We start from the raw sequence: 144,179 nt of genomic DNA, 5'->3' as shown, positions 1-144,179 counted from the left end.
CCGAACATTGGTGTTAATCATCTCTGAAGTAACTTTCAGGATTTTTAAAAATAACCTATCACAATTGGTAAAGTTGTTACACCTTTATATTATCTAATGAAGAGCCAGTTTTTAAAAAAGAAGAAATATGGAGACATTTATAAGTAAATACTCTTATATTTTATCTTTCTAAAAATCTGTACTGCTTTTTAGAAGACAATGTAGCATAATTCAACGAGTATTAGACCTGTGTTCTAAAAATGGATTTGCTACTAAATGTGTTGGGGAGTTCTGGTAACTCATTTACATTTGTAGGATTCAGTTTATTATATGTAAAATTAGGGTATTCAATTAGATTAATTCTAAAGACTCTATCTACTAAGGTCTCTCCCAGTCCTAACAATCTATAATTCTTCTGGGTGACATTTTAAAATGCCTTTTTTCTTTTATGATTACAATAGTAATTTTAAAATATTGATTTTTAAATGTTCAAAGATTACAAAAATACATTAAGTAAAAAGTTGAGCCCATTGAAATGATGTTACTTAGAGATTAAGTGTTAAAAGCTTGGTGTATAATCTCTCAAATTTTTCACTGATATATTTACATTGATGTATTATTATATAACCTATTATTTTACAAAATGACAGCATGTCATACATACTTTCGTGATACTTGCTTTTTTTTTTTTACTTAATAATATATAATAAACATCTTTCAACCAGACATGCAGCTCTATCTCATTCTTTTTCATGATTCTTTTCCACTGAATGAATGTATCCAAGTTATTCAGCTATCTCCTATTGATGAACATTTAACTTATTTTAAAATTTTTATAATGGGCATCTCAGATCATCTATAGACATTTTTCATCTATCTTTGTACAACTTTGGAATTATTTACAAAAACATGGAATTTCAGGGCAAAATGGTACAATTTTATACATAGAGCCAAATTGCTCTCCAAACCAAGTGTGAGCAATTTACATCCCCATAGACAATGTAAGAGATAAGAACATTAGGCGGTGCTAAGCATGCTAAGTCCAGCTACCATGTATTAATAGTAAGAACTGGGGAGGCTTATTATCTAGTTTGGCCTTTTGCCTCAAAATACTGTAAATCTAGACTAGTGCTGACATAAAGTATATACCCTTAATTCAAGTCTCATTGGTCTACCATCAGGTATATCACGTGTGGTTCCACAAAGCAGAACTAGGGCCAGTGTATGGAAATAATAGATAGAAAAGTTCTGATGCAAAAAAAAGAGAGAAAGAAAAAGCTTCCTAGCATCAGCATTTTCCCATAAAAAGATGCTCTCTTTCTTAACTAGTGAGTACCCAGTCACTATATATAACTGGTCATCAACTGAAGGCTAGATGACCTTTTATGAAATAAGTAATTAGCTCTGATAACTTCTAGAGTTTCCTTCAGATTCTAAGAGTCAAGGACACAGATTTTGAAGAATAAGAATTGGGGTTCAATCCTCCCACACATATTTGCCTTCTTGGACTCTGTTTCATGTCTGAATAACAATTTTTATATTTTCTCTAATCTCTATATTTGAATACTTCACTAGGTTAACTTCTGTAAGTTTAGATAACTATGTCTTTCAGAGCTCAGGTTAAATATCTCTATTTCCATTCAATTATACAACAGATATGTATATTGAGCCTGGCAGAGCACTAGCTGGGGATTTGACAGTGAACAAAACAGACGATTCCTGCTATAGAATTTAAAGATTGTGCAAATACAGATACATAAACATAAGGCTATATTTGCAGGCAAATATAAATATATTTGCAAATACAGCTATATTTTACTATATTATAAAACTTTTATTTGAACTGCCTATGAAATTAACTGGATAGCTATCCAGTAAATCTAAATATGTTCATTAAGAAAATCAGAAACATGAACCAATATTTTTAAACCATTTCTCACTGATTCTTTTTTTTTTTTTTCCAGTAGACATAAAGCAAAACAGAAAGCAGAGATAATTACCTGAACATTTGAGGTAAAGTAAGAGCCGAAATAATTATCTAATCTAAAAGTAAAGCGAACACAACACATTTACTTTAGTTGTCTAGGAAACCGCATCCACATTCTATTTCACCTACAGATCTTCACAGGCCCAAATGCTAAGATTAGAAATCTCTGAATACTCGAAGCACATGAACATTCTCTCTGGCCCCAAGCCCAGCGTCACATTTCCTCTAACAGAAAGGCTACAGAAACAACAGAAAAGGACTGTATGTGTTTATGAAGAAAAGTGCCAACGAAATCACCTATGTCAAGGGGAAGAAAAAAAAAAAACACCATAAAGAAATTTCCCAAAGACATCTCTGAGCCAAACCTCACTCTTAGGTAAAAATATCATTATCCCAGGGCGCATTCCTCTCCTCTCATGCATGCATGAGCACAATGCTTCCTGTTGAAAGCTCACTCTGAAAATAAAACGCAGTCCCATGGTAAGCCTAGCTTCCCATGAAGGCAGCACAGAGTCAACAAAATAATCCTCACTTTCTTTCAAAGGGCCAAAATTTCTCAAAGGATTTCTATTCCCTGAACAGTCTAGATCTTACCTTAAATAAAGAAATATAACTTATAGCCCCACCGGTTAAACTTGGTCAAAAGTTTTTAAATCTCATTTTTAGAACATTCAGCAAGGAAATTTGTATAGCTCAGGAGCTTTAAAAAAAAAAAATCAGTCAATTATTTCTTTATAAGATTTCCAACCTGACATTCAGGGCAAACCATTACGTTTTACCGTATAACCCCAATGTGTTTTTGATCATGTGTAACTAACTTGGGGCAAAGAGAATTTCTCTTCTACAGCTTGGAGGTTAACCCACTTGATGCTCCTTTTCACTTAATACCCTCGCTTCTTATCACCCTCAAAGAAAGTTCTGTCCCCTGACACCAAATTTACACTGTGACTTCTTAGGTCATAACAATTGAAACTGTCCATTTTGACCCTACTAAAACAACACTTTCACGTTCAACTCAAGTTGGTTCAACTCAAATATTAGTTCATTTTTCCAGACCCCCGTTTCTTCATCAATAGCCTAAGGATGTTTGACAAATTGAGCTCAAAGATCCTAGGTCTAATAATCTATCATTCTAGGAGCTACAGGATCAAGCTCACACACATATACACAGGGGAACATACGTATAGGTGTCATTTGCTACAGTAATTTTGCTACAGAAAGAAGAAAATAATTCATTAACAAGTATTTATTGAACACCTAGTTTGGGCAAAGCCCTAATATAGGCACTGTTATAATATGCTTCCCTGATGGTGCTATCGGTAAAGAACCCACCTGCTAATGTAGAAGACCTGGGTTCAGTCCCTGGGTTGGGAAGATCCCCTGGAGAATGGAATGGCAACCCACTCTAGTATTCTTGCCTAGAAAATCCCATGGGCAGAGGAGCCTGGCAGTCTCCAGGCCACAGGGTCGAAAAGAACTTCATGACTGAAGTGACTTGGCATGTATGATATGCAAATGATAGAGTTTATTGGGCTATTTATGAGAAGAAAACTCTAAAATATTTTGAGGGCTTGAATTCCTTGAGCTTTAAACCAAATTTAACTTTGTGTATGTCGAACACTTGGTCATGCTTATCAAATCTAAGTAGAATACTTAACAATCACAGTCATAATTTCCTTCCAATGCCCTCTGGAGGCTCTGGACTGAGTCTGTGAATGAGAAGGAACAAGCTGAGCCACAAGAGTTTCATAACCTTTTTCAGGCACTCACTTCATTATAACATGATTTATGAAATTATAAATGTACCAGATTCTCCAGGGTAGGTGCCCACTCCTATGAATAAGTGATAAACCACTAAAGTGCATTATTAACTCTCTTAGGCAATCAATCCTTCATCCTGCAAACGCTGCCCGAGTGTTTATTATGTCAGGCCCTGGGCTTGGCTTTGAGATATGGAAATGAATAGTCCCTCTCTTCAAGGAGTTCACATTCTATTGGGTAAAACAGATCAGTAAACAAATATGGGGTTGGTCAGAAAGTTCATTCAGGTTTTTGCATAAGATCATATGGAAAATCCAAACAAACTTTTGTCCAACCCAAATACTTCCACTAACTTTTGAAAAATACTTGTGCAAAGTACTATAATGATATATAACATGGCAGGAGAGGGGCATTGGTGCGCTTAGTTCATGAAGAAGGCAACATCTGAATTGGAATTGGAGATATAAATTCCACACGGGATGGATGCAGGGAGTGGGGTAGGGAATGGATACTAGAGGCTAATAGAACAAGATGCGCAAAATATGAAGACCTGGAAGAATGTTCCTTATTCAGAGAAAAGTGGCAACACTTATAGGGTACAGACTGTGAGCAAAGATGTTAAAAGGAAGTCAGATGGGTAAGGGAGACAGGGACTAGCTTTTGAAGTCATAAGGCCAACTTAAGAATATGAACTGTTCTGTATGTAATAGAAAACCACCGAGGAGCCTTCAAGTGGGAGAGTAGCAAAACCAAATTAGAAAAATTTGAGAGACTCTTGAATGACAGTGTGGATGATTGTTTGAATGGAGTAAGTTGGAGTCATCAAGATCAGCTAAAAGGCCATTCTAACAGTAAGGAAAAGAGAAAAAGGACTAAATTTAAGAGTAAAATACTCTATAAACTACCACTGACAGCACCCAGAAACATAAAATCAATCATTCCTGCATTTCATCTATTCATAAATTGATCAATCTAAAATGTCAAAACATCTGGCTTAACTGCTTTATTTTTTCAACAAATGGGCCAGTTTTGTGGCACAATGTAAAGATATTTACCTGTTCATTAATTGCTACAAACTCAATTTAGCCTGGGGAGACAAACAGCAAGTTTTTAACCTATGGAAGAGTTTTTACGATAAAATGGATACCCAAAGAGAATATGTTATAGGTAAGAAAAAATTCTAATATGGCATTTAAGTCCTCCTGCTTGTGTATCACACTAACTCAACATATTAATTCAATTTTCTACATGGACATGAAATTGCAAGGATGATCAAATAGTTGTTGTTGTGTAGTTGCTAAGTCATGTCTGACTCCTTGCAACCCTATGAATTGTAGCCGGTAATGCTCCTCTGTCCATGGGATTTCCCAGAGAAGAACACTGGAGCAGGTTGCCATTTCCTTCTCCAGAGGATCTACATGACCCAGGGATCAAGCCTGCAGCTCCTACATTGGCAGGCAGATTCTTTACCACTGAACCACCAGAGAAGCCCAATGACTCAAATAGAATTCTTCAAAGAAGACATGCAAATGGCCAACTATTATATGAATAATGCTCAACATCACTAATCATCAAGGAAATGTAAATCATAACCACAATGAGATGTCACCTCACCTGTGTCAGAATGTGGCTATTATTTAAAAAAAAAAAAAAAGACGTATTGATGAGGACATGGAAAAATTGTACTTATGTACTGTTGGTAGGAATGCAAAATGGTATTGCCACTATGAAAAAGAGTATTGAGTTTCCTCAAAAAATTAAAATAGACCTACTGGACTTTCCTGGTGTAAGTAGATAAGAATCTGCTTGCCAATGCAAGGGACACAGGTTTGATCCCTAGTCCAGGAAGATTCCACATGCTGCAGAGCAGCTAAGCCCGTGCACCACAACTACTGAGACTGCACGGGCTGGAGCCCACATGCCACAGCTACTGAGCCCGTGTGCTGCAACCACTAAACCTGTGAACCTGGAGCCTGTGCTCCACCACAAAGTAGGCCCGGATCACCCGCTGTGGCTAGAGAAGGCCCACGCAGCAACGAAGGCCCCATGCAATCAAAAATCAATAAATAACTTTTTAAAAACCAATTAAAAAAAAATAGATCTACCATATGATCCAGCAGTGAGACATCTGGATACTTACTCCATGCAAACTAGAATCCAGATCTCAGAGAGTTATTGGTCCTCCCACGTTTACTGCAGCATTTTTCGTTGTCGTCAAGTAGTGGAGACAACCTAAATATGCATCAACACACGAACAGTAAAGAAAACATGGTTATATAGACAGTGGAATACTAGTCAATCTTCAAAAAGGAGATTTTGCAATGCGTAACATGAATGAACCCTGAGGACATTGTGCTAAGTGAAATAAGCCAGGCAGAGAAACACAAATACTGTAGGATTCCACTTATTTGAACGTATAGAAATTCACAAATTCATAGAGTCAAAGAATGGAATGCCAGTTTCCAGGGGCTGACTTCAGGAAGTAATGGGGAGTTATTCAACAGGCATAAAGATGTCTGTTAAGAAAGACAAAATCTAACGGTTTGCAGTACACCACTGTACCCATGAGGTCCCCAGGTGGCTCTAGTGGTAAAGAACCCGTCTGCCAATACAGGAGACCTAAGAGACGCAAGTACGATCCCTGGGTTGGGAAGATCCCCTGGAGAAGGAAACAGCAACCCATTCTAGTGTTCTTGCCTAGAGAATCCCATGAACAGAGGAGCCCGGTGGGCTACAGTCCATAGGGTCGAAAAGAGTCAGACACGACTGAAGCGACTTAGCACGCACACACTGTACCTATAGTCAATAATCATGTATTGTACACTAAAATTTTCTTAACAGGGTAGATCTCATGTTAAGTGTTTTTATCACAACAAAATTTTCAAAAAATTTTAACAAGCGTATACTCTGACTTCTTTCAGCACATGTGAAAAAAGCTGTGTTTGAGATTTTCTTGGTATTCAGTTCTGGTCTATCCAATTACTAATAATCGACTTGGACTGTATTCTGTCTCAGAGTTCTGTTCTTAAAGTCTTTCAAAGGATTAAAACTGCAGTACTGCTTCCAGTAAACTCTTAATTGTTTTCTCCATTTGCCTAACTATAAATAATCTAGTTTAACCACATGTGAAGTTTGTTGCCACTGACCCACTAGAGGTACTATTTTGCTTTCAGACATCAGAAGCATTCTTACTAATGATTTTTTTTTAAGTTTTCTTTTGCCAGTGTTGTCTCCACTACCTCCTGCTGTTTTTCTATTTTACCAGGCTAAAAGACTACACTACATGCACACTGAGCTGCTTCAGCTGTGTCTGACTCTTTGCAACCCTATGGACTATAGCCCACCAGGCTCCTCTGCCCATGGGATTCCCCAGGCAAGAATACTAAAGTGGATTGACATGCCCTCCCCAGGGGATCTTCCCAACCCAGGGATCAAACTCGCATCTCTTATGTTTCCTGCATTGGCAGGCAAGTTCTTTACCACTAGTGTCACCTGGGAAGTCTGAAACACTATAACACATTCATTCAATTATATAAAGACAAAATTAGTATTTAGGAGAATAAAATAATAGAGTATTTTTTTTGCTTGACTTGACAGCAACTTGAATCCCTCCCTGCATGGCTGGACCATGTAATTGTGCCATTTAAAGCACTAGCAACAATATAAAAAGTCCAAACGTACTACAGATTAGCCAATTAAATGGCCAAAGACACATATAAAGTACTATGTTTAAAAGCATTTTGTGCCACCACCTAATATTTTTAATCACTCCATGATGCTGAATCATTTAAAGATATTTCTCTTTTTATGTGCCTAGTTTTTTGATGCAACTTAATGCTCATTAAGGGCTTCTCTGGTGGCTCAGGTAGTAAAGAATCTACCTGCAATGCAGGAGACCCAGGTTCGATACCTGGGTCAGGAAGATCCCTGGAGAAGGGAATGGCTACCCACTGAGAATACCATGAACAGAGGAGCCTGGCGGGGCCACAGTTCAGGGGGTCACATAGAGTCAGACAAGACTGAGTGACTTTCACACATGCATACAATGCTTACTAAATTTTAATACCTCTACAGTCTTTCAAAAAATAAATGATAATTCCATGGAAGAAGCATAGACAGGAGCTACTTCTCCTGAAAGGCATATATGTCTTATATACAGAGTGCTAACTATCTGAGAGCAAAAACCACATCCTTGTTGATATATGCTATAGGGATAGGTATAATGCCTGGCAGATGGAGTTGCCAAAGATAGAAAGGAATATGGGTTATAAGCCTGGTCATTAAAGACATGTGAAGATGGACCATGCAGAGAGAGCTGGTAGAAGTTCATTTCATATCTCTCAAGGGACAACGCAATTGGCTAGAAGTGAGGAGAAGTTGAATGTTTACCTACTATCTTCAGAGTACATGGTACAGGGACTTCCCTAGTGGTCCAGCGACTAAGTTTCTTCACTCCCAATGTAGGGGACACGAGCTCAACCTCTGGTCAGAGAACTAGACCTCACAGGCCACAACTAAAGAACCCACATACTGCAATGAAGATCGAAGATCCTACATGCCACAATTAAGACCCAGTACAGCCAAATAAGTTTTTAAAAAGAAAGATATACAGTAGCAAAAGAGTGGCTGCAAATGAATATAACCAGATTTCCATGTAACAAAGAGAACAAAATTTGTGATTCCATCTTAGCATATTAACCTGATGATGATAGTTTAATAAAACCCTCTGTTTCTATAATTTTAGAAATTAGAAATGCAGCACATTTTTACTTAGTATGGCATTCCTTATCCAATTAAACTTTGATGGATAGCACAAATTTTAAAAAGAATTTGTACAAAGTTTTCCCAAAGCTCCTTCTCACTCCACATGTGAAAAACAAATATACTTTGAAATGGAGACACTAAATACATGCTACTTTTTCCAGTAGATATTTACAGAACTATAATCTTTTTAAAAATGCTGAAAGGGGGAAGATAGACTTCCACCAGTCACTCAGATTGAAAGTAGGAAAGTGATCACAGCAAGAATGGACATGGAAAGCCCACAAATAGCTATGAAGGTTGAGATCACAATTACCAATTTAGAGTTTTTAGAATGACCTAGGCACCTGATACACAGGTAGGAGGTAAGAGTTAAAGGGGCCATCTGTTTAAAAGCAAGAAAAAGAAAAACACACAGATTTCTCTTTGTGGAGCTAGAGAAGACATTTGCTCCTCTACCAACTCTACTTATTAGAGTCCAGTCATTTTATTTTTAGGATTTCCTCAGAACCTAGAATGGTGTTCTACCTTATAAATCCTCAGTGTAATGAATCAAGTTCATTACTGTGTAATCATATTATGTATATCTGTTGACTGATTCATTTTAAAGTATTCCAGTGGATTTTCTCCAAATGCACAAAGAACAGAATATAAAGTTTATAATTTACTGCCAGTTCTAAATACACTATGTCATTAATCTAAATATACTGTGTGCATTAATCACCAACACCTTTGAATATAATGGGCACTCAACAAACGTCTGAAGGATAAAGTATAAAAGAATAAGATTAGCTGAACTATAACCCCTGATGAAGGAGAGGAATTGGCCCATTCTTTCTTGTGGATCCCCACACCAAACTTTCAGAGCCAGCACCCCCACAGTGAAGGAACACCATCTGAACGAAGCCTCACAATTGCTCTCTTATTACCACTGGGCTTCTGGCACCCAGCACTCTTGGAGTTCTAGTGTTAAGGAATGCATTCTGAGCCTTTGCCCGCACAGGCATGTCACAGTGATGCTTCTAAACCAAACCGGAGCTCAGATTTGTTTCAAGTCTTCACTTGCTTTTGATGGAAGGTGTGCTGGCAGTTGTTGTCATCATTAGCCTTGTGGCAATACTTTTTCCCTTAAGTGTCTCATGTCTCATATGAAAGCTTAAAGCTTGTTAAACAGGGAGGGACTTTGGAATATGTGCCAATGTCAAACAGTAAAGTTTTTATTTTCTTCTGTTGTAACAACTTTAAAGGTCTGAATTTCCAAACCCCAGTCCCTAAAACCACTCAGGATTTTAAGTTAGATGATAGAGCGAGAACAGGAAGGTCCCAGTTCCTTTTCCTCCTTTTATGATCTTTATCTTAGAGCTAGTAAATGAAAGATTTAGAGCCTGCTAGGCACTTGGGCGTGGAATTCGCCTGTAATCTTGGTGTTTATGGGATAAGTGAGCTGTCCACCCACAGTTCTGTTACCTAGAGAGTCAAGATATCTGAATTTATATGAACGACCCAACACTTCAATGGCAATAACATTTCCATAGGGCTTCTCTGGTGGCTCAGATGAAAAAGAATCTGCCTGCCATGCAGGAGACCCAGGTTCAAACCCTGGGGTTTCCCAAGTGGTGCTAGTGGTAAGGAATCTGCCTGCCAGCGCTAGAAGACACATGAGATGCGGGTTTGATCTGAGTTGGGAAGATCCCCAGGAAAAGGAAACAGCAAACTCCAATATTCTTGCCTGGAAAATTCCATGGACAGAAGAGCCTGGCGGGCTACAGTCTATGGGGTCGTAAAAAGGCAGACATGACTGAGTGACTGAGTACAACATTTCCATGGCAGCTGACCCAAATGTCACATTGAAAAATCCACAATAACTAATATTCCTTGAGCACTTACTGGCTTCCCTGGTGGCTCAATCAGTAAAAAAAATCCGCCTTCAGTGCAGGAGACCCAGGTTCAACCCCTGGGTCAGGAAGATCCCCTGGAGAAAGAAATGGCTATCCACTCCAATATTCTTGCCTGGAGAATTCTATGGAGAGAGGAGCCTGGTGGACTCTACTAGACTGTATATTCCTTGAAGGCAAGAACTATTATCTCCTTCATCTTTGAATCTCCAACAATATCTAGAACAATGCCTCACACGTATAAACTTCCTTTAATAAAAGTTTACTGAGCAAATGAAAGTATTCATGGTTCTGGAATGGCTCTGTTTCTCTCTCTGGAAGTCTTCAAATTTTTTATTATTAGATGATAAATTTAACTTCTAAAACCATTACAGTCATTCATCCTCTCAGACACACATACTTGTTTACCAAGTTTACCAGCATCTTTTCTTCTAATCCCAAAAAATACAAGCCTCTGAGGCCAAAAGCAGTAGCTACTTAATAGGTGAACTTCAATACCAAGCAACAAGTTGGGACAGGTAATTACGGATACAGAATCCATTTGCAATTGCAGGGGAAATTTCGGGAAGTAGAATGTATTTATCAGAGTTGGAATTTGGCCAGGATTCTAAGGAAAACACCAATTACTCTTTGATAATATAAAGTGGCATATAAACACTATTTAACTGAATTTCTGTCTAAGGTAAGAATTTCAGAGACCCACAGAAGGGACACATCATCCCCGAATAAATTCTTCCATTGAGAAAAGTTCTTTGTACTTTAATAGTAACCTCTTGAATCTAACAAAGAAAACTTGTCAGGTTAGTAGCAAAACTGAGTCCTAGTTAAAGGAGCTGAAGGATATAAGAGGTCTTTCCAGAGGTTTAATCTATCGTGCACATTAAATTCTTTTAAATTAGCTCCTTTCTGCAACGTCTCCATAGCCTCAGACATTTCAAAATAGAAAGTCCCTAAGAGAGCTGATTTCTTCAGAATGGAAACTTTCTCAGACAACAATTCACTAAGATTGTTAGGTGTGATCTTGCTTGGTGTAAAAGTGAGGGAATATATTGAGTACAAGGCTTGCCTGACTATAGTCAGAATGTCTTTACAAAGGACTTTTATTCCACCCTGAGAAGAATATTTCAGATTTAGGAAGGTTTTTAGGAGGGCACAATAATTCCAGAGGAAATAATCTGGGAAATAGATGTGTGCTCTATCTGAATTAGATAGGAAAGTAGTGTATCCATTAATCAGTTCTATCAGTTTTTGCTTCATGTGTTTCTAAGTCTGTTGTTAGGCATATGAACAATTAGGATTGTTATGTCCCCTTGATAATTTCCCCTCTTACCTTTTTAAATGACCCTCTTTATCCCTGGTAATTTTCTTTCCTCTGAGACCTACTTTTTTGGATACTATTATAGCTACCATATGTCACTTTTAAATAGTGTTAGTATAGTATAGTATAGCTTTTTCATTCTTTCATTTTTAACCTTTTTTATGTCTTTTTAAGGCAGTGGCATCCCACTCTAGTACTCTACTCTTGCCTGGAAAATCCCATGGACGGAGGAGCCTGGTAGGCTGCACTCCATGGGGTCGCTAGGAGTCGGACACGACTGAGCGACTTCACTTTCACTTTTCACTTTTATGCATTGGAGAAGGAAATGGCAACCCACTCCAGTGCTCTTGACTGGAGAATCCCAGGGACGGGGGAGCCTGGTGGGCTGCCGTCTCTGGGGTCGCAAAGAGTCGGACACTACTGAAGCGACTTAGCAGCAGCAGCAGCATACCTAAAGTAGACTTCTTATGGACCATTCACATTTAATATCACTACTAAATTGATTGTGTTTAACTTTATTGTCTTGTTTTATTTTTACTTGGCCTATCTGCTCTTTGTACCCTTACTCGTCTTTTTCTGCCTTTTATAATCTTGGGGATGAGTTTTATGATTACATTTTATCTCCTTGATGTCGCATTGGTTATAATTCTTTGTTCATGTATGTGTGTGCGTGTGTGTAGATGGTTATTTTAGGATTTACTTATCACAGTCTATTGTTGTTATTGTTTAATCATCAAGTCATATCTGACTCTGCAACCCCATGGACTGCAGCATGCCAGGCTTCCCTGCTCTTGACTATCTTCTGGAGTTTGCTCAAATTCATGTCCATTGAGTTGGTGATGCTATCCAACCATCTCATCCTCTACTTACCCGTTCTCCTCTTGCCTTCAATCTTTCCCAGAATCAGAGTCTTTTCCAATGAGTTGGTTCTTCGCATTAGGTAGCCAAAGTATTGGAACTTCGGCTTCAGCATCAGTCCTACCAATGAATATACAGGGTTGATTTCCTTCAGGAAAAGTCTACCATCAAGTAATAGTATATCACTTCATATTAGTATGTGACTAATACAACCAGTCCATTCTAAAGGAGATCAGCTCTGGGTTTTCTTTGGAAGGAATGATGCTAAAGCTGAAACTCCAGTACTTTGGCCACCTCATGCAAAGAGTTGACTCACTGGAAAAGACTCTGATGCTGGGAGGGATTGGGGGCAGGAGGAGAAGGGGACGACAGAGGATGAGATGGCTGAATGGCATCACTGACTCAATGGACGTGAGTCTGAGTGAACTCCGGGAGATGGTGATGGACAGGGAGGCCTGGCGTGCTGCGATTCATGGGGTCGCAAAGAGGCGGACACGACTGAGCAACTGAACTGAACTGAACTGAATACAACAATATACTTCTATTTCTCTCCTCCTGGTTTCTGTGCTATTGTTTTCATATATTTTATTTCTGCATATGTTATATGTTATATATATATATGTTATGCCCACAATATGTTCTTATTATGTCTACTTTAAATAACATTAAATTTAATAACATATTTGGACTGCAAGGTGATTAAACTAGTCAATGCTAAAGGAAATCAGTCCTGAATATTCATTGGTAAGACTGATGCTGAAGCTGAAGCTCCAATACTTTGGCCACCTGATGCAAAGAAATGATTCATTAGAAAAGACCCTGATGCTGGGAAAAATTGAAGGGAGGAGGAGAAGGGGACAACAGAGGATGAGATGGTTGGATGGCATCACCAACTTGATGGACATGAGTTTGAGCAAGCTCTAGGAGTTGGTGATGAACTTGTTAGCCTGGACTTGTTAGTCCACAGGGTCAAAAAGAGTCAGACACAACTGAGAGACTGAACTGAACTGAACTGATGTCTGCTTTAAACAGTTATTTCTTAAAGAGATTTTCTAATAATAAAAAAATGTCTTCTATGTTTACTCAAATATTTACCATTTCCAGTGCTCCTCATTCCTTTGTGTAAATTCAGATTTCCAGTCAATATCATTTTCTCTTTAATATTTCCTAAAATGTAGGTCTGTTAGTGGTTAATTATTTTAACTTTTATTTATCTGAAATATGCTTTCATTTTGGGAGAATATTTTCACTTGGTATAGAATTGTAAGTTGATAGTTCCTTTTTTTTCTGCTGCTCCACTATGTTCTGGCTCGAATTGTTCCGATTAGAAATCTTATGTCATTGTCATAAGGACATAAAATGCCACTGACATTCATTATGTCAATTGTGTTTGCTTAGTTGCTCAGTTGGGTCTGACTCTGCGATCCCATGGACTGCAGCCCATCAGGCTCCTCTGTCTGTGTGACCCAGGGATCCAATCTGAGACTTTATGTCAATAAAGAATATTTTTTTTCTTCTGGACATATGTGTCTTTTTCTTACTGGATGACTTTAGTATTTTTATCACTGGTTTAATATTTTCTTGTGCTTATAATTTGCTGACCTTCTTGAATCTCTAGGTTTATTATTCTTAGTTATTGTTTTTTTATTCTTTCCTCTCATTCCTCTTCTTTGGAGATTCCAAGCACATAATATATTAAACTGCTTAAAATTTCCCTGTTTGCTGAATCACTGCTGATTTTTTTTCAGGCTTTTTTTCTACCTGCATGTATATTTCTCAAGACTGCATTCCCACAAACTGGGGCTTAAAATAACAAAAATCTGTTCTCTTATAGTTCAGGAGGCCAGAAGCCCAAAATCAAGATGTTGGCATAGTTTATTTCCTCTGGGGAGTCTGAGGGAGAAACAGTCCTTTGCTTCTCTCCTCCCTCCTGGTAATTTCAGCAATTTTTGGCATTTCTTGTCTCATACATGCCTCGCTGTGACCTCCACCTTGATCTTCATGTGGTCTTCTTGCCTTCTCAGGGCTTTCTCCATTTGTTTCCTTCTCTCAGTGATCACTGTGCTTCACTACCTGATGTTCATTGTCTGAACACTACATTCTCAGAGATGTTGTTTCTTAGTTGTTTCAGCCAGGAGACTGAATGGAAAGAGAGAGTTCTGTTCTCCATCTTGAGCAGAGGAAGGTGTCTTCTGCTAATCTTAGAAAGAGTTGGCCTCTGTATCCTTGGGTTCATCATCTGAGGATGTGGAGAATCAACTGTACTGGCCATTTTATATAAGGGACTTGAGATCCGTGGATTTGGCTATTTGTAAGGGTCCTAGAACCAATCTCCCTCAGTTATCAAGGGAGGACTATAGTATATAAATGGTGTAAATAAATACTCTCTCCATGAAATCTGGTATTTCTCCTGAAAATTACATGTATGTCTCACAAATTCAGTATCTCTTTTATAATTAGATCACTAAAGAAAAAGTCAGCACTGTTTATAATGATAAATAATTTGGATGATTATAGACTTATTCCTCTTCTGGACAATCTAATTGCAAATCACTGAGTTGTTAGAATGCACACCAACAATTTTATTCTAGGGACTTTACTCTATGGAATCCAATATACATAACTTCTCAGTCCCTTTTTAAAAAGGGGGTGGGCAGAAATTGTGTCCAAACAGTTATGTGTATTTTATCTTTAAACTCTTCCATTTTGCAAAATTTTCATTAGTGGTTTGTTTAGTTTCTCAAAGGCCTGTGTGTCAAGACAACATGAAATTTGATACTAATAAATGTTGTGAGGTAGATATGAATTTCTGCTAAGGCACACTGGTAGCTGCCAACAGCAAGACCTTTTAAAGTCTAGTAAATGACAGAAAATCTTCTCTTAGGGCATGCCCTAAGCCCATCTCAGCACAGTCTCTGTACTCTCCAAAGCCCCACCCTGCTAGTGTCCACTGAAGTGATTTATAAGAAAGGAATGGTATCATTTACTCTGATTTTCTTTTTCCTTCACAATATTTGTTGAGTGGTTTACCCAATGAGAAGACTAGATGCTAAGTTTGAATATTACAGATTTCCTGTTGGGGCATTTAGTCAAGGAATACGAGGAGCAAGATTCTAGGTGTAAAAAAGCTCTGAAAGACGAATAATTCAGCATTTAATTCTAGATGATGTAACCAGGCTCCAGCAGGAGAGTCCTTACAACTCTACCCACGCACGGTAAGCCTCCAGAGTATCTGTCCCTGCAAGCCCAAATATTCCTTCAGCTTCCAGCTGCTTCAGGTAGTGAGACTGCTTGGCTTGCCATGGCAGGGTTCTGTGTATTTGAATGGACCCAGAGAAGGCAATGGCAACCCACTCCAGTACTCTTGCCTGGAAAATCCCATGGACGGAGGAGCCTGGTAGGCTTCAGTCCATGGGGTCGCTGAGTCGGACATGACTGAGCAACTTCACTTTCACTTTCCACATGCATTGGAGAAGACAACTCACTTCTGTGTTCTTGCCTGGAGAATCCCAGGGACAGGGGAGCCTGGTAGGCTGCCGTCTATGGGGTCGCACAGAGTCAGACACGACTGACGTGACTTAGCAGAAGCAGTAGCAGAAGCAGAACCATATATTATGCCCTGTCCACTAGGACTCGTCAGAGTAAAGACAGCAACAGAGCTTACAGTGCAAACCATCACTGAATACCCTGCTTCTTTGCCATGTTGGGAAAAGACTGTTAACTGGCACATGCAGCCTTTGCTAAGATTTGTGCAGTGAACGCCAAAAATGGAAATAGTGACATTCTGAGTCACCCTTATGTCAGGTATTAGACATTTAATCCTTCAGGAAATAAATTTTTCGCTAGAAATTATTTCTAGTTCCAAAGCCAAGTCTCAACCCTGTAGAAAAGTTTTCCCTCAAACCCAAGATATTTCTACTTCCAGCAACACTTTCAGGTTATTCAGGGAAGACATGTTATTATTTACATATTTGGGCTTCCCTGGTAGCTCAGTGGTAAAGAAACCACCTGCAGTGCAGGATGTACAGGAGACCTGGCTTCAATCCCTGGGTCAGGAAGATCCCCTGGAGGTGGGTATGGCAACCAGCTTCCAGTATTCTTGCCTGGGGAATCCCATGGACAGTGAGCCTCGTGGGCTATAGTCCATAGGGTCACAAAGAATCGGACACAACTGAAGCAACTTAGCATGCATGCATGAGATGATATTTACCTGCTGATGTGCTACAAAGGACATCTCCTGTTTATTTTGTTCTCAAAGAAAAACTTTCCAAAGAAAAACATTTTTCACCTTAGGTCTCTAGTTTTGAGTCAGTCTTTAGAGTTTGGTTGCCTGATAAAATTAGAAAAGCAATTCCTATTAGCACCTGAAGTTAGCCTCTCAATGTTTCCAATATAATTTTGAAGGTTTTGCATACTGGATCTCATTTGTTTCCTTATCTATTACATTTGATTAGAAATGGTGATACAGGTGATACTATATTTCAGTCTTTGAGAGGGACATCTTTGTTTAATACTGTAAGACCTGGGGTTTAGCAGCTTTCATCTAGAAAACAATATGAATAAAACAATTATTAATAGCTATAATAACACTAACAATCAGATCCCATTTTTGATAGTGTTCACACTTACTTGGTCATCTTGAACAAATATGAATATGCTGGGCAAGCACCAGCTTTATAATTTATCAAATCTATTGCAAAATGAAAATGTGGATCCATTGTTCAAAAATTCTTAAAATTTCACAACAGAGCATTAAGCCAAGCACAAGACATTTTGAGGGCTTCCCAGGTGGCTCAGTGGTAAAGAATCCACCTGCCAATGCAGGAGACAGCTTTGATCCCTGGGTCAGGAAGATCCTCTGGAGAAGGAAATGGCGACACTCTCCAGTACTCTTGCCTGGGAAATCCCAAGGACAGAGGAACTTGGGGGGCTACAGTCCCCAGGGTCTCAAGAGTCAGACACAACTTAGCAACTGAACAATGACCCCAAAGACCTTTTGAGTGCAGGGCCCTCTGTGACTGCACAGTTCACACACACACTGAGCCAAAATCACTGCAAAGACCCCCTCACATTCTTTTGCCAAGTTTTTCATCAATTCAGGTGATTTCATGCATCATTTTATGATATCTTAATACCAATGCAAAGTTCACAGTCATTCTATTAAGAAAGAGGCAAAATAGATGTTTTTGAATAAGGAAATTAAAACATTTCTGCATATTTTACATATTAGATAATAATCATTATTTGATCATTGAGTTTAATGGTATTTCGGGTCAGACTATTCAAAATGGGTTTTAATGTTTAATCCATGGTCCCCAACTGTTAAACTGTTTTATGAGTCTTAGAATTCCTCCATCTGAAATCAGTTAATCAACACTGAAACCAGCTTTAATAATGGGAAGCAAAGGAGCTGAGGTGGAACAGGTGAGAGAAGGCAATGAACTGAGGAGATTAGCATTTTGATTTCTTATGACTGCATACAGCAAAGACACTGTAACACCTGTTGTCTCAGTTTGGATGGATACAGCAAAATACCATAGGCTGGGTAGCTTATCAAAACCAAAAATTCATTTCTCACAGTTCTGGAAGCTGAAAGTCCAAAATCAAGGTGCTGGCAGATTGGGTGTCCAGTGAGGAGGGACTGGTTCATAGAGGGCCGTGTTCTCACATGGCAGAAAGAGCCAGAGGGTTCCTGGGGTCACTTTTTTGACAGCACTAATTCCATTCTGGGGACTTCACCATCATGACCTAATCACCCCCCAAAGGGCCCACCTCCAGGTAGTACTGAAGCTGCTGTTCCTTAGGCCACACTTAGAAAACCATTGATTTCATCTAAACAGGTCATCCTCTTTGGACAGAAAGCAGCATAGAGAAGGGTGGAGCGTGCAGTTGGATGATATCCAGTACAGGAACAACGGAAGCAGGTTTGAAGACAACAGACTTGTTTGTTGTCAAGAAAACAACTGCCTCTGATGGTAGTTCTCCTGTTTGCTTTCTTGTTTGTTTTCTTTTGCATGAACACTAAAAGATTTATTTTGTTGACTTGGTGCAAACAAACAGAAGCTTGAAATATGTTCAATATACCTCCCAAACAGCCCCTTTAAAGCCTTCCAACTTCAGACAATGACTAGTCAAGACTACCTCTCGTCAATCATAATTGGTGCCTGCAAAGAGGGTGTTGATGGGCAGAGCAGTAAAGATCCTTGGTTTTTCTTCACACCTGTGTTCAAGAGCCTAGGGTGCTCTCTGGAAAGGAAAATCTAGGAAATTGAAAGCTTCAATGCTAAATCTGTGACAGATGCTGACAAATTTCCTGACTATAAGAAATCATTATTAGGTTTTTGGTGAGTCAGTCAAGACTTGCAACAAAATACAGGCTGAAGTCCACGATCAGTTTTATATCAGTTGTAACGCAGGCTTGGCCATTACTGATCCTCACTGTGTTTTCATTAAGAGTCAACAAAGAGATTGTGCTAAAGACAATGGGACAGAAACCTGAAAAAACTAAATAAAGATTATGGACTCCTTCCTATCGAAGAAGCAATAGGATATAAAACTCAAATCTTACCCTGTAATAAGTAAACAAAGAAGAGTATGGCAGAGTAACGAATGACCTACTTGGAAATACTTTCAGGGTTTAATCTGTTTGATAGTAGAAAGCTTGCATCTATTTCCAACAGAGATCTCAAAACACGTATTTTATATGAAAAATGAAAAGCTCTCAAAAACATGACAAGTCATTTATCCCCTCGGAGGCTTAACATTAGTTTTAGTTACCTACTCAATATGCACAGCATTTCTTTGTTTATTTTGTGTGAGATTCTAAAAATCTGGAAGATATGTACAGTTTTCTTTCAACTTGACCTGGAGAGAAGCTGATGAGATGTCAGAGACAGATTAGGTTTAGCTCAGTTATTTAAGTCAAAGCCCTAGTTGCTGGACTACATCCCCTTTAGGGGATCCTGGAGTCATTTAGCAGGGAGCTCCATAGGGCATTCTATACTGTGGCCCTCTGCTATGGTGCACACACTTGAATTTTAGGAGAATAGATAGTTTTTGTAGCTTTTTTTTTTTTTTTAATTTGGGAAGTAGCTGTTAAAGATGGCTACCAGTACCCTGAGAAAGGGAATCTAACGCTGAAACTGTAAAATGATTTACTCCAAGATAAAGAACAGCACTTCTCACCCTTCCTCCCCACAAAAATCCTACATGTGCTACACTACTGGGGAGAAAGGAAGTAGTAATTATTAACCCCCATATTCTCTTTTTGTTTACTTATTTTATAGGCAAATTTCTAAGGTTACAACCACCTTAGCACTTTAATTTCAAATACCAGTTTAAGAATCAAACCAAAGAGTTATTCCAACCAGAAAGTTATCAAGTTCTATCAGTTTTTTTTGCTTATTTTTTTACTGTTCACCGAGTTCATCTATGAAATTAGGCTTCCTTAACACTGTGTTCTTTAAAAGTTGGATAATGATCAAAGTGATGCTCTGTTAAATGGAAAAAGAACATGTGCTGTGCTAAGTTGCTTCAATTGTGTCTGACTCTGTTCTCCAAGCTACTCTGTCCACAGGATTCTCCAGGCAAGAATACTGGAGTGGGTTGCCATTTCCTCCTCCATGGGATCTTCCCAACTCAGAGATCAAACCTGTATCTTTTATGTCTCCTGCATTGGCAGGTAGGATGGATGCACTCTTACCCTCTAAAGAACACACAGAGTTGTATTATTTGGCCAAGTAACAGACATTAAGTTGGTCCAAAGGTGAGCAATTGTAAGCGATTCTGTCCACAATGTTAGTTACCTTTTCCTCTGAAAACAGCTACTTTGTTCTCATTGCACAGAAGCAGCACAGCCCGAACCACTGTCTTGGCCACTGTGAACCGGAGACATATTGGGGCTTCCACAGTGGGGTGGAATCTCAGACAGAATTGAGGCAAAGCGGGTGCTGTGAATCTGGTTGACAGTCTCAATACCAGTGCCTGGGATCAGGGGGCTAACTCTGGGCTGTTGTCTTCTTCTAAGAGGGTTGAATAAGTAGATGTGGCACAAAATGAGAGTTTCCAAACATCTGGAGAAAAATGGTCATTGGTTGGTCGAATAGCAGTATCATTTTAAAATACAAATTAAAAAATAAATAAATAAATAAATAAAATACAAATAAAGTTAATTCTACTTGCCGTAAAAATGTCAAACAGTAATGAAGGGTATAAAGTGAAAAGTAAAAGTACCCTTATCCTTTATCCTAGATAATTTTATGTAGCAACTGGCTTGGGTCACAGGGTGCCCTGATATTTGCTTAAACACTATGGGTGGGATTTCCCCGGTGGTCCAGTGGCTAAGACTCCATGCTTCTAATGCAGGGGGCTTAAGTTCAATCCCTGGTCAGGGAACTAGATCCCATATGCAGCAACTAAGAGTTCCCACGCCGCAGATAAGATCCCGCATGCTGCAACGAAGATTCAAGATCCTGTGTGCCACAATCAAGATCCAGCACAGCCAAATAAATAAAAATAAACATTAAAAAAAAAGCTATAGGTGTATCTCTGAAGGTGTTTCCAGATGAGACTGGCATTCTAACTAGAAGACTGAGTGAAGCAAAATGCCCTCCCTAATATGGGTGGGTATCCTCCAATCAGTTGAGAGCCTGACTAATACAGAAAAGTGGAAAAAGGGGGAAATCCCCCTTTCTGCCTGAGAACTTCAGCTGGGATATCGGTCTTCTCTTGCCCTTAGACTGGTATTTACACCAGTGGTGCCCCTGCTGCACAGGTCTTCAAACTCAGATGAAAAACTTCACTGACTTTCCAGGACCAGTTTGCAGATAGCAGATTTGGGGACTTCTATCCCTAGCTGGGCTTCCCCGATGGCTCATCCAGTAAAGAATTCACCTGCAGTGCAGGAGATATAGGAGATATGAGTTCAATCCCTGGGTCAGGAAGATCCTCTGGAGGAGGAAGATCCCCTGGAGGAGCCCACTCCAATATTCTCGCCTGGAAAATCCCATGGACAGAGGAGACTGGTGGGCTACATTCCAATGGGTCACAAAGAATTGGATGCAACTGAGCAGGAGGGTGGCCAAGAAAAAAAAAAAACAGCCTCCATAATCACCTGGGTAAATTCCTTATACCAAATATACATATTTATTCTCCTATTGGTTCTCTTTCTTTGGATAACCCTGATTAATATACCTGCTTCAGTGCCTAATCACATTTCCCAGAATGTTTTTCTTTTGTAGTCTTTCAGGCATTTTTCTACAAAAATTCAAAAACATAAATATAAATATTTTTTGTATATGAATGAAACCAATCTCTATACATTGATTTGCAAATTGTTTTTAATTTAATGTATCTTAGAGATTTTGTGTAGTGGTACATATAGATCTAGCCTCTGGGTCTACATAAATGGTCTAGTCCTTTCAGTGAAAAGCTAGCCTTCTACCCCACCACCCTGGCTTGGAGACAAGGCATGCCCTCCCAACCTCTTCTCCCAAGATTAAACCCCTCTTTTCCTCACAACCATCACCAATAAATAAGGTCAAGCCTCAGTATAACCCAGAAAAGGAAGTGCCAGGCCTGCAAAAGAGGTGAGGTACTATAAGGAGCCAGAAGACCTAGCCAATATGCACCAGTAGGAGCTAGGAAATCATGAGTAGGATTGAATTCTGAAGGAATGGATCAGTGGAAACAGACTGCCCCATGTCCATTTGTCCCAGAAGCACTCTCCTGGGACTTAGCAGCTTGGCAAAAACTCAGGAGACAATGCTACCATGCTGACAGAATAACTCTTAGAGGCAGAAAAACCAATGGCCTACATTAAGTGAAGCGGAAATGTCACAACTTTCTTGGAGTATGTTGTAAGAGGTGCCTGAAATAGTCAGGCCAGAATGAATATACCATGCAAAACCAGAAACTCAGAGCTAAATATGTTCCATGTGAGAGCCCAGAGGGGAACTTCTTTTCCAAAGTTGATGGGTGAAGCACCGGGGTTGACTATCCTCTATAGGCCAAAGCTGAGAGTAGGAGAGGCAGTGTTACAGAACTAGTCCTAATGATGGCAACAGGGATGCTCAGTTCAGTTCAGTCAGTCACTCAGTCATGTCTGACTTTGTGACCCCATGGACTGCAGGATACCAGGCTGCTCTGTCCATCACCAACTCCCAGAGCTTGCTCAGACTCATGTCCATCGAGCCAGTGATGCCATCCAACTATCTCATCCTCTGTCATCCCCTTCTCCTCCTGCCTTCAATCTTTCCCAGCATTAGGGCCTTTCCAGTGAGTCAGTTCTTCACATCAAGTGGCCAAAGTACTGGAGCTTCAGCTTCAGCATCAGTCCTACCAATGAACATTCAGGACTGATTTCCTTTACAATTGACTGGTTTGATCTCCTTGTGGTCCAAGGGACTCAGGAGTCTTCTACAACATCACAGTTCAAAGGCATCGATTCTTCAGCACTCAGCTTTCTTTATGGTCCAACTCACATACATACATGACTACTGGAAAAACCATAGCTTTGACTAGACAGATCTTTGTCAGCAAAGTAATGTCTCTGCTTTTTAATACACTGTTTAGGTTGGTCATAGCTTTTCTTCCAACAAGCAAGCATCTTTTAATTTCATGGCTGCAGTCACCATCTGCAGTAATTTTGGAGCCCCCAAAAATAAAGTCTGTCACTGTTTCCCCATCTATTTACCATGGACTAGATGCCATGATCTTAGTTTTTTGAATATTGAGTTTTAAGCCAGGCCCCCAAATTACAGAGGCCAATTGATGAAGCTAAGCTAGTAGAAGCAAGGTGGACACAGTTATCATAAGGAACAGCAAGTTCAATGTGGAAGTTGGCAGGTGGGGGGAGGTCTGAACCACAGAAATATACAATTTTTTAATGGGGCACAGTACACGTGGGGCTAGATAAATGGGCAGGCAAGAAAAGTATTGCTTAATCTTAATGAGGAAAATAAATCAAAAATGGATGAAACAAGAGACTGGGAGTAACTACACCATTAAAAAGATACAACCCCTTTGTTGGTTCTAATATCTGAGCTGATTCTCAGAACCAGAATTCACTGATAAAAGGAGAAGCTAGGGTTCTGAGGATCCTAAAACACCACAGCAAGTATACACAAGAATAATTCTCTTGTTCTTTCCCAAAGACTAGAAACAATATAGGGATTCTCTTACAGCTCAGTTGGTAAAGAATCCGCCTGCAATGCTGGAGACCCTGCTTCAACTCCTGGGTTGGGAAGATCCGCTGGAGAAGGGATAGGTAACCCACTCCAGTATTCTTGGGCTTCCCTTGTGGCTCAGCATGTAAAGAATCCTCATGCAATGCGGAAGACCTCAGTTCAACACCTGGGTTGGGAAGATCCCCTGGAGGAGGAAAAGGCTACCCACTCAAGTATTCTGGCCTGGAGAATTCCATTAACTGTATAGTCCATGGGTCCCAAAGAGTTGGACATGACTAAGCAAATTTCACTTTCACTTCAGAAACAAAATAAATATTAATCAATATGAAACTAGCTGTGAAAAAGAATGAGACATCTCTCTTTGTATTTTTATGTAGAGATCTCCAGAAAATATCAGTAAATTAAAAACAAGGTGCAAATCACTGTATGTAGTATGTTAATTTTTGTGTAAAAGCAAAGAATAGTAAAATATACACACACTTGCTTTCATTTTCAACATGAATTAATGAAACGCTAAACTAAGGAGGAAAGTGTTATACTGCTCAGTCATGTCCTGACTTTTCCTGACTCAGGAATCAAACCCGGTTCTCCCAAAATTTCGGGCAGATTCTTTATCATTTGAGGTGGCTCAGGAGGTAAAGAATAGGAGACCCGAGTTCAATCACTGGGTGGGGAAGATCCCCTGGAGGGAATGGCTACCCACTCCAGCATTTTTGCCTGGAGAATCCCATGGACAGAGGAGCCTGGTGGGCTACAGTCCCTGGGGTTGCAAAGAGTAGGACAAGACTGAGTGACTAACACAAACTATGAACAAATATAAAGGATATTCAGGGCATGGACAGGTTATTTTTGTTTTCTTTTGTTTTGTTTTTTTGCAACACAAGTCAAGCTTTATTGAAAGCTGCAGTATTCAAATTCTTATTATAATAAACATGCTTTAAAATTTTTAAAATCTGAGCTCATCAGATTGCATAAAAAATTAAAATACCATGAATTTGTGCATATTGGAATTGGCTCAGGATAGATGTCCATTCTTTTGTAATGAAAGGGCATGGGAACAGAATTTCTTTGTACTTTATTTTACAGCATCAAAAGAAAAAGGAGTCACTCTGAAGAGTTTTCACTGGACAAAGGACATTTTTAGCATGAAAAAATAATACTGTCTCCAACCAGTTAAAGTCCAACAAATATATATAAAACTAATTTTAAAAACATCATTTGTTACCATTAGGGGTTTGCTAAGGCACACAAACTTATTATTTGAAAAAGAAAATCATGAATAAAAGGAAAGAACCAAGCACTTACCCTGCTTCCATACATAAATTCTATTTTAGAGAACCAAAAAATTGATAAGGAAAAGCTTTTCTTTATAGAATTCCAGCTAATCCATAACCATTTTGGAACCCTAGTGAAATAATGGATGCAAGCAACAATCATCAACGGGTGCTAACCTAAACCCTAGGTTAAAAGCAAATGGAAGTTTTCTAGTGGGTGGATCAGGCAAGCAGCACTAACAATGGGATAATTGTTAGTTATCTCCTGATGTGACGTAATAGGAAGCAAAAGACACCATCCAAGAAACAAACTCAGTTCAGTTCAGTTCAGTTCAGTTCAGTTGCTCAGTCGTGTCCGACTCTTTGCAACCTTGTGAACTGCAGTACACCAGGCCTCCCTGTCCATCACCAACTCCCGGAGTTTACCCAAACTTATGTCCATCGAGTCAGTGATGCCATCCAGCCATCTCATCCTCTGTCATCCCCTTCTCCTCCTGCCCCCAATCCCTCCCAGCATCAAAGTCTTTTCCAATGAGTCAACTCTTCACATGAGGTGGCCAAAGTTTTGGAGTTTCAGCTTTAGCATCATTCCTTCCAAAGAAATCCCAGGGCTGATCTCCTTTAGGATGGACTGGTTGGATCTCCTTGCAGTCCAAGGGACTCTCAAGAGTCTTCTCCAACACCACAGTTCAAAAGCCTCGATTCTTCGGCACTCAGCTTTCTTCACAGTCCAACTCTCACATCCATACATGACCACAGGAAAAACCATAGCCTTGACTAGATGGACCTTTGTTGGCAAAGTAATGTCTCTGCTTTTGAATATGCTATCTAGGTTGGTCATAACTTTCCTTCCAAAGAGTAAGTGTCTTTTAATTTCATGGCTGCAGTTACCATCTGCAGTGATTTTGGAGCCAAAAAAAACAAAGCCTGACACTGTTTCCACTGTTTCCCCATCTATTTCCCATGAAGTGATGGGACCGGATGCCATGATCTTCATTTTCTGAATGTTGAGCTTTAAGCCAACTTTTTCACTCTCCTCTTTCACTTTCATCAAGAGGCTTTTTAGTTCTTCTTCACTTTCTGCCATAAGGGTGGCATATGTCATCTGCATATCTGAGGTGATTGATATTTCTCCCGGCAATCTTGATTCCAGCTTGTGCTTCTTCCAGCCCAGCGTTTCTCATGATGTCCTCTGCATATAAGTTAAATAAGCAAGGTGACAATATACAGTCTTCACATACTCCTTTTCCTATTTGGAACCAGTCTGTTGTTCCATGTCCAGTTCTAACTGTTGCTTCCTGAGCTGCATATACATTTCTCAAGAGACAGGTCAGGTGCTCTGCTATTCCCATCACTTTCAGAATTTTCCACAGTTGATTGTGATCCACACAGTCAAAGGCTTTGGCATAGTCAGTAAAGCAGAAATTGATGTTTTTCTGGAACTCTCTTGCTTTTTCGATGATCCAGTGGATGTAGGCAATCAAACCTGATTATAAACAAGTCAATATAACTTAATACCAGTGTTCAGGAAGTGCGGGATATAGAAGAACAAGTTAAATGACACCAGGAGGTAAAAAATGTGCCAAATGCAGAAGATTCTAGGGAGGAATGAACTGGTTTGTCCAACTAATCAGAAAAGACGAAGAAGTAGGACGATTACAGATTAAAAGAAACTTGGGAAATATAACCACCTGACACAATATATAGACTTTGGATCCTGTTTTCCTATTGCTGCTGTAACAAATCAACAGAAATTTAGTGGTTTTAAAACAGCACAAACTGATTACTTTGGGCTTCCCAGGTGACTCAGTGGTAAAGAATCTGTCTGCCAATGCAGGAGATGCAGGTTCAATCCCTGGGTCAGGAAGATCCCCTGGAGAAGGAAATGGCAACCCACTCCAGTATTCTTGCTTGGGAAATCCCATGGACAGAGGAGTCTAGCAGGCTACAGTCCATAGCATCACAAAAGAGTTGGACATGACTTAGCGACTGAACAATAACAACAACCAATTATCTGATAAATTTACTAACTTCTGAAGGTCAGAAGGCCAAACATGGACCTCTCATGGTAAAAAATCAAAGTATTGGGACTGCGTTCCTTCTGGAGACTTCAGTGGAGAACCAGTCCCTTACCTTTTCTAGCTTCTGAGGGCTGCCTTCTTTCTCTGCTCACTGGTCCCCTTCCAGCAATGACATCACCCAACATTTACTTCTGCCATCATCTCCTTCTGTGACTCCGACCTCTTACCTCTCTCAATAAGGACCCTGTGATTACACTGAGCACCCAGATAATCCAGGATAATGTTCTCATCTCAAGATCCTTAAGTTAATCATATCTGCAAAGCCCCTACTGCCATGTAACACAGGTTCCAGGCTTTAGGATGTGGACATTTGATGGGAGGTGGGGGGAAAAAAAGGGCACTATTCTGTCTACCACAGATTCTGATTCAAACAAAGAAACTGTTTAAAAAGACACTTTTCACAGAATTGGCAAATATGATCATAGGTTGGGTAACATATATAGGAACTGTTAATTTTTAGGTATGATCATGGCATTTGGGTTGTGTTTTTAGTGTAAGCAATCTGTTGGAGATGCTTACTGAATTATTTATAAATGAGATAATGTGATGTTTGATATTTGCAATAAAATGCATTCTAAAAGAATAAGAAATGAAAACAGCAAAATGCAAAAAATTGTTAGAGTTGAACTTTGATGACATAGGATTCAGAATATTTTTCTCTCTACTATTGTATATATTTGAAAATGTCCACAATTTTAAAGGTTTTTCTTTTAATTAAAGATAATTTAATGCAGTTTAAAAGAAAAGGAATAGACAGGAAAAGGGAGAATTAAATGCTCCAATGAAGAGTTTTTGTCTATTTATCTTTACATACCAGTGTGAATATATGGTAGGATAAATTCTTAGGCACAGAACTGCATTTAAGATGTTGATAGTAACCTCTTTACACGTATTCTGAAGTTGAACAGTTAAGCCAACAGAATGTGGATGAGCCAGATTTCTCACTGTCAGAGATGAAAGAGGCAGATAAACAAGAAGGGAAGGATGGAATGAACCCTGTGGTGCTGGATCAGAGTCTGAGACATCAGTAGGAACTCATGTTTCAATTAATGTATACTCAGAGAGATAGATACAGACCAATTATAAGTGTACGTGCAACAAGGGTTAGTATGCATACGTATTAATATATTACCCAGCTCAGTCTACTAAGAGGACCGGAAAACAATCACACCTCCGCAGCCAAGAACAAATGTAGAACCTACTTCTTGGTTTCCAAATACCATTTTCCAATAAAAGGAACTAGGGATCCTTGGGGAAATGGTTAATTCTGGAGTAGGGGCAGGAAATCAAATAAAAGAGAAGTCTGGAGTACCTTGTAGTAACAGAAAGTAAGGAAGCTGACAAAAAACCAAAAGACTGGGGCATGTCAAGGCAACACAGGAGCCCACCTGAAAGAGGTCCCATTGGCCAAAGCTGGAACTATTTGAGCACCAAAATAAATAACCCAGTGTTGGATTGTAATCCCAAACTATAAAATAAATATACATGAGTCACTATTAACATACATAAATGGTTAAATAAACACAGTGAATGGGGACACAAGACAAATTGTACTTATTGTGCATAAATTTTTCCTCAATTAAGTTGAAAAGGAAAACGTAATTGCTGAGTCAATTTACCAGTAGTGTTCAGAGCTTAAGTAAAACTCTTCAGACAGTTTGTATAAATTATATATTCAAATATTAACACCAGGATATTGGAAAAATAGAGTTTTTACCTTTTTCTATCTCAAGGAGTTCAGAGTGCTATTCCCCATGTATCTAGTGTGTAGCCCTTTACTTCAGTTCAGTTCAGTTAAGTTTAGTCGCTCAGTTGTGTCCAACTCTTTGCGACCCCATGAATCGCAGCACGCTAGTCCTCTCTGTCCATCACCAACTCCCAGAATTCACTCAGACTCACGTCCATCAAGTCAGTGATGCCATCCAGCCATCTCATCCTCGGTCGTCCCCTTCTCCTCCTGCCTCCAATCCCTCCCAGCATCAAAGTCTTTTCCAATGAGTCAACTCTTCACATGAGGTGGCCAAAGTTTTGGAGTTTCAGCTTCAGCATCATTCCTTCCAAAGAAATCCCAGGGCTGATCTCCTTCAGAATGGACTGGTTGGATCTCCTTTGCAGTCCAAGGGACTCTCAAGAGTCTTCTCCAACACCACAGTTCAAAAGCATCAATTCTTCAGCACTCAGCCTTCTTCACAGTCCAACTCTCACATCCATACATGACCACTGGAAAAACCATAGCCTTGACTAGACGGACCTTTGTTGGTAAAGTAATGTCTCTGCTTTTGAATATACTATCTAGGTTGGTGGTAACTTTTCTTCCAAGGAGTAAGCATCTTTTAATTTCATGGCTGCAGTCACCATCTGCAGTGATTTTGGAGCCCAAAAGAATAAAGTCTGACACTGTTTCCACTGTTTCCCATCTATTTCCCATGAAGTGATGGGACCGGATGCCATGATCTTCATTTTCTGAATGTTGAGCTTTAAGCCAACTTTTTCACTCTCCTCTTTCACTTTCATCAAGAGGCTTTTAGTTCTTCTTCACTTTCTGCCATAAGGGTGGTGTCATCTGCATATCTGAGGTGATTGATATTTCTCCCTGCAATCTTGATTCCAGCTTGTGCTTCTTCCAGTCCAGCGTTTCTCATGATGTACTCTGCATAGAAGTTAAATAAGCAGGGTGACAATATACAGCCTTGACGTACTCCTTTTCCTATTTGGAACCAGTCTGTTCTTCCATGTGCAGTTCTAACTGTTGCTTCCTGACCTGCATACAGATTTCTCAAGAGGCAGGTGAGGTGGTCTGGTATTCCCATCTCTTTCAGAATTTTCCACAGTTTATTGTGATCCACACAGACTGGAATGTGAAGTCAAGTGGGCCTTAGAAAGCATCACTACGAACAAAGCTAGTGGAGGTGATGAAATTCCAGTTGAGCTCTTTCAAATCCTGAAAGATGATGCTGTGAAAGTGCTGCACTCAATATGCCAGCAAATTTGGAAAACTCAGCAGTGGCCACAGGACTGGAAAAGGTCAGTTTTCATTCCAATCCCAAAGAAAGGCAATGCCAAAGAATGCTCAAACTACTGCACAGTTGCACTCATCTCACATGCTAGTAAAGTAATGCTTAAAATTCTCCAAGCCAGGCTTCAGCAATATATGAACCATGAACTCCCTGATGTTCAAACTGGTTTTAGAAAAGGCAGAGGAACCAGAGATCAAATTGCCAGCATCCGCTGGATCATGGAAAAAGCAAGAGAGTTCCAGAAAAACATCTATTTCTGCTTAATGACTATGCCAAAGCTACAGGATTATCAATCCTAAAATATCAAGCAAAACTGATTTTGAAATTGTTAATTCCTCCAAAAACAGCTTTTTCACACAACTGAAGATATGTGCACTTATTTTTTTAAATGAAGTTACAACATCATAGAGAAAGTCTACAGACACAACAGAATAATGTGTTTCACAATTAAGTTCAGATCAGTTACATTTGGTAAATTGAACAAAGAGGCAATAATACACATCCCCCAGTGTGTTACAGTCCTCTTTTTAACCAACAAAGAATTGAGCACTTTGTATTAAGCAAAACACTGGAATTAGAGTAAAGAGGATAGCTGATTATTCGCTATTTTTATATAGAGTTTCTAACATTTACAATGGAGATGAAATTTTTATACCTTTAGACATGAAAGGAATAGGAATAATGAAATCGTAAAATACGCCCTGTATTTACTGAAGTACACCTCAGTAAATGACAGAAAAGGGGGATTATGCAAAAAAAAAATCTAGAGATATGAATGACAGTAAGGAACTACTTGAAACTTCAAATTACACAGCTAGAAAATAGAAACTTTGATTAGTAATATCAATTACTGTCTTTTGCATTGAAGAGATGAAGTCTTTAAGTAGTCCTGTCCTCCTTCCCCGCTTCTCAGCTATAGCTTGCCCAGTGATCTGAAATGCATACCATCCTCATTCTCCAAGGAATAACATGAAAGTGATTGTTTGAAAATAAAATGAGGGTTTGAAACCTTATACTTCAGAAGACAGAATGAGTTACCTGACATTTAATCCCAGTCCTCACTGTGTTAAGAATGTCAGTGTTTCACATGCCCTGCTCAGGAAAAAGAGTTGTTTCAAGTACACGCTTCTGTGGTTTCATTCAGTTTGGTTACACCTCAGGGAGTTTAATTTCATGCAAAGCTTTCAGATAGTGCTTTCCAGTGATAGGAGCAAACACAGTATTCTTAGGCAGCAGTTGGAAGTTTTGAAAAAAGCAAAAGCAACCCAGACTGCTAATGCTTCAAGAGAACTTTGGCCTTGTCCTGGAATTAGCCTTCAAGAACTGAGAAAGACGTGGAGTGTCGGCAATTTCAGAGATAATAAAAAATGTAAACATACTGGAATGAAAGACAATCTGGTTGTATGTGGGGCTTATCTTACAGCCATAATGAGAAATGCCAATGAGAAGTGGATGTCAGAGATTTGACTTAACTGATTTCATGAGAGGCTTAAGAGTCAGCCTGACTGGAAAAAGAGACGTAAAACACCTGCGCTACTAGTCCACACACGAACAATGCATTTATTTTCAAACAAAGAGCAGATAATGCTCAAGCTTTCGAAGGGGAGATCCATTCTTCAGAGAAAGTGTGGACACCTGAAAGAAACACAAGGAGCATTGTGTTTAGGAATGAAACATGTGATCTAGGGAAATGCCAGTTTATCCAAGCTTTGGCTGGGTTGCTGCTTTGTTAAGAGAAGGGACATATTTTTGAAACAACTGTGATTAACTGAGGTTTAATGTGCCTTCTTGTAATTACCTATAATTTTCAAAGATTACATTGCAGCTTGTAAGCCTAGTTAAAGAACAAATCAGGTGACGTTTTCTTAAAAATCCTTCATATGTGTTTATCGTCTAGAATTTATCCCCAAATACAGAGGAACTCTCATGTTTTGCTAGTACTAATTTTATTAATACAGTAATTTTGTTGATTCAATCTGGTTTCTCTCTCTGCCTTTGGTTTCTTAATATGGTCATATTGCCATCAGTTATTCCATATTTCTCCAAGTTTATTAATCATGGTAAGTGACTAAAAACATCAGTCTGCAAGATTGTGATTTCAAGTAAGATAAGCTTTCACAATTTATCTTGAGTGGGTCTTTTTAAAATTTCTTATTATTTTTTCCTGACTGCGCTGGGTCTTCGTTGCTGCTTGCAGACTTTCTTTGCGTCAAGTGGCAGCTTCTCATTGTGGTGGCTTTGCTCGTTGCGAAGCGCGGGCTACAGGGCACGTGGGCCTCAATAGCTGCGGCGCGCAGCTCAATAGTTGTAGTGCATGGAGTTTAATCACCCCGAAGCATATGGAATCTTCCCAGACCAGGGACTGAACCTGTATCCCCTACAATGGCAGGCAGATTCTTAACCACTGGACCACCTGGGAAGTCCTAGTGGGTCTTCTTGCTCCATGTTCTCCTTAATTCAAAGGATAATACCTGAGTGAATTTTTCTTATGCATTCTAGAGCTCATAGACGCAAGAACCCTCTGAGTCACGACTTAACTCAAAGACTGAACATAGACTGCTGGCATTGCTTTTTAGATCTCACGCTATTTCTGAACAAGGGAGTATTCTTCTGGCTCTAGTCTTCTTCAGCTGTGTGACTTCATGCAAGTTTGATACCTCACCTCTCCTCCCTTCCTTTCTCCATCTGTAAAAATGGAGAGCCACCTACCATACAGGAGTATTCTTAGTATTATCTTTTTATGGTTAGCACATAAAAATTTACCAATACATTTCATTCTTTTCTTCTGCGTTCAGTTTTCTTCTGACTGAAGTCCATTGCTCGGGTTCTTCTGTCACCCATGCATATCCCATGGGACTGAAAGATCTCTGCTTTAACCTAGTCCTATTCTTGACCCAAACCACCTGATATTTGTCAAAGATGTGTTTCAATTACAACTCTAAAGGAAACACAGTCAACTGCCCTGAACCAGTTCTAGCCTAACTTGCAAGAGCAGCCCCAGTGCAGAGGAATCCTAGAAATGTCCAAAAGTTGCCTTTGCTTCATTACCCTGCTAAGATCTTCGCCCAAGGCCTTGTATCTTGCTAGGCATGATATCTTCCTTGCACATTAGTGCCATATGCAAGGGAGCTTGAGGGACTGCACGTGGCCCAGCTATTTCTGGAAATCTCTACCCTCTCCGTCAATTTCTTATGATACATCTGCCTTTTACCCCATAAAATTCCCCACTGGGAGAAAAAAATTCCCTTCTGGGAGAAAGGGTCTTTATGAATAAAGCTTCTGCTCTGCTTTGCTAAACCTGGTCTTGTTCAATTGGCTCAACTGGCACCAGGCAAGAGAAGGACCAGTTGGGGCCCACCTGGTCTGAGACAGTTGATAACACTTTCAAAAATGATCTGTAACTATATATGATGATGGATGTTAACTAGACATTATGGAGATCATTTTGCAATATATACAAATATCAAATCACCATACTGTATATCTGAAGGTCATATAATGTTGTATGTCAATTATACTTCAATTGGAAAAAAAAAAGCAGTACATGGTTCACAAAAGATGCTCAATAAAATATTTGCTGAATGAAAAAACTTAAATCTAATCAACAAACCTCTGCCAAGTTCTCATCAAGTATAGAATTGCTAATACTATGAGAAAAATAACATACAAGACTAACTTGCTAGAGTTAACCTCACTCACTGAATAATACTTGAAGAGGACTGTCTAGAAAGAAATGTGATGGATGTCTAGGTCTCAACTTGAGGTCAAAAATTTTTTTAATAAAAATAAGAGAGATCTCTAATCAACAACCTTTTTACAACTTATTGAACTAGAAAAAGAAACAAACTAAATCCAAAGCTAGAAGAATGAACAAAATAATAAAGATTAGAGCAAATATAAATAAAATAGAGACTAGGCAGTGGCACCCCACTCCAGCACGCTTGCCTGGAAAATCCCATGGATGGAGGAGCCTGGTGGGCCGCAGTCCATGGGGTCACTAAGAGTCAGACACGACTGAGTGACTTCACTTTCACTTTTCACTTTCATGCATTGGAGAAGGAAATGGCAACCCACTCCAGTGTTCTTGCCTGGAGAATCCCAGGGATGGGGGAGCCTGGTGGGCTGCCGTCTATGGGGTCGCACAGAGTCGGACACGACTGAAGCGACTTAGCAGCAGCAGCAGCAGAAACACAATACAGAAAATCAATGAAACCTGAAGTTGGTTCTTCAGAACAATCAACATGACTGAAAATCTTTTCGCTAGATAGACTAAAATTCAATTAATAAAATGAGAAATGAAAATGAGGATATTATTACCAATTCCACATAAATAAAAATGATTATAAGAGAGTACTGTGAACAAGTTCATAGCAGCATTATTCATGCTAAGACACAGAAGCAATCCAAATGTCTATTGACAGATGAAGAGATAAGCAAAAGTGGATAAGTGTACAATGGAATGTTATTCAACCTAAAAGAGGAAAGAAATTCTACAATATGCTACAACATGGATGAACTTTGGAGGTATTACACCAAGTGAAACGAGCCAGTCACAAAAGGACAAATGCTCTGATTTCACTTCTATGAGATACTTGGACAGCAAACAAGGAAATGGGGATTTCAGTCATACAACCACAAGAAACCGAATTCTGACACAGCCATATGAGCTTGAAAAGGGATCTCAGCTCTGGATGAACAGATAGTCCAGCCAACACTTGGATCTTTAAACTTGTAAGGCCTTGAGTAAAAGAACAAACAAGAGAATGTGGCCTATAGACAAGAACAAAACTAAACAGTCAATATAAATCAATTTTTTAAATATAAGTCAATTTTGAGATGGTCCAGATGTTGGATTTAATGAAGATTTTCAGAAGCTATTATAAACATATTCATTGATGTAGAAGAAAATATATTCAAAGGGAATATGGACTTAATATGTGAATAGATAGTAAATCTTAGACGAAAACATAAGCTATTAAAAAAATAAAATCTGTTCTTAGATTAGGCAATGGATTCTTAGACATGGCACCAAAATCATGAGCAACAAAAGAAAATTAGACAAACTAGGAATAATCAAAAATAAAAACTGTTTGTGCTTCAAAGGACCCTATTAAGAAAATAAAAAGATCATCTGCAGAACAGTAAGGTATAGGATTTATGAATCACATACCACTTTTAAAGGTTTTCATTTTATATTGGAATATGGTTGATTTACAGCTCTGTATTAGCTTCAGGTGTACAGCAAAGTGATTCAGTTATTCATATACATCCATCTATTCTTTTCTTGTTTAAGTACAGAATATTGAGTATAGTTACCTGTACAAATCATGTATCTGATAAAGGATTTATATCTAGAATATATAAATATCTTACAACTCAATAGTAATGACAAATATCCCAAGTAAAAAGTGGGCAAGGATCAGAACAGAAGATAAACGAAAAACCAAGAAGCATTTGAAAAGATGCTCAACGTCATTAGCCATCAAGCAAATGGAAATCAAAACCACAATGAGATATCACTCCACATCCACTAGGATGACTTGAATTGAAAAGTCAAATAATTACTACAAGTGTTGGTGAGAATGTGGAGAAATCTGAACCCTCCCATGCTACTAGTGGGAATATGAAATAATGTACCTGCCTTGGAAAACATACTTTCTCAAAAGGGTAAACATAGAGTTAGCGTGCTGCTGCTGCTGCTAAGTCGCTTCAGTTGTGTCTGACCCTGTGCGACCCCGTAGACTGCAGCCCACCAGGCTCCGCCATCCCTGGGATTCTCTAGGCAAGAACACTGGAGTGGGTTGCCATTTCTTTCTCCAATGCGTGAAAGTGAAGTTGCTCAGTCGTGTCCAACTAATTCCACTCCTAGGTTTCTACCCAATAGAAATGAAAATATATACTCACCCAAAAACTTGTCCATAAATGTTTTAGCAATATATTCTTAATAGCCAAAAGGTAGAAACAATTCAAATGTCCATCAGCAAACAAATGAGTACACAAAATGGGGTATATTTATATACTGGAATATTATTTGGCAATATAGAGGAATGAAGTTCTGAGAAACACTGCACCATGGTCGGACCTTAAAAAAAGAAACAAAAAACCATTTTGTGTTTCAATTTATGTGACAGGGCCAGAATAGGCAAATCCATAGAGACAGAAAGTAACTTAATGGTCTAGGCTTAGGGGGTGGGGTGCTGGAGGTGATAGTTAAAGGATACAGTACTTCTTTTTGAGGTTTCAAAAATGATTGCAGTGATTGATGCACATAGTTTTGGTGTCATATCTAAAATTGATTGGATGATCCAGAGAGATGATATGGGGTGGGAGGGGGGAGGGAGGTTCAGGATTGGGAACTCATGTACACCCGTGGCTGATTCATGTCAATGTATGGCAAAAACAATACAGTATTGTAAAGCAAAATAAAGCAAAAATAAAAATAAAAAAAAATAAAATCGATTGAGAGACTTCCCTGGTGCACAATGGATAAGAATCTGCCTGGCAATGTAGGGGACACAGGTTTGATTCCTGGTCCTAGAAGATTCCACATGCCTCGGAGCAGCTAAACCCAGGGCCGCAACTACTGAGGCCCACACACCTAGAGCCTATTTTCTGTAACCAGAGAAGCCATCACAGCGAGAAGCCTGTGCACCACAATGAAGAGTAGCCCACTCTAGCTGCAACTAGAAAAAGCCTGTGCAAAGCAACAAGGGCCCAGCGCTGCTGCTGCTGCTAAGTCACTTCAGTCGTGTCCGACACTGTGCGACCCCATAGGCGGCAGCCCACCAGGCTCCCCCGTCCCTGGGATTCTCCAGGCAAGAACCCTGGAGTGGGTTGCCATTTCCTTCTCCAGGCCCAGTGCAGTCAAATGTAAATAAATAAACAAAATTAAAATCCATTGAATTGTACACTTTAAATGAGTGAATTGCATTTTGTGAATTATTTCTCAATAAAGCTATTGTGAGCATAACAGCACACTGGATAGGACAACTGAAAGAGTCAGTGAACATAAAGACAAATCAATAGAAATTACACACTGAGAAGAACAAATATAAAACAATGTAAATACACAAAGTGGTTGAAAGTGAAAGAAGAGAAAATATATGCTATGCAAGTAGGAAATGTAAGAAAGCTGGTATGGCTATATTAATGTTAGACAAATTAAGATTCAAAGAATATAACAAGGGATAAAGTGGGAAATTTCCTGATGATAAAAGGACAGTTCAGAGGGCCTTCCCTGGCTGTCCAGTGGTTAGGACTCTGCTCTCACTGCTAAGGGCCCAGGTTCAATCACGGGTCAAGGAACTAAGATCTCACAAGTCATGTGGTGCAGCCAAAATAAAAGGATGGTTCACTAGGAAGACCTATCAGTCTAAATAAGTACATACCTACTAAGAGCTTCAAAATTCATTAAACAAAAATTAACAGAAATTTTTAAAAAATTTGTTAAAGGAATAGCCAAATCCACAAACAGTATTAAACATTTTTAATAACACTCTCAGTAACTGATTAGCCAAGTAAACAAAAAACTCAAAAGGAAGTATCTGATAAATCATATTGACCTAATGAATGTTGATAAAACACTCTAGTCCATAACTACAGAATGCACATTTTACTCAAGTGTACATGGAAAGTACACAAAGGTAAGATACATAGTAGGCTATAAATAAATCCTCAACATTTTCCAAAGGTTTAAGATCTTACACAATTAAATTAGAAACTAACTATAATAAGATATCTAGGAGACCCACAAACATTTTTAAATTAAATAACACAATTTTATGTAATATTAAAGTCAAAGAAAAAACTCACAGGGTAAATTTAAAACATTTTTGGTGTGCTCTGTGACACCCTTCTGCTGCCTTTTCCAGGGGCAAGGAAACAATGGAGACAGGCTGATGAAGGTCTAATCTAAATTATCTTTGCATTCTTTTAACCTTTATTTTTAAATAATCACAGACTCACAAAAAGTTGCAAAGGTAGTACAGAAAAGTCTCATCTACCCTTCACTCAGTTCCCTCTAATAGTTTCACCTTAGTAACTCTATGTGTTAGTTGCTCAATTGTGACTCTTTCCAATGCCATGAACTATAGCCTGCCAGGCTCCTCTGTCCACACTGGAGTTGGTAGCCACTCCCTTCTCCAGGGGATCTTCCCAATCCAGGGATCGAACCCTGTCTCCTGCATTTCCAGCAAATTCTTTACTGTCTGAGCCTCCAGGGAATCCCCAGTAACTAACTGTATGCTGCTGCTGCTGCTAAGTCGCTTCAGTCGTGTCCAACTCTATGCGACCCCATAGATGGCAGTCCACCAGGCTCCCCCGTCCCTGGGTTTCTCCAGGCAAGAACAACTGGAGTGGGTTGCCATTTTCTTCTCCAATGCATGAAAGTGAAAAGTGAAAGTGAAGTCGCTCAGCCGTGTCTGACTCTTAGCGACCCCATGGACTGCAGCCCACCAGGCTCCTCCATCCATGGGATTTTCCAGGCAAGAGTACTGGAGTGGGGTGTCATTGCCTTCTCCAAACTAGCTGTATATAGTTACCCAAAATCAAGATAGTGACATTGTCACATGTATATATTCCCATGTGTACATTTGATCACATATATATTCATGGGGCCATCACCACGTTAATAACTGAACCATCACCCACAACTAAGTCTCTTGTGCTACCCCTTCAGAGTCACACCCTCTCCCACCATCCCTGAACCCTGCTGCTGCTGCTGCCGCCAAGTTGCTTCAGTCGTGTCCGACTCTGTGCAACCCTATACATGGCAGCCTATGAGGCTCCCCATCCCTGGGATTGTCCAGGTAAGAACATTGGATTGGGTTGCCATTTCCTTCTCCAATGCATGAAAGCGAAAAGTGAAGACACTCAGTCGTGTCCGACTGTTAGCGACCCCATGGACTGTAGCCCACCAGGCTCCTCCGTCCATGAGATTTTCCAGGCAAGAGTGCTGGAGTGGGGTGCCATTGCTTTCTCCTCCCTGAACCCTGGCAATCACTAATTTGTTATCTCTATCTCACAATTTTGTCATTTCCAGAATTTTATATAGCTGAAATTCTATAATGTGGCCTTCTAAGACTGATTTTTTTTCACTCAGCATAATGCACTTGAAATCCATCCACACTATTGCACGTGTCAATAATCCATTCTTTTTTATTACTAGGTAGTATTCCCTGGTATGGATACACCACCATTTGCTTAACTCATCCCCTATTGTAGGACATTTTGATTGTTTGGAGCTCTTACAAATAAAGCCACTGTGAACATTTATGTAAAGTTTTTTGTGTGAAGATAAGTTTTCATTTCTCTGGGATAAATGCCAGGAGTGTGACTGCTGGGTTACATGTTAAATATATGTTTAGCTGGGTAAACACAAGGTGGATATTGAGCTAGGTAGGATTTGGATAGGCAAGTAGCAAGGAAAAGCATTTTGAGCATATACTGTTGTATGTACTCTATCATTAAGAAACTTTAAGGAGAAAAAAGGAAAAAAAGAAATTTTAAGGAATGCAGCTTCTTACTTAGTCAAAAATGTATAACCAGAATAAAAGATAAGGAGATATGAAGGACAGGCCACACAAATTTCATATAGAAAACCCCCCTGAAAAGGTCCTTTATAAATCTATTTCTCCCAAAACTCACTCCCTCTAGTAATTGCCATATCTTTTCAAGCTCTACTCCTTCTTTTCTTCTCTGCAGCCCTTACACATCAATCTGTCTGTCTTCTCCTTTAGGAAAAGGAGAGTGTTACTTCCCTAACTCCTCCCAAACTCTTCTAACATCAGTCCACAAAAAGCAAAAGGATTATATCATAACTTTCACCCTTGAATGTTAGGAGAGGAAACAAGTTCTGTACGATATGTGAGGTAACCTGAGGGAGGAGCAGAACTTTTACAGATAGAAAGAGATTTTTTTTTTTTTTTTACCAGATTTCAGTATACGGTAGTATATTTCTGTCAGCTACTGCAGCTGCTAAGTCGCTTCAGTTGTGTCCGACTCTGTGAGACCCCATAGAGAGCAGCCCACCAGGCTCCTCTGTCCCTGGGATTCTGCAGGCAAGAACACTGGAGTGGGTTGCCATTTCCTTCCCCAGTGCATGAAAGTGAAAAGTGAAAGTGAAGTCGCTCACTCATGTCCGACTCTTCGAGACCCCATGGACTGTAGCCTACCAGGCTCCTCCATTCATGGGATTTTCCAGGCAAGAGTACTGGAGTGGGGTGCCATTGCCTTCTCCATATTTCCGTCTATATGTGCCTAATTAAGTGCATTTATGGATTACTAAACATAACCCTCAAATGATGGCTTTTAAAGGCAAAGGAAAGGCAAAATGAAGATAACACAAACAAACGCAAAACCAAACAAGGAAGCAGATAAGTCTCTTCTTCATCAGCCTACCTTCATTTAAAAACCAAAACAGTACAATCAAATCTGGCAAGAAGCCAGCCAAAATAATTTTTAAATTACTTCTTCAATTATTTAAATAATTCCAATTATCATTAACAATGAATTTTATTATGTACTGCGATTTTACCAGTAACAGAGCTACATGTATATAGTTTATGAAGAAATAAAGACTCTGATGGTAGAAAAAATTGAAGGCAAGAGGAGAAGGGGGCAACAGACGATAAGGTGGCTGGATGGCATCACCGACTCGATGGCCATGAACTTGAGCAGGCTCTGGGAGACGGTAAAGAACAGGGAAGTCTGGCATGCTGCAATCCATGCAGTCACAGAGTCAGGTAAAACTCAGTGGCTGAACAACAACAGCAAAGATCAACAATCAGAAAGGTTTAGACACTACTGTGCTAGCACCATTCTCTCCACCTCTTACCCTACCCTACTCCCACACATTAGATTCATTAGATTCATTAGAAGCCTTCACAGATCCTTTGTTGTTCAGTCGCTCAGTCACGTCCGACTCTTTGTGACACCATGGACTGCAGCACACCCTGTGCTTTGCCATCTCCCAGAGCTTGCTCAAACTCACGTCCATTGAGTCGGTGATGCCATCCAACCATCTCGTCTTGCCTTCAATCTTTCCCAGAATCAGGGTCCTCTCCAATGAGTCAGCTCTTCACCTCAGGTGGCAGAAGTATTGGGGCTTCAGTCTCAGAAAGATCCATTGATTTCCTAAGTTCCTCTCTTCCCTCTTCCCACAAGGTGCCTGGAGGAAGTCTGGCCTTGGGTATCAACTGAACAATCTGACACCTGTTTGTCTTTGCCTCAATTCTAGATAGGTTGCCTGAGTTTCCTTCTCACATTCTAGCTCAACTTCCAAAGCTGGGACCAGAGCCAGTCTTCTAGGTTTGTATGGTTCATTATTTTGATACCCACCTGGCTATCCTCTCCCTGGTACCTAGGAAAGAGCCTGGCAGACTGTGCAGCTGGGACAGACCTCAGAACAGGGCAAAGGACAACACCTATAGTTCTAATGAGTCATTTACAATAATTTGCTCTTGGGATAAAGTTCTTAAAATCTAGAGATAAGAATAAACTTTATTTACAGGTGCTTTTAAAAATAATCATGTAGCCTTAATGGAAAAACTAAGAACCAACTGTCAAGTACCAAACGCCTTCCCTATATAAAGATACATTTACACTGATACTTTCAGAGTCTCAAACTCTGTTGGTCTGTGTTCCTTCAAGAGGGACTGTGCTTCATGCATCTTTGTTTCCCCAGGTCTAGCACTGAAAATAATAATTAGCATTATTTGTAACTCTTGCTACTACTTTTAAAACATTGACCTCATGCCAGACTCTTGCTAAACACATTGCAGATATCCCATTTAATCCTTTTAATAATCTTATTATCCCTCTTCATGGATGATGTGACTAATCTCAGAAGCCCAGTAATTTTCCTAAGAATTTAACAACTAACACAGGGTTGAACAGGGATTTGAACCCAAGTCTTTCTCGTTTCGAAGCCCAGATTCCTACCAACTACACTACGAGGCCAAGGAGGAAAGACCTGGAGTGGTAGGAAGACAGAAGTTTGCCACTGCCTTCTAAGCCAGAAATAAAAGCACGGTGCTACTTGGAAAATGTTACCTCCAGCCATGTTTCCAAGCTAATTATAACTTCTCTGGCACTAAAGACACTTGGTTATTACACTCTCAGACACTGGAAATCTCTTTCTAATATGTGTCACAGCAAAAAATATACAGGCATAAAGTAAAAAAATATATATATGATATATGAACTTTTATAAAGGTGGCTGAGGTTACCTTTCCTTGGTGAGTCTAGTAATTACTGCTGGCACGTAAAGTGAAGCTATTTGCAAATTCATATCTCTTAATTTGGCACAAGGTAGCAATTTAAAGGAAAAAACTATGGGTGGAAAAAAAATCACTGCTTACAGCAGCATTTAGAACCACAGTGATGCAATTTTCATTGCATGTCTCCTCAAGTTGGAGAATTCATTAGCACCTATGTAGTACTTAGGGAATTTTGCACAAAGCAAGTTGCAATATTTAGCCATAAGTTCAGTTTGCTTTGTAGTTCCATGACTTCACATTAGAAGTTTAAGTACACCAATTACATCAACATTAAATACAGATATAAAATACCCAGTTCACCTTCTTTCTCTTTTAAGTCTTGATCAATCATAAAATGTTCTCACTAATAAATTCTCAAGGGTTTGTTCTATTATTTGTTAGTTTTAGTCATAAAAATTGGAACATATACAATATTGCCCTTTTCAGTTCTAAGTACATTTTAATTTACACTATTTATGCTGGTTTTTAATGGTTTTGTTGTTGTTCAGTCTCTAAATCATGTCTGACTCTTTGCAACCCGTGGACAGAAGCACACCAGGTTCCTCGCTCCTCCACTGTCTCCTGGAGTTTGCTCAAATTCATGTCCATTAAGTCCATGATGCTATCTAACCGTTTTATCCTCTGCCACCTCCTTCTCTTTTGACTTCATTCTTTGCCACAAACCACAGTCATTCAGGTAGGCAAGGTTTTCACATCTCTTATATCTTGTGTTTTTTTTTTAAATTTTTAAGACTTTATTGAGTGTGTTACAGTATTGCTTCTGTTCTGTGTTTTGGTTTTTTGTCTGCAAAGCATGTGAAATCTTAGCTTCCCAACCAGAGATAGAACCCCCTGCATTGGAAGGCAGATTTTGGACCACCAGGGAAGTCCCCCTTGCCTTTAATCTTCCCCAGCATCATAGTCTTTTCCAATACGTCAGCTCTGCACATCAGGTGGCTAAAGTACTGGAGCTTCAGCTTCAGTGTCAGTCCTTCCAATGAATATCCAGGGTTGATTTCTTTTAGGATTGACCGGTTTAACGGTAGATAATGCTTAAGGCTGTATATTGTCACCCTGCTTATTTAACTTATATGCAGAGTACATCATGAGAAACACTGGACTGGAAGAAACACAGCTGGAATCAAGATTGCCGGGAGAAATATCAATAACCGCAGATATGAAAATGACACCATTCTTATGGCAGAAAGTGAAGAGGAACTAAAAAGCTTCTTGATGAAAGTGAAAGTGGAGAGTGAAAAAGTTGGCTTAAAGCTCAACATTCAGAAAACGAAGATCATGGCATCTGGTCTCATCACTTCATGGGAAATAGATGGGGAAACAGTAGAAACAGTGTCAGACTTTATTTTTGGGGGCTCCAAAATCACTGCAGATGGTGATTTCAGCCATGAAATTAAAAGACGCTTCCTCCTTGGAAGGAAAGTTATGACCAACCTAGACAGCATATTCAAAAGCAGAGACGTTACTTTGCCGACTAAGGTCCGTCTAGTCAAGCCTATGGTTTTTCCTGTGGTCATGTATGGATGTGAGAGTTGGACTGTGGAGAAGGCTGAGTGCTGAAGAATTGATGTGGTGTTGGAGAAGACTCTTGAGAGTCCCTTGGACTGCAACCAATCCAACCAATCCATTCTAAAGGAGATCAGCCCTGGGATTTGGAAGGAATGATGCTAAAGCTGAAACTCCAGTACTTTGGCTACCTCATGTGAAGAGTTGACTCATTGGAAAAGACTCTGATGCTGGGAGGAATGGGGGGCAGGAGGAGAAGGGGACGACAGAGGATGAGATGGCTGGATGGCATCACTGACTCGATGGATGTGGGTCTGAGTGAACTCCAGGAGTTGGTGATGGACAGGGAGGCCTGGCATGCTGCAATTCATGGGGTCACAAGGAGTCGGACACTACTGAGCGACTGAACTGAACTGAACTGAATGCTTAAGGAGACTGACTAGCTCCTAACTATTCTCACTTCACTGGAAATGGTCTCTGGTCAACCATGATGGACCCCATCAGCCTGATTTGTACTAAATAATCTCATGCTGGTCAATGCTGACTGATCACAGATGGACATGTTCATAATCTCAGTTCTGTCAATCTGATCCTCAAGATTTGGAATTGGAACCCAATTCCAATCAAATAAAGCTGTTGCTTAAACTGACTTCCTATAGGCAGGACTTTTTCCCCCCAATAAGCACTAAGAAAAAAAAGTAACAAAGATAGAAATTATACTATTTTAGAGACAAATACCAGTGCTATGAGCTGATTTATGAGTCCCCCACCCCTGCTCAAATTCGTGTGTTGAAATAATAATTTTCTGTACCTCAGAATGTAACTGTATTTGGAGATAGATCTTTTTAAAAAAAGCAGTTAAGTTAAAATGAAGTCATTAGGGTGGGCCCTAATCCAATACGATGGGTGTCCTCATAAAACTACGAAATATGGAAAGAGATATGTACAAAAGGAAGGTGTGGGGAGAAGATATCCACCTACTAGCAAAGGAGAGAGTCCTGGAACAGATTCTTCCCTCATGGCCCTCAGAAGAAACCAAGCCTGCCTACAGACTGAGAACAGAAATGTCTTTTTTTTAACTCACCTAGTCTGTGCTATCTATTATGGCAGCCCTTGATGTTCAGTCACTAAGCTGTATCCAACTCTTTGTGACCCCATGGACTGTGGCCCACCAAGCTCCCCTATCCTTCACTGTCTCCTGGAGTTTGCTCAGATTCATGCCCATTGAGTCGGTGATGCTCTCTCACCATCTCATCCTAGCAAACTAATAAAACCATAAAGGGATGTGTCTTTGTTTGAGTTGCTTAGGTCAGAGCATAAAACCCTGGAACTTCCCTGGTGGTCCATTGGTTAAGAATCCACCTTGCAGTGTAGGGGATCCCTGGTTGGGGCACTAACATGCTATGTGCCCCCAGAGCAACTAAGCCCACACACCACAACTACTGAACCCACACGCCACAACTAGACAGTCCACAGCCAAAAATCCTGCAAGACAGAATGTGTTGGCTGCAACTGGGACCTGACACAGCCAAACAAATCGATATTTTTTAAGAACCCTGAGGGCGTAAGTATCAGAAGAGACAGAAACAAAGGAAATAGTAAAGCTACTTGGCCTGACATCAGAAAAAATTACTCCCTCCTGAAAAGAGACAGAGAAAGAATTCAGCAGGGGAAGTCTGAAGTGGAAGGACTATGGTGAGTGAAGGGCCAAAGGAAATTTCTGCAGGAGTGGTTCAAGGTAGGTATTCTCAGCAAACAGTACTGATGATATTGCTGTGATGTAAGCCGCCCCCAAGTCTTCAACAGAGTCTATGACATGTAGAAACAGGGGCCCAGAGCCAGGGGTGACCAGGTGAGCCTCAGTCTGACATTCCCCAGCCCCTTATCTCACTGCCCCTCACCCAGGAATCTGTAGAAGTCACATGGAGGCCTCCAGAGTCTCCACTGGTGCGGAATGTGATTCCTGCCAACAGTATCTAAATCTCAGATGCTGGGATACTCTAGCTGACATGTGGATCTGCGAAGAAAGAAAAATGAAGCAGATAAGTGAAGAAATGAAAGATCATGTGCTCCAAAGAGGGAGAAAATGAGAGTCATGAGGCTTTCTATTTCCTGGTTCAAATTCCTCATTTGACTAGACTGACTCCCTGCTTTTGAAATACCTACGTTTCTTTATTCTTCTTAGGATAACTTTATAACCTCAAAATAAATCTCTGCTTTTCTTTTTGGCTTAAAGTATCTCTAGTTAGTTTCACTTATAACAAAAGAATTTTAACTAAGATTTGTAAAATCTTAGGGCCATGAAAAATAAACAGCAAAACCAGGTAGGTAATCATGGGAGATTTAAATCATGCCTGCTGCTATTCCAGGGAGAATATTTGATATTACAGCAATACAATGAGTAATGGTGCTGTCTAGTTTTTCCAAACTAGTGTCCCACAGACTACTTCACACAGTGGTGGGTAGGAGGTTAAGGTATGATAGTATGCTATAAAAAAAAGTATTCTGAGGTCAAATATGTTTGGGAAATACTAACACAGAATAAATAGCATGTAAGCAGTAGAAGAGACTTTTTTTTTTTTTTTGGAAGAGGGTGAATATAAAACCTTTCTTTCCTACTCATTGAGTGGCAGAAAAAAAGAAGGTATGTTATTGAAAGGAACTTTAAAAGTAATTATCTCCTTAACAATAACAAATATAAATAAAAGTAGCTAAATAATAGAAAAATCAATTTGAGGACCAAAATCTAGTTCACCTCTAGGGCAGGAAAATGTAATGATTAAACACACTCGTTCTAGCGATAAGCTGCCAAAATTTCTCTACTTCCTCATTCTAAGTAACATGCTTGCATGCTAAGTCGGTTCAGTTGTGTCCAACTCTTTGTGACCCTGTGGACTGTAGCTTGCCAGCCTCCTCTGTCCATGGGATTTCCCGGGGAAGAATACTGGAGTTGGTTGCCATTCCCTTCTCCAGGGGATCTTCCCGATCCAGAGCTCAATCCCAGGTCTCCTGCATTGCAGGCGTTCTTTACTATCTGAGCCACCAGTGAGGCACTCCAAATAATGACTAACTTAAAATGCTTTACGATTAATTACTGAGTTACTATATAAAAATTGCTTAGAAATGACAGACCTCCTAAAATATTAGTTATGATTATGAAAAATTTATAGTCCCAATACAACATCGAAGGAGAATGAAGTTGGAGGACTGACACTTTGTTGTTGCTGTTGCCCAGTCGCTAAGTCATGGTCGACTCTTTGTGACCCAGTGGACTGCAGCAGGCCACGCTCCTCTGTCCATGGGATTCTAAAGGCAAGAATACTGGAGTGGGTTGCCATTTCCCTCTCCAGGGAATGTGGGAACTTCCTGGACCAGGGATCAAACCGGTGTACCCTGAACTGCAAGGTGGATTCTTAACCACTGGACCAAGGGAAGTCCCATTGTAGTTTCTTAATGATCCTTAGGATTTGTTAGTTTTAATGTTTCCTTTTTCACTTCTGATTTTGAGTGGTCTCTTCTTTTCTTAGTCTAGCTAAGGGTCGGTCAATTTTTTTTAATCTTTAGAAAAAATAGCTCTTAGTTTCATTGGTCTTTTATATTGCCCTTTTAGTTTCTATTTGCTTTATTCCTGCTTTGATATGTGTTATTTTCTTCCTTTTGTTAACTTTGGGCTTTTTATAGTTCCTTAATATATAAAGTTAGGTTGTTTTATTTGAGCTTTTTCTTTTTCCTTAATATAAGTGTCTGTCTCTATAAACTTCCCCCGTAGAACTCCTTTTGTCACATCCTGTAAATTTTGGTGTTCTGTGTTTCCATTTTCATTTGCTTTATGATTTTATAAGTTCCCTTTTGAGTTATTCTTTGAGCTGGAGTGATTGTGGGACTCGTTTGTTTACTCTTTCTCTAGAGACAGCTGTTCTCTGTTGACTGATGTACAATGTCTTGAAAACTATTGTTTTATACATTTTACTTCTTCTTTTTTTTTAGGTGGTAAGGGTAAATCTGATTCCTATAACTCCATCTTGGTTGGAAGCAGAAATCTTAATCCTTCACTTTTTTTTTTTTTTTTTTAGAAACAGTTTATTTCCATCAACCAGATTTCCATTTTGGTGCAAGTTCTACAAGTGTTTGGAAGAAGAGCTTACGACCACTCGGTGGTGGTTCCTACCCATTCCGTGGCCTGGGCAGTGGGGGCTGCAGACCAGTCTTCAGTGGAAGGCTGAGCACTCCAGTCTTCAGTGGGGAACTGCTGAATGGGCACGGAAGGCACCTGCACACCTTCGGACCAGTCTGCCACCTCAGGCTGGGCAGCCGTGAACTCTGGAGCTGGAGCGGTCCATTCGCCCTGAAACTCCTCCTTGGTCACAGCCTTCTCGGCTGCTGCCTGCTCTTCCTTTTCAATCTCCTCGGGGTCCCTGTAGAAGTAGAGGTCCGGCATGACCTCCCACGGGTGTTCTCGGGAGATGGTGCCGCGCATGCGCAGGACTTCCCGGGCGAGCATCCACCACATCAGGCCCACTGAGTGCGCCCCCTTGTTGTTGCACGGGATGGCGATGTCCACGTAGCGCAGAGGAGAGTCCGTGTTGCACAGGGCAATGGTTGGCAGGTTAACGTAGGAGGCTTCTGTGAGGGGCTGGTGGTCAGCCCTGGGATCGGTGACCACCAGAAGCCTCGGCTCCCTGAAGGCGGCCTGGATCTGGTTAGTGAAGGTTCCCAGAGTGAAGCGGCCAGCGATAGGAGTGGCTCCAGTGGCAGCAGCAAACTTCAGCACAGCTCTCTGGCCAGTGTTCCTGGAGGAGATGACACTGACGTCCGCCGGGTTCTCAATGGCGACAATGGCCCGAGCGGCCAACAGCAGCTTCTCCCAGGTCCTCTTCAGGTTTATGATGTAGATGCCATCACTTTTCCTTTTGTAGATGTACTGTTCCATTTGGAAGTCAAGGTTGGTGCCACCTAAGTGGGTTCCTGCTGCAAGGAATTTGAGGACATCCTCCTCCTTCATTTGCAGGACATCAAGGGCTCCGGACATTGTGAAAGCTTCCCTTTAAGTTACGATGGGAATTCAAGACAACGCCGTATGGACCCCTCTCTGGGTAGCGCCGAAAAAGCAATCCTTCACTTTTAATGTTATAGCACCTATAACCTTCTTCAAAGGAATATTCTCAGGTTACTAGAACCACTTCTAGTCGAGAAATGAAAGTGCCTGGAAGTCTACAAATTTCTGGAGCACCCAGGACCCAGTGACTGGTTCGGGGGTATGAAAGCCTGGTTCCTTTGCCTCTCGGTAGGATAAACTCTTTACAATGTATGCTACAGAATTCCCTGGGACCAGGCTGATGCTGAAATCATACCCTTGCTTTTCTTATTCTCCTTTCTGGCCCTGCCTTCCTGTCTCCCTAACTAGTTTCATATCAGAGCACATTTCTAATAAATCACTTGTACGTGAATACATATTTAAGTGTTAACCTTTGGAGAAAACATCCTAAAATTAAATTGCATTTTTAAATTGCTCTTCTGTAAAATGTCTCCTTAATTGGTCTATCTTGCTTTTGCTCTCACATTTTTTTGAATTGTTCACTTGCCCCAAAGAACTTTAGAATAAAAGTGTTGAGTTGAATAGATATCTAGAATATATCCAATCAAACTCACTCTTTTAATAAACAAAGCAATTGAGGCTCAGGATGTGAAATAAACAACTAACCCATGTTTCCATACTCTAAAGAGAGTTGAGGCAAGTTTCAAAAACGGGTTTACTGATTTGGCCTTATACAAGTAAAACACGCTCTTAATTTCACTGTGATCAGGTTTTACTAGCTGTTGGGTAGTATGTTGCAAACCTTTATTTATGAACATTGGCAGATATGAATGTTTGTGCAAACTTTTTCTGCAGGTGCAGGTTTGTGCTTGTACCAGTTTGTCTGCTTGCCTCATTTTATGATCTGTGAATCTTAACCCTTCGTAAAGTGTAAAGTAAGTGACTACTTGCATTTAAGGAAACCTTTTACATTTAAATCTATAACCGAACACTAATCCTCAGATCTCTTTCTCTCCTCTTCTCTCTTTTCTCCTTCCCCCCTCTCTCTCTCTGTCTCTCTCCCTCTGGCCCCCTTCCCTTTTCTTCCCTCAATCTTAGACAATGTGAATTTGAAGTAAAAGTCATGGAATCTTCACACTTCAAACTTACTAGTGTGCTGTGGTCTTAGAACTGGTAGTTGGCCATGTTGAACTCTAAGCAAAGAGAAGAAATTGAGCTACTTCCAGATTCCATATTTTCATCTTTTCCAATTTATTCTTATTTTGTGACACATCTTTCAGTACTTTCTTAATTTTACTTTCTGGTAGATTTCCTTAACTGTATCTTCCAACTCGTGTTGACTTAATTTCTGCCATCATATTTTTACTTTCCAACATCTCTCTTTTTTTTAGTAGTCTATTATTTTTTTAATTGGATCATAATTGCTTTACAATGTTGTGTTAGTTTCTGTTGTACAATAATGTGAACCAGCTATATGTTTATATATCCCCTCCTTCGTGAGCCTCCCTCCCACCCCCATCAACTGACTCCTCTAGGTCATCCAATATCTCTTTTTTATCCTCCAGAAGTTCTACTTCTAGATAAGATTCTGTTCTTATTTCATGTAATCAATATCTCCTCTTATTTCTTTGAAGAAATTAATATAGTAGATATTTAAAATTATTACTATTCTATTCCCTACACTGACTATTTTCTGTAAGTTCTTTTTATCTACAGGTTTCTTTTTGTCTCCTTCATGTTAGATACTCTCTATATCTTAGAATAAGGCACAAAAATGCTGATTTGCAAATTTGTGTGCCAAGGCGGGACTTACTTGTTTATATTAGGGTGATGTTGACAGGTAGGCTTAACATTAGAGTAGAGTTTCTCACCTTTGGCACCACTGACATTTTGGATCAGATAATCACGTGAAGAGGTAGTGAGGGAGGTGGAGGATATGCTGTCCTGAGCATTGTAGGATGTTTAGTAGCATCCCTGGCCCCCATCTGATAGATGCCAGTACCATACACCTCCCCTACTTTCCCTGCTGTCGACAATAACAAATTTCTCCAGATATTGCCAAATGGCACTTGGGGGCGAGATCATCCTGGGTTAATAACCCTGGCCTTAGGGTGATGAGAGTTTTGATTTTTGGAGGGAAATTCTCCAGTTTTCTGCTTTCGGAGTGAGGAACATGAACCTGGTCATCAGCATTCAGAAGCCAAGCAGAGGAATGGATCTGGGCATCTCACCATTCAATAGAGAAACTTTGACCTAATCTCTAAGGGAGGCAGAAAAATGGTCTCTCAAAGATGTCCACATCCTCATCCTGGAACCTGTGAATATGTTCTATCATACAGTAGAGGAGAATTAAGATTGCAGATAAAATTAAGATTGATAATCAGTTTACCTTAAAATGGGGTGAATACACCAGAATATACAATTGGATTTAAATATGAAAGAGGAAGGCGGCAGAACCAATGTCAGAATGATGCAATGTAAGAAAGACTGGACTGGCCATTGCTAACTTTGAAGATGGAAAAAGGCCATGAACCAAAAGCACAGGCAGCCTTTAGTTGGAGAAGACAAGAAAACAGATTCTTCCCTGGAGCCTCCAGAAGAGAACTCAACCTCACTGACTCACTATACCTTAGAATGTCAGCCCTGCTGACTTCAACCCAGTGAGACCCATTGTGGACTTCCAACCCCCAGCATTGTAAGATAATAAATTTGGGTCCATTTAAACCACTAAATTTCTGGCAATTTGTTACAGCAGCCATAGGAAACAGATATAATCTCATTACCATTCACCCTCAGCTCTGTCTGCCATTCTCAAGTCCAAAACCAACCTGAGACGATCTCTTCCAGCATGATTCAACAGATGCCACCTATTGTTCATCAAGGTTGAAGAGGGGCAGTCTCCAGGCTTCTGGACTGGGAAGGGATCTAGGGAGCAAACTGTTCTTTAAGTATATTTTCAACTAATCCTCCATTTTGAGTGTGCCCTCCCCCCCCACCTATACCCCAAAACTGTTTAGAAGAACCTGTACCTCCAATTCCTGAAGGTTTCCAAGATTTTGCAGAGGAGACAGACTTGCTTTTATTATTGTAAGTAGACTTCCTCTTTTTCTATCCTGCTATTATCAATGACCACTCATCTTCATTCCTTCTTTCAAAATGTATGGACACTTCTTGCCTGTTACTTCTCTCATTCTTCTTGATCCTTAAGAGTTTATGCTTTTCTATGTGCAGTGTTTTTTTGTTTTTTTTTTACTGCACTGGGTCTTTCTTTGTTGGGATACTTGCACACGCCTTCTCTAGTTGAGGCGAGCAGGGGCTACTCTTCACTGCAGCTTGCGGGCTTCCCATTGTGGTGGCTTCTCGTTGTGGAGCACAGGTTCTAGGTGCAAGGGCTTCAGTAGTTGCAGCATGCGGGCTCAGTAGTTGCGGTGCATAGGCTTAGTTTCTCTGTGGCACGTGGAATCTTCCCAGACCAGGGCTCAAACCTGTGTCCCCTACATTGGCTGGAAGATACTTATCCACTGCACCACTAGGGAAGTCTGAGTTCATGCTGTTTTGATTCTTTACTGTCATTTTATCAAATTTTATGAGATAATGGAAGTAAACATCCATGTTCAGCTACCATGTTTAACTGGTCTTATTTTTAGCTGACTTTTATTGGACCCTCACTGTATACTAAGCAAAGAGTCCGACACGACTGAGCATGCACGTGTGCACTCACACTCTGTGTACTAAATTTTTGGATAAAGCCTCACGTGAATTATATTATTTGAACTTCACAGTAACCCTAAGGGCTAGTTCCTGTCACTTTCATTCACATATTATAAATAAAAGGGTTTCCTGGTTTAGGTGACAAAGCTAATATGGAAAAGAATCGGGATGGAATCCAAGTCTTTTCGACTTACAAGCCTATTTTCCTAATCAATTATATAATCTTGTTAATTTTCACAAGTTACACTCTAGAGCAGGGGTCAGATCCAGCCTGCTATTTGTTTATAAAATTTTATTGGAACACAGCCATCCTCATTCATTGACTACCCTTTATATCTGCTTTTGACCTACAATGTTAGATTTGAATAGCTAAACCAGACACAATGTTCCCACAAACCCCAAAATATTTCATCTCTAATCCTTTATGGAAAAATTTGCTGACCCCTGCAACAGAAAATAACCTTATTACTAAGTTTTGAGGTCATGGTGTACTCAGGTAGCTACAACTTTTGTTGCTATATCAAAGGCATTCTTTTTATTGTTCCTTCAACCTTTGGTTATCCTGCAGATAGCAATCTTTGGTCATGATTAAAAAGGAAAGTCTCTAAACCAATCTCCTTTGTGAAGTCTTTCCCATACTCAGTCACACTGACTCCCTTTTCTTTGTTCCTATCTCAATTATTCTAATTATTCTACTTAATGCAGCTTGATTCACATAACACTAATTGTGATTCCCCCTAGGATCTAGCAATGTTGCCCCTGACTACATATTTACTCAACAAGCATTTATTAAACACTTTCTAAGCATCTGTGCTAGACACCAGAAATATAAAGATGACTATGGCAACCTGTGATTAATATCTAGTCTATTTAATTAGGTACAACAATACAAAGAAGCTGAGCAATGGAGGCTGAGCCTATGTCCCTACAACAACTGCAGCAGGATTACTGTAACTGCTTTGGTAAATCTCTACTCATCAGGATCCCTGGAGGTGTAAGTGTTAGTTGCTGCAACCCCATGGGCTGTAGCCTGCCAGGATGGGATTCTGTCCATGGGATTCTCCAGGCAAGAACACTAGAGTAGGTTGCCATTCCCTTCTCCAGGGGATCTTCCCAACCCAGGAATCAAACCGAAGTCTCCTGCATCACAAGCAGATTCTTTACTGTCTGTGCCACCAGAGAAGACATAAGTAAGTTAAGTGGTGGTAAGGTCCAGTGTAAACTTCAGATTATACTTTAGCAAGAATGTTGTAGAATCACTCCATCAGTAGATAGGAAAGACTATTTCTAAATGTGCAAGTATAATGAAAGAGTAAGAATAAATCTCATATGATCTCCCTTAATACAAACCAATTTCTGTCAAAATGTGATCTTGTGTACAAATGAACTTAATTACAAAATAGAAACAGACTCAGAACAAACTAACAGTTACCAGGGTGGAAGACTGAGGGGATAGGATAGCTAGGGACTTTGGGATGGACATGTACACTTTGCAGTATTTAAAATGGATAACTAACAAAGACCTACTGTACAGCGCAGGGAAATCTGCTTAACATTCTATGGCAGCTTGGATGGGAGGGGAGTTTGGGGGAGAATGGATACATGTATATGTATAGCTGAGTCACACTGCTGTCCACCTGAAACTATCACATTGTTGATTGGTTATGTTGTTATTGTTTAGTCACTAAGTTGTGTCTGATTCTTTGTGACCCCATGGACTGTAGCCTGCCAGGCTCCTCTGTCCGTGAAATTTTCCTGGCAAGAATATTAGAATTGATTGCCGTTTCCTTTTCTAGGGATCTTCCTGACCCAGGGATTGAATCCGCATCTCCTGCATTGCAAGCAGATTTACCACTGAGCCACTGGGGAAGCCCATGAAAAGTTAAAACAACTTGTGATCTTGGAAGTGATGTTGCTTACTTCCTCCCCCCAAAGGACCAACAGACAAGCTTCACTGGGAACCTGGACATTTTCCCCATCTCTTACCAAATTTGTCCTTTTTCGCCATTGTAACCCTGGACCTGGCACAGTCTGGCACATAGTAGTTATCAAGAATTTGCATTCCACTGTTGACTATCCAAAGAAAATCCTCTCTAAGTTGTCCCAGTACATAGAACAGGAGTTTTTCCAACTTTAGACTGGAATGGTATGAGGCTCTTTGAGTACAAGGAAGGTAACACCCCAAGCAAATGTTGGGTCCACCCACAGCTTGTTTTCCTCCCTCTAGAAATGCTTCCTTCAAACTCTCAGGGCCACTGCCCTCGTGGGGAATACAAACACCCCCTCAAGGCTGAGCTAGACCAAGTGGACCGGTGGAAAGGCCAGGCATTATGGATTCTTCTTCACTGTAATCTCTTTCTAGAGGCTTTAGTCCGAAGAGCCTTGAAGTAAATTTTAAAAAAGGATTACCTACCTCTGAGGATGAGATATACTCAAGTTATCTACAATGAGAGGTTTGTAACAATGGACTCTTGCTGTACCTGACACAGATCTTCCCCTCCCACTGGGACTCTGAATTATTTTGCTGCAGGCTACAACATTCTGAGCAGTATGTTGGGAGTTGACGGGAGGTGGGGATAACTCACCTGTATGAGCTTAGCAGAGCTGAGCCGCTGCAGCTTGTTGGGCTAGCCTTTGATGCAGACTGGTTGGACAGGTTCTGGATCTACAGAAGAACCGGTCTGACTGGCCTGTTGTGCCAACATATTCTGGTTTGATTCCATGTTCCACAGACGGCAGAAACCTGCCCAGCCAGTTAAATGAAAGGCAGATTAGGTTATCCATTGCACACCTTATATAGCTTAGATGCAGCAGAACTCTTCCACACAGCAGTGGTGTCTAGCAGACTCTAGCATGGTCCAGAGAGGTGTCTCCCACTGATTACTGTGTAAGTTCATAGCTTCAGGGAAAGTCCGCAGTGAAACACCTGCTTTTGACCAAGAGCAGAAGTTTTCTAAATAAATTGAAGGGTAAGTTAATATATTTTTTTATCTTTCTCAATTTTCTATGTACTTTTAGAAGGTTAAGAAATTAAGTTTAAGATGATATCTTTTTAACATGGCAATACCTGCATTGCCTCTTTTATATAAATTTGCTTAAATGTTGTTTTATAGTACTTGCATACATATATTTTCATTGATTTGTTTGAATAAAGATTACTTGGCATATAATATACTTTTCTATACTTTTTTGGTAAGTCATGCATGGCTATGGTCATTAAGAAAACTGGGTTGAATAATTTTGCTAAATATATTTCACCTATTAATGTAATGATTCATCTTAAGCCATCTACTCCTTTGATAATATACTATTATGTTTTACAGGCTGTTGCTATATGGTAACATTTTATATGGCAAATCTAATTGTGGATAAAATAATGACTGCCTTTTTAAGGCATTAAAAAAAAAAACAGTGTTATTCTTCTTGGTGATCCTCAGCACATTAAAAGAACAATTCACAGCAAGTGAGGAGTGCGAAAAACAAAGACTGTGGAATCTGGTAACTGATTAACTATTGGAGCTCAAAAGCACTTGCTGAGCTGAATAGAAAGGAATGAAGACAGGTTTTGTCATGTCTATTAGGTCTGAAAACCTTTTTAGGTTAAAGAATATTTAGATCTTCTTTTAGTTTATATTTTAAAATAATTATTTTACCTCTCTTTTTCATTGATCCAATTAATTTATCTTAGTAATTTGTGTTATTTAAAATGAAAGTTACCAATCCCTTTAGATTTATGTTGGCATACCAACCTACTCCTTAGTTATTAGTATTAGATTGAACTGAATGCACACATCTTCTGGGCAATTTAATATAACAGCTGAAATATGAACTTTATTGTAGAATTAAAAATTACTTTAAAAAATAGATTTAAATACTTTCCTCTCAAAGACTATCTGCAGATCATCATATGACTCACTTTGAACTGAGCAAGACTGATGCATTCTTTTCACTGTCCCTTTAGAGTCTTCACTTTGTCATTATTTTCAAATTCAAAGGCTTTAAGAGTTTCCTCAAGATGATACTAAAGAATTTTTTTTTTAAGTGAGTAAATGTTCAGATGAGATTCAGTTTTTGCAGGGAAACCTTTTAGATGCTTGCCTACTCCAAGGCAATTCTGCATAAAGCTTCTGATATTCAGCTGAATTTATAAAAAGCTATGTAATGTTGAATCTGCAAAAGGAATGTGCTGATTCAGCAAAGCAAAAAATTAATTTTATTCAGCATAAACTATAGTATGACAATTTTTGAAGAAAATATGGATCAAAAATTTCAGTTGATTGAATTTTTCTCTTTAAAATTAGTTTTCAGGCTAAATATAGATATATGTCAATAGCGTATACTTACACTGTTTCTGGTAAATACCTAGTAACTTAAAATTTTTAAATCTTACTATATTTATAATACAGAGCTTATTCTTTAAAGATAAACGTGATTTGGGATTCCACCTTATTTACTAGGTATTTTTTATGTTTATGGTTTTGAGGAAAGCTATTTAGGAAGTAGATATATATTTCATACAAAATTTGTGGGTAAAATTTCAAGTCTAATGCTACATTTTGGAGAGGGAGTCTTCAGTTTTCACTTAATGAAATTTTTAGTTTCAAATCTATGATTTCCTATTAAATATGACTTTTATATATTTTCCATAAATTGATTCCTTTAAAATATTGATACATTGTGATAACTTTGATTAAAATTAAGGATATACAGATTTATCAATCAAATTAGGAATCTGTGTATGCATCTATATTTTATATAGCCCTGCATTATCTGAGGTCCTAGGTCAAAAACTGTTCTAGTCATTTAATAACCTTTTTACTCTCTAAGTCTAGCTGGGGATGCATTTCTTTATCTTTACTGCTGGCCACACAATTTCACACAATGACTCTTCTTGTCAACCATGCTAGCTTTCTTAACACCTATAACCTTCTTCTTTCCTGAATGTATTCATGGGTTTCCTATCAAAAGCGCTTAGAATCATGACATTTCTGAGCTAGAAGGACTCTTTAAGAATAACTGATGAATTCACTTTTTAGTTGAATGAAAAGCCCCAAAATGTAGCTGAATAACATAGTCTAAGGGTAGAGGTGGTACTAGACCATCCCAGCTTCCTGATACCAGCCCAGACTAATATTTTTTCAGCACTCTACAATGATTCTTCTGAATACTACATAAAATCTACTCTGTGTTCTAAAAGATTCATAAAAAGGTAAAATTGTATAAATTATGTTAAGGAGTATCTGCTGAACCAAGAAACTCTTTGCTTTTGTATTTTAATCTATTTAATTACTGCCCCTGAACTTTTTTGGTATAGTAGTCAAATTTATGGGATTGCCATTGGTAAGCAAGATGACTACCTCTTCAAACCCTAATCTCATAAGACCAACACAAAATGTTGTATCAAACTGATGAGTATCTCATATTACTCCATCTTTATCCAGATTATTTGTGGATAGTGCTGTCATTTTTTAACTTATTATTACTTTATACTGTTTCAACTGTTTATTTTCTTAGTATGTGTATAAGTATATATGTATTTTTGTATTGTTTTAGTCACTCTTACATGGATACAGTTTAGGATTTGCCTAAGAAGGTTGTACTTCTAAAATTTGGTTAGAACTGACAAAAACATTCCAAAAAGTATATGAAGCCCAGGATTACAGGACTCAAAACCCATCTTAAAGGTGAGAGAACCTGTTATATAAAGGGCGATATCTTAATACAGCACTTTGTACACAAGCACTCAAAAATGCTTTAAGTGTTTTTAACTTGAGGAATTCCAAGGTAATATAGGACCACAGAAAGCTTGAAAAAATATGCTGAAAATTTTCAATTCTGATTCTTCAAGCTAAAAGTTAATTCGCCTACGCTTTTTATCTTTTCACAGGTAAAATCTTACCGGGGGATGTTTCTAAATTTGGTAAATTTAGTTCAGTCCAAGTGGACTCTGGAAAATAATTTGTTTCTTATCTTCACACTCAAGAGAAAAGGTAGTATATTGAAAAACATATGGGTTTTTGGCCCAAACTGAGATGGATTTGAATATTCACTCTACTACAAACTAGTTTACCCTTGGGAATTATTTAATGCTGAGTTCTCTTTTCTCCATCTGTAAATGAAGGAAATGGAAATCATTCTCTAAGAGTAGTTGGAAGAATCATATGAGATATTGTATGTAAATACTTAGGAGAGTTTCTAGAACATAGTAGGTATAGCAGTCAATACTCTTCCCACCTTTTTAATAGAATATATAATAAATTTCAACAAATAGCTTAAGAGAAGTCAAAGCTTTAACTTAGAATATACATTTTTGTCAGAGATAAAATTTAATTAGCAATCTTGGAAAACATTAAGATTTAATATTTTAATCTTGTTAAATTAAAAAAAATTAGAAACCCATATAATTGAACCCAATTAAAGAATCATTTCAAAGATATCTTTGTTAAATGTATTTTGAGAGCAATATACCAATGTGATTAAAAGGCTTGGATAACTTTTAAAAATTCAGTCATCTCTACCAAAGGAAGGATGTGACAAAGATAGTGCAAATTATGCCTTATTCGTACCTAGTATCTGTTCTTCAAAGGCATTTTACATCTATTTATATATATCATTTAACATGACATCAGATTAGTTGGCCAAGGGTTTTTATGCATTCTAAGGATTGTGCTTTCTACTACTGATTGAATTATTTCTTCAGGGCTATAGAGTATGTTTTTTCCTCCAAAAGATTCTCTGATGAATTAACTTACTGTAGATTAATGTGAAATTATATTGCATTCCCTTGATAGTAGACAATGATAGGAAGAGTGTGTCCAAAATTGGATGTAAGAAGTAAGATACAATAGGATTCAACATGTTCTAAAAATAATATTAAATTAGCCACAGATTGATAAACTGATTAGGAAATGGAGCCAATGAACAAAGTTCACTATTGAGATATCTTATGTCATTAGTCAGAAGGGAGTTCAGAATAGTATGATAAAACATTTTAAAAACTTATCTAATGGAAGTTGGGTCAACTGATACATCTTCCAATGTGTGAAGAAGGAACAGGAAAGAGATTATGACTTGATATTAAAATCAACAAATAGATCCACTTTCTAACACAAACTGATCTTACTGGGCCTTTGCAATCAATTTTAACTTCCTGGAAGCCGTTTAACTGCTATACAAATAAGCTTTATGGGAACAATATAATTTGAATTTATATCCATGGTAAATGCATTAAACTGAAAAGCTTATGTGTATACCTAAAAACAAAAAAACCACTTCACCAATTTAGCCCACTAACTATACATTTTTACTAAAAATATTACATCCATAAGCAATTTAACCTTATATGACTATTCATTAAATTGACATTTAATTTCCATTTAATTTTCATACATTCAAAGTGGATATTACTCTAAACAATTGAAAAGCACACATGTAATTTTTAAATGTTTCTCTATAAGTAGTTAATTTGAATAATATAGGACCAAACAAATACAAATAATACAAATAATACAGCAACCAAACTTGCTATGCATCAAAAACTAACTGGGAATTAGAGAATGGTATAGCTCATTATGTTAAAGACATATAATTTTAAAAATAATCAGAAAACTATTAACTTAGAAATTATGTATTATTGACAAAATGGAAATACAACTTATGAGATGGCTGGATGGCATCACTGACTCGATGGATGTGAGTCTGAGTGAACTCCGGGAGTCAGTGATGGACAGGGAGGCCTGGCGTGCTGCGATTCATGGGGTCGCAAAGAGTCGGACATGACTGAGCAACTGCACTGAACTGAACTGATCTCCTAAGTCTATTCCCTTGAAGGTTCTGCATCCGTTTCTACAATGATTTAAATTAGGAGTGAGAAACACTTCCAACATGAAAATAGTTTAAATGAATGAATTTCTTGAAATGAATAAATGAATCTTAAAACATTAAGAAATAAGGTTTTGATAACTTTCAATAACATTAAGAAATAATGATTGATAACTTTCTGTAGCTTGCAGTATAATATTCATGGACATAGAGCAATATTACAGAGTTCTGTGATGAGGAAAAAATTTACATTTAACATATATAGATTTTCCTCAACTTATAATGATTTGTCAACTTAAGTCTCCATGAATTCACTGTAAACTGAAAATATCACAACTCAAAAATGCGTTTAGGGACTTCCCTGGCAGTCCAGTGGTTGAAACTCTGCTTCCACTACACAAGTTCAATTCCTGGTTGGGGAACAAAGATCCCTCATGCTACATGGTGTGGCCAGAAAATAATCTAAAAAAAAATTGTTTTAATGCATTTAATACATCTAACCTACTACATACACATCATTGCTTAGCCTAGTCTACCTTGAATATGCTCAAAATACTTAAAATAGCCTACAGGTGTGCAAAATCATCTAACACAAAGCCTACTTTATAATAGTGTTGAATATCTTAAATAATTTATTGAATATTGTACTGAAAGAGAAAAACAGAATGTTGGTCTGGGTATGGAATGGTTTAAGGCCACCGACTATTAACCCTCATGATTACATGGCTGAATAGGAGCTGCAGCTCAAGGCAGCTGCCCAGCATCATGAGACAACATCATGCTGCATATTGCTAGCCCGGGAAAAGATCAAAATTCAGAATTAAAATTATGGTTTATGCTGAATGCATATGGTTTTCACAACACTGTAAAGTCAAAAAATCATTAAGGTCAAATCATCTTAAGTCAAGGACCATCCATACAGGTCTACATTTGGAGGTCTTCTAACTGAAAGTAGCTGAAATGCACTCTGAGATAAAAGGATTATTTGCATTTTTGAAAATATTAATATTGTGATCAGTTTTCAATCATATATTGTAATAAGTGTGCATGTATGCTCAGTCCTCAACTGTGTCCAATTCTTTGTGACCCCATGGACTGTAGCCCATCAGTCTCCTCTGTTCACGGGATTTCCCAGGCAAGAGTAACAGAGTGGGTTACCATTTCTTTCTCCAGAGGATCTTCCCCACCTAAGGACTGAACTTTCATCTCTTACATCTCCTGCAACGGCAGGTGGATTCTTTACCACTGCACCACCGGGAAGCCCTCCAAATAAGTACTGAATGGCAAATACCCATCTACATAGAAGTTCAGTGAGCCCTTATCTTCTGCTCTAGTCACTGTCCAAGAACTCGTTTGACAAAAGTTAAGAGATAAATGTTGCTCAGGAACAAGTATACTGTCTTCTAACTGTAATACAGAACCAACCACTAGAACCTGACTATTGGCCAGGAACCTGAACCCTGGACCTGGAAACAGGCAAGAGGCCATTCGGCAAGAAAAACTGAATTTCATTTCAGCACAACAATACCAACCTCTTTTCCCACAGTTTTACTTGTTAAGTTGAATGACATGTCATTCTCATTCCACCAGTAGGTGTAAATTAAACACATTAGTGTAAATTAAATTCTCAGCACTTCCTTTGGTACCACAAAAAACCACATGTTAATACTAAACGTTAAAACCAGAAGTCAGATGAGGGCTGTCAGGTCCTGGTAGGCACTGCAATGACTGGAGCAGCCTGGGCCCAAGAGGAGTCCAGATACATTACAGAATGAATATGGCAAAACTATTTTTTCGTTAGTTTAACAATATATGTTTAACTAATACACTGTACAACTAAAATGGATTGTTTGAGGAATGAGTATAGCAATTTCAAATGGAAAGTGAGGAACTTTAGCCTATTTTTGTCTGATGTATTTGATCCATTCCCACAAAACCTGAGACGCACGGAAACTTGATCTTCTGTGAGAAAGGTATTTTCTAATAAACTACATTTCATTTCCTGAATTTGGCTGCCAGTTTTTAAAGAGCCAAACAGTCACAGAATGAAAAATCAGTATGTACTCTATAAATACTTTTATGTCCAGCATTGATCTGAAGACTTTATTGTTTAAGTCTACATTGGTAAAACTGTAAGCAAAAACAGATTGACTACCTTGCATCCTCAAATAACACTTATCACTATAGTAAAACACAGAATTTTGAATACTACAAGTTTGTCTTGGACTATTTTCAATAGGGTCTGGTTACAAGAACTAATTCATTATAACATTTAATGTGATCCTGGAGCATGGCTCTGAAAAATATGTTAGATGAAGGCTCTAATCAAACTGATTAAAAATAGAAAACTGAATAGCTAGTTATATGCTCTAATTGAGTAAATACCATATTTGTCTGCATAATGATAAGAAATTTAGCTTAGAGAAAATGAGGAAGAAATAGGTACAATTGAAAAAGAAATCTGATTAAAATCATATTCTCTTTTCATTTAATTTGAACTATGTCAGAATATAATAATTATCTGAATTTTTTTAAAATAACTCTTAGAAAGTGGTTAAATTAGCTAATGAACTGAAAAAGGGAAACTAGACTGAAGAGGCATTGAAATAAGAAAAAGTGGGAACATAAACTGCTGAACAAAGTCCAATAATAGCAGATACTATTTTCAAAAGGAGTTATCAAACGTACTCAGATCTTCACTAAATTAGCTCAGATCACAGTCAACTTGATCCCAATGTTCCCTCTCCCAAGAAGCTGAATAGATCATAAATCTCTGTTAAATAAATGACTCCTTACAACAATCAATTTCTGAAATAAATGAATAAATTAGTTTCCCCTTTCCTTACAATTCTGCAGTTGGGCAGTTGTTAAAAACCCCCTAGAGAAGAGAATGGCTACTCACTTCAGTATTCTTGCCTGGAGAATTCCATGGACAGAGGAGTCTGGTGGGCCACAGTCCATGTCGTCTCAAAGAGTTGGTCACGATCGAGTGACTAACACTTTAACACTTAGAATATAACAGAAATAATAATATAATAACTACCTGACTATTTAACTACCTGACTTATTTAAACTTAATCATTTGAATCAAGTAAGATATGTAATACCACTTAATAAATTATTATTTAATCCCTTCTATAGTTATAAATCTCTCAAAATTTGCATACCAATTCAACAATTTTACTACAATTACATAACATTAGCAATTGGAAACATCTTTTTGATTAGCTACAGCTCTTAAATTTATCTACATTATTAACAGCTTCTTATACTATCTAAATACATACATATAACCATTCAGGCTTACCTGATGGCTCAGTTAGTAAAGAGTCTGCCTGCAACGTGGGAGACCTGGGTTCGATCCCTGGATTGGGAATATCCCTTGGAAGGGCATGGCAACCCACTCCAGTATTCTTGCCTGGAGAATCCCCATGGACAGAGGAGCCTGGCAGGCTATAATCCATGGGGTCTTCAAGAGTTGGACATGACTGAAGCACAGCACGACACATATAACCATTCAGTCCTTAACAATCCTGTGAAATATCCACGGTATATATTATTATCTTCATATCACTGATAAACAACTGAGGCACAGACAGGTTAAATTACTTGCTTTAAAGAGGATTATAGTTAAAAATTATAATTCATTCAAAAAATTAGGTGGAGCTGCTGCTAATTTCCCACTATCAACCTATACAAATACATTGCACGCATGCGTGCTAAGTTGCTTCAACTGTGTCCAACTCTTTGTGACCCTGTGGACTTAGCCCACCAGGCTCCTCTGTCAGGGGGATTCTCCAGGCAAGAATACTGGAGTGGGTTGCCATGCCTTCCCCAGGGTATCTTCCCAACACAGGGATCAAACCTGTGTCCCTCATATATCTGGCATTAGCAGGCAAGGTCTTTACCACTAGCGTCACCTGGGAAGCCTACATAAATACATTACGGTACACTCACAGTTTCTAGAACTCAGCGATTTCCCATAGCAGGACATTTGCACATGCCTTCTGCCTAGAAAGCCTTCTACCACTCTGTTCCCAATAGGCAAGCTGCTTCAAACTTCTGTGATGTGTTCTCCAAGACGTTTCACGAATAATGTCTCATTTTTACAACAACCCTTTTGGACACAGTGAGGATGAGTAGTCTCATTTTCCAGTTGAGGAAGTAAGACTTGACTAGGAAACATACAAATAACCCGAGGCAGGGCCAGAGCATAAATCCTGGTCACCTCTCAGCTCAGGACTCACACAGTACCACAGGCTGGGAATATGGCCATATGCCATCAATGACTGTAGAACAAGGCTACAGCTTTTTGGAGCACTTCCTACTCTGGTCCCTTCTGAGGTTACAACATAATTCAAGGCCCTTCAATCTATTTAGTTTTCAAATAGATTGAAAAATCTTACTGCATGAAAAATCTAGCTAGGAAAGCTAGAACAAACACTTTCACTAATTCCATTAGAAATCAATTTGTATTCCTCTTTCAAATGTCCACGTCTATTGTAAGCCAAGTGAAAGAATACATGTGCCATAGTTACCAAGAAATAAAATTGTTTTTGCAAAACAGTCTTTAAAAACTGAGATAAAAGTGCTTCACTCCTACCCTGACCAAGAGAACCCCGTTTATTTTCCTTTTTCTCAATGAGACTTAAATTGCCATCAAATTTAAAAGTCCTTTTAGTAAACTTGTATAATGCAAATCTTTCTGAAGTAAATAGAAAAATGCACTGTAACTGTAAATTAGCATTTAGGTAATAATAATTTCTGAATAATTTTTCAGAAACTCTATTTGGTTATTTTCTCAAAACTGTTTTCTAAATTAAAAACAGAAAAACGCAGAATAAGTTTCATATAGAGTCTATTATTCAAAAATAGCAGAGTGTACTGAAAAGATCATAGATACAGGACTCATGTTCGGAAAACTCGGTTTGGAATCTTAGATCAACTTATCTACCAGTTTGTACATATAGTGCTAGTCATGCCACCTAATTTATCAACTTCTCTGAAAAGATGAAAACTGCACCTGTTCTACCTTTATGACATAATTATTTTTAGGTTCAAAAGAGAAGATAAGTAGGAACAGTACTTTGTATTTTTATCATCATAAACTCTTCTTAAATCCATTTTCTAACAGAATTAAATAAACCACTTCTCAACTAATGGGAATTTCAAAGTACTATCAATAAATCAAAAAGTGTAATTCTTTTATGGCTTACATTATCTATATCACAATATTCTTTAAAACAAGTTTAGATAGATCTGTATATAGCTGAGAGGGAAATATTCCTGCCAACAAAAGGGTCACTTGAATCTTCCCTTTTTTATTATGCTATATTTCAAATTCCCTAAACCTTCTGACCATTTGACTTATCACTCAACTCAAACCAGGATATTTTTTAGAGTAAATGGGAGCCCTGTTAATAGCTAAGCCAGAAGAATAGACATTAACCAGAACTGTTGATGGTAAGCCAGGCATATGAGCATTGTATATAAGAAGTGTACTAGATTTGGGAAGAGGAATTCTATCTATCCTAAATAGCCTGCAAAACCAAATTGTCTTAAAGGGTGAGAAGTGAATTAAAACACAATTTAATTTCACTTTTCATTTATAATAGTTCATATTCCTAACAAGTAAAATTGAAAAGTATTGGCTAAAACTGAAGGTCTCTGAGAGCTGAATTTTGAACATAAAACATTTTTGAAATGGTAACAATCAAAGCTTCCTTAACCTAAGACTAACATATGGATTAAGAAAAGGAAAAAGTCATTATTTTTTAAAAAGTCTATTTTTCTCAAACATAGTTAGAATAGGGAAAATACGGGGGGGAAAAGTCAGCCAGTGTGTTTGAAGACATAGCTATAATTTGTGAGGCATGAACACACATTAAAGGTCACGACTATTTGCCATCAGTGCATAAATTCACCAGTTTACTGATGGAAAAACCATTATTTAAGATGTGAATCATTATATTTTTAAGTGGAAAAAGCAATGACTATTAAAAGTGCTTGCTTTTTTGAACCTATCAAGGAATGCTTTAATTAATAGACTACAAGTGTTAGTGATTTGTTCCTACAGTTCATATTATTTTCCACTTACATTACTGTAAATAAATATTGTTCCCACAGCTGCCATCATGGTAGCATTATTCATATATATATGTTATATATGTATATATATATTTGTATTTTTATCATCATAAACTTTCCATAAATATATGTATATATATGTGTATACATTATACATATATATATATGTGTATATATATATCTACACACAGAACACTGTTGTATAGAATGACATCTGCTGAATTAAAATATTAGTTTTTCAAGATTCTGAAAATACAATCCATCTTAATTATGACCTCTACAGATCACCCTACAGTCTTAGTGATCACTCTTAAATTCTTTTATCATCTCTGTAGCAGTTGAGCTCTGAGGTTCTTACAAATGTCAGTGTTACAAAAAGGGTCTAAGGCTTATTCAACAAAATTTCTGGACTTTATAAATCCGTATGCAGAGATATAAAATATTGCCCAAGCAGCCACTATATAGAAACAGATGATCTGGAGGAAAAAGACACCCCTTTCCATTAACAATAAATCACTTTGCAATACCAGATCATAAACATTCTTGATCAGCCCACCATCATTTAAACCTATGCCAACAGGCAAACACACGGTATACTGTATAAGACTATCAAGTATAAAGAGATAGTTCCAAAATTGGGAAAACTATGTATTTAATAAAACTTTGCCCATTGCTGATGTGAAATGAAGTAGCTAAGTACTTAAAAGCACAAACAACTTTAATAGCTTATAATGGGAAATGAAGATGCTCTGTGTAGCCACAGTGATAATCAAAATAAATAAAGCTTCTTTATCAAAATAAAGTTGGAAGTTGGCTAGACTAATGAAGCTAATTTTTATAATTAGAAAGCAAAATAATCAAAATAATAATAATAATCAAAACTATCAAAATAAAAACCGTGATACTGACATCCTCCATGAATGTTAAATATATCTTTAAAACAATTATAAAACTGCTCAACCTAACTGGAATCTTGGCACCATCCACTCAAATCATAAAACATTTTGGCACTTGGGGCAAGATCACTAATTGATGTATACCCCTTCCCCAAAACAACACTTAATAATTACTGTAAACAACTTTTAAAAAATTAAATCAAGTGTTCATTTAGGTTGACATAAATTTTGACAGTTAACATAATTTTCTATTATGTTAATACTTCTCTCCCCTCTTATCTCTTTTATTATACTTAACCTCATTATTTTTATCTCTCTCTGTCTTATTATCTCCTTTGTTTTGCTCTTAAAATAGTTCTGACTCTAGGGATACAGCTCACCCCTAGTATTGTGTGTTCATGTTAGAAGTGCTGGACTTTATTGTAAACAATCATAAGGGTTTAATCACTAAATTTTTTGCCTGAGGATACAGGCCTCAGTGCTGGGAGGGGAGGAGAACATGATGTATAGAGAGGGAGAAGAGATGGGAAACGGCCAGTGCAAATAGCAGAAACAGACTATGAATCAGTTCCATCCTGAGTCACCAGGTAAACCATTGAAACTCATTTGTTCATTATATATGATAGTCTTGGGCTGTCCAATATGGTAGCCACTAGTCACATGTGGCTTTGATCACTTGGAATGTGGCTAACCCAAATTAAATGTCCTATAACAGTAAAAGACACATCAGGTTTTGAAGACTCAAATTAATGAAGAAAATTAATGAAAAAGGTCTCATTGATAAATGTGTACATGGATTACATGCTGAAATAATATTTTAGACAAACTAGGTTAAACAAAATATATTAAGTTAATCTCACCTGCTGTGATTTACCTTTCTAAATGTGGCTATTAGAAAATTTAAAATCATATATGTGGCTTTATTAGATAGTGTTGTGCTAAGACTGGAGAAGGGATAGGCTACCCACTCCAGTATTCATGAGCTTCTCTAGTGGCTCAGACAGTAAAGAATCCAATTGCGATGTGGAAGACGTGGGTTTGATCCTTGGGTTGGGAAGATTCCCTGGAAGAGGTCATGGCAACCAACTCCTGTATTCTTGCCTGGAGAATCCCCAAGGACAGAGGAGCCTGTTGGGCTATATAGTCCCTGGGGTCACAAAGAGTTGGACACAACTGAGCAACTAAGCACACACACACACACACAAGACTCTCTGGTAAGAACTAGGAATATTGAGAAGAATAAAGAAAGCACAGTCTCTGCTATCAAGGAACCCCTTGGAGTCTAGTTGGGTAAAAGCTGTGAAAATAATTACAATATAATGTCATTAAACGCAGTGATAAAACACATACAAAGAGGAGTATGGGAGAATGAGGAGGGCTATTTAAGGAAGAGGGTAGGAAGGAGCAGCAATGAGAGACCTTATAAGGTAGTCTCCTGGAAGCTGCACTGCCTGAGCTAAGTGTTAAAGGCTACGTAGAAATATAAAGTATCTGGGTGGAGGTTATTTCAGGAGAAGAGGGTTATATGAGCCAAGACAAAGAAATAGCAAGGAGTTGGAAGGAGGAATATAAGCAGTCTTCCTAGTTGGATGGCATCACCGACTCAATGGACGTGAATCTGAGCAAACACCGGGAGATAGTGAAGGACAAGGAAGCCTGGCGTGCTGCAGTCCATGGGGTCATACACAGTCAGACACAACTTAGCAACTGAACAACAACAACAACCTGTTTTAGAGGGAAAGGATGATGTGGTGGTTAGAGGTGCAAGGTTAAGGGGAACTTCTTTGACATTTTTTTAAATTGTCAATTTTATTTTTTAAAATATTTATTATTTATTTATTTGGTTATGTTGGGTCTTAGTTGCGGCACTTAAGATCTTCAATTCTTGTTGAAGCATGTGGGAACTATTTCCCTGACCAGGGATTGAACCCAGGCCCCCTGCACTACAAGCATGGAGTCTTAGCCACTGGACCACCAGGGAAGTCCCCAGGGATTGAATTTTAATCTTTAGGTAATGGGAAGTTTCTGAAGGGTTTTAAGCAAGGGAGTGCCAAGATCAGAAACAATAGTTGGGTTCTCTGGCAGCTGTGTGGAAACTACATTTAGGAGCAAGATTGGAAGCATGGTCTAGGTAAGAAATATCAGAGCCCAAGCTAGGGCAATAAGAGTGAGGAGGAAAGGAAAACACTAGTTCAGAACTCTATGTAGAAGATAACATCAGTAGAATACAGTAATTGACCTGTCCTGATTCCACAGAAAGGGAGTTGCTTTTATTCTAAAGTGATGGAAAGACCTTGGAATGTCTTAAGCAGGGGAGTATCACGTTCTGACTTAGGTTTTAAAGAATCATTCTGACTGCTATTGCTGAATACACTGTAAAGGGAAAACAGTGTAAGTAGAAAGATAGTTGATTTTTTTTTTTTTAAGGAAGGCTATCGCTGCACAGGTGGCTCAGTCATCAAGAATCCACCTGCAATACAGGCAGGTTCAATCCCTGAGTCAGGAAGATCCCCTGGAGAAGGGCATGGCAACCCACTCCAGGATTCTTGCCTGAGATATCCCATGGACAGAGGAACCTGGCAGGTTATAGTCCTTGGGGTCGCAGAGTCAGACATGAGTTAGCAACTGAGCATGTATTGCTTCAGAAAATGCTTGAGATGATGGTGGAGAGACCCAGATTGGGTACAGACAAGGTGATGAGAAGCAATTGGATTAGGGTTGCAATTTCACTGCAAAATGGTATTGCCTGATTCAGAGTTGAGAAAGGAAAAAGAAAGTTCAGGAAGATCACGCTTGTAGAGACTTGTTTAACCAGGAGGTGAAGATGTTAGTTGAGACTGAGTACTCTGTAGAGGCTTGAGGAAAACAGTGAAGGTTTGGAAGACAGCAAAGGAAACAGAAGGAACTGAATAAAGGCTACCTGAGAGATTAATTGGTGCCCTATATGAGGTCTAAAACCATGTAATTTTAGTGATGTCAGTCTAATCTGTTATGTGATTTTTCCTTCACAACCCTCAGCTACCCAGCTATAGGAGTTAAGCAGATTGTAGAATGAATCAACAGAGTTTCAGTTGTAAAACGGCTTGAGTTAGATGACTCCAGGGTTTCCCTGGTGGCTCAGTGATAAAGAATCCACCTGTAATGCAGGAAATACAGGTTGCATCTCTGGAAGATCCCCTGGAGGAGGAAATGGCAACCTGCTCCAGTATTCTTGCCTGAGAAATCCCATGGACAGAAGAGCCTGGCAGGCTACAGTCCTTAGGGTTGCAGAGTCAGACATGACTTAGCAACTAAGCACACATGCAGATGACTTCAAAATCTATAGTTTCAAAAGTGTACACTTCTAAGAATCCTAGAGTTTTTAGTGCATGATTTTTCTTATTTCAATTAAATGTACATATACAATTTAACCACTTTCAGTTCAGTTCAGTCACTCAGTCGTGTCCGACTCTTTGCGACCCCTTTATACACATTAAAAATCAAGCATCCTAAGGGCCTCTAATAGGTTATACATATACTAGGAGAGATGGGAATACCAGACCACCTCACCTGCCTCTTGAGAAATCTGTATGCAGGTCAGGAAGCAACAGTTAGAACTGCACATGGAACAACAGACTGGTTCCAAATAGGAAAAGGAGTACGTCAAGGCTGTATATTGTCACCCTGCTTATTTAACTTCTATGCAGAGTACATCATGAGAAACGCTGGGCTGGAAGAAACACAAGCTGGAATCAAGATTGCCGGGAGAAATATCAATAACCTCAGGTATGCAGATGACACCACCCTTATGGCAGAAAGTGAAAGCCTCTTGATGAAAGTGAAAGAGGAGAGTGAAAAAGTTGGCTTAAAGCTCAACATTCAGAAAACGAAGATCATGGCATCCGGTCCCGTCACTTCATGGGAAATAGATGGGGAAACAGTGGCAGACTTTATTTCTTGGGGCTACAAAATCACTGCAGCTGGTGATTGCAGCCATGAAATTAAAAGATGCTTACTCCTTGGAAGAAAAGTTATGACCAACCTAGATAGTATATTCAAAAGCAGAGACATTACTTTGCCGACTAAGGTCCGTCTAGTCAAGGCTATGGTTTTTCCTGTGGTCATGTATGAATGTGAGAGTTGGACTGTGAAGAAGGCTGAGTGCCAAAGAATTGATGCTTTTGAACTGCAGTGTTGGAGAAGACTCTTGAGAGTCCCTTGGACTGCAGGGAGATCCAACCAGTCCATTCTAAAGGAGATCAACCCTGGGATTTCTTTGGAAGGAATGATGCTAAAGCTGAAACTCCAGTACTTTGGCTACCTCATGTGAAGAGTTGACTCATTGGAAAAGACTCTGATGCTGGGAGAGATTGGGGGCAGGAGGAGAAGGGGACGACAGAGGATGAGATGGCTGGATGGCATCACGGACTCGATGGACGTGAGTCTGAGTGGACTCCGGGAGATGGTGATGGACAGGGAGGCCTGGCGTGCTGCGATTCATGGGGTCGCAAAGAGTCGGACATGACTGAGCGACTGAACTGAACTGAACTGAACTGAGGAAGTTAAACTCCCAGACCTCAAGGGGGCAGTGCTGGGCATGAGGTCGCTAGACTCCTAATTTCTGTTGCTCTGGGTGGAAGCAGTCTGATCGGTCTTAAAATAGGTAATACAAGTATTCATTTCCCAGGTACCCAATAAGCTTGGAAAGCATTGTTCTAAGTTATAAAATTTGTGAAACGCAAATACTACAAAGAGTTCAAATATCTGCTTCTCTGTTAAAGAAGTTTTCTCAGAGATCTTCAGGATTTCGTAATTTATTTCACCACGCGGGTCTTAAAGCTCCTTATTGGGGGCAAAGATCTAGCGTATGCCCACTGTTTCCACCGTTAAAAAGATTATCCTACAATTCCATACCGAGAATCTAAGGATTTTGAATGGATTCAAAGATACTCTCTGCTTAAATAAAAAGAGGAATCCCTCAACGGATGCCCAATTCATTCATATTTACACGGAGATTGCCTCTCTGGCAGGTACTGAGTTAGTTTCTGGTGATTAAAAAAAAAGTGAACAGGATGTGGTTTTGATCTTAGGAAGCTTAAGTCTGGTGGAGAGACAGAATTAAATAATGAAAACTGTAATAAGTGTCAGTAGTACAGGGTGTTGTAAGAGGATCTAATCAAAAAGATTCAAACAAGATAAAATTTGGAAATGAATTCTCGAGAGTTGCTTTAGCAGGGTAATTAATGAATGTTCAGCAGCCCCAACAGCATTTGCTAGTATGGTACAGAAACGTCCTGTTACGCTCACTCCCAAGGAGTAAGCTGCGATATTCACCCCTTAAGACTGGGAAAGAATGGGAAAATTACCTTTACATTTTATACCTATGATTTCCTAAATACAACTTTTTTTTTTTTTACAACTTAACTTTTTAAAGTTTATGATGTTATCCTCTGTGTTCCTCCCAGGTCTTATAAGTATTAAAGTATTTAGTTTAAAAGATATTGTGATTCTTGTCTATTCTGCTTATTTTCTTCACCTTTATTTACAGAATTTCTGATACTAAAAACGCTTCTTTTGGAAACCAAAATAATTAGGAAAACATACTAACAATTTCAGTGTTTACAAACAAGTCCCGACAGAAAACGTCGACTTAAAAAGATTATCTAACAGCGTGTTGTTCCAGTACACAATGCGGAGCTTCTGATTCCGTCTCATTGCAGGTTCGTCAGAAACCGTCTTGAACCTGAGCATAATATAGACAGCGTTTATTTTGCTACACGGCCTCGCCACCCAGTCCTGTCACGTCGCATCACTAGACTATAGGTAAGAGCTACGTGGCGGAGAGCGACGTTAGACTGATACATGTCCCTTAACTCAATTATCTTTAACTTTCCATTTGGTACAGGCCACTCAAACATGCTTTCCCAGAAATGGGCTTAAGTCCGACACATTTGAAAATGCCTCAGGAGAACTCGAAGCTCCGCAGTCAGAACAGCGTGAGCTTTCCCCGGGGTATCTCAAAACCGCTGTGGCGGCCGCCAGCTCTCGGAGCCCCTTCCGACCGCTCAGAGGCGGCGCCCCACCTCGCCAGTCACCGCCCACCGTGGTGGGACTGCTCGCCGACCCGCTCCCTGCCTGGGAGCGACGCCTCACACCGCCACGGGAGGAGGAGAAAGGGGCGTGACGTCGCGGGAACTCCCACGCGACGTTGCGTGACGTCACGCGAGGTCCGGGCGGGGCGAGCGGGGTTGGAAGCCCTCGGGCCCTCCCCCAGCCCGGGAAAGCGCGGGCTGCCCCGAGGGGGCGGCTTGGCCGCCGCCAGTTTGGTAGGTTAGTCAGGGAGCGAGGAGAAAAGCAAACGGCCGTCTCAGACTTTCCAGTCTCACAGCGTGTCTGCTTCCCAGCTGGGGGCTTTGGAGAATCTCGAGGCCGTCTTGTAAGCTGTGAGTAGAAGGAATCTTCTTTCCCCCGACCCAGAGCGCTGGGTCCTAGCGACTACTTCCGGTCCGCAGTTGCGGGCTGACCGAAGGCGTTTGGCCCCCGGGGTGAGGATGGCTGTTTGGTCATCGGTCTGAGTCGAGGAGTGGGCTGGGGCAGGCCTAAACTCAGCGGGAGATGGACCTGAGCGCTGACGGGGTACCGCTCGGTGCAGTTCTTGGGTCTCCTCACCAGCTGAGAGCTTGGCTGCCGGCGCGAGCCCGCCCCGCGCATGCGTCGACCTGCGCCCGGGTCGCCCCGCGCGGTCTGGGCGCCAGTCCGGTGGATTGCTTCAATGAGGGCCGCCCACCAGCTCGAACCGCGGGAGAAGCGGCTGATGGCTAAGGGTGCTGGGATGGGAGACTCTGGATCTCTGCTCTGCCCGCGAGAGGACGACTCAGGGTCCCTGTTCAGTGTGTTCAGAACCCTTGTGTGACCCGAGGTTCCGCTCTTACCTCACCTGTGTAAGCATATGCGTGATGTGACAGGAAAGAAATCTCCTGAGCACATTCAGTGTGATGGTTTATGATTTACACCGCAGCAGGATGCGTGGAAATGTGCTAAATGATTGCCGACCTTTCAGCCCAGAATGCAACTTGAGAGGAAAGATGCACATTTCTGAGAAATTGAAGGGCAACGTCGTGCCAATAAATAACGGTTCAATATTAAAAGAGATGCCAGCAATAAGTGCTAAGCTTGCAAACTAGAGTGGAGAGGGTTTTGTGATCCAGACTTTGCAGGTTTAGTATTGATACATTGTTATGTGAGGGGGGGGGAAAAACCCCTTTTTACTATCTCTGAAGATAGATATATTTATTAAAGGAAGTTTATTTTACACTATTGGCTTTAAACCATTTAATACTAAAATATACAATTTTAAATTGTTCATTAAAGTAACAAATATTGATTTGAACTTTTTTATTAATAGAAGTAATTAGCTTACTTTTTTTTTTTTTTTTTTGGCTTCTTAGAAGTATTTTGGAATTCACTGACATCACAACTTGAGTTCCAGCCATGATGTAGCCTCATAGTGTGACCTTGGGCAAGTCATTTAATCTCTTAAACTTGTTTTCTTCAACTCTAAAATGAAATTAGTAATAGTGGCTATTTCATGCAGTTGCTCTGACGATTAGATTAAAAGAGAATAGAAAATGGCACACTCCATGGTATATGCTGTTGCTGCTAAGTCACTTCAGTCGTGTCCGACTCAGTGCGACCTCATAGACGGCAGCCCACCTGGCTCCCCCGTCCTCGGGATTCTCCAGGCAAGAATACTGGAGTGGGTTGCCATTTACTTCTCCAATGGTATATAGTGAACACTTAATAAATGGTGACTTATATTGACGATAGAAGAGACCCATTGCTTTATCTTTTAGAACAGGCCTCTTTGAAGATAAAGCTGTATTAATTCAACGCACCCACTTTTAAAAACTTTATTATATAAATAATATAGTAATGGATTACTATAGTATAGTAATAATATTTGTAATACTTAATATGATGTATATTGTGTAAATGATAATAATATAATACACACTAGAGAAACACTAGAATTATGAAACCTTCATATACCTATCTGGTTGTCCAGCTTCAATAATTATGATAGTTCAACCCTTCTTGGTTTATCTGTCCACCCAACATTTATTTATTTTCACTGGAGCATTTTAACACAAGTCCCAGTGAACCATCAGTTTACCTATAGAGACCACAGTATTTATCACTTTAATAGATAAAGAAAGGGCTTTCTTTTTAACACGATCATCTTATTATCATAAACAAGAAAATTTAAAAATTAACATTATCTAAAATCTAGTACTTGTTCATTTTCACTATCTTTAAAAAGTGTAGTCACGATTTTGGAAAGGCTTAATAAATGTATTTTTATTTCTTTAGTGCTTTATAGTTTACCAAGTGACTCTGCACATATATTGCTCCCTTTGGAAATGGCCATTGCTTATCTTAGCCTCTTCATCAGAGACAAGAAATAGCAAGAGACACTTAAATCTATTTGGGTACTTGTTAGCAATGATAAGGCATTGGCTAAGGAGCCAGATGTGAGGTTTAATAGACTTGTTAATCATTTAATTTTTTTTAGTAGAAACTAGTTAATGGTTTCAGTGTAAGAACACATATTAAAATATTTATTAATTCACTTGAACTTCCTAATAGCCTTTTGCTTCCTTCAGGGGTTACGCAAATAATGATCCTTCACTTTTACGCTGAGAGGCACAAAATAACTTTTCCCTAGTTGCTTTATTATTAGTTGTTTCTGTCTCCATAGATCTTTGCTGTGTTTCTTGTTCACGGATTTCTCTTATGAAAAAGCTGTTCAAATACTTGCATTATGTCAGTCATCTTTCTTGCTCTTTTACAATGTATGTGTGTGTCTAGATGTGAATGCCTAAGTCAAGAATACTTCAGAATGCTTTCCAGTTTTTGGTTCAAAATGTTGTATTCCCTATCAGCTCAGAAGTTTAAAAAGCAATAAATTCTTTAAGAATGGTCAATTGGTTCTGACCATGAATGATTACAAACCTCTCTATGTAGGAGTCCTTTCAATATAACACAATGTAGGTAATTTCTTCCTTTTTGGCAAAATAAGAAAAAATTCACCTGAAAAAAATGTGTGTGACTTAAGGCCAGATAACTGAAATTGGGACTTTTCTCTCCATAATCATCTTTTTTTCCTAACTTCTGCCTCCTCAAATTCTAAAGTGACTGATCATAGGTTAAGAAAGAAAACTTGAGTATAGCTGGGCTGAGCTTGAAGTCATCCTGTTTTCAAATTACATAAAGATAAATGTAGAATTCATTTATGTTGTAACCTGTTGTTTCAGATATTTCGACTGGCTAAAGGCAACTTCAGACTTATATAATGTAACAGAAGAGGTCAGGAAACTAACCAGTAGAAGCGTGGAGCATATTAAGCAAGATGAACCTCTCAGGAAGCAGTTGTGGAAGCCCTAGTTCTGCAGATGTATCTAATGATTTCAAGGATCTTTGGACAAAACTGAAGGAGTATCATGATAAGGAAGTACAAGGTAATTTTTTTTCTTAAATACCTATAGCATTATCCTGCTGAGACATAGTAGTAATAACTAGTCTGTGTGACCGTTCAAAGATCTCCTTCTTTTTTTTTTTTATTTTAAATTTTAAAATCTTTAATTCTTACATGCGTTCCCAAACATGACCCGCCCCTCCCACCTCCTTCCCCACAACATCTCTCTGGGTCATCCCCATGCACCAGCCCCAAGCATGCTGCACCCTACGTCAGACATGGACTGGTGATTCAATTCTTACATGATAGTCTACATGTTAGAATTCCCATTCTCCTAACTGTTGCTTGTCTGTAAAGCTTTTGATTCCTCCATCAAATCTGAATGAGAAAGATCTCCTTCTTAAGGGACCTTTACTGTTCTAATTTTGGGGGATTCATATTCATGGTTGAGTTGTTGCTTTCTGACTACAGATAGTACCATAGGCTGTAGCTCTTGCACAACTTGTAGTACTTGCGTTAATGTGTATGGCGTGGTGGAAGGCGCATAGAAATGGTTGATTGAACATCTTTATTTGAATTCTGATTTCATTTATCTACGTGCTCTGTGATCTCAGCCAAGTTATATAACTGCTACAGTTAATTTTCTTCTGTGAATTTATTTACAGGATTTTTTTATACACTTCTTAAGTCCAACAAACCTTGAGAATTTGTTTCTCAGTGCTTGGCTTTGCCACCAAGCCCTGTGATCCAAAAATAAATAGCAGTTTGCCTTCAGAGAGCCTGCATTTTGGTAGAGAGAAAGTCATATGAACAGATAATTACAGTGTAATAAGAACTAAAACATTTATATGAAATGTAGTGAGCTTACGGATGATTGAGCTGTTGTGGTTGGATAAGTATATAAATATTATATGTGATTGTTAAAATGTACTATGAAAGCTGATCTCAAGTTTGATATTAAACCTTAGTATACCTATCTAATTCTGTGACTTTAATGTAATACATTTGTCCCATGTGTGGAAATGCTTTGTTTTACATGTTTTTCTTGATTACGTGTTGCCACCGTAGGTTTGCTAATACAGTGCTTTGTAAGTCACATAGCTTTTTCTTTTTTTAACTGAAGTATATTTAATTTACAGTTGTGTTGGTTTTAAGTGCACAGCACAGTGATTCAGTTATACGTAAATATGTATTCTTTTTCAGGTTCTTTCCCATTATAGTTTATTATAAAATGTTACTCACCTGTGCTACACAGTAGGTCCTTGTTGTTTACCTATTTATAGTATATATAGTAATGTGTATGTGTTAATCCTGAACTGTTAATTTATCTCACCCCATCCATCCCCTTTGGTAACCATAAGGTTGTTATTTGTGTCTGTGACTCTCTTTCTGTTTTGTATCTGTATCATTTTTTTTAGATTCAAGTATAAGTGATATGATATTTGTCCTTCTCTGACTTATTTCACTTAATATGATACTCTCTAGGTCCATCCATGTTGCTGCAAATGGCACTGTTTGATTCTTTTTTTATAACTGAGTAATATTTCATTGTATATCTGTACCACATCATCTTTAACCCTTTATCTGTCAGTGAACACTAGATGCTTCCATATCTTGAGTATTGTAAATAGTGCTGCTGTGAACATTGGGATGTATGTATCTTTTCAAATTAGTTTTCTCCTGCTGTATGCCCAGGAGTTGGATTGCAGGATCATATGATAACTCTTTTTTTAGTTTTTTAAGAAAACTCCATACTCTTTTTATTTCCCTAATGATTAGTAATGTTGTCTTTTCATGCTTATTGGCTATATTATCTTTTCCTGTTTATTGGCTATTTGTGTACATTTGAAGAAATGTCTGTTCAAATTTTTTGCCTATTTTTAATCAGATTGGGTTTTTTTGTAGTTGAGTTGTAGAAGTTCTTTGTATATTTTGGATATTAATCTCTTATCTAATATGTGATTTGCAAATATTTTCTGCCATTCTGTGAGTTGCTTCTTCACTCTGTCAATCGTGTCCTGTGATGCATAGAAGTTTTAACTTTTGGTAGAGTCTAAATTATCTACTTTTTTAATTTGTTGCCTATACTTTTGTTCCAAGAAATCATTGCCAAATCCATTGCCATTAAGCTTTTCCCTTGTGTTTTCTTCTAAGAGTTTTACAGTTTCAGCTTTTATGTCTAGGTCCTTGATCCATTTGAGTTAAGGTTTGTATTTAGTGTAATGTAAGAGTCTAACTTCCTTCTTTTGCTTGTGAATATGTCACTTGCCCAGCACCATGTGTTGAAAAGACTGTCCTTTCCTCTCTGAATGGTTTTGGAATCCTTCTCAAAAACCATTTCATCATATCTGCAAGAGTTTATTTCTGGGTTGTATTATAATTGGTCTATATGTCTATCCTTATGCCAGTACCACATTGTTCTAATTATTGTAGCTTTTTATTTTGTTTTGAAGTCAAGAAATATGTGGTGTCCAGCCTTGTTCTTTTTCAAGATTGTTGTGGTTATTTGGAGTCCCTTGAGATTTCATATGAATTTTAGGACAGATTTTTCTAGTTCTGCAAAAAAAATCATTGGGATTTCAATACAGATTACATTGTATCTGTAGATCACATTGAGTAGTGTTGGCATCTTAACAATGTTAAGTCTTCTGTTCCGCAAACATAAGATGTCTTACCTTTTTAAAATTTCTTCCAGCAATGTTTTGTAGTTTTCATCACACAAGTCTCATCTCCTTAGTTAAGCTTATTCCTTAATTTTGTATTGGATGCTTTTGGATGCTACCGTAAATGGAATTTTCTTGATTACCTTTTCAGATTGCTCATTGTTAATATAAAGAAACACCACTGATTTTTTTTATTATTATTATTTTTTTACTTTATTGTATTGGTTTTGCCATACATCAACATGAATCCGCCATGGGTGTACACGTGTTCCCAATCCTGAACACCCCTCCCACCTCCCTCCCTGTACCATCCCTCTGGGTCATCCCAGTGCACCAGCCCCAAGCATCCTGTATCCTGCATCGAACCTGGACTGGCAGTTCGTTTCTCATATGATATTATACATGTTTCAATGCCATTCTCCCAAATCATCCCACCCTCTCCCTCTCCCACAGAGTCCAAAAGTCTGTTCTGTACTTCTGTGTCTCTTTTGCTGTCTTGCATACAGGGTTATCGTTACCATCTTTCTAAATTCCATATATATGCATTAGTATACTGTATTGGTGTTTTTCTTTCTGGCTTACTTCACTCTGTATAATCGGCTCCAGTTTCTCCATTGTGTGTATGTACCACAGCTTTCTTATCCATTCATCTGCTGATGGACATTTAGGTTGCTCCATGTCCTGGCTGTTGTAAACAGTGCTGTGATGAACATTGGGGTACATGTGTCTCTTTCAATTCTGGTTTCCTTGGTGTGTATGCCCAGAAGTGGGATTGCTGGGTCATAAGGCAGTTCTATTTCCAGTTTTTAAGGAATCTCCACACTGTTCTCCATAGTGGCTGTACTAGTTTGCATTCCCACCAACAGTGTAAGAGGGTTCCCTTTTCTTCACACCCTCTCCAGCATTTATTGCTTGTAGACTTTTGGATCGTAGCCATTCTGACTGGCGTGAAATGGTACCTCATTGTGGTTTTGATTTGCATTTCTCTGATAATGAGTGATGTTGAGCATCTTTTCATGATGTATGTCTTCCTTGGAGAAATGTCTGTTTAGTTCTTTGGCCCATTTTTTGGTTGGGTTGTTTCTTTTTCTGAAATTGAGCTGCAGGAGTTGCTTGTATATTTTTGAGATTAGTTGTTTGTCAGTTGCTTCATTTGCTATTATTTTCTCCCATTCTGAAGGCTGTCTTTTCACCATGCTTATAGTTTCCTTTGTTGTGCAGAAGCTTTTAATTTTAATTAGGTCCCATTTGTTTATTTTTGCTTTTATTTCCAATATTCTGGGAGGTGGGTCATAGAGGATTCTGCTGTGATGTATGTCGGAGGGTGTTTTGCCTATGTTCTTCTCTAGGAGTTTTATAGTTTCTGGTCTTAAATTTAGATCGTTAATCCATTTTGAGTTTATTTTTGTGTATGGTATTAGAAACGATCACTTCACAAGTGGTTGACCAGTTTTCCCAGCACCACTTGTTAGAGATTGTCTTTAATCCATTGTATATTCATGCCTCCTTTGTCAAAGATAAGGTGCCCATAGGTGTGTGGATTTATCTCTGGGCTTTCTATTTTGTTCCATTGATCTATATTTCTGTCTTTGTGCCAGTACCATACCGTCTTGATGATTGTGGCTTTGTAGTAGAGCCTGAAGTCAGGCAAGTTGATTCCTCCAGTTCCATTCTTCTTTCTCAAGATTGCTTTGGCTATTCGAAGTTTTTGTATTTCCATACAAATTGTGAAATTATTTGTTCTAGCTCTTTGAAAAATACCGCTGGTAGCTTGATAGGGATTGCATTGAATCTATAGATTGCTTTGGGTAGTATACTCATTTTCACTATATTGATTCTTCCAATCCATGAACATGGTATATTTCTCCATCTGTTGCTGTCCTCTTTGATTTCTTTCACCAGTGTTTTATAGTTTTCTATATATAGGTCTTTAGTTTCTTTAGGTAGATGTTTTCCTAAGTATTTTTTTCTTTTTGTTGCAATGGTGAATGGAATTGTTTCCTTAAATTCTTTTTCTATTTTCTCATTATTAGTGTATAGGAATACAAGGGATTTCTGTGTGTTGATTTTATATCCTGCAACTTTACTGTATTCATTGATTAGCTCTAGTAATTTTCTGGTGGAGTCGTTAGGGTTTTCTATGTAGAGGATCATGTCATCTGCAAACAGTGAGAGTTTTCTTTTTCTGCTCTGATTGCTGTGGCCAAAACTTCCAGAACTATGTTGAATAGTAGTGGTGAAAATGGGCACCCTTGTCTTGTTCCTGACTTTAAGGGAAATGCTTTCAGTTTTTCACCATTGAGGATAATGTTTGCTGTGGTTTGTCATATATAGCTTTTATTATGTTGAGGTATGTTCCTTCTATTCCTGCTTTCTGGAGAGTTTTTATCATAAATGGATGTTGAATTTTCTCAAAGGTTTTCTCTGCATCTATTGAGATAATCATATGGCTTTTGTTTTTCAATTTATTAATGTAACACCACTGATTTTTGTGTGTTGACTTTGTATCCTACAACTTTACTGAAACTATTTCTTAACTGTAGTTTTTAAATTCGTGGCTGAGATAAACATTAAAAACTCTTTAATTTTATTATGAAAGGTTGGAGTTTCAATACATCTCCCAGTTCACTTGCATACTTTACTGCTCTGTTATGCTCATTCTTTGATAAATTATTCTGATCTGTGTTTCCTTTAAAGCTCTCTTTCAGCATATTAGGATTGCTGATGTAGTCTTGGTACATTAGTGTTCATTTAGAAATACGGGTATCAGTGGAGTTACTCTTGTTTGTGTTTTTTTAATTATTATTTAAACTTTTTTTTCTAAAATTGTCTAAGTACAAAATAAACAGTAAAAATTTAGCCCTGTCCTCCCCACACACTAAAGGTAACCACTTTTTATTACCTTTTGTGTTATTTTCTATTTTTTTAATTTGAATTTTAAGGCTAATTTTAGGAAATATTACCCACTTACAGAAGTAAAGACAATTGTATAAAGAACTCCTGCTTACCCATCACTCAGCTTCAGCCAACATGGCCAGTCTTTAGCCATATTCCATTTGCATCTTTATCCCTCTTCTACTCAATTATGTTGAAGTTTCTGACATAATTTCATATGTAAACATTTCAGTATATTCCAGTCATGTTCAACTTTACCCAGTTACCTAAAATGTCTGTTTATAGTTAGTTTGTTCTAATCTGTATCTAAAACATATCTCCATGTTGTATTTTATTAACATATCTACTGAAAAGTATAGTTTTAATTTATATTTCCCTTATGAGTGAAATTAAGCATCTTTGCTTACATTTGAGGGTGGTTTGCATTTCTTTTTAAGAACTGTTTATATACCTGATTATTGGATTGTTGGCCTCTTCCCTATCAATTGATAGGAGCTATTTATATCTGAGGCATGTTATTGACTTCAAATATTTAAAAATTTGGAAATTCAAATTTGTTGTTAATGATAAAGATCTGATTTTAAAGTGACTATGCTTGTGGTCATATGTCCAGGGACAAATATGAGTATTTTACATTAATTCTACTCTTCACTTGACTACACTATTTTCCCCCAGAAAATATAGTGTGAAATATTGAGGAAGGATTCTGAATTTTAGTACTGACTTGCTATTCATTCAGTGAGTAGTTACTGAATTATGTACTGGGAATCATAGCAGTTGCTGACAATATAACCATGAAGAAGATACAGTGGGTTTCGGGAGCATTGAATTAATTTCTCCTTAGGAAAATACTAATACAGTATAATTATATAATGAAGTGATAACAAAAATAAGCCAAATATAAGATAGTCTGTCTTGGTTACACTAATAATAACAATGAAATCAGCTGCATGAGTTTTTAAATCTGCAAAGGAATAACATCTCCCAACTTCTGTTGAAGAGCAGCCTTATCTTCCTCTTGGTTTATAATACTGTGACCCCACCATGCAAGTTTACCTGTAGGAACAACTTGAAGTTTAAACTATTATAGGAGCAATACACTATATAAAAGCTTATTCTTTGTGACCTGGAGGTAAAACAAACATAGTATCTCCAAATGATTTAAATAGGACCAGATATACTTGAGTTTTTTATTAAACATTTGATAGAGAATTAGCATTCTGCCATCTTCAAGCATAAGGTTAAATTCTTTATCCTTCAGATAATTACTTTCTGTTTTATAACTGCTTTTTAAGATCATTAAAATTTTATCATACAGAGTCCATATCTTACTCATCTTTCTACTTGTATTTCCATAGGTAAAAGTGCTTGGCACATAGTAAGAAATTAGTAAATGGTATCTGAATGAATTGCATAGTTTATATCTGCATCAATGGAGCATTTTCTTGAACATAAGTTTTCAAAATCCTATAAGAGAATTCCTTGGTTCTCCAGTGGTTGGGACTCAGAGCTTGCACTGCCGTGGCCTGGGTTTAGTCCCCGGTCAGGGAACTAAGATTCCACAAGCCTGTGGCATGGCCAAACAAAATTTCCATAAGATAATGAAAATATTAAAATTTTTTGTCTCTGAAACCCTGAAATACTTTACTACTCATTTACTTTAAATTTTTTTATTTTTCGGTGATACTGTAAAAGCATCATTTTGTAAGAATGACAGTTGTCTATTCTTTTCTAGTTTTAAGAGAAATGTATGTAGCTTATTGTATTCTTGTGATCTATGTACATACTGTTTTATGTGTGACATATTTTTGCTGTTATTATTAACCAAACTGCTTGTTTTTCATGTGGCACATAATCATCACCATTTTAGAATTTTTATGCATACCCATTTAAAACTGGGACAGTTTTATTTTTTAGGCTCATAACAGGGATAAAATATTTGTTAGATTTCTTAATGTTTCTTGGTGTTTCAGGTTCTTCAGGAAACTGTGTTAATATCTGTGTTTTTATGAATCATTTGATATACATGATATATCAAACATCTAACATTGGATATATGTTTGAGTTGAGAGAGGATAACTTCTGGCACATTTTAATATATTGATTAGGCAACTTTTACCAATTTTGAAATTACTTAAAGATTCTTAAAGATTTTAAATGATCAAGCACTATTTTTAAAAAATTAGTATTTGGGCTTCCCTGGTGGCTCAGATGGCAAAGAATCCACTTGCAATGTGGGAGACCTGGGTTCGATCCCTGGATTGGGAAGATCCCCTGGAAAAGGGCATGGCAACCCATTCTAGTATTCTTGCCTGGAGAATCCCATGGACAGAGGACCCTGGCAGGCTGCTGTGCATGGTGTCACAAAGAGTCAGACATGACTGAGTGACTAAGCACACATATGTTATTTAAAAATATTTTGGTGGGGCCTGGCAAATTTGCTGAAAGGAAGACTCTTGACAGTCCCTTGTCAGTGTGTTCCACATAGTTCCGTGTAAAATCAGGTCCTATGACTCTTATTATAACATCAAAGACATGCCTGAAGGATACTTTATTTTTTTGTTTGAAAGTAGAGGATCCATTTGGAGAAACCAGTGTAAGAGGCCACTTGAAAGACATCAAACATGGACTTGTCCAGACTTCGCAGGTTTTAAAGTATATACAGGAATCAAAATTGACTCATTACTTCTAAACCTTCATGTCCAGGTTAAAAAAAAAAGGAAAAGTTATTAATGTAATACTTGAGTTACATAATTTTTTTAAAATATGCATACAAACTTAAATACATTTGAATGCAGGGGTTTTTTTTTGTTTGTTTGTTTTTGTTTTACATTTTAAAATCCCTGTCAGTATCTGGTTTATTATTTTAAAAGCACAAGTTATAAGATGGAATTTAGAATATTTTTCAGAGTGCTACCATTTTAATAGTTTTTTGTCCATGCTACATTCTGTCATCAACATCTCATAATATTTTCTGTATCTGGTAAATATGGTATCAGTTTCATAGAAAGTGAGGCAGATTTGTGAGGACAGAAGTGGATCCCTTTGAAGAAACGGAAAGTACAGAGGCTCTAATATGACAGGATAAATATGTCTTGATTCACTTTTGGATTGCTCCATTCATTTTCCCATGTTTCATCAAAAATTCCAAAAAGCTAAAATTCGTGTTAAGACTACACAAATTAGCAATGAAAGGAATGACAAGTAATTTTGGTCCATAACATCAGTGTCCTGTTCATTATTATGAAAAGCTAGTCATCAGGAAAATGCAAATCAAAGGGGCAATGAGACATCACCACATACATGTCAGAATGACTTATCATAAAGAACACAACAAATGTTGGTGAGGACGTAGAGAAAAGGGAGCTGTCACACACTGTTAGTGGGACTATAAATCAGTGCAGCTACTGTGGAAAACAGTATGAAGGTGTCTCAAAAATTTGAAAGTAGTGCTACCATGTGACCCAGCCATTTCATTCCAGGGTGTATATTTGAAAATAAAAACACTAATTTGGAAAGGTAAATGCACACCAGTGTTCACAGCAGTGTTATTTACCATCGCCAAGATACAGAAACAATGTAAGTATCCATCAGCAGATGAATGGATAAAGATGTATGTAAATACACACACACACAGTAGAATATTGCTCAGCCATGAAAAGAATGAAACGTTGCCATTTGCAGTAACATGGATTTGCTTAGAGGATATTATGCCAAGTGAGAGAAGTCAGACAGAGGGAGGCAAATACTGTATGGTATCACTTCTGTGTGGAATCTAAAACATTAAACAAATGAGTGAATATGACAAAAAAAGATGTAGACCCACAGATATAAAGAACAAATTAGTGGTTACCAGTGGGGAGAGGTAAGAGGGGGTCAATATAAGATAAGGGATTAAGAGGTATAAACTATTAGGTATAAAATAAGCTACAAGTGTTTATTGTACAACACATGAAATACAGCCAATATATTATAGTGACTATAAATGGAGTATAATCTTTAAAAATTGGGAATCACCAATTATACACCTGTAACAACAACATAATATTGTACATCAGCTATAATTCAGTTTAAAAAAGAATACTGTCATTAACTGTCACATGTATTATTTTCCATTTGTATTAACATAAATTCAATAAAATCTGCAAAAAATTAATTTACCCATTTTGATATAATTAAATCTTAAGAGTAAACTAAGCACACCTTAAAAGTGGCTGCATTTTATAAAGACAAATGTCTTTACTTTGGAGTTGAAATTGATTAGGCAGTTACCGAAATACTAATAGTAATGTTTTTGGTAGAAGTTTAATTATTTAAGCTATATATAAAGCCACTATTTGTCAAGAAAAATATTATTAGACTTACAATTTATCATTCAAAACCGTAAATAATTTGTTTTACAGTGACAGTATATACATAAATGGTTCTGGGTAGCAAACAAAAATGAGTATAAATTAAGATCGCAATGACTTTGTTTATGAAAAGTTGAATTCTTGCCTTATTTCTGAATTCTTACTTAAATTTGTTTCTTCTGTTATGTGAGTACACATGTGGGCCCTTAATTGTTTCATTTTGTCCAAAATTCGTGTACACGTGGGTGTTGGCCGTACAGTGCTTTTGGTCTTTGAGCACTGTTTTCTCATTAGGTGTCTCAGGTTTCCAGTGTTAACAATCCCAAATACTTTTTTGAACAGACTGCCTGTTCATACAGGAGCTGCCTTGTCGTATAGCCTCATTCCTTCCGATGGGTGTGGAGCAGGATTAAAGCACACTTTATAGGGGTTCTAATTGTGGATGCCTAATTGACTTGATGAATAGCAAATGCTAAAATTTAAACACACATACATACACATACAAACATAAACCTGCTTCAGGGCTGGTCTGCATGACAGAACAAATGCCTCGCAGGTGTTGAATGCTTATAAGATAAAAGAGTAGTCTTTCCATGTTTCCCAAGAATTTTCTTTTGAAGTTTTTAAGGATTTTCTATCTCATTGTTCCTTTTCATAAAATGGTTCATAGCAATAATCCATTTCATCTTGGGTGCTACTTTTCACTTCTAAAGGCAGACCCGAGTTTTAGAAGTCAGCCAAAATTAAATTTTCACACACTTTGGGGAGGGTAGAAGAAAGTGGAAAACTGCTAACTCTAGTCTTTGGCCTAGTGGGGTCACAAGTTCTTTTCTTAATTCTTCAAAAATGAGTTAGTGCTTTACTAAGTACTTTAAAAGTCTTCTGAGTAGTCTTCATCATCACCTGAAAAAGAGGAAATCTTCCCCAGCTAGGGAACTAACTAGACAAATGGAGAAGACTTTTTGAAAATCAAAAGATCATACCAGTTTTTATTTTTAACATTAAAACATTTTTCCTTTTATTGTAATGCTTTACATTTTCACAGTATTCCAACTCTCTCAATACTTTTCCAATAAATTTTCTTTATTTTGAACTTATTATAGATTCACACTGTATGTATACTCTTTACCCAGTTTACCCCAGTGGTAATAACATCTTGTATGGGCTTCCTGTGTGGCTCAGTGGTAAAGAATCCACCTGCAATGCAGGAGACGCAAGAAACATGGTTCCATCCCTGGGTCAGGAAGATCCCCTGGAGTAGGAAATGGCAACCCACTCGCATATCTTGCCTGGAAAGTCCCATGGACAGAGGAGCCTGGCAGGCTACAGTCCATGAGATGGCAAAGAGTCAGACATGACTGAGCACAGCACAGTAGCATAGGAAGTAGTTTTATATTTTGTTATCTGACTCAAAATTAAAAATACATATAACACATGTAATACATATCTTGAACTAGATACAGTAGTGCCTTTTGTTAAGTACCTTGTCAGCAGTTGTGTTCCTAGTCCAGGACTTCCTGACACAATCTGTTTTAATCCCAGAAGATTTGAGCCTATATAAGCAGTATTGCTGTTAGCAAAATACATAGGTTATGCCAGAACATAAACCTTCATTCATAATGAACATCTAATTATATGCTTGCTCATGCTATTAGGAAGTAACTTTAGATGGAGAAAATTTCATTCTATTTGGCTGTCATTCAATAGACTCGGAGCAACAATGTTGCAGATATTTTGTGACTTAAGGGTGCAAGTAAGGGAAGTATATTCTTCAGACTAATGGGACTTGGCTCATTGTTCAGAGACCAGACTCAAGTGATTTAATAGTGTGTCATTAGAGTCATAAAGAAACTTAGATTAACTGCTTTAGAAGTGATAAAATGTATAAATAAAATCCTGTGTTTTTTTTTCTCTTTTTCAGGTTTACAAGTGAAAGTAACCAAACTGAAAAAGGAACGAATTTTGTAAGTATCAGTATATATAATACTGTTGTCTTATTTATAAGGTAACTGATATTGATGTCCTATTTGACCTACTTAGTGTGGACCTTGTATAGTTGACAGCAAGTTACTCAAAATTCTAAAGGAAAAAGAATAATAATTTATCAATAATTATAAGTAATAAGAGTATAGCTTTAGGTATTGTTTTAATATATTTATATTTTAATATAATTTTAATATATAATCTTTTTCCTTGTACTTATTAAGATGGAAACTGATCTATATATCATTTTGATCTGTTAATGGCATTTTTTTTCTCACCTATGGTTAATACCTGTAATTTAAGATACTACAAGATGGGGAGCAGAATAATTGTGGGATTTCTAACTCATAAGAAATGGAAACTAAATGGATATTTTGAGACCCCTTTTAACTAGTTTGAAATTCCCAGCAGTTCCCCTGAATTGTTTTGGTTATTAACCCCAGAATCAGACCTGATTTTCTAAGTCAGGAGCAGATTTTACTCCTGTTTTTTTAGAATGTCCACATTCAGAAATCTGAGACAGATGGCCTAGTAGAATATTATTATTCATGACAAAATTAAACATCATTGTGACTAATAATATTATACTTGTTCTACAATATATATACCAGTAGGTCTCATTTCTTTCATATTCCTGAATCTTCCAAGGCTTTAACCAGAAGCTGGAGTTACCAACTGCTCATCAAAACATGCCTCACTATTTTTTCTATTATAATCTGAAATTGGAAATTGTGAAGTTTTCCATTACAACTAGAAAGTGATGTTTGGAAGATGACATAGATACAGAAATATGAAATCATAAATTTTTAAAAGTTTTTTTTTAAGAATAATTTTATGATTCTTAATTAGTGGCACTTTTAAATAGTTTGCATGTTGAAAATCAACATGTTCCTACCTTAAAGATGTCATTTTAAACATTTAAATTTCAGGATGTGTATCTTATTAGTTAGGACATATTTTTTATACAAGAGGTATTTCTCCACATGTCTAACCAAACAACCACATGAAAAACCTTAAATTTGTAAATGACTGTTGAATATTACTTTCTCAAAAGTCACCTATAACATTTCTAAATCTATGCTTTACTTCACTGTATGTTTCACAGTCATTTGATCTTAGCAGCCTTTTAATATATATTGTGATTACTCTGTGTCTTGCCTACCTCAGGTAGCTTGGGGTTACACATTTTGGAAGCATGGGTAAGTAAGTAAATCCCTCTGAGTAATCAGAGAAGTAAAAGGATGCTTCATTTTTCAGAAGGCTAGGTCATTGCTTTGTGGGACCAGGAACTTGGATTTACCTGTTTTACCATACCTCCCTTACCAAGTATATTTTGCAGTAGACAACCATGGTACAGTAACAAGAACTCTGGTCTCCATATTGTTAGAACAGCTTTATTTGTAAAATATCTCAGTCCTTAGGAATTCCCACCTGGAAGAAGCAGTTAGAAAAGAAATCAATAACTATACTATATTTGTCTATCATGTAATTGCTTTAGGCCTGTGTTCTAATGTTAAGTTGTCTCTGTACATAGCTAATGCTTCTCTTTTACACAAATTCATTTACAAAATGATACATGTAGAAATGTTGACTGTTGAATTTTTGCTGAAGGCTTCCAAAATAGGATCAGTAAAAACCTAGTGCTGCTTCTGAATTAAATATATTTTCAAGAAGTATTAGAAGTTTTTTAATTACTAGTTTCAGCTATCTGTTACTTCCAAAATTTAGTATATATACATATGCTATCAGAACAATATTTGTTATATAGCAGGAAACCACTCTTAGATGTACTGGTTTGTCATTTAATATCAAATATTCAACCAATATTTAAGACATACCCTCATTGGTATCTGACATTTTGACTTAGTTGTTTTGCCCATGTGTTTTTTGCTCATACTACATTCATTAGCAATTTTGATACCATCATATGGATATCTCCTTTTTTGTCACCTTTATTTGATTTGATATTTTTGACCCTTGAGAGGTCTTGGAGAAGGTGTTTGAACCACTCTATTATATTGTATTTTCAGCTTCCACATCACACAGAATCCCAATTCAGTTTCTAATGGGTTTTCATAAAATAAATGCATATTTTATATATGTGGTTTTTTATTTTCTGAAGTGTAATGACAGAGGGGTAAAATATGGCACAGCCTTGGAAAATAACTAGATAGTCTACCAGAAGAAAATTTTAGATGTCTTTGTTTTTTCCTGACCATATCAAATAGAACTTATTAAATAGAACTTACTATTTGCCAGCACTGTTCTGCATGCTTTATATTCATTACTACTTACTCAGTCCTTGCAAATGCCTTATGAGGTAGATACTAATGTATCCACATTTTGGGGAGTATAGAGAGTTTAGATTACTTGCACCAGGTCACAGAGTTGGTACCTGGCAGCTGAGATTCAAACCTAGGAGGCATCAGAATAGGGTTGGTTTGCATCTACTTCACAGTAGACCCTGGCTTAAAAGTAATATCAGGTAAAAGTTTAAGCAACACAAAACTTCGTAAAAACACAAAGTATCAATCCCTCATAGTTGGAATAGAAGCAATATAAGTAAAGTTACCTGCTATTTATATTGATAAATATATATAAAATAATAAAAATAACCAGTAAGTGTACAGTTTAATAGCAGTTTTGACTGTGTTGAGTCAGTGGTGGCATCAGAATTCACTCAGTGTTCCAGCATTGTGTAATGAATACCTGATGCTTAGGAAGATACTTCTATAGAACATAAAAATACTGCAGAGCAAATTCTAGTATAATTTGATCTCTGATTGACAAAATATTCAAATCTCACCTTTTATGTTTGTTTTGATACAACAGATTCATAATATGTAAGTGGTAGGATCATGCTTTGGAGTTCTTAATGACAGAACAGTCTTGTTAAGAGTGTTTTTCCCTTAAAAAGGAAAAAAACAACTTACTGCTTGACTTTCAGAGATGCGCAAAGACTAGAAGAATTCTTCACCAAAAATCAACAGCTGAGAGAGCAACAGAAAGTCCTTCATGAAACCATTAAAGTGTTAGAAGATCGGTGAGTCTGGTTCTTGGGTCCTTTTGAGTAAGAGGTGGTTTCCCTCTTAATAGAGAATATACATTGGTGTTCATTTGTAATCAGTTCTGAGGCTTAATTAAAGTGATCTTTTTTCCAACTTTAGGTCAACTTTGGATAAATAGCTTATGAAATTAAGGATATTCTCTTATAGGTTTTTTTTTCATTAATTACAGCAACCACATCAGTTTATCCTTTAAATGATGTTTCTTTATCTGGTGTTTGATGTAGGACAAGCTCAAGGGTAGCAGTGTTCTAATGCATTTGGTGCTTTAATTCCATTTTTACTGCTAAATAGGTGGTAACTGCTTCACAGTTCTGTTCTATCTAACTCCTGTCCTGCCATTCTCTTTTCTTCCTTGCATATTTCTCCACTTTCAGGCATTCTAGGGATTCTTTTTACTGAGAATTCCCAAGATAATGCTATTCACCTCCACCTATCAACTTTCTTTTTTCCCACTTCTATGAAGTTAACACTACATTAGAAAAGACTTTGAGATTTTGCTGTTTTCCCTTGTCTGAACTGTAAGTGCTACTTAGGACCTTGAACTATGTACAACAAACAGTGTCTCTTCTTGCTTTATTTATAGTTAATGGTTTTCCTTTATTACCATTTCTGTGTATGTTACAAGAGGGCTGGTGGTTTGATTTTGCTGCTGTGCCTTTACTGGTGGAATAATCTAATATTCCGTATGCATGAAAACCAAAGTTGAGTACTCTGTCATCTACGACTACTATTTCTTTGGATGTATACTTACTGGAATAAGCAGCCTGTTCTGGAATATATAAAACTCCATATGCTTTAAAATCAGAGATACAAATTTGAATTCCAATTTCACACTGTAGCCTTAATTAAATTTAACAATAGATAGTTGAGCCCTGTACCATGTTCTAGGTGTTGCTCTAGGGGCTAGGAATAATACCATCCCTCTAAGTATACCATGGACCTGTCAAATATCCATACATCTAACCCTTTTGAAAAAAAGGGAAAAAGGAAGCTCTTAGGCTGCATTGTATTTTAGGAAAGGTTTGACAAGGCCAGTTGGGGGTTCTGCTCTGCTCATTCATTGGCTGACTTCTGACTGAGATGCTTGGTGTGGTCACCTGTCTGAACAGGTGAAGGATTTCAGAGCACAACAGTTGGAGCCAGTGATTTTACTTCCTACAATAGGAGATATGTTTTCATGGTTGCCACACTCAAAGACTGATTGTATTTATTTCCAGCACTCTTTCTGTTTAGCTGATCATTCACAAATTGCTTAGGACTCAAGGTTAGTACACTGAAGAAAAAATCACAAGGTAAAATTTTCATTATGTTTTGCATGAATTGGCTTAATACAGTTGGCTCTCCATTTCATCCTCAAGCTATAGTCGTCTTCCATTTTAGCTTTTGAAGATATTCCTTTGTAACATATTCAGAACATTTCTTCACTTTGTGATTTCAAGTTTTCACTGTTCTGTTATTCTTTGCATCTTGTGCTGCTTTTCTTAAGCGAGTTGAAATGACAGTGGATGAGTGCCTCTTTCCCGTAGAAGTATTTTCTAAATTACTCTCCTTTATTTGGTGAATACATTTAATTGTTAAAATTACCATTTTTATTCTGCAGTTTTTAAAAATGATTCTTTTCTGTTTATTGGTTGTGGTAACTGATTTCGTGTGGTGTTACACTTCTCCACTGTTTCTTATTCCTAAATGTTCTTGTTGCCTTTCATTCTGATCACCATTGCATTTTTAGGCAGGTGAGCCTATAATTCACTACATGGTGTTAATTTGGGGGTGGGACAAGGAGGGTGGCTCATTTCTTTTTTCACATGCTTTTTCTCTCCTTCAACTCTAAAATTTCCTTCTGGGATTATTTTAAGGTTTGTCCCTCATTTTATGAAGCTTCTTTTAGTGAAACTGAGAATGATCTAGATCTGACCATTATTTTTTTAATGTAGGATGTGATAGGTTTGAGGGCTCATGTTATACCCAGGTATCCAGCACTTGATCTCCACCTTCACCCTGTGAGGTAGATGATAAATCAGTTTTACAAATGAGGAAACAATGCTGACAAAGAGTTAAACTTTCCCAAGATCACATAGCTAATGAATAATTAGGTTCAATTTGATCCCCAAACTTCTGATTTCTACTGTTTGATATGTGTTGTCTTAATTCTATAAATGTTGTATAAATAAATTACAACTTAACTGATTATCTCAGAGTATTTATGTTTGATATCAAGTTACTAAAACAAGTACTCTGAAATATTAAGTCTTCAACATTGCCTGTTATCATAGTCTTGTTTTATTGGAAGGTTGGTTTGTTTTTGGTTATTTTCCTTTTAAATTGCTACTAATTAAATGCTACCTTTAAATGTCAAAGTAGGTACCATTTAGTAAAGTTCTACTTACTTAAAATTTTACTTTAATTTTATGTCATATGTAAGAATGAATGATAGTCTAGAGCAAGTTTTTCTGAGACCTTTAAAAAATAACATATATTTCATTAAAATTTCTTAATGGTAATTCTGCAACTTGCTGTTTTCTCTTCATAAGATGAAGTGATTCTTACTTCGTAGCCTAATATTGTGAAAACATCAAGAGATGTTTAGATGAAAGGAATTAATGCAATAAAGATAAATTAGACAATAAAATGTTCTAATTTAATGTGGCTTGCTTGTTTGTGTTTTACTACTACTGTTATTATACTTCATTTATAGACTTTCCCTCAAGGAAGCAAAGTATTTCCCTTAATCTAAGGGACAGTCACTGTGCCAAAGAAGTAGAAGACATTTTTTAAAAAATAAATGAACTAAGCAGTTAAACCATGGTTGTCTGATAGATTTTAATATCTTTAAAAGCTCTTTTGGCAGTCATAGGAAACGCATGTTTCAACCTTTGTTAAAAGGGAAAATCAGTACTCATAATCAGAGGATTTGTGGTTCTCTAGTTTTCAAATACTGAACCAAATGTCTTCTTTTGTCTTGCTAAGTCTTCTTACTCATAGATTTGAATTTAAATGTATTCTTCAGGAGACCTTCCCTGACTTCCTAGACTAGGTTTAGTTCTGCTGTGTGCTTTCATAGTATCCTGTATTTCCACTTTAATGTGAATCCTGTGTATGCATGGGTCTGCTCAGTCGTGTCCAATTTGGTGTGACACCATGAACTGTAGCCCACCAGGCTCCTGTGGTTTTCTAGGTAAGAATACTGGAGTATGTTGACATTTCCTGCGCCAGGGGGTCATCCTGACCTAGGAATCGAACCCACATCTCTTGCATTGACAGGTGGATTCTTTACCACTGTGCCACCTGGTCATGCTTTATTTTAAATACTTATTATTGTCTGTCTTTTTCTAGTAGACTGTAAGCCCTTTAAAAGAAGTGACATTATCTTGGTCACTGTTGTATTTTAGCACGGACAGGTGTTTAGTGAAACCCTTTTGAATGAAAATGAATAAATCTGAGGAAGTCTTTTTAGGGTATAGCAAACAATTGAACATACTTGTTTATATGGTAAGTTTTACTGCAAAGTAAACACTTTTATTTCTTCATCTCTATGAACAAGGTGGAGTATAACTCAGAATGCCTAACGGCTTTTCGGCCGTTAAAAGTAGAATTACTCTTCTTTCCCTTTTAACCTGCTTATAGCTACTGAAATTGTATTCTTCTGTGAAATTGAAGCTGTTTTTTCTTTCTCTGAAGTAGCAGTTAAAGGTAGGCAAGAGGAAAGAGGTGGAATCCTACTGATGGAAATAGGAGCTATCCTATTTTCTCACATCCATTTAAATTTAAGCTAGGACCAGTGAACGATCAGGAGTTGACTCTTTACAGATACTTTAATACTAAAAGTGGCAGTAAACTGGAGAAAACTAGAAGTAATAAACAAGCTGGGGAATGTTCCTTCATTTTATAACTGGCTATATCAGTGACATTTTTAAGCTTGGAAACTAAGGGTTTCAAGAGGTTGTGTTCCATGATATCTTAATGATATTTAATATATCAGAGTTGAATTCTTGGAAACAATAAGGAAAATGGTAGGGTAATGTTTTAAAAATACTTCGTTAGAATTGATTAATGCCACTTAGCTCCTTCAGTGTTTTTCAGTGACCTTTCAATGCCAGTGCTCTTTTTGGCCTCTAGATTTAATAGTTCTAGAGTTTAATAGTTTAAAGTGAATAAATTATTTACCTACAATCAGAACTATTTGAATGTTATTGCATGAAGCCCAAGCTATTAATTTGAATAGATGTTGAAAGAGAAATATGAAATGGGAAGTATTTTTTTTAATAGTTAAAATTAAGTTTCTTCTTAAAACAGTTTAACAGTGTCTTGGTTTGGAATAGTTTAGAGAGAACTTTGTCTTTATTTTCCTTTGGAATTTTAAAGGCAAATAGCAAGAACAACAGTAGCAGCAGCTGTTAAGTACAGGATCACAACTAGAGCACCTAATCCTCTGTTTTTATCTTCTCTCTTATTAGTATAATTTATTAAGTTGAAATAGCTTCATGTGGCTTGTGGCTACTATTTTGAACCAGAGTTCTAGACTTTTCCCAGTACTGACTTACGATTCCACATTCTCAGGTTAGTTTCTATTTGTCTACCAGCTCATTGCTTTCAATTTGTTTGTTTGTTTTCTTTCCCATTTCCGTCTTCATGGTCTTGTGTCTTTAAAAATATATATATGTGTGCGTGTGCGTGTGTGTGTGTGTGTGTGTGTGTGTGTGTATACCTTTACTGTAGCTTTGTGGGATTTGGGGAGGGAGCCGTAATAGATGCAGATGTTCACTTTGTCATCTTTTCTTAGATCTTAATTGTCCTAATTCCTGTCTCTAGAATCTACTCCAATTAAACCATGATGCCCAGTTCTTTATCCTTTGTTCTAGACATTTTAGTCCTATTAATGCAACTTATGAGCTCTAATCTTTATTTTTTATATCCTTATCAATACTTGTTGATATGAGTTTTACTTTTACGTAAAAATCTCTAGGTTCTTTTTGTTTCAGTTGTCTAGTTTTTATCTCTTTGTTTTAAAATTCATGGAATGTCCTACCATGCTATTACTTCCATAGACATTTATGTATACTTAGTATCTTTTTAAGTTATTGAGTTAAAATTATTATGTAGAATTTATATTTGCTAAATTCCTTAAGTGGAATGTGTGTCTTATTTTTAACCATATTTTTTCCTGGTTATATAAATAATGAAATTAGAGAAATTTTGAAAAATAAGCAAAATACTAAGAAGAAAATCTTCTATGTTGGTACTTATAACTATTACTAACATTTTGGAAAACACCTTTCTTTTCATCACCCACTCCTTTCATGTATGTATTCCCTCTTCCTTTCAGCCCTTAAAATAATTAGTAAAATCTATTTCATAATCTAACATTGGAGTCTTTTTTTATTTTTTTATTTTTAATATAAATTTATTTATTTTAATTGGAGGCTAATTACTTTACAATATTGTATTGGTTTTGCCATACATCAACATGAATCCACCACGGGTGTACACATGTTCCCTATCCTGAACCACCCTCCCACCTCCCTCCCCACTGCATCCCTCTGGGTCATCCCAGTGCACCAGCCTCGAGCATCCTGTATCATGCATCAAACCTGGACTGGCGATTCACTTCACATATGATATTATACATGTTTCAATGCCATTCTCCCAAATCATCCCACCCTCACCTTCTCCCACAGAGTCCAAAAGACTGTTCTATACATCTGTGTCTCTTTTGCTGTCTTGCATACAGGGTTATCATTACCATCTTTCTAAATTCCATATATATGCTTTAGTATACTGTATTGGTGTTTTTCTTTCTGGCTTACTTCACTCTGTATAATAGGCTCCAGTTTCATCCACCTCATTAGAACTGATTCAAATGGATTCTTTTTAATGGCTGAGTAATACTCCATTGTGTATATGTACCACAGCTTTCTTATCCATTCACCTGCTGATGGACATCTAGGTTGCTTCTTGGAGTCTTTTTTAAAACTGAAAGAACATAGCTTTTTTTTAAACTTTGTATTCTTTGACCTTTATTATTCATTCAACTAAAAAGTTGTTGCATTCATTATGTGTGATATGCTATGCTAGGCAAAGTAGATGCAAGTTTGCATCCAGTCCATTGGTACTGGACTGGGTTCGATTTTTGGGTCTAATAAATTAAAAAACAAGATCATTTTTTTCAGTAAGTAAGTTCCCCTCAAAGAGTTTAAAATTAGCAGATTTTTATAGAATTGCACTCCGAATTACAGCCTGTAGAAAATGATACAGCATGATTTCAGCCTATATGGAAATATGTGAAAGGCATTATAACTAATTAATTTTCTCTGTATTTTCCAAGTCAGTTCTTTAATTATTCCTAAAGTATAAAAATCCTGAAATTAATATATGGAGCAGTATCTTTTAGTAGTTGAAAAATGTTTTTTATTTCAGTTTAATTGAGGCATAATTGATAAATAAATTGTTTTTAAATGTTTATCATGGTGATTTGATAAATGTATACATTGTGAAAGGATCCCTACCATCTGGTAAATTAATACATCCATCACCTCACATATTTTTATGTTTATTTTTTGATAAGAACATTTTAGTTCTACTCTAAAAATACTTTGTTTTTGTTTCATAGATTAAGAGCAGGATTATGTGATCGCTGTGCAGTAACTGAAGAACATATGCGGAAGAAGCAACAAGAGTTTGAAAATATTCGGCAGCAGAATCTTAAACTTATCACAGAGCTTAGTGAGTTTGCTTTCTTCACATACTAAGTATTTAAAACATAGTATGCTACTGTTAAACACCTATTATTAAATTGGTTACAACCGGATGGGTTGTTTACATGTTTTCTTCATTTAGACACAAGGTCACATGTCGTTTTTTTTCCCTTTTTGTAGATTTAATCTCATGCTTATTTTAGTAAGAAATAGGGTATAGATTGTTTGTTGTTTCATGATCCCATGGACTGTAGCTCCACTGGATAGACTCCTCTGTCCATGGAATTTTTGAGGGTGTAGAAAGGTTGTACAAATACTGTCCATGTTGGCCTTAAAGTCTTACCAGCTGTAAGACAAGAAGCACATTTTCTTTGGATATATCCATATTTACTTCTTTGGTTTTATTTCATGTAATTTGATTATTTATATTTAGTAAATATAGACACAAAGCAGACAATGTAGAATTCTACAAAGATGTGTACTTTCCTGATTTTCACTATTTTTTTACACACTGTTACAAGTATATCATTTTCATATTAGTCTACTTACCCATTTCATGTAGGATTATCTTATATTTATCTTCCTTTCCAAACTATATTTCCAAATTATATTGCTATCCTCTGGTTACTCAAACAGAATATATGAATATATGCTCATTATTATAAAATGAGATAGAAAAAACATAGTTTTGTTTTGCTCCCAGAGATAACCACTATCAAGAACATAATAAATATCTTTCCGGGTCCAGGTTTATCTTTTGTTTACCTCTGTCCCTCACTTTACCCCCTCCTCTCTCTTCGTTTTTAAATTTTAATAGGATCATCTCCAAAATATTCTTCTTGTTCTGACATACATTGTTTTGGACTGTAGGAAATCTTTACATGTTTATATAGTTCAGTTCAGTCACTCAGTCATGTCTGACTTTTTGCGACCCCATGAACCACAGCATGCCAGGCCTCCCTGTCCATCACCAACTCCTGGAGTTTACCTAAACTCCTGTCCATTGGGTCAGTGATGCCATCCAACCATTTCATCCTCTGTCATCCCCTTTTTCTCCTGCCCTCGGTCTTTCCCAGCCTCAGGGTCTTTTCAAATGGGTCAGCTCTTTGCATCAGGTGGCCAAAGTATTGGAGTTTCAGCTTCAACATCAGTCCTTCCAATGAACACCCAGGACTGATCTCCTTTAGGATGGACTGGTTGGATCTCCTTGCAGTCCAAGGGACTCTCAAGAGTCTTCTCCACAGTTCAAAAGCATCAATTCTTTGGTGCTCAGCTTTCTTTATAGTCCAACTCTCCCAACCATACATGACTACTGGAAAAACCATAGTCTTGACTAAATGGACCTTTGTTGGCAAAGTCACGTCTCCGCTTTTTAATATGCTGTCTAAGTTGGTCATAACTGTCTTTCCAAGGAGTAAGCATCTTTTAATTTCATGGCTGCAGTCACCATCTGCAGTGATTTTGGAGCTCCCCCAAAATAAAGTCTGACACTACTTCCACTGTTTCCTCATCTATTTCCGATGAAGTAATGGGACCAGATGCCATGATCTTCGTTTTCTGAATGTTGAGCTTTAAGCCAACTTTTTCACTGTCCTCTTTCACTTTCATCAAGAGGCTTTTAGTTCCTCTTCACTTTCTTGCAGAAGGGTGGTGTCATCTGCACATCTGAGGTAATTGATATTTCTCCTGGCAAATCTTGATTCCAGCTTGTGCTTCTTCCAGCCCAGCGTTTCTCATGATGTACTCTGCATATGTTAAATAAGCAGGGTGACAAGATACAGCCTTGACGTACTCCTTTTCCTATTTGGAACCAGTCTGTTGTTCCATGTCCAGTTCTAACTGTTGCTTCCTGACCTGTATACAGGTTTCTCAAGAGCCAGGTTTGGACCCATAGATTTTGTGGTGTGTCTGAATACTTGTATGCATGCATTTATTTAGGAATATAAGATTATCAGTGAGTAGAAAACTATTACATTTTCATTTATGACATTAACTTTTGAAGAAGTAGGACTGTTTTCCTAAAATTAAGCCACCCGCTGAATAATCCTCATCATTTTCTTTACCTTGTTTCTTTATTTCCTATAAAATAGAAATTGGATCTGAAAGCTTGATAAGTCCAGATTAAACCTTTTTGACAACCGTACTTCATAGGTAAAATTGTCTACTTTATATTGCATCCTATCAGGATATAGGTATTGTCAGGTTCTTCCGCTCTTTGGGGGTTGATTGTTAGACTTCTCCATTATACAGTTGAATCTTCCCCTGGTACCAAGTAGTCTGAGTTGGAAGGATGGATGTGTGAAATTTTGAAATCTTGCAAAAATACAGTTCTCCCTCAATCTTTAATAATTTTAGTATCCATTGGTGATTCTGGCCTGAATCAATTATTTAATTACAGATTACAAAATGATAATTTTCCATTTCTGTTATTATTCTTACATTCATCAGCTGGTATTTTTCTGTAAATAAGAATTCTCCCTCATCAGTTAGGGCTGCTGGTTACCGTAGGATGTAGATCCTACTAGAAAGGCATGATACATCTTAATATTTTCCCTTTAATTTCCAGTTGTCAGAATTAGATCTTATATATTAGTTACCTATAATGGTGACAAGTGAGGTGTTGGGTGTTGCGTATGGTATGTTTTGTTTTGCTTTGGAGGTGAGTGGGGCTTTCTCTGTTTTGAGCATAATAGACACTTGGAATTTTATGTATTTAGTGTGTCAGTTATGTTAATTATTATATTGATACTGATTACCTCAGTCTTGTCTGCGTACTCTCTTTTGGTAATCATTTCTATCATGTTAGTTTGAGGCTTTCCATCTTTTAAATCTTTAAACACTTTATTATTATGTAAAGCAATGCTGTTATCTGAAATACTTGGGAATCTATATATGAGTCATTTTGTACTGACTGTAGTGGTCATTGAATTAGGATCACTCTGGCTTCATTCCCAGGCTTCAACTGGAAATTTCAAGTTCAGTTCGTCCATGAGTGCTGCTATGAACAACTGCTTGCTTACTCTGCTCGGATTTCACTCACAATTTGTTTTTGTTGTTGATTGTGGCAGTGGTGTGGGAGTCTCTTGGATATCTCTTTCTGTGTCTGGCTCAGGTGTCCTCTCGGATCCTTTCCTGATTTTCTTAACAGCCCAAAGTAAACCTTTTTTTCCTTGGAATTTCATTTAGCATTTTATCTGTGCTTCTCTTAACGCCTTTGTTACTTTCAGCAGTTAAAAAAAAAGTTTATATGATATCTTGTGTCTTATTAGACTATACTTTCCTTTAGGTCACTATCATATCTTAAGGTTTTTGTGGAGTTTTTTTCCCGAGCCTCCAAAGGAGGCAGTTTAGTAGCCCTCACATATTGTATATAGTCAACAAATTTTTATTTACTCAATGTAAGAAAATATGTTGAGATTTTAAACCACTAAATTATTAACAGATTTTTGGAGTGTGACTAACTTTCTTTATTAGAGGTTAATTGTACTTATTCTGACTTGATGTCTTTGATATATTCCTCCTAGTAAAACACATGCTTAACCAGTGACATAATATCAAGGATTAATAAAAATTTTGTTCTGGCAGCCATAGGAATTATAGCCCCAAACTGAGTTTTTGCTTTATAGATAAGGATGATAAGAAAATTTAGTCAAGGTAGAGTCAAACAAGGAGATGCTACTTCAGTGGTATATAAAGTTACTGGCGCCATAATTATTCATGCAATATAGAGTATGACTAAGAAAGAAAATCTACTTAAGTGTGCTTCTGTTATAAAAAATTACACTGATATTCACTGTTATATTTTATGATTAGATTTATTTTGAGATAAATGACTCACTAAAATGGTATTTGAAATTAGTAGGACTGAGTAACCAGGTGGAATGCTTTCTTGTCCTCAGTATGAATAATTAAACTATACTGCCCAGTACATGAGGTCCTCTTTCTTTTTTGCCCACAAGCATTACATAAAATTATCAGTTAATCATTTCTGTGAAACTGGCACAGTGTGAGGTGTAGTAATCACTGCCTAGTAACAAATTAGTTTTGAATAGTAGCATTAACCCTGACTAACATACAACTTAGAATTTGAAATCCTAATTTCTCTATGACTGTTGAAATTATTGAAAGAGCCTGACATGCATACTAATATAGCTATAATTTATGCTTTCTTTCCATGTTATATTTAAGTGAATGAAAAGAACACTCTACAGGAAGAAAATAAAAAGCTTTCCGAACAGCTGCAGCAGAAAATTGAGTAAGTATTTTTTCTTGATTGTGGCAGAAAATTGAGTATTTTCCCCTATCTTCTCTTTCTTCATTTTGCTTAGCTATGCAAACTGTAAAGGTATATTAAGAATCAAAGATTTCTTTTTTAAAAATTATAAAGTATTCTGCAGTTGAAAATACAAGAAAAATCACTGTATTTTTGTTTCAGAAGTATATATGAAGACTTTGCATGCATCTCTTATCTTATACTTTTAGAATAGTATAAACAGTATAAAGTATATAAAGAGTATATGCTATAAAAAAAAGTATATGCTATAAAGAGTATAAAGTATAAGAGTATACTCACAAGAGTATACATGTGAATGTATAAATTATCAAAACATTTTAATTTAAAGCATTTTCATTTTTATAACTAATTATAAATAAATTATTCAGATAAATTATTTGAAATACTTCTATTTTAAATAAATAGTTGAGTTTTGTTACCACCTTTCCAGCTCTGTCCTAGAAACTTAGTAAAAGTAGTATGAATGATTATTTCCTCTTACATGTTTCTCAGGCCTAGAGAACTTCCTCCTTTTCCTCTCCCCCAGTTTTTGTTAATAAAAATAATAACTTTTATCCTGTATACCAGTTACTCTTCTTGGTGTTCTGTGTTTAATTATTTCTAATCCTCACTGTGATTCTTCAAGGTAGTTTTATTGTCTCTACTTTATGGACAAGGAATCCACATCTTACAGAAGTCAAATAACTTGCCATGGTCTCACAACTAGTAGCTAACAAGACATCACTCAGAACCCCATCTTCTGACTTAGAAGACTCTGTTCTCTCTATTATTTGACAGTGTCTCAAAAAAAGAATCCATTTTTCTGGGTCTAGTCTGATACAGAGCAAGAGATATCAAGTTTATGTAATATCTTTTAAGAGTTATAATTCAGGACAGTCTTAATGGTTTCCAAGGTTTTTAAAGACTGTTGAATTTAAGTGGACATCTGCAAAAACTTTGCTAAACTATGTAGACATAACATGATTTTGCCTTAGTTATTGTCTTATGTATAAACACATCTCACAAGTGGAATTAGCTTCTTTAATCATATCACTGCTTTTCTAAGTAGTTGGTGTCCAAAAAGATTTTTATATTTTTGCCATGTTAGCAGTCCACTGAATATTGGTAGGCAAGGAGAATTTTGAGGGGGGATAACAAATGAGGAAAGAAGGATTTGGGGCCAGACTGAGGTTATTAAACAAGTGTGTATGAAGATGTCAGCACTTACTGATTTTACTTGTGCTGAATATTGAAGTGAGGCTAGAACACAAATTCACAATCGTTTCTATATGATTCCAAAGCCTCAAATGGTTTTTTTGAAACGTTACAACATACCCTCACCTCAACTGACAGGATACTTTTTATTATTGTTGTTCAGTTGCTAAGATGCATCTGACTCTTTGTGACCCATGAAATGTAGCCCACCAGGCTTCTCTATCCTTGGGATTTAACAGGGAAGAATAATGGAGTGGGTTGCCATTTCCTTCTCCAGGGGATCTTCCTGACCCAGGGATCAAACCCACATCTCCTGCATTGGCAGGCAGATTCTTTACCACTGAGCCACCAGGGAAAGCCCAGTTTTTATTATAGTCTTCCTTATTTGTCCCACTTCCTGTGAGCATTCCTGTGCTTTACTGTGATAATATCATTGTGCTTGACTGAAGGGTGATACCTCAGGCTCCACTGAAAGTGTTTTGTAACAAACTGTATATTCTCTGTATTACCCTTCATTTTAAAAAAAAAACTTGAGTTCTGAATTGCATCTGGTTCAAAGATTTCAGATGAGTGGTGGCTGACCTACATTAATTTATGTTCTGTGATGTAAAGGTCACCCCAATCATATCAGTGAGTTTAGGGCATGTATCTTTTATTTAGTACATGCCTCCCTCAGGACATTATAGGGGATAATCTGTTGTGTCTTTCAGTTCTATCCTGAAATTTAAGACAGCTATTCACATAAGCCAGCTTATTCTCCTCAAACATATTCTCTTTTGCTTTCAATTGGAAAAAAAGCAAGTATTATCTTGTCTGAAGTTTCTCTGAACTTTAGAAAAAGTATTATTTATATTTTTTCTTGCTAAATGTGGTAATTCTGATTCACCTAATCTGGATTAGATGTTACAGATAACCTTTTAAGGTAGGACAGTTGTTCAGTGACAGTATAGTAAATTATTCAGAAAAAGGTTTGCTGTTATGAAATTAAAAATATATATTCAACTGTACCAGTCACAGAAAGAAAATAATTAAGTTTTGAGGACATGACTCACTTTGTTTTGGGAAATGAATGTCCTGGGTGAGTGAAAGTCAGTTTTTTTTTTTAAACCCTCACCCTCAGCATTGAAAATGCAGAGTCCTGATCACCGGGCCAGGGAAATTCCCTCAGTGTTCTCTTTTAAACTGAATTCCTTGTAAATCACCATTGTTTAAATACCGTTTATATAGGTTCACCGTCTCCCAAGTGAGATGATACTGTTGGTAAGTTCTAAGTCTGGGTAGAGATCACTTTACGGAGTGAAACTTGTTGATTCTGATTTTAACTTCTGGGACCATCTGGAACAAGTTTACCCCTCCTTCTACTTGATGGCCCTTTGTGTGCATTAAAGATAGATATGGGGCCTTCCTGAGTCTTCCTCATAAGTAGGTAAATATGCAGAGTAAATATTTTCTGTTCATTAACTATTCCTCATGAGACATTACTTGAAGACTCTTCAAATTATTTCTCTTTAATGTTTCAGTTTGTCAATATTTTAATTAAGTCAATCCTCTAGGTATAGTCTGACCAGTAGAGTAGTACTGCCCACTCCATTTTTCTGTATCTTTTTACTTACATTGTATGTGCTTGCATGCTCAGTTGTTCAGTCATGTCCAACTCTTTGTGATCCCATGGACTGTAGCCTATCAGGCTTCTCTGCCCATGGGATTCTCCAGACAAGAATACTGGATTGGGTTGCTGTTTCCTCCTCCAGGGGATCTCCCTGATGTGGAGATCAAACCCGCATCTCCTATATTTCCTGCATTGAAAGGCAGATTCTTCACCAGTGACCCACCTGGGAAGCCCTAATATTAATGTGGTCAAGATAGATATATTTTGAACTTACTGGGTTTACTGCTAACTAGAACCTTCAAATCAAAGTCTTCCCTTATCCTCTACTTGTAGACTTCTTGTGGTGGTATAAAAATACAGGACTTTAGAGTCATGACTTTGTAGTAGTAGTTGGCGGACACCTTATATCAAAGGAGTCTTCATTGTAAATAAGTGCAATATTGATTAAATACTATTTTCTGGGTGTTGCATTATGTTTTTACATATATCATTTCTTTCAACTTTTCCAGAAAAATGAAGTAGGAAAGTACAGTACTGTATCTACTTTAATAGATGAGGTAACTGAGACTCAGAAAAGTTAACTAACTTACCCAACATGACTAGTAAGTGTGGCTCAGATGGTAAAGAATTCTCCTACAATGTAGGAGACCTGTGCTCAATCCCTAATTAACCAAAAGGTGTGGCATAAACTTTTAACTTTTCTCAGAAAACCAGAATGAGACAAAATGCTTTAAAGAAGAAATTTAGTTAAGATATGGAAAGTTGTATTTTTCCGTTTTTCTTTTATGACAAAGGACAAAGGAGGACAAAGCCAGCACTTGTTTACTTAGTTTAGACACCTCTAGTTAGAGCTGGTTTTTTTTGAGGGGGGGTTCCCTTTTGTGATCCCAGCTACTTCTAGATTGACTGCCAGAAAACCAATTTCTTCTCATGACTCATTCATGTTTCAGGTTGAATTTTTATGACTAATAGGCAGGTAGCCTGTGACGTGATTAGTTAAAGCAAGGTCAGATAGATTTCACACTCCATTAATTTGTAAGAGTTTCTCATATGACTTTAGCTTACTTTGTTTTTTCCAGAATAAAATGGTAATTGTAGGTAGGTATTAGCTCTAAAGATTTTCCTTGGAATGGAGCATAGGATTATAGACCACAATAATACTGATATTATTTAGAAAATTAAGATATAAATCTGTTAGGAAAAATTAATCTCAATTTTAAAAACTGTATTGGTCATAGTTTATAAAAATCTCATTCTTTGGAAATACATAGTCATACAAATTGATAGGACTATATTAGAAAAGACTGGTTTTGTCAGCCTGACAGACTGATAAAAATTATTGGCAAATAAGGTCAACAGTGGTTTGACATGGGAAAGTCAGTTGAGTTAAAATGAATTTATTTTACTCAATACCCACAATTCAGTCATAACCCAGTCTTTGTGTACCTTCAGTCTTTAATTGAATTGGGCAAGAACCTATGCCTAGATCAGTACGAATTTATTTTTCTAGTAGAATCAGGAATCTTCCATATTCATTCATTCAACAAATACTTATTGAGCATGTACCAGGTACCCACTATTGCAGATACTCGTGATGTATCAGTGAGCCAAAAAGAGCCTTAGCCTTTTGGAGCTCACAATTCTGGCCAATGAGCAGTAGACAAATCAGTTACGTACTAGGTTAGAAAGCAGTAACTGCTATGGATAAAGTAACAGCGGAATAATAATAAGGAATGGGAGTACTAGGGTGTGGGAAGGGGGTTGCAGTTTTAAATAGCATGTTTAAGGCAGGCAATGATAAGAAGGTAAAACTCCAGCGAACACTTGGAAAAGATGAGGTAATTAGCCTTGTGATATCTGGGAGTGAGCATTCCAAGCATATGGGACAGCTGGAGCAAAGAACATAAAGTAGGAACATGCCTGATGTGTCTGAGGAGCCTCGGGGAAGCAAGGGTGGCTGGAGTAGAATATAATTTGAAAGGGGTCAGATGGGTAATTAGGGGAGGGAAATCAATCATTATAAGGACTTTGGCTTGTGTTTTCAGTTAAGTGGGAAGATGTGGCAGGTTTTAATCAGAAGAGTGACATAGTATGACTTGTTTTAATGGAACTGTTTGAGTCCTACTTGTAGTCAGTCATTAGTCCCATGGTCTATACCAAGGATAACGGTATTGTTTTTGGGAGTCTGGCTGCCAGGGTTTAGATCCTGTTTCTGTTACTTGCTTTTATTTTAGTAAGTCACTTAATCTCTATATCTTAATTTTTCCCTTTGTAAAGTGAGAGTAATACCTTATGCTTAAACTGATATATGTAGCACTTTGAAGAGTACCTGCCATTGCAAGCCTGCAACTAACATTGGTGCTATCAGTGTTGGTATTACTTCAGTTCAGTTCAGTCACTCAGTCATGTCTGACTCTTTGCGACCCTATGGACTGCAGCACACCAGGCCTCCCTGTCCATCACCGACTCCCGGAGCTTACTCAAACTACGTCCATTGAGTCGATGATGTCATCCAACCATCTCATCCTCTGTCATCCCGTTCTTCTGTCTTCAGTCTTTCCAGGCATCAGAGTCTTTTCAAATGAGTCAGTTCTTCTCATCAGGTGGCCAAAATGTGGGAGTTTGAGCTTTCAATGAATATTCAGTACTGTTTTCCTTTAGGATGGACTGGTTGGATCTCCTTGCAGTCCAAGGGACTCTCAAGAGTCTTCTCCAGCACCACAGTTCAAAAGCATCAGTTCTTTAGTGCTCAGCTTTTTTTGTAGTCCAACTCTCACATCCATACATGACTACTGGAAAAACCATAGCTTTGACTAGATGGACCTTTGTTGGCAAAGTAATGTCTCTTCTTTTTAATATGCTGTCTAGGTTGGTCATAATTTTTCTTCCAAGGAGCAAATGTCTTTCAATTTCATGGCTGCAGTCGTCATTTGCAGTGATTTTGGAGCCCCCCAAAAATAAAGTCTGTCACTGTTTCCATTGTTTCCCCATCTATTTCCCAGGAAGTGATGGGACCAGATGCCATGATCTTAGTTTTTTGAATGTTGAGTTGCCAACTTTTTCACTCTCCTCTTTCACTTTCAAGAGGCTCTTTAGTTCTCCTTTGCTTTCTGCCGTAGTGTAGTGTCATCTGCATATCTGAGGTTATTGATACTTCTCCCAGGAATCTTTATTCCAGCTTGTGCTTCTTCTAGTACAGCATTTCTTATGATGTACTCTGCATATTCGTTAAATAAGCAGAGTGACAGTATACAGCCTTGTATTATTTAAGACACTGAATTTGTTGTTTGCCAGTCTTACTGGTGTATGCAGGTCAGGAAGCAACAGTTAGAACTGTACATGGAACAATAACTGGTTCCAAATAGGAGAAGGAGTACGTCAAGGCTGTATATTGTCACCTTGTTTATTTAACTTATATGCAGAGTTCATCATGAGAAGCACTGGGCTGGAAGAAACACAAGCTGGAATCAAGATTGCCAGGAGAAATATCAATAACCTCAGATATGCAGATGACACCACCCTTATGGCAGAAAGTGAAGAAGAGCTAAAGAGCCTCTTGATGAAAGTGAAAGAAGAGAGTGAAAAATTTGGCTTAAAGTTCAACATTCAGAAAACGAAGATCATGGCATCTGGTCCCATCACTTCATGGGAAATAGATGGGGAAACAGTGGAAACAGTGTCTGACTTTATTTTTTTTGAGCTCCAAAATCACTGCAGATGGTGACTGCAGCCATGAAATTAAAAAGCATTTACTCCTTGGAAGGAAAGTTATGACCTAGACAACCTAGACAGCATATTAAAAGGCAGAGACGTTACTTTGCCAACAAAGGTCCATCTAGTCAAAGCTGTGGTTTTTCTAGTAGTCATGTACGGATGTGAGAGTTGGACTATAAAGAAAGCTGAGTGCCGAAGAATTGATGCTTTTGAACTGTGGTGCTGGAGAAGACTCTTGAGAGTCCCTTGGACTGCAAGGAGATCCAACCAGTCCATCCTAAAGGAGATCAGTCCTGGGTGTTCATTGGAAGGACTGATGTTGAAGCTGAAATTCCAGTACTTTGGCCACCTGATGCAAAGAGCTGACTCATTTGAAAAGACCCTGATGCTGGGAAAGATTGAGGGCAGGCAGAGAAGGGGAGGACAGAGGATGAGATGGTTGGATGGCATCACCAACTCAATGGACGTGAGTTAGGGTAGACTCCGGTGATGGACAGGGAGGCCTGGCGTGCTGCAGTCCGTGGGGTTGCAAAGAGTCGAACACGACTGAGCGACTGAATTGAACTGAAATGAAAACTTACTGATTCTATTGTCAGTGTTTAATAGTGGTCCCTTCCTTTCCGTTCCTATCTTCAGAATTCCAGCTCAAACCCACAGATGCTCCTGCCTAGACTATTACAGCCACTGCCACCTTTCTTTCTGTCCCACTAATCTTGCACAGTCCTGCTGCTAGATTGTCACATTACTGCCATCTCTAAAACCTTAGGTCCTTTCCTCTTGCTTTCTAAATGATGTGCATACTTAACTCTAGGTTCTCCTTCATGTAGTTCCAGCGTGTCCCTCTCTAACACAAGTACATGGTGCTACTGCCTGCCTTTCTCCAACTTGCAGGATCCTCTTTGGATTTTCTCTGCCATTTAAAATTCTTTTAATTTTCGCCTCAAGTACCACCAACTATACTTTCTACTTCACCACTTTCTACTTCACCTCTCACAATAATATTTTCCACCTGGTATTCTGGTCATTTGAGTATATCTCTGATCCTTGTATTTAGGAATGTTAGATGCAAGGAATTATTTCTCTTCCAGCTTCATACCTGTGTTTGGCTGCTGCTGTTTATTCACTGTCTTCATGTCCTACTCTTTTGCAGTCCCACGGACTGCAGCCCACCAGGCTCCTCTGTCCGTGGGAGTTTCCAGGCAAGGATACTGGAGTGGGGTGCCAAGTCCTCCTTCAGGGGATCTTCCTGAGAGTGTTCTGCTATAGCTCATACCATATGGTAGATGTTTTAATAAATATTTATTGAACTAATCTATTAATTGTCCTATTTTCCTCTAGGAATGATCAACCACATAAAGCAACTGATCTTGAATCTGAGGAAGATGTTATTCCAGATTCACCAATAACAACCTTTTCATTTTCTGGCACTAATCGGCTACGAAGAAAGGAGAACCTCCGTGTCCGATATATAGAGCAAACACATGCTAAACTGGAGCACTCTGGCTGTGCACATGGTGAGGATTAGAGTTGTAGCTTAGTTACCTAGTTCTGTTAAAAAAAAAAAAAAAGAGTTTTCATCTTGTTAGGAAGATAGTCACTGTTCAGGGTAACATACATTACAACTGTAACCTTAACTTCCATCAGTGAAGTGACTGGGAAGGTATCTTCTGTCTGTGTTATATATAGACATGATTTGCTCATCTGAATATGTAAACACTCAGCATTTTACAAATGTAGGGAATAGTTTTTTCCTTTTGGTTTAAAAAATATCCCTATGTGTATATCTGAGTGGGATACAATGAAAGAGGAAGGTAGGCTAACACTGAGTTCCTCTCCTGTATGCTGGTTATTATGCTGAGTGATTTGAATACATTATTACTGTATTTTAATTCTCATGACAGGTTTGTAGGGTAGCTTCTAGCACCTTCGTTTTATAGATGAGGAAAGATTGTTCCTAAGAGGAGTTAAATAGCCTGTCAAGTGGATGAGTCAAAATTCAAATATAGATATTCCTGCCTCTAAATTTTTGTGCTTTTGAAGTTTTATCCATAGCTACTCCCATCAAAGCTTTAACTACCTATTTTTAATTTTTCTAATGTGTAGCACTTGGTGGTAAATCAGGAAATGGTTTTATAATGTTTCTAGTTTGTGGCTTATCAGTGGCGTATTTCTTAATTCCAGGCACCATTTCTGGTAAATGCTTTGAAACTAAATTTTCATGTAGTCCTGAAATTTATCCTGTGGTGTGTCACAGTGTTCATTCCTTTTAATATTGATCTAAGTAAATCAGTATTTAGAACTTCCATCTTTAGCCTAAACTCTTTGTAACAAGGAAAGCGTTTAAGGAGAAGGAGTATATCTAGTCTTAGAGATATTTTTATAATGCAAATAAATTGTTGACAGTAGCTCTGCCTTTTAAAAAAATAGTAATCTTATATTTTGATATTATAAAATTGACACAGTTTTTCTCCATTTTATATGAGCTTGCATCACCATCTAGTGGAAAACAAAAGCATTGTTAAAAATCTTATACATAATTAGGAGCTAAAGTAAAATGTAACATCTTGGATCTAGAATGAACATATGTGGGCCTTTTAGTCTGGTATCATATAGGACATGAATAACTACAGATAAGCATCAGCATAGTTTAGATCATGTTTAAATCTATCTGAAAGAATATCCAGAAAAACAAATCACAGCAATTTTCTTTTTCAGGAAAGTCATCTTGTACAAATGCTCTTGGTTTATCTCTTTGTTGTATGAGAATAACTTGTAACTGTTTAAAACCATGTCAGTTTTAATCTTGTTCTGATCATTTTTACTTGGACAATGAAATTTTGGTTTTAAAATATCACTTTTGAGCCATGCAAATTATTTTAAAACTAATTTAATGACTAGTTACTCCTTTTCTTTTTCTAACACCCATGCTTGTTTATTTTGAAATGTTTGTTTGTGTGTTAACCACTCAGTCGTGTCCAACTCTTTGTGGCTCCATCGACTATAGCCCACCAGGCTCCTCTGTCCATGGAATTCTCTGCACAAGAATATTGGAGTAGGTTGCCATTTAGTGCTTTATAAGGATAATTTCTAGTTATAATTAGTAAAAATCTATTCCCCTTTACTTTGTCCTTCTTTTGGTTTTCTTTGAATTAAATCCTTAAATAGTGGAATGATTTCTGATAAAGCATGTTTCAGATTTCCTTCCAGAAAGTGAAAACTCTGAAATAAAGACTGAAAAACGATATGATGCAGTATTCATTGCAGATGAACCCACTGATTTCCACAAGGAAAGGTCACCTTAAAATATTACAACACTAGAAGGCTTAGGTCAGAAGAAGTTTAGATAAACTTCCAGTCCTCTTCTCCCCCACTGTCTTAACTTCCAACTTTTTTTCTTAGTGAAACTAAAGGAATAACCTCTTTATTAGACTGTTAAAGTTATGTCAATAAAATAGACTTCCAGTGCATTTAAAGATAGATTTGTATTGGCATATTAATTTTATCATGATTGTTTGTTTATTTGTAATCTCTCCTTTGTTTTTCCCTTAGAATTGAGAACAGTACCAAAGTCTTCAGCTCATCCACAACATAAACCTCAGGAAAGTGAAATTCTAGTGGCTGACACTTGTGATCAGAGTCAAGCTCCAGTGGCTAGTAAGCAAGATACTAAGATTATAAATTGGTGGGCAAGAGTGGCCAACCATGTGAATTTAGACAATATTTTAAAATACTTTCCGTATAATTTTGTTTGTATTACTTGTTTAATAGTCTTTTTCATATTGGAAAGTAATGTATCCTGTTTATTAGTTCCTATTAATATCCATGGGCTTCCCTTGTGGCCTAGATGGTAAAAAATCTGCCAGCAGTGCAGGAGACCCAGGTTCGATCCCTGGGTCAGGAAGATCTCCTGGAGAAGGGAATGGCTACCCACTCCAGTATTCTTGCCTGGAAAATTCAATGGACTGAGAAGCCTTATCCATTTTAATACAAATCGTTAGTAATTTTAATAAGGCTTTACTGTGGTTTACTCATTCATTCAACAAATATTTGAGTGCTGACTGTATACTGGGCACTAAACAAAATGTTTAAACTCATAGAGCTTACAATCTCGTTGGGGGAGAAAGAAAGTAAGTATATGTTAGATGAAACAGGAGCTCTAAAGAAAAATAAAGCAGGGTAAGAAGAGATTTTAGTAAGTCTCACCTTAAAAAAAGTAACATTTGAGCAGAGACTGAGAGAGCAGGTGAGTCATGTGGATTTCAGGGCAAAGGGCATCCCAGGTAGAGACATCAGTGAGCACAGAGGCCTTGAGGTGAGGGTGCTCTTTGGTTTGTTTGAAGAACATTAAGGAGCCCTTTGTGGGCAGGACAGAGTGAGTGAACGGGAGATTGTTTTGGGCAACTCTTAAGAGGAAAGAGACTGGTAGCTGGAGATTTGCAGGATGGAGCTGAGGGTTGCAGGATGGAGCTGAGGGTTGGTTAGAAATCCGGAGTTTGTTTTTGAAAATATATTGTTTCAGATACTGAGTAGACATTTCAGGTAAAGATTTTGATGGGTAGGTGAATGTGAATATAGATGAGTCTAGGACAGAGGTTGTTAGCATGTAGGGGAGATCTGAAGCCATGAGACTGGGTGAGATAATGATGGGAGAAGTAGTTCTGATACTTAGACACAAGGCTGTCCATCATGGAAAGGAGTGATTCTCAACTGTATTGTATTGTCACTCCCAGTCTAAAAGCCGTTTTAGACTTTTTTTCCTCTCCAATTACTTCCTCCATGGAATTTTAATATAGCACAAGAAATCCATTTAATTATATATTTTTAATGATAATTTTTTCAGTGGCAGTAAACCTGCAATGTATTGCAATTTATAGTAGGTATTTTGGGCTTTATAAAACAGAATTTTTAAAATTGTTCAGTGCCATTTGAGCTTTTTCTTTGCTTTTTTGGTACGTTTTCATATGGCTAGTTTCTACAATTGTATAATTGTGTTTTTTTTCCTTAAACTTAGAACCACATGGAAAAAGCAGTTATCCTCCTGATAATTTAGCTACAGTAGTTGCTGAAACACTTGGACTTTGTGTTCAAGAAGAATCTGTAAGTAATTGTTTAGTTTGGTAATAAATATGAAGTAATTAGTGTTCTTTGAGGTCAGTTTTTAGAGAATTAAGAGAAGAAATTTTTTATCCAAAAATTATTAGATAAAGGCCTAGAACAAAATTGATGTCACTAGAAAAGGCCCATTTATAGTATTCACTCCAGGCAGTTGCAGAAAACTCTATCAAGTCTTAGAATTCTTGGGATATAGGTTATGGGTTGAGTCAGAATTTAGATGATTTAATAGGGAACTCTGCTCAGTGTTATGTGGCAACCTGGATGGGAGGGGAGTTTTGGGGAGAATGGATACATGTGTATATATATGGCTAAGTCTCTTTGCTGTCCACCTGAAACTATCACAACATTGTTAATTGGCTATTCTCCAATAAAAAGCTAAATAATGAAAAAAACCTTAGACAGCTTAGAGGGTTTAGCCAAACCTCTTCCCTGTCCCCTCTCCTTCCTACCCTGTTCCAACTTAAAGAGAAGATTTAAACCTTTAGATTGAGTTCAGAATTTATTGGGTCTTTTTGACATCCTTTAAACTGGGCTTTGATTTGGAAAACAGACTAAATTCTTGGTTCTACTAAAGATGCTTTAATTCTTTGTCCTTACAAATGCCAATCCAGTTAGACCACATCCTTAGGGATTGAGTCAGAAATTAACCCCATGATTTTCTTTTCATTATTTAGTGCTTCCTTACATCAGATACATTCACTATTTTTCATAACCAGTCTCTAAAAAATAGAAGCCTTGAATTTGTCAATCTTAAGGAAGCTTCATTTTGATACAGCTTTGAAACATATCCCTTTGCTTTAGTCAGTAAATGCATATAGGCTCTTATAAAGTTTTCTTGCTGTTGAATTTCCAAAATTGAATTGACTTTTGACTACATTTGAAATTTTTTTTTTTGTGGCGGGGGTGGGATGAGGTTCTTTCTAGTTTTAAAACTGACTTCAAGTGATGGTGGTTAGTTTTTACCCTTTGAAATCTAAACATGTTTTAACTTTTTAAAATCCCCTTCTACCAATAAACTTGGCATGTCAGTAGTTTAGACACCAAACCTATTGAGGGAACTGATCTCTAAAGATTGCTGCTCAAAGTGTGATCCACAGGCCAACAGCATCTTCATCCCTGGAAGTTTGTGTGAGAGAGAAAATCTTGAATCCAGCCCAGATCTACTGAAAGAGAACTTATGTTTTCATAGGATCCTCAGTTGATCTGTGTGTATGCAAAAGTTTGGGAAGCACTGCTCTTTAAATATCCTTTTAAATTCATCTCCTATAAGTATAAATAATCATCTCTGTTCCCTTCCTCTCATCTAACCAACCTGGTTTTTTAGAATTAGCAACTATCAGTCTGCTTTCTGTCCTTAAGAATTTACGTATTCTGGATGACTCATTTAAATGGAATTATATGTGTCTTTTGGGTCTGGCGTCTTTCACTTAGCCTGTTTTCGAGTTCATCTGCATCACAACATGTATCAGTATTTCATTCCTTTTTAAGAATAATCCTCCATTGTATTTATGTACTTTATATTTTATTATTGAAGGAATCTCGAGGCCCTCGGAGCCCTCTTGGTGATGAGCTCTACCACTGTCTGGAAGGAGATCACAAAAAACAAGCTTTTGAGGAATGTAGAAGAAATAGTGAAGATAATTTAAGGTAATTTGGGGCACTTTGGTAAAAACTTATAAACTGTTAATGATATTCCATTGCAGCGAGTTCCACAGATTTAAACTATTTCTCTCCCTCAGCTTGTTATTCTGGTTGTATTTTTATTAAAAAAAATAATTCCCCCAGTTTATGACCTGTTAAGGGCTTTTTGCATTACAGTAGAGATTGGGATGTTACTTTCTGTACTTCTGACAAGCAGTGCTTCAGAGGTCCCAGCCTCATCTCTTTTTAGGATCCAGTCATCCCTCCTGGATTTGTATTTTCTAAAACTGAATGTTGTATGAAATCCATCATTAGCTCTGATGAGCATTCAAGATTGGGATACACTGTTGCTTTTACTAATTTTAGAACATCCATTAACTAACAATACTATATTTACGTAGCATTTTGCTTCTTTTTTAAATACATACATCACATTTAATTGTCATTATACTAGGTCATTAAAGTAGGTTTTATTACCCCCATATTTTACAGTCAACAAAAATAAAGCCCCACAGAAGTTAAATGTCTTTAAGACCACACAACTATTAAGTGGGCTTCCCAGGTAGTGCTAGTGGTAAAGAACCTGCCTGCTATTGCAGGAGATGTAAGAGATGCGGTTTAATCCCCGGGTCGGGAAGATTTTCCCTGGAGAAGGGCATGGCAACCCACTCCAGTATTCAGTATTCTTGCCTGGAGAATCCCATGGACAGAGGAGCCTAGTGGGCTACAGTCCATAGGGTCACAAAGAGCCGGACATGACTGAAGCGACTTAGCCTGCACGCACAACTATTAAGTAAGAGAGTCGGAGCTCTTAACCATTCCACTTCTTCAGACTTAACCCTAATGATCTTTCTACTACCCCAGCTGTCTGCTACAGGCAGGCTGGGTCATGAGTTATGTTCTGTAGTATAAGAATTTTGTTTCTTGGAGTTACTCTTGATAAGATTTCATAACAACAAAAGAATTTGGGATTTGTTCAAATATTTTCTTATATAGTGAATTCATTTAAGTTACTTTGGAAAAATTTTTATAGATAGGAATATCATGGTTATTGAGGTAGGTTTGCTGTATTGTTTCCCTCTGCTTTCTGTCAGCCAAATAAAGAGAAGCCAGCAACTGTATCTTAAATTTTGGTCAATGATCTGCTTCTAATATGTGGATAAAACCTTACTGTTAATAATTCTGTATTAGCAAAAGTTTTCTCATTATGCTTATCTTTCCATTTTTACCCTGTTTCTTTAATAGGAAAAAAGTTACCACTCTTTTTACCACTCTTTATTTTTTTAGGTTTTCAGATTCAAAGACTCCTCTTCAAGAAGAATTGACTACTCGGGTATCATCTCCTGTATTTGGAGCTCCCTCTAACGTGAAAAGTAGTTTAGGTTTGAATACAAGTTTGTCCCCTTCTCTTTTAGAGACTGGGAAAAAAACCCATCTGAAAACCGTGCCCCTCAGCAATACTTCTGCTTCTGGACCAGAGAAACCTAGATCAAAATCTGAAGATGGAGCCCTTATCACACATCATCTTCTTGGGACTGAAGTGAACAAGATCCCTAGTCAGTCATCTTCTAATAAGCAGATACTTAAAAATACAAGTGAACCTGTAAGTGAGCAGGATAGTATTGATCACATTAAAGATACTGATAAAGATAAATATGTGGTACCACTGAAGTCACTGGGAGGCAGAACGAAAAGGAAGAAAATTGAGGAAGAAAGTGAAGATGAAGTAATCTGTCCCCAAGCCTCCTTTGATAAAGAAAATGCTTTTCCTTTTCCACTGGATAGTCATTCTTCCATGAATGGAGACTACGTGATGGATAAACCTCTGGATCTGTCTGATCGATTTTCAGCTATCCAACGTCAAGAGAAAAGCCAAGGAAGTGAGAACTCTAAAATCAGATTTAGGCAGGTGACTCTCTATGAGGCTCTGAAGCCCATTCCAAGGGACTCTTCCTCAAGCCGCAAGGCCTTGAGCGGGAGCTGTGGGCTAACCAAAGACTCCCCGGAAGAACCCTGTTTACAGGAGTCCGTTTTCCAGTCCTTGAGTAAATCTCCAGATAATAAAACACTGTTACAAATAAAGGAAGAAAACCCAGTATTTAAAATCCCTCTTCGTCCACGTGAAAGTTTGGAGACAGAGAATCTTTTTGATGACACAAAGGTATGTGTTCAATATTCAAAGCCTTTGATTAAAATGGTAGTTTGTGATTTTTCCTAGATGCTAATAATTTTTTCTGTTTTAGGGTGCTGGTTCTCATGGGCCTGTAAAGATGAAAACCAGATCCGTCCGTGGAGCATGTGAAGTTGCATCAGTTCTTCAGTTAAATCCATGTAGAATTGCTAAAACAAAATCTCTACAAAACAACCAAGGCATGTAAACTATAAATAGCATTTCCACTCTCTTTTTAATGAATTTATATTGAGTATTATAAGTTATTATTTACATTCTTTGGATAGATTTCATTGTTTCTGGAAAAAATAGTTTATCTCTGTGTGTTTCTGTGTTTATAGTACAGTTCTTACTGGTTTCACCTTAAAATTTTCCTGCTCTTCTACTTTTTGAAAAAATAAATTGACATCTTTATACCTACTTTTATAGGTGATTTTATAGATTTAATTCTTTTATGTAGTTGTTTCTTGTTTTCTTTACAAAAAGAAAGCTTTAAAAATTTAAACTATACAGATTTTTAAAGTATAAAAAATAGAAATTTATCATCCAAACCTTGTTCCTCACCATATAGATAGCCAGTCCTTTTTTTTGTATTTACATATATATATATATATTATCAGTGGTACCCCACTCCAGTACTCTTGCCTGGAAAATCCCATGGACGGAGGAGCCTGGTAGGCTGCAGTCCATGGGGTCGCTAAGAGTCGGACACGACTGAGCAACTTCACTTTCACTTTTCACTTTCATGCATTGGAGAAGGAAATGACAACCCGCTCCAGTGTTCTTGCCTGGAGAATCCCAGGGATGAGGGAGCCTGGTGGGCTGCCGTCTATGGGATCACACAGAGTCGGACACAACTGAAGCGACTTAGCAGCAGCAGCATGTATATCTCTTAACTATTTGTATATATAAATTTATATGGGTTTTTAAACTTCTTGTTTGAAAACATTGTTTGCTCTTTCATAATTTTGCTGTGTTTTGAAGTCTTTTTGGTTTTTTTAGCGCCCAAATATTTCTGTACTTTATATGCAGTATTTATTCCTTATTGGAAACTTATTCCTTCATCTGCGTTTATTTTCCTTTTTTCCTGAAGCTCATTCTTTAGTAATTCTTCCAGTGAGGGTTTCAGTCTCTATATGAAAACATTTTTTAAACTCTTATCCCTGATTTTTTTTTAATCTTTTTGTTTTTATTTTTATTTTTTCCATGGTTGCTCTAGGGATTGTGGTGTACTTATTTAACCTTTCACAATCTACTTTGAGTTTATACTGTACCACTTTATGCTCTATAACTGTACCTTATGTAGTTGTCATGTATATTAATGTAATTGAAACCTCCTCCAGTGTTACAGTTTTAACTTAAATTTTTTTTTATTGAAATAAAAATCAGTCATTAAAGTGTACAATTCGGTGGTTTTGATATAGTCACAATTGTGTCACCATCACTGTACTCTTAAGTTTAGAACATTTTCATCACCATACAAAGAACAGTACCTGCTAGCAGTCACCCTCCACTTCTCTCGTCTTCGCCGGTCCTAAGCAGCCACTTAATCTACTTTCTGTAGCTATAGATTTGCATATTCTGAAGTATTCATATAAATGGAATTGTACAATATATGATATTTCATGACTTCTTTCACTATTTCAGTTTTTCACTGTTACAAGTAATGCTGGTTTGAACATTTATATACAATTTTGTGTGGATGTAAGTTTCATTTTTCTTGAGTTATACCTAGAAGTAGAATTGGTGGGCCACATGCTAACTCTGTGGCTTCCCTGGTGGCTCAGATGGTAAAGAATCTGCCTGCAATGCGGGAGACCTGGGTTCAAGCCCTGAGTTAGGAAGATCCCCTGGAGGAGAGCATGGCAACCCACTCCAGTATTTTTGCCTGGAGAATCCCCATGGACAGAGGAGCCTGGTGGACTACAGTTCACAGGGTTGCAAAGAGTCAGACAGGACTGAATGACTAAGCACAGCACGCACATGCTAACTTCTCTTTCCAAAGGAGCTACATCAGTTTGTATTCCCACCAGCAGCATGTGAGAGTTCCTGTTTCTCCATATTCTCACCAACACTTGTTTTCATTGTCCGTCTTTTTGATTCTAGCCATCCTATGGGTGTGAAGTTATTAATATGTCTCAACTATGCTTTTGGTTTGCCTTTTCTTTGATGGCTAATGATGTTGAGCTTCTTTTCATGTGCTTTCTGGCCGTTTTCATTTTCTTTGAAGGATTGTCTATTCAGGTCCTTTGCTTATTCTCAGTTGGAGTAATTGTCTTATTATTGAGTTGTGAGAGTTCTTTATGTATCCTCAGTACAAGTCCTGTTTTAGACACATGATTTGGAAATATTTTTCTCATTCTGTGAGTCCTATAATGTTTTAAAGTGATGAGAATTTTAAAAATCTGTTTTTAATTGTGTATTTTTTTCTCCTTATCTAAGATGTATCCTTTGAAAATATCCAGTGGAGTATAGATCCAGGAGCAGACCTTTCTCAGTATAAAATGGATGTTACTGTAGATGATACAAAGGTGAGTTAGAAAGTAGAACCAGAGCCCATGTGGTTATTTCTAGTGTATTGTTAGTAACCCTGCCCCCCTGATTCATTCTGTGACCTTGAGATAGCCACACACTTCTTATAACCTTCATATATTTATTCAGAAAACTACAAAATAATAACATTTATTTTCTAATTTTATGGTATTTTTGAAAGGGTAATAATACTTTCTGACTTTTTAGAGACGTTTGCTGAAAAATATAGTTTTAAAATAATGTCAAATGCTAATTACATATTAAATAATTTTATTTTTTATCAAAATAATCTATTGTAAGCACTGATTAACTTAACATACCTTTCAAGAAAAAAATTTCATTTTTCCTAGTTGGCTGTTTCTTTAAATGTTGTGTATTTTCTTTTTAGTTAAAATTCATAGCAGAAATTACTTTTTTGGCTTGTATTTAGGTTCTACATAGTTTGAGAAGTTCTCTTGCACATGGTAGCATATTAATAAAATATTTAACAGTTGCTAGAGTAATCCATAGCCATCAAGAAGTCAAATTTGACTTACGAACTTTTCAGTGTATATTGATGTTCATTTCTGTGAAGCAGATTAGGGAAGAAAGGAAGCTTCAGGGATTTTGATAACATACAGTTCTCTCTTCCTTGGCAGCAGTCCTTTTCCTGGACTTGAGAGATGATGCTTGTATATCAAAGCTTGTAAAATATAATATATCTATATTCCTTTGGGTAAAAGTAAATACTACTTAATGCTACTAAAGTGTAAGTGTACACTTAAAAAATGGTTAAAATGGTAACACATATGTTATGTATATTTTTACCCCCCCCCCCCAAAAATAACTATAAGGTCATAAAGGGATAATGGTTAAAATTTTGAATTTTTAAATATTTTTTCAGGATGGCAGTCAGTCAAGATTAGCAGGAGAGACAGTGGACATGGACTGTACGTTGGTTAGTGAAACCATGCTCTTAAAACTGAAGAAGCAAGAGCAGAAGGGAGAAGAGAGTCCAAGTAAGATTTGTTTTGTTTTGTTTTTGTTTTTTAATTTTAATACAAAGTGAAAGGAAGTTTATAGTCATACCATTGCAATGAAGAGCATAAATGACCTTTTCACCATAAACCAGTTTTTTCCCTCTGTTCTACTAATAGTAGACTTCTCTTTAGTAAAGCTTAGTTTCCATATTTCAGAAAAAAAAAAAAACTTTAGTAAAAATAATTTTTATTTCCAAAAGAATTCAAGTTGTGTCCAGGGGTCAGCAAACTTCAACCAGCTGCCAGTTTTGTCAGTAAACTTTTGCTGGAAGCCAGCCTAACTCGCTTGTTTAATTCATTGCCTATGGCTGCTTCTGTGACACGGCAGCAGAATTGACTAGTTTCTGCAGAGACCTTATGGCCCCACAGACCTAAAATATTTACTGCCTGACCCTTTAAGAAAAAGTTTCCTGATTCCTCATTAAGATAATTTTTTCATAAAAGGTGTAAAGGGAATCTTGAGAGTCCTGTTTTAGATATATTATTTTCCAAAGCAATTTGATAAGGAGAAAAAGGGGGGATTCTACTGAGAAGTATTAGTTGTTGTTCAGTTGCTAAGTCTTGTCCTGCTCTTTTGAAAAGTATTAGTACAGATTTGCAAATGAGCAGTAAACTCAGACTAATAGTGACGTGATTCTGCCATTTTCTTTTTCTGTAGAAAAGATTTGACTAAACTAGGGGTCTACAGCCCTTTGTAGTAAGAAACTGATAATTCTTCATCTAAAGCCTTGATTTTCTGAAAAGGGTGGGAACCGTGGAAGGATTTGGGTTGGCACCACCTTAGCAATGTTCCTGACTATAGAGGCATGTGACATGAGATCAACTAGACTGTGAATAGTTGTCACTCATCACCCTCAAAGGTTGAAGAGTTAGGACCTGCCACATCAGGATGCAAGGCTAAAAGCAGAGGCATTTTCCCATGATCCTCTGTTAGAAACTGAGGACACTCAGAGTGTGTGTGCATTTCCTGTATTCTGCTGCGAATTCTCCAGTCTACCTGCTCAGGGTCCCAGGTCTTGTTCTTGCTTCTTGTAAAACACGTTATTTCTCACTGCAGTAAATGAGAGAAAATTTTAACAGCCTTTTCCTTAATTCTTTGTTCTTTAGTAACAAATGATTATCCGTACAATCAAATAGCTGGCTGCCTACAGTGAAAAGGACAGTAGTTACTAAAAGGAAAACCTTAACAGTGACTTAGTCTTTTTATAGTGAATGACACATCACTTTCTTCTTAAGAAGATGACTTTGCTTTTAAGATTATTTTGTTCCTGGTACCAGTTCCTGATGTTTTCCTCAGTTTTGTAGAAAAGGGCAAAACTAAAGTATGGCAGCTTTGGCTTCTAATTTATCTAGTTAATCTAAGATGATAGCTTCCCAGATATATTTGAAACAAGTAACTTATGGAGGTGAAATTAGAACTTAAACTAATGAGTGGAGATAACTTTGGCTAAATAAGGCATAATGAATACTGTTGCTACACAAGAAGTCACTCCAGTAAATCAGAGGATTAGAACAATAACCATTTTTTTTTAATGTTTCATAGTTTCTGTGCCTCAGGAATTCAGGAAGGGCTGGGCTGGATGGTTCTATCTCAGGGTCTCATACAGATGGTGTCTGGAGCTGGAACAGCAGAGGACTAGACAGATGGGAGACTCTTGGCTCCTCTCTCATCATTCAGTCTCAGGGTTTCGCCATATAGTCTTTCCATGTGGGCTAGTTTGAGTTCCCTACTGCACAGAGACTAGGTTCCCAGAGTAAGCATCCCCAAAGAGCAAGGTAGAGGTACACAGCATTTTTATGATCTGGACTCAGTAGTTGCTCAGTAGGAGGAGTGCCACTATCACATTTATAAGAACAGCAGGTGGGATAGGAGATATTGTTGAGCCCATACTTAGGAAAAAAACAGTCTGCCCATTCTACCCATAAGGTAGATCTTTTTCATACTTAGAATTGATGAAATATAAACTTAAAGATGAAACATACCATTAAATAGTACTGCTAATATTCAATTCCAAAAAAAGATTTTATATCTGTGTTCAACTTAGTATATCCTTATATATCAAAAAAGGATGTAGTCTGTCCTCAAGCATTTTACAGTCAGAAATCAGCAACAAAAAGAAATCATTAAATCATTAACTTACTATGATTTACTGACAGCATATACAGAATGCTTTGGGAATGCCTAGTGCACAGGAATTATTTTTACTTACAAATTTGATCCTCAGAATGAAAAATGAACAAATGTTTCATCATTGAGTAATTATGGAGACACAATTCTATATCAGGAACTGGAGCAAATAGAAAACAAAAGTACCTGCCTCTCATGGAATTTACATTGTAATAGGGGAGAAACAAGCATTGTGTGCTAAATGATGGCAAGTGCTGGAGAAAGATAGCACAGGATGAGGTGCTGGAGCATCTGCCCGGGGGAGGTGGTTGGTGGTGATTATATAGAGTGACCTTGGCAGGTTCCAGTTTTGTCACAGTTGTTAGCCAACTGAATTTCTTTCTATTTTTGGTAAACTGGTATTTTTTTAAAATGTATTCAGTTCAGTTCAGTCGCTCAGTCGTGTCTGACTCTTTGCGACCCCATGAATCGCAGCACGCCAGGCCAGAGTTCACTCAGATTCATGTCCATCGAGTCAGTGATGCCATCCAGCCATCTCATCCTCTGTCGTCCCCGTCTCCTCCTGCCCCTAATCCCTCCCAGCATCAAAGTCTTTTCCAATGAGTCAACTCTTTGCATGAGGTGGCCAGAGTACTGGAGTTTCAGCTTTAGCATCATTCCTTCCAAAGAAATCCCAGGGCTGATCTCCATAGGTTGGCCCGAAAGTTCATTCGGGTTTTTCCATACCATCTTACAGAAAAACCCAAACAAATTTTTTGGCCCACCTAACAGTTAGTACTCTGAAGATGAAATTAGCATTTGCATATCAAATATGGAATTGAATTCATTATTTCTATAACTGAACTACCAGGTGTTCATAATAATGCAAGAAAATACTTTTCTGCTACATTAGAAAAATACAGAACAAAACACTATAGAGGCTTTTATGTCAGTTATTTATATACAGTTTATTTAAACCATATTTTTCACCATTTATTATGCTGTATTTTTCTCTTCCTCACAATTCCTTTGGTAGTTCCTTTTGGTTTACTATGAATTATACATGAGCTGATAGAAAAAGATGTCTTAACATTTATAATAGTAAAAAAAACCCAGCATTCTCGTCACATAAATAAAGGACAGTTGAAGGCATAACATTAAAAACCTTTGGAAATGTACAGTAATTACCCAGACTTGGGGTTTATTCTTGCCTAATACACATCTAAATTATTCTGTGGCAGTTCTTAACAAGTTTCTATGTATTAGTCTACCTAGAAAGCAAAACACTTACTTGTGGCCTAAGCTGATGCTCTTTCACATAGATGGAGAAAGAAAGATGAATGATAGCTTGGAAGATATGTTTGATCGGACGACACATGAAGAATATGAGTCCTGTTTGGCAGAGAGCTTCCCACAGGCAGCAGATGAAGAGAAGGAATTGTCAACTACTACAAAAAAAACAAACAGTAAGGCAGTTTTCCTTCAAATTGTGTTTTTTTTTCCATTACACTGAGTTTAGTAAAGTAAGTTATCAATCTTATTAACAGAGGCCTAATGAGGTATCTTAACAGTTAAAACTTGATGTTTATTGAATAAATTTTTTTCAGTTTTTTTTAAAGATAATTTCAGATTAGTAGAAGAGTTACCAAAAATAATTCAAAGGGTTATGCTTCAATGAAAAGAAGTATTTGAATGGCCAGTAAGCACATGAAAAGCTGGTCAACACTCTTGAACATCAGGGATGGTAACAATACTTCATACCCACAGAAATGGTTGGATAACATGTATCTCTAGCAAGAGTGAAGAGCAGCTGGAACTCTCGCATTGCTGATGGAGTAGAAAATTGGTTATACTTTGGAAACCAGTTCAGCAGGGGGCTTTTTAAACAGCTTTATTGAGATCAGTCAGTTTTTTGTAAAGTTAAGCATATACCTGTGTTGTGACCTAGCAATTCCACTGCTCGGTATATACCCACAAAAAATGAAAACATGTTCATACTACTTCACAATGAAAAGGAGGTAACTACTAGACTCAGCAACATGGATTAGTCTCCAAAATTTGTTGAGCCAGACAAATGCAAAAGATGGAGAAGAATATATGGTATATCATCTCATTGATATGAAGTTCTAAAACAGACATAATTAAGCTACAGTGATAGAAATTAAATGAGTGACTGTAGAGGAGGGAAGAGACATAAGAGAATGTTCTTGTGCGTGAGAGACAATAGAATAGGTAACTTGCATGGACATGTTCACTATCTTGGTTTGGGTAGCAGTTAAACTGGAATATACACTAGTCAAAATTCATCTTAGTGCACTTAAAATCAGTATGTGTAAATTATGCCTCAATAAAGTAGATGGTTTTAAAGTCTTCAGTGGCTTCTCAGTGCACTTAAAATTCAGACTCCTTCTCTTGGCTCCCAAGACCCATCATGGTCTGGTACCTGCCCACGCAACATCTAACTCTGCCCCCGTCTTTCCCAACACTTCCCTTTTTTGGCAAATTAATCACACTGTCCTCCTTTTACATCATATAATATACCAGACTTTTTGCCATTGAGGACCTTTACCTAGAACATTCACCATTCGTACTCTTGTCATGACTGACTTCTCTTTAATCATCAGTTATTACCTGAGATATTCAGGTAGCCTTAGCTGTCTGCTTGCTTAATGTCTAATTGCTTCACTGCAGTGTAAATTCCATGAGGACAGCAGACCTGGCCTCCCCTGTTCTACATTAGCACAATGCTCAATAAATTTTCATAATTTGAACAGATGATAGCAATTAGCTATTTCTGAGTCGAGACAACTTGAAATTCAGGTCCATGGGTTTTCATTCTTATTCTGTCACCAGTTTTCTAATAAAATTTTAAAATCTTTTTATTTCCTATTTATCAACTACCTTAAAGTCACATTACAAAAATCAACAGTACTAAGTGTACAGATTAAAACCTATCTTGTTATTGTCATTTGGTGCCAAATGATAATAGGCATCTAAGTAGTTCTTTTAAAGTCTAAAATACTTTTTGTGGTTATGATTTTCATCTCTTCAGTAATTCTGAGGTGAGATAATCAGCACTCTCATTAGGCAGACGAAAAAGAAAGGAAAGAATTCATTACAGAGAACTTAAACTAATTGCCTAGGGCCTAGAGTATGAAATCCAATAAAAATAGATGTTTTGGCCTATGTCTTTTTTTTTCCCCAAAAAGAACCAAATTACTTTTTAGTAAGTTCTACATTAAGTTTGTGGTATGCTTGTTTTGTTTATAGCTCCTGGTGATAAACAAGATAAAGTCAAACAGAAAGCATTTGTGGAGCCATATTTTAAAGGTGATGAAAGGTATGGTGGCTTTGGTTAATACCAGCAATATGATTAGAAGTACAATAGAACTATCTTTGTCAGAGCATCTCTGAACTGTGAAAATTGCTACTTTGGTTAAAATCGAATGCATATCATTTACCTTCTGACCATAACAAAAATGGAACTCAGGTATAAAAAATGACAAATTTTTAAAATAAGGAATTTTTTTATATCACACTTTTTTTTGGATGGTGGTGACAGTTATTTTTTCTGCTTTATTATAACATACTTTATTCTTATCCTATTTTATCATGAACTTTATTTGAACTTCAGGAATTTGTTGAATACTGTAACGTGGGCTTCCCTGGTGACTCAGCTAGTAAAGAATCTGCCTGCAATGTGGGAGACCTGGGTTTGATTCCTGGTTGGGAAGATCCCCTGGAGAAGGGAATGTCTACCCACTCCAGAATTCTGGACTGGAGAATTCCGTGGACTGTATAGTCCATGGGGTCGCAAAGAGTCGGACACGACTAAGTGACTTTCACTCACTAACTAGGTGGCAAACCTTAGGTTTGTGCTTCAGAGTTATTTTAGGAGAATTTTTAAATCTTAAAAAAAATTTAAACAAAAACAGATGAGATTCTGAGCAAAGGACATGACTAAATTCTGTATAAACTTAAGAGTCCATAAACTGTTTGAAAGAAAATATAGTCATAGCAATATTGTTTTATCTCTTCTTTCTTAGTCTTCCTCTTTAAGTTCAGTGTTGATCCATAATTGAGAGTTGTTGGATTTAGCACAGTAAAGACCTAGAATCTTATTTGAAATAAAGCACTTAGAGCTTTCCTTTGAAGAACAGCACTTGCCAACTATCAAAATACCTTAAAAGAGTAGATGTGATACCCACAAGTCATTTTAAAATATCCATTTTTTTGAGTCAGATTGATTAAATTCACTGGGGTTATTTCTATTATAAACAAATTATGATGTTACATAAGTCTTCACTTATAAGTTTGGAGTTTTCTATATTGGACTTCTTAAAGCAGGATGTAAGTATATTAATTAATTAATTCCTGATTGCTTTTTCTGACCAAAGTACTGCATACCTTATTGATCTGTAATACCTCAGTAGCTTTGACCCTTCCTAGGTTTCCAGTGGTTTACAGTAGGATCTGATCCATTTAAAGTGAAAGTGTTAGTCACTCAGTCCAACTCTTTGCAACTCCATGGACTGTAGCCCACCAGGCTCCTCTGTCCATGGAATTCTCCATGGCAATAATACTGGAGTGGGTAGCCATTCCCTTCTCTGGGGGATCTTTTAGATCCAGGGATCAAACCTGGGTCCCCTGCACTGCAGGCGGATTGTTTACTATCCGAACCACCCAAGCACAAATGATAGTTGTGCCTAATATTTTGAAGAATTTAAGGTGGACAGAAGCAACAAAAGAAACCATTAGAGAAAACAGCAAATTACATGCAGACAAATGGATCTGTTCTTTGGGGAGAAGCAGGTTAGCCCTGATACATGGTTTCATAGTACTAGAAACTGAGTTAACAGAGACAGTAGTCTCTCTCAGTTATATTATTGAATACCAGTTACTGAGTTTAATAATACAGCATCCCTTTTTAATTAGGTTGTTTTATATTTTACCACACAACCTAATAACTAATTTCAGCCAGCCAGAGGGAAAAATAGGAAGTAATAGTTATCTTTTTCAGTTAGAAAAAAGGAGTAGGCACTTAATATTTTAGTGAAGAGAGAATGAAGAAATGCTTTTATCTCTCACATACTGAGGAAGCATTTCAAATAAAATGAATGAATGGGGATTATTTTTCCTCTGGATGCTCACGTTTGCTAATTTAAGATGTAAACCAAAGGTCTCTATAGTAACAGATAAATTTATTTTTTCCCCAGAGAGACTGAATTACAAAATTTTCCTCATATTGAGGTGGTTCGGAAAAAAGAAGAGAGAAGAAAATTGCTTGGACACACATGTAAGGAATGTGAAATTGTAAGTACAAATGTAAACACTGTCATTTGGGGTTTCTTTGAAGATATGACTTCATGTGCATGATTTTAAAATCATAGATATAAACCATATTTGTATCTAGAAGCAAGTTTGAGCCAAGAATAACAGAATATTATAGAGTATACAGACTGGCTGGGACCTGAGAGATGAATAGATGGAAAGGAAAGCCTTCATTTCTCTTAGATTCTCTTTAATTGAATGTGGGGTCTCAGTACTAGTTCTTAGTTCTTACTTCCAGCTTAAGACATTTATGCCCTTTTCTTTTTCTATATTTATTTGTATTTCTTTTAATTTTTTCCCCTTGTGTTATAGTGGAGACAAATACATATACTATTGGGGAAAATTTTGATATTTCAGTCAGAAACTTTGCTGTAATATTTTTTACTTAAACACCAGCACTCTCAGGAAATGAGGTATACTCATAATTGTTTTTTCTAAACAACCAGTACAACCATAAGCTCTTTTTTTTTCCCTGAACATTTTCCTTTCTAAAAATACAATGAACAGACTCCACTCTATTCTTAGAACCCACCTGCATTTCCCTTGTTTACTTTGGGTGTCTTGGACTAGATGTGTATCTTGAAGTAGATTGTACTAATTGTCCTCTTACTGAAGAGTCCTGGGCAGGTTCTGTGCTTTTCTGAAACTTGCTGTTTTTTTCTTCCCTTGCTATCCTTTAGCTGTTGGATTGTTTCCAGCAATGTATTTATTTCCCCCTTAAATTTTATTTTTAAAAACCATAGCTAGAAAATCCCATGCACAGAGGAGCCTGGCGGGCTGCAGTCTGTAAGGTCACACAGAGTCGCTCATGACTGAAGTGACTTTGTGCGTGCACACGTGCACACACACACACACACACACACACACACAAGCACATTAAAGTTACGTGTGAATAGGTTACAGTGCAGGTAAGCATTTGGTGAGACAAATGCTCTCATAAAATAACAGTGAGAGTGTAAATTGAGATCACTAATTTGGAAAGCAGTTTGGAGATAAGAAGCAAATGTATCTTGAGTATCAATGTATCATGAGTTTTCATAACACAAATTAAATATACCATGATTTCTTAACTAAGGAATATGATCTATACTAACTGAACTTCCCGTTTTTAGTTATTACTGGAACTAAAATTACCAATTAGAAAAAACTCTTTCACTGGAAACTCTTACTTTCCTTCTCTGAAATCATTTTTTTTGTGCTGTTATCCAGTCTCTGAAGACATTGTTTCATGCGTTTTATTCCTTCTTTTTTATTTTTTTAGTTTTTTAAGATAGAGGTTAAATCTGTTCCCTGTTATTCCTTCATGACCAGGAGTGAAAGTGCCAGTCACATGTATCTAAATACTGTCTGTCTGCTTACAGTTCTGAAATATTTCCTATGTCATATTCCCTGTGAGATATTAAGTGAACATGCAGTACACGTGGCTGTGTAATAGTCAACTCAAATTTCACATCATAAAGTGAGCATACACTTGCTACCTCCAGTTCTCAGACCTTACCTCTGAGCCTTCTATATGTCCATTCCCCTAGTTGTTTAAACCAGAGATCTTTTAGATATCTTCTTTCATCTCTCATATCTCAGTAATGGATCTATCAGCAAATCCTATTGATTGTATGTTCAACACAGCAATAAATAGTCTCTTCTTCCAAATGATCTTTTTAGAATAAAAGTTAAATCATGTCAGTCTTCAGCCCAGAATCCTTAAATGTCATCTCCTCTAAGAATGAAATCAAAGCCCTTATCAAGGACAACAGACTCACCCCCCATTTCCTCTCTGACCTCATCTTCTTGCACTCTCCCACCTGCTCGCTGTGCTGCAGCCACCCTCACCTACTGTTGTCTTGTCTGTGTGAAAGAAAAATATATTAAAAACCCTCACTTAAAAAAAATTCTGATCCTAGTCTGCCACTTGCAATAGGTGATACCATTGGTAAAATATCACTTTGATCTTCAGTTCCTCAAGTGTGAAACAGAATTAGCTGGATTGTGTGATCCAGTCATCTGTGTTTTATCAAACTTTACACCATTGCTTTGTTTTCTTTGGATCTAGAGCTTAAAGACCTGTATAGTTTTCACATATAAGTTTTATCTTTCTTTGCACGAAGTTTAGGTTCTTTATGGTCACAGTTGCAAAAAATAATATGTCTTTGATCCTAATTGATAGATCTAGTTTAAAAGAGCAAAGTCATGAAGGCTACAACCTTCAAAGCTAAACTTTTATTTTTAAAAATTGTTGTGAAAGGAAAATTACTTCAAAACACACACTATATCCAAATGACAGTTGAGAAATGTGCTGTTCAGAGCACATGCATTGGCTTTTGTGTTACTGGTCTGAGAAAAATTAAAAGTTTGTATGTATGTAAATCAGCTATACCACTGAGCACACTCACTGTAAAGTTTCAGCTGGCTTTTTTTTTTTTTTTTCCCAGCTGGCTTTTTTTTTAGTTGTAATACTATTGATGAAGAGTACAGTATGTTGCCTTACACTGTGATACAAGCCCTCTTCTTTGTGGAACAAACATTTCACAGACCACTAATTATTATCAGTAATTTATAGGTAGTAATTTACTGGTAGGTGGTATAACTTACTAATATTATCCATAAGAATTCATTTTCCTTAGCATGCTGAAGACTTTAGTAGTTTTTTCAGCTTCTGGTTTTTAATCCGTAAGCATAACACTCCATTTATTATTCCTCAGTGGAAAACCTAACCAGTTTTATTATCAGTATTATGCAGATTTTCCAGCAGAAGAAAGAGAAAAGAAGTTGGCTTCCTGCTCAAGACACCGATTTCGCTACATTCCACCCAACACGCCAGAGAATTTCTGGGAAGTTGGTTTTCCTTCTACTCAGACATGTATGGAAAGAGGTGAGAGTATAGCTTATGACATTTTGGAACTTAAAAAAAAAATACTGTGTATAATATATATACCCAAGTCTAAACAGTAAACTTTTTCTTCATGGTTCTCTACCTTCTGCTGTAAGTTGAAAGCCAGTTTTGTGGCACAAATACAGTTTCCTAAAGATAAAAGGCTTACGTTTAACTCTTCAAATAACTTCATTGGAATCATTGTTTACAAGCATGTTAATGAATTGTGTATGTGTTACCCTGCTTTTTTTATCATTCAAATTTCGGAAAGTAATTTCTCTTCTGTCTAGTCATTGAAATGACTTTTAATAAAGTAACTTTACAAAAGTTGCCAAAGTTACATTGTTGAAAAGCATCTCTTTTTTTTAAGAGGCTGTTGTGAATTTGGATGTTAAAACTTCACTTATCAAGAATGCTAGTTATTTATAAACCATATTTGAGTAAAAAAGACTTTTGTTTGGGAAACTGTTAACATGCAACTCAGTCCTTCAGAGACGGCACTTATATTTAATAGAATTGAAGAACATATGGGAGCTTTAAAGCTCCAGATTTTTTAGCTGTAAGAAGCTTTTGTAACAGATGCAAAGTCTATTACAGCTGTTACCATACTTCCACTTTCCCTTTCAGCAGGTCCTCTTTGACGTGACGTCTCCGCATCAGATAGTTAGTCTGGATAGAGCCTGTGTTTGTACCCCTGATAGGTTCTCAGGGTATGGCAGACACAGTCCTCCCTGAAAAACTACATCATAGAGAATCAAATAGTCTGAAGAGTAAGTACAGGGACCATGTCATCTCATCTAATAGCTACTGAAAAAAAGTCTTCTTAATAAGCACCGAAATTTATCCTAACAAACGAAAGATCATGTTTAACACTTGTCCCCATTTGCACCCAATGGAAGGTAGACTAGGAAAGTGCCTAAGCGCCCCAGTTCTGGAGTCAGATGTTGGCAGAGTCCCCACTCACTTCCTTCCCAGCTTTAGGAACTTGAGTGAGTTATTGGACTTCCCTGGGTCTCCATAAGCTCAGCTGTGAAATAGGCGTAGTGGAAGCTACTGCAGAGGACTGTGAGTTATCCCAGACAACATTGTATATAGCACACTTGATAAATGTCTGCTGTTATTTTTAGTACAAATGAGAAAACTGATGCTAAGTAATAAAATCATTCATCATCACAAGCGGCTAATAGAAAAATCATGTGAACTTAAAAGGCATGACATGAGACAGATGTTGACTGGATATATGCTAAAATATGTATGTTGCAAATATAGTCTTCTAAATTTGTGATTCATTTTTAAGGTTACATTAAAGAAGACCTTGATCCTTGTCCTCGTCCAAAAAGACGGCAGCCTTACAATGCAATGTTTTCTCCAAAAGGCAAAGAGCAGAAGACATAAATGTTGAAGCAAAAACAGAAGAGAGGACAATTTTCTTTTTAGTTATTTATAGTTAAAGTTGGTGTTAAACCTTGATTTTTTTTTTGATCTTCTGTAAACTGGTTTATAAATCATTTTTCTATTGAAAATGTTTTTAAATGGCATTTACTCATCACAGACAACTATTTAAAAATGTGGATAAGTTTATGTTGTATTTTCTTGCTTTTGCACCTTGAAAATAAGGTGCTTTTATTTTGCACTCTAAATTAAGAGTTGTTTATTACTTTATTTGGTAATACCTAATTACAATTTTGAAAATATAATTGTTATAGTCTGATTTGTTTCCTCTCTTCTTTTTACTCCATCTTCCCTTGCTATGTACATTCAGCAGTGACTTCATGTTAACATTACAGATTTTTATTCTCCTTTGTAGATCATTCTAATGCCCAACTTTCAAGTCTTTTTAAAAATGCTAAATTTTAATAGTCCTTTAACTTTTCAGCTTCTTTCGTTCATTAACTTGAAGTACTATTCTGTTGGAGCAGGAAATGGCAACTCACTCCAGTATTCTTGCCTGGAGAATCCCATGGACAGAAGAGCCTGGTGGGCTATAACAGTCTTATAGGGTTGCAAAGAGTCAGACACGACTTAAGAAATTTAGCATGCATGCACACACTATTCTGTAGTGAAATCCTTTCAAAGTGACTACAGATAACTTTCTTTCCTTTGCCATGTATTATAGATTAACATCCTATGATCAAAATATTCCAGCCTCATCTTCCTCATTGATCAGGATTTTCATGTGAATTAAATGACATCAGTTTTATGTTTTCACAGGATTAGAAATCACTTATATTTAGTATCTACTTATATGTTAGACCCTCTTTGTACATTGTTTGGCTCTGAATGTGATTTTAGTTCTTTTTATAAACAGCTCTATCATAGCTTCTAGTCAGCACTTCTCTTCCCTTCCCAGATTGTTTATATGTTTGATTTTTGTTCTCTGCTGGCAGTCAACTAATCTCTCCCAATAGTAGCCATTCACTGGTCACCTGCTATATGCCAGGAACTGTGCTACACTCTTCACATAGTTTTTTTCTTTTAATCTTCAAATAATCTTGTGAATTTATGAATCAAGTTAATACTAAGCTGTAAAAAAAAAAAATCAACCCCCAAATCAGATTAAATAACAAATGACTAGTTTGTTTTTTTTTTCTCATGTTGAAAAGTTTGGAGATCAGTGGTCCAAAGCTGGTCTGTGCCCTCATGGTAGACCCAGATTTCTTCTAGCTTTCTGCTCTTCGATACTTTATATGTGGCCTCCATCCTTTTATTAGTTATGCCACCTCTAGCATCATGTCCATGTTCTAGGCAGATAGAAGAGAAAAGAAAAAAAAGCACACATCATTTGTTTTTGTCCCTCTTTAAAAAGTTTTCCAGAAGGCCCTTCCCAGTGACTTGGCTACCTCTAATAACAGATGAAGTTACAGCTCAGGGTTGCCTGATTCAAGAATCAGCTTGTTTAGTGCTTCTGACAGGTGGGAGTCAGAAACACCCGAATTGGGAGAGGGCACCACAGGATGAGCAGTTAGAGCTGTATACGTCTAGTGATTTGTTTTGTTAAAAGGTAACATGAGCAGGGACAATAGGAGATTGTCTACCTGATAGTGGCTTGACAGCATTCCAGCCCCTTAAGCAGCATTTTTCATTTTTCCTTAGTTACCCTGTGAGATTGGGTAAGCTGAGGTCTCTTACCCACCGTTGATCAGCTCTACCTTTAAATGAAGTAATAGACACTTTTTAAAAACACTTGTTACATACATTTAAATGGAGAAGTGCAGTTTGGTATTTAATATGTATGAAAAGACTGTCTTCATTTGTAAAGCATCATAGATGTTAAACAGTATTTTCATACAAACATGTATCAGTCACTGTATGTAGTTACATAGTTTCAAGTTGCCTGTGAGCTCTTCACAGTTGAAGACCTGTGATTAAACGTTTGAAAATATGCAAAACCTCTATGTTAGCACTTAACATTAGATTAACAGCTTTCCTGCCTTTGACAGCCATTCTGATTAAACCATCTGAAACCTAAGGTTGTCAGAGGTAGCACTCTGAATGAGTTAATCATGGTACCCAGATACATACAGAAGATAATAACATGCTACCTACCTAGAGAAAAGAACAAGTGAAGCAGAAGAATATTCCTAACACCTTTCATTTAGTGAAAAATTTCCCCAGATCCAACTGGAAAGGCAGCTATTAGTAGGCTTAACATATTAGTAACTCGGAAACTGTCAGACTTTATTTTTGGGGGCTCCAAAGTCACTGCAGATGGTGACTGCAGCCATGAAATTAAAAGACGCTTACTCCTTGGAAGGAAAGTTATGACCAACCTAGACAGTATATTCAAAAGCAGAGACATTACTTTGCCGACTAAGGTCCATCTAGTCAAGGCTATGGTTTTTCCAGTAGTCGTGTATGGATGTAAGAGTTGGACTGTGAAGAAGGCTGAGTGCAGAAGAATTGATGCTTTTGAACTGTGATGTTGGAGAAGACTCTTGAGAGTCCCTTGGACTGCAAGGAGATCCAACCAGTCCATTCTGAAGGAGATCAGCCCTGGGATTTCTTTGGAGGGAATGATGCTGAAGCTGAAACTCCAGTACTTTGGCCACCTCATGCGAAGAGTTGATTCATTGGAAAAGACTGTGATGCTGGGAGGGATTGGGGGCAGGAGGAGAAGGGGACAACAGAGGATGAAATGGCTGGATGGCATCACTGACTCGATGGACGTGAATCTGAGTGAACTCCAGGAGTTGGTGATGGACAGGGAGGCCTGGTGTGTTGCGATTCATGGGCTCGCAAAGAGTCGGACACGACTAAGCAACTGAACTCAATTTAAATTGCATCTAGCTTATGTATTTAAAAAATCGGAGAACATTCTTAGGCCCTCTAAAACAAAGATTTAATATCCCTAGGGCATCTTTAATTCATAATGTAATTGCCAAAAAGAAATAGTGTTGCAAAAAGCTGTTACATAACACTAGTAGGTTTAGGTAGCATCACCGACTCAGTGGACATGAATTTGAGCAAACTCTGAGAGATGGTGGAGGACAAAGGAGCCTGGCAGTTCATGGGGTTGCAAAGAGACACAGTTTAGTGACTAAATAACACATTTCTTAAGCACTCATCAAAGCACTTTTATCTTTACCAGGTATAATACATACAAGTATTAGGATCAGGCAAATCTTGACAATTTTTTTTTCCAACGGGGCAAGTTTTAAAGAACACACCTAAGAATCAGTTACTCCTGACTCTAACAAGCATGAGTTTAATTCTGACAAATGCCACTTCAGAATAGGCATTTAAAATAACTCAAGTTTTACCATTCAGGTGTGTATTCTCAGCAAGCCTAGCAGTTTAAAACATCTCAAAATCTTTCTCTTCGCTGAGTTGATGTTAGAATGGTTCCTTAGAAAACTGAAGTGTGCTTGCACTTGGATTCTTTACTATGCACTTAAGGAATTAGTGAAGAAATTGTCTGCTGTCATACCAGCAGAGGCCACAAGAGAGCTATTTTTGGAAAATAATGGGAACTACCGGCTGAACACTTATAGAAGGAAGTTTATAGGCTAAGTGAAGTGAAATTGCTCAGTCGTGTCCGACTTTTTGCGACCCCGTGGACTGTAGCCCTCCAGGCTTCTCCATCCATGGGATTCTCCAGGCAAGAATACTGGAGTGGGTTGCCATTTCCTTCTCCAGGGCATCTTCCTGACCCAGGGATCGAACCCAGGTCTCCCACATTGCGGGCAGATGCTTTAACTTCTGAGCCACCAGGGAAGCCCAAATTTATAGGCTAAATAGGATATAAATTAGAAACCCTTGGTACAGTAATGAGAGCTCAGTTAGCAAAAAGCTTTCAACATAGTTGCTGTTGATTAAACCAATAACAGGCAAATAATTCATGGTCCTGACAATAAACATGTACTTACTAAGATCATGGCATCTGGTCCCCTCACTTCATGGCAAATAGATGGGAAAACAGTAGAAACAGTGAAAAACTTTATTTTGGGGGGCTCCAAAATCACTGCAGATGGTGACTGCAGCCATGGAATTAAAAGACGCTTGCTCCTTGGAAGAAAAGCTATGACCAACCTATACAGCATATTAAAAAGCAGAGACATTACTTTACCAACAAAGGTCCATTTAGTCAAAGCTTTGTTTTTTCCAGTAGTCATGTATGAATGTGAGAGTTGGACTATAAAGAAAGCTGAGTGCCAAAGAATTGATGCTTTTGAACTGTGGTGTTGGAAAAGACTCTTGAGAGTCCCTTGGACTGCCAGAAGATCCAACCAGTCCATCCTAAAGGAAATCAGTCCTGAATATTCATTGGAAGGACTAATGCTGAAGCTAAAACTCCAATACTTTGGCCACCTGATGTGAAGAACTGACACTGGAAAAGACCCTGATGCTGGGAAAGATTGAAGGCAGGAGAAGGGACGACAGAGGATGAGATGGTTGGATGGCATCACCAACTCAAGGCACAAGAGTTTAAGTAAACTCTGGGAGTTGGTGATGGACAGGGAGGCCTGGCATGCTGTAGTCCATGGGGTCGCAAAGAGTTGGACACGACTGAACTTACACACTGGGCATTTATATACAACAGATACGTGACATCAGTTATTATCCAGTAGAAGACCAGACATCAACATACAAAGATGCCCAAGAGGTCAAAGAAGCTTGGACTGAGTGCCAAAGAAATATTAAGGATAATTAGAACTTGAACCATGCCTTTGGATGAGTTAACCTCAAGAAAAAGAGAAAACACAATCTAAGTTGGGAAATGAACCCAAATGTGGAAATGCTAAAATACTAAGGAGTGAAAGTGAAGTCGCTCAGTCGTGTCCAACTCTTTGCGACCCCGTGGACTGTAGCCCACCAGGCTCCTCTGTCCATGGGATTCTCCAGGCAAGAATACTGGAGTGGGTTGCCATTTCCTTCTCCAGGGGATCTTCCCAACCCAGGGATCGAACCCAGGTCTCCCACATTGCAGGCAGACACTTTAACCTCTGAGCCACCAGGGAGCTCTAGACATAATTTGGTTCTGGCCCCTCACTTTATAATGAGGAAAGAAAAGCCCAAAGAGAGTGACTTGCAAGGTCCCAACAGCCTGGGACAAGACTAGTCTGGGGCCTCAGTCTGGTGCTCTTTCACCTTGAAGCATACTGCCCAGAGATAAATTAGAGCTTGAGAGGAGGGCCATGTGGCATTATTACTGAGAGACAATAAACTTGCGTTTTAAAGGCAAGTCTTATAAATAGAGTTTGGACTTGAGTCCGTAGTCCTGTGGTTTTCAAACTGTTAATAGCAGATCCCATTATTCAAATTAAATCAGTTTACATAGAATATCAGTAATCAGTATTTTAAATGCACATATTTATGTTAAGCATTCAAATCTGTCCTCTTATAAATCTAATCAGTGTTTGTGTGCCCGCGCGCATGCGCACACAGTCATATCTGACTGTTTACAACCCTATGGACTGTAGCGCGCCAGGCTCTTCTGTCCATGGGATTCTCCAGGCAAGAATACTGGAGTGGTTGCCACTTCCTACTCCAGGGGATCTTCCCAACCCAGGGATCAAACCCACGTCTCAATGCATCCTGCATTGACAGGCAGATTCCTTACCACTGAGCCACCTGGGAAGCCCAAATCACTGAGGCTAGATAAACACAAAATTCTGAGATAAATTATGGACAGCTGGTTACATCAGCCTCAGCATCCATGATATCCTAGTCAAATGCTCCTTGTGCCCCAATTCAATTAAATCAGAGTATCTGGGGGTATGGTCTAGGCATCAGTTTTCTGGTTTTTTTTTTTTTTTTAAACCTTCTTAGGTGATTCTAGTGTGCAGCCACATCTGAGAACCACTACCCTAAGTCACTGTTGCAGGCTAGTTACATTGTATTTGAACTTTAGTGTAAATCAGAATCACATGGAAGATTTATTAAATCATATTTCTTGACCCCAAAGTGCTAAGGGGCCCCAAATTTACATTTTCATACTGTTCCCAGATGATACTAATGCTGCTAGTATAATAACCACAAGTACGTAATTATGAAAGTCACCCAGATACTTAGTAGAGATTCTTGGGCTCGTCTTGTGAGAATTTTGATTCAGGTGTAGCTTGAGCATTTTTAAAAATTCTTATATTATTATGAGTCAAGCCTAAGAAATACTGCTTAAGACAACAGCAAAAACTAAATAGCAACATGCTGAGCTTTCAAACATCCTCTGACAAAAAGATTGAGTTGGGTAATAATGTGTTCATTTAGATATAATCTTCAGGCAGCCATATACATAAGATGAGTTTGGTGAGGGACAAGGAGTAATCACACGTATTACTGCTACTGTTTGGTGTCCAGCTGGAAAGACTGAAACAAGCTCTAATACTTTGGCCACCTAAGGCACAGAACTGACTCTAGAAAAGACCCTGATGCTGGGAAAGATTGAAGGCAGGAGGAGAAGGGGATGACAGAGGATGAGATGGGGGTGGCATCACCAACTCGATGGACATGAGTTTGCGCAAGCTCCAGGAGATGGTGAAGGACAGGGAAGACTGATGTGCTGCAGTCCATGGGGGTCACAAAAAGTCAGACACAACTGGACAACTGAACAACAAAAACAACAAATTTAGTAATCTGCCAAGGAATCAGGCTTCCCAGGTGGCACTAGTGGGAAAGAACCCGCCTGCCAATTCAGAAGACATAAGAGACGTGGGTTTGATCCCTGGGTTGGGAGGATCCCCTGGAGAAGGCAATGGCAACCCACTCCAGTATTCTTGCCTGGAGAATGCATGGCCAGGAGCCTGGTGGGCTACGGTCCACAGGGTCGCAAAGAGTCGGACACAACTGAAGAGACTTAGCATGCACACCAAGGACGAAGAACATCTAGGCCAAGAACATGGCAGTAAGAATGGGGAAGAAATTTAAGCCAATACTTTCTGGTTGTTACCAGAACTTGGCAACTGAGGGAGGATGTGAAGATGAATATGACAGTTTCTCAGTGAGCTGATAACTAACTCAGTGGTAACAAGGGACATAACAGAATCAGTGGGATGGGGTCTACTAGAAATGGGGAGAGACCCCAGTTTACATCATTTATACTGTGAAACACTTCAGTTCAGTCGCTCAGTCGTGTCCGACTCTTTGCAACCCCATGAACCACAGCATGCCAGGCCTCCCTGTCCATCACCAACTCCCAGAGTCCACCCAAACCTATGTCCATCGAGTCGCTGATGCCATCCAGCCATCTCAGCCTCTGTCGTCCCCTTCTCCTCCTGCCCCCAATCCCTCCCAGCATCAGAGTCTTTTCCAATGAGTCAGCTCTTCGCATGAGGTGGCCAAAGTACTGGAGTTTCAACTTCAACATCAGTCCTCCCAATGAACACTCAGGACTGATCTCCTTCAGAATGGACTGGTTGGATCTCCTTGCAGTCCAAGGGACTCTCAAGAGTCTTCTACAACATCGCAGTTCAAAAGCATCGATTCTTCTGCACTCAGCTTTCTTCACAGTCCAACTCTCACATCCATACATGACTACTGGAAAACCATAGCCTTGACTAGACGGACATTTGTTGACAAAGTAATGTCTCTGCTTTTTAATATGCTGTCTAGGTTGGTCATAACTTTCCTTCCAAGGAGTAAGCATCTTTTAATTTCATGGCTGCAATCACCATCTGCAGTGATTTTGGAGCCCAGAAAAATAAAGTCAGCCATTGTTTCCATTGTTTTCCTATCTATTTGCCATGAAGTGATGGGACTGGATGCCATGATCTTAGTTTTCTGAATGTTGAGCTTTAAGCCAACTTTTTCACTCTCCTCTTTCACTTTCATCAAGAGGCTTTTTAGCTCCTCTTCACTTTCTGCCATAAGGGTGGTGTCATCTGCATATCTGAGATTATTGATATTTCTCCCGGCAATCTTGTTTCCAGCTGTGTTTCCACCAGCCCAGCATTTCTCATGATGTACTCTGTATATAAGATAAATAAGCAGGGTAACAATATACAGCCTTGACGTACTCCTTTTCCTATTTGGAACCAGTCTGTTGTTCCATGTGCAGTTCTAACTGTTGCTTCCTGACCTGCATATATATTTCTCAAGAGGCAGGTGAGGTGGTCTGGTATGCCCATCTCTTTCAGAATTTTCCACAGTTTATTGTGATCCACACAGTCAAAAGCTTTGGCATAGTCAATAAAGCAGAAATAGATGTTTTTCTGGAACTCTCTTGCTTTTTCGATGATCCTACAGATGTTGGCAATTTGATCTCTGGTTCCTCTGCCTTTTCTAAAACCAGCTTGAACATCTGGAAGTTCACAGTTCACATATTGCTGAAGGCTGGCTTGGAGAATTTTAAGCATTACTTTACTAGCGTGTGAGATGAGTGCAATTGTGTGGTAGTTTGAGCATTCTTTGGCATTGCCTTTCTTTGGGATTGGAATAAAACTGACCTTTTCTAGTCCTGTGGCCACTGCTGAGTTTTCCAAATTTGCTGGCATATTGAGTGTAGCACTTTCACAGCACTGTCTTTCAGGATTTGAAATAGCTCAACTGGAATTCCATCACCTCCACTAGCTTTGTTCGTAGTGATGCTTCCTAAGGCCCACTTGACTTCGCATTCCAGGATGTCTGCCTCTCGGTGAGTGATCACACCCTCGTGATTATCTGGGTCATGAAGATCTTTTTTGTACAGTTCTTCTGTGTATTCTTGCCACCTCTTCTTAATATCTTCTGCTTCTCTTAGGTCCCTACCATTTCTGTCCTTTATCGAGCCCATCTTTGCATGAAATGTTCCCTTGGTATCTGTAATTTTCTTGAAGAGATCTCTAGTCTTTCCCATTCTATTGTTTTCCTCTATTTCTTTGCATTGATCGCTGCCCTTAGTCCTCACAGTTCATCCACCCTTAGTCCGAAAGCTAGAGAGGTGGTATACCAACCAGCCACAGGTTAATATTGTACAGTGGTGCCTTTCTCCCGAAGTGGACCTAGATTATTTTAGCAGTCTTACATGGGGCCAAGTAGAAGACAGGTGAAAGCTGTAAGTCCCTTTCTAATCCTCTTCCTCTGGGGCAACAAACACAAAGCACTGGGACTTACCTGCCAATCCCAAGGCCACTTTATAACATGTTCCCCTGGCGGGTAGACCTACGGCGAGGACAAAGGTAAGATATTGTCCTCACCAACAGTTGGCAACAGTCCTTCAGTGGTCAATGGGTGATCTCGGCTTGTGTTGACAAGTTGCTTCTGGGTTAACGCGGTGGAGGCTCTTGCTCCTGGACTCTTGCTCCTGGAACATGTCTCATGTTGAGAGCCTGGTTCCTGTCTCATCATTAAGTAATCAGTAAGCAGCCCATCCACTGCCTAGAAGCAGGGGGATAATATCAGCCTATTCCTGAACTTCATGCTCAGTAAAGTGGGTTCCTTGGTCCCTGTCTATGACCATAGTGGTGGTGGTGGGTGGAGGGGGGTCCCATATGTCATGCACAGCTGTTTTAGCCCCACATGGTGGGTTTTTGTGTTGCTCAACAACTCAAGTAGGCCTTTTGTAACGTCTCTCACCTGTTGTGACACACTGTAGGCAACACATGGCTATTGTCCCATCACACTCTGTTGCTGCTCTGCCCCATTTCATAGGTGGGACCAGAAGCCCAGGAATACTCATTCATTGTTTTGCCACTGCCTCAGGCCCCCACCAGACCCTTCTGGCCTCATCCACAAGCCTGGCCCTGGGTTAATATCCCTAAAGCCACTGTCTAATTGTTTAGGACCAGTGGGTCTGAGCGGTATGCTTGTCTCACCTGACCAAGGAACATCCGATTACTTGATAGACAATCCAGATCCTTGCATTTGGTCTGTATTCACCGGCCATCACCCCGCAGTCAGATGAGCTACAAGCCACAGCGCTGCTACTTTTAAACTTGAAAGAGACTCTGAGGTTAACAGGATATCATCAGTATAACAGAAGAGCTTTCTTTTCCATCATCTCCCATAGAGGTCAGCTGCCACAGGACCCCACATGCTAGTAGACGGCCACCTCAGGATTTCCCCAGCAACGTTCCATTCCCCATCCTTATTTCCCACCATCTCAGGGTTTACAGAAGTTTCCTCAGCCTCCTATTTGCTCACCAATTGTTGGGCTGCACCCCAAAGGTTTGAAAGCCTTATGGCTGCCCAGCCTTGCAGTTAGAGAAAAAGCCCAGAGACAATGACTTATCAGACAGGGGGATCTTACACTTCCAAAACAAAGGGTCCCGGAGTGACACTCCACCCTCTCCGGGCAGGCGGGCCATGGTAGCAACTTTGCCACCTGGAGGAGGAGGCTACCATTTATTTACAGGGGAAATTGACCTCAGATTGGCTCATCAGTTACCAGGGCAAACTACCAGGGCAGGTCTCTCCCAGCCCCTCAGATTAACCACCATCACAAAGGTGGATATTTCCACTTCAAAAACTAGCAGGTGGAGTCGTTCTGACCTAAAGACTAGAACAATCACTAGCCAGGGAAGAGGGCAATCCCATTCATATAAGCAGGATGCTAGTCCATAAAGATGACAACAGCCGTCTTGAGTGGCCTGACCATACAGACCATACGATCTACT

The 144,179-nt window shown here is 37.9% G+C and overlaps 2 protein-coding genes and 1 long non-coding RNA gene across 6 annotated transcripts; 1 reads left to right on the top strand and 2 right to left on the bottom strand.

Moving 5' to 3' along the window:
* Nucleotides 1-47,951: 47,951 nt before the first annotated feature.
* On the bottom strand, nt 47,952-49,003 carry LOC114110433 (small ribosomal subunit protein uS2-like). Its single transcript, XM_042239190.1, has one exon. It carries the CDS (start codon nt 48,925-48,927, stop codon nt 48,040-48,042), a length of 888 nt encoding a protein of 295 aa, XP_042095124.1. The 5' UTR covers nt 48,928-49,003; the 3' UTR covers nt 47,952-48,039.
* A 6,444-nt stretch (nt 49,004-55,447) lies between these two features.
* RBBP8 (RB binding protein 8, endonuclease) lies at nt 55,448-133,861 on the top strand. 4 transcript variants are annotated; one of them, XM_004020479.5, is made up of 20 exons: nt 55,448-55,613; nt 73,148-73,250; nt 76,742-76,945; nt 88,734-88,776; nt 91,743-91,838; nt 98,471-98,583; nt 102,744-102,810; nt 110,705-110,880; nt 112,916-113,020; nt 114,378-114,463; nt 116,016-116,128; nt 117,410-118,283; nt 118,366-118,492; nt 120,735-120,823; nt 121,708-121,822; nt 125,273-125,416; nt 127,221-127,290; nt 129,167-129,263; nt 132,009-132,150; nt 133,448-133,861. In XM_004020479.5, exons 3-20 carry the CDS (start codon nt 76,837-76,839, stop codon nt 133,543-133,545), a joined length of 2,664 nt encoding a protein of 887 aa, XP_004020528.2. In that variant the 5' UTR covers nt 55,448-55,613; nt 73,148-73,250; nt 76,742-76,836; the 3' UTR covers nt 133,546-133,861. The 4 variants fall into 4 exon arrangements, with proteins under 4 accessions (XP_004020528.2, XP_011958884.2, XP_042095056.1 ...); XM_012103494.4 differs by lacking the exons at nt 55,448-55,613; nt 73,148-73,250 and adding an exon at nt 73,705-73,870; XM_042239122.1 differs by lacking the exons at nt 55,448-55,613; nt 73,148-73,250 and adding an exon at nt 74,181-74,368.
* On the bottom strand, nt 131,484-135,672 carry LOC132658468 (uncharacterized). Its single transcript, XR_009598148.1, has 2 exons — nt 135,186-135,672; nt 131,484-134,891 (listed from the first exon to the last, which is right to left on the bottom strand). It is a non-coding gene; the product is annotated as an uncharacterized LOC132658468 (long non-coding RNA).
* Between the last annotated feature and the right edge of the window lie 8,507 nt (nt 135,673-144,179).

This window comes from Ovis aries, chromosome 23 (genome assembly GCF_016772045.2).
Source record: "Ovis aries strain OAR_USU_Benz2616 breed Rambouillet chromosome 23, ARS-UI_Ramb_v3.0, whole genome shotgun sequence".
Classification (NCBI taxonomy): Eukaryota; Metazoa; Chordata; class Mammalia; order Artiodactyla; family Bovidae; genus Ovis; species Ovis aries.
The sequence above is the reverse complement of the archived record's forward strand: the minus strand, read 5'-3'. Positions and strand labels throughout refer to the sequence as shown.

Excerpts from the sequence above, each read along its gene's own strand:
- LOC114110433 (XM_042239190.1), bottom strand. The coding sequence starts at position 48,927 with ATGTCCGGAGCCCTTGATGTCCTGCAAATGAAGGAGGAGGATGTCCTC.
- RBBP8 (XM_004020479.5), top strand. The coding sequence starts at position 76,837 with ATGAACCTCTCAGGAAGCAGTTGTGGAAGCCCTAGTTCTGCAGATGTA. Across the intron at positions 121,823-125,272 it reads GAAGGGAGAAGAGAGTCCAA|ATGGAGAAAGAAAGATGAAT; the intron begins GTAAGATTTGTT and ends TCTTTCACATAG. Across the intron at positions 132,151-133,447 it reads TCAGACATGTATGGAAAGAG|GTTACATTAAAGAAGACCTT; the intron begins GTGAGAGTATAG and ends TTCATTTTTAAG.